This window comes from Nomascus leucogenys, chromosome X, assembly GCF_006542625.1.
Source record: "Nomascus leucogenys isolate Asia chromosome X, Asia_NLE_v1, whole genome shotgun sequence".
In the NCBI taxonomy this organism is placed as follows: Eukaryota; Metazoa; Chordata; class Mammalia; order Primates; family Hylobatidae; genus Nomascus; species Nomascus leucogenys.
In genome coordinates this window covers 118,122,868-118,244,763 of record NC_044406.1, presented here as the reverse complement: position 1 = coordinate 118,244,763, position 121,896 = coordinate 118,122,868, and the positions used below count along the sequence as shown (strand labels likewise).

At 37.4% G+C, this 121,896-nt stretch overlaps 1 protein-coding gene across 5 annotated transcripts; it reads left to right on the top strand.

The window, feature by feature from the left end:
- The first annotated feature begins 818 nt into the window (after positions 1 to 818).
- MBNL3 (muscleblind like splicing regulator 3) lies at positions 819 to 112,625 on the top strand. 5 transcript variants are annotated; one of them, XM_003272623.3, is made up of 9 exons: positions 819 to 972; positions 52,032 to 52,169; positions 85,150 to 85,314; positions 98,426 to 98,617; positions 99,696 to 99,932; positions 103,964 to 104,114; positions 106,075 to 106,110; positions 108,496 to 108,590; positions 111,093 to 112,625. In XM_003272623.3, the coding sequence occupies exons 3-9, from the start codon at positions 85,261 to 85,263 to the stop codon at positions 111,102 to 111,104; spliced, it is 777 nt and encodes a 258-aa protein (XP_003272671.1). In that variant the 5' UTR covers positions 819 to 972; positions 52,032 to 52,169; positions 85,150 to 85,260; the 3' UTR covers positions 111,105 to 112,625. The 5 variants fall into 5 exon arrangements, with proteins under 5 accessions (XP_003272671.1, XP_003272673.1, XP_003272668.1 ...); XM_003272625.2 differs by lacking the exon at positions 819 to 972 and adding an exon at positions 109,336 to 109,409 and having other exon boundaries at positions 51,914 to 52,169; positions 104,069 to 104,114; positions 111,093 to 111,570; XM_003272620.1 differs by lacking the exon at positions 819 to 972 and having other exon boundaries at positions 51,914 to 52,169.
- The last annotated feature ends 9,271 nt before the right edge of the window (positions 112,626 to 121,896 follow it).

The following is a 121,896-nucleotide window of genomic DNA, read 5'->3' as shown; positions in this document are numbered from 1 at the left end:
GTCACTGACGATCCTGCATATGTGTGCGTTATCAACTACAATTGTCTTCGTAAAATTAAATAAAAGCACGCATTTATTATTGTGGGGCTCCAATTAAGGGACAGCTGGTGCTCCTATTACACTTGCATTAAATCGAAACTTGTAATTTCCCTGTGCAGATGCACACTTTTTAATCAAGATATAAAATTGCGTTTGCTTTGTCCATTTTCCGAAGTATCTGGAACCTTACCTCAGGGTTCCTCTTATCCTGCAAACTCCGTGGAAGAAAGGGAACAGATTGCACTGATCAGCATTTCCCTGTCTGAAATTCTTAGAGGGAAATAAAGGATTGAGGCATTTATGAAAGATAAAACCCCCAAGAAGGCAGCTGGTGAGTATGAATGTACTTATTTAGCCTGTAGTGAGTGGACTTATTTATCGACTAAGATCAATTTTGAAAGGACCCATTTCGCCTCACCTGTCTGGGAAGTGTCTATGAGCGTCCCGCTGTGAATCACACTGCCTTTCTCACTGGCACTTCAGTTCCTGAAGCGCCAGAAACTTTGCACCCCCACCCCACCCCCGCCTCTGGGGATGTGTGCCTGCTCCGTTTGTTTTCGCTTTTGTAAAATCTGAGCGTTATGATTTGTCCCCCTTTCCCTTCCTAATGAAATGACAAAGGGTCTGTGCAGCGGGGGCTGGGCCGCTGGGTTTGGGGGCGAGGCGCCACACCCCCTGAGAATAAAGCCCGCGCTGCGCTCTCGGAGAACCAGGCACGAGTGAGCAAACCACACAAAGAATATATTTCGCGACGAAACAGCGCCCTACAGGAAGAAAGTGCCCGCACTCGGAGCGTGAGCCGCAGCGCGACTTTTTGGCGCTCTTTGGGAGCAGCGAGAGAGAGGCGGAGGCCAGAAAGTCCGGCGTGGGCGCGGGAGCTGGGGCGGCCCTTGGCCGCATTCCCGCCCGTCCCGCAGCGGCGTGCGGAGCCAGGTGAGGTTGGCGGCGGCGCCGCGCTACCTGGGCGGGCGGGGCGGGGCCGGGCGGCCGCGTGCGCCGCTTCCGAGTCCGGCGCTCCGGCTGCCCGCGCGCGGCTCCGCTGGCCGGCGGAGTTTCGCGGGAGTTTCCGTTTTGGCGCCTAAAGCCCCTCGCTGGCGCCGTTTCCCTCCGCGTGCCGCGTGTGTCCGGCGCGGGACGCACGGAGGCGCGGCCCCGGCCCGGGCTGCCCGGGGTCGGCGGGGCTGCGCGAGGGGACGTCTGGCGTCCGGCGGAGGGCACTGGCCTGGGAGGAGGGCACGCCTTTGGCAAAGGCCGGGCGGGTTTGGGACCGGGGTTGCTATGGTAGCTGCGAGCCCGGGCGGGAGCCCCACGCCCGGCCTCCGCGAGGGAGCTGGGGCGCTCCGAGGTGTGCTCCGAGTGGACTGAACCAAGAGCCTGGGAAGAGCGGGTAGGGCCGGCCCGTGGCCTTGTCCCCTCCTCCCACAGCCCGCCGGCCGGCCCCGGGAAGGGGCCCCGAGGAGCCCAGAAAAGAAAGTATTCTGGCCCCTGGAACCGAAAGGAGTCTTGCAAAAAGCACGAAGGGGTCAAGGGGGCAGAAGGGAGAGGGGGAACCGTCGCCTCCGTCCGAGAGTCCGCGTGCGCGTGTCTGTAGACTTGACATTTTATACCCCAGAGCGGCCGACTTGGAGCCGGGTTGCAAGTCCCAGCCCTGAAGTTCTGGAGGTGGGGCGGGCTTTAATTTGCTTATATCTAATGATTTCAGGAACCTCGCTTTAAAATGGCGGCATTCAGTATGCACCCCTGCTAAAGGCTCTCCCGGCACCGGGGCCACCTCGCGCAGCGCTGCTTTTGCTTCTGCCGCTAACAGATGGCATGTGCCGCTGTCGCTGCCGCTGCCCCTGCTGCTGCCGCTGAGAGCAGGGCCCCTTAGCCTCTGGGTTTGCGCTAGCAGCGTAAGGTAAGGCTGGAGATGAATTGGGATTTGTAAGAAGGCTGCCTTCCTAGGACGCCGAGGAAATAATGCCTTTTAAACTTCATTTTACAAAATAGCAAATAGAAGGAAAAGTCATCCTGCAACTTTGTTGCAATTTTAGAGCTTTGACCGTTTTCCTCCTCCTTTCCTCCTCCTTTTTCTTCTTTCTCTTCCTCCTCCTCTTCTCTTCCTCCTCCCCTTCCTTCCTTCTTTCTTTTTTTTCTACTTCTATCTTTTTAATTTAAAGGAACTTCTTGCATGGCATATCATCAGCAAATGCTTTTTAACAACTAATTTCCCCATTTTCACGCGATATCGTGAGCAGTGCCACAGTTTCCTTGCAGAACCTTGTCTCTTCCTGCCCTGAGTCAACACATTTGGGCAGCTCGCGTTTACTACTGGGGTTTGAAGGGTATGAGAGTAGATTTTAGGAGACTATTAAAAAGGGAACTTTAGTTTTTAACACTCACACAATAAGCTTTTATGGTAAGAAAACGAAATTAAACCCAGACAAGTAATGAAAGTTGACATTTAAGTGATTCATTGTTGTAGTTTCGTAATTAGGGTAATAGACCTACTGTGTGTTTTTCTGAGCACTCTTAGCTAGCTAGCTAGATGATAGATGATAGATAAAACAGATAAATTAATTGTGGCTCTAATTAAAGTAATATGTTTTAAAGGAGTTATTTTATCCTAGATGTTCTTACGTCGTTTGTAAATTGACCTGGGATCCCCACAGCCTCTCCGTATTAGTGGGTAGACTTCATGGGAAAGAATCAATTAAAACAAAACTTGCAAGATTCAATTTTGAAATGATTGGTATTAATTTTTTTATTAAGCGGACTCCCTGCTTTAGTGAATAAACGTTTGGGTGATTGCTGATATAATGTTTGGAAAACAGATTGTTGGTATGTGGGAATGACTAAACATCCATGCTTGATACAATTTATCTGAATTTTGTTTTGTTTTGTTTCCCCCTCCAGTGAAAGGTAAATAGACAATGAGGCTTATCAGACACCTTGGATTTTTCCTGATTATATTCCCATCTTCTCCTTGGCCCATGAAAATCTAATCCTGAATGTTTAACTACTTTTTAAAGTAATTTTTAACTTGTTTCTAATGTGCGATACTTTTGGGGGATGCTTTCATATTTACCAACACTTCTTCAAATATAGCCTAAAATGGGCTTCTGCCCACAGCTCAGCTGATAATATTCTATCGCTGTTTACTCCTTCTCCCAAAGCAGTAGAAACTACTTGGTTGGCAGAGGCTCTGCTACTAAATTTAGCAAGTGTGTGGAAAGGGAGAAAAATATTGTTTTGCCCTATTAAAGCATGATGCAGTTTTCTGCCCAGGTGCTGTAGTCTACCTAGAAACAAACAATCAAACTGTTTACAATGGAATTACCATACAACAAATTTTCAGCAGTTTTTCATATTATTCTTGAAAGAAGTATGTGGGGCAATTCATTGCTTCATGTCTAAAATGAGAGTTCCTGCAGGTAGAGCAATAAACACTTGCATTTTGGTAAAGGGAGGATGAGAAAAAGCAACTTCTCCCATTTTTAGTGATTATGGACTTAGACCCCAGTTCAGTACTGTTTGCTTCCGGATGTGCTGCCTTGCTGCTAAAAGACTTCGGACCAAATGCATCCTTAAAAAAAGAAAGAAAGGAAGAAAGAAAAGTGAAAATACTAAACCTTGAGGCCAGAATAGACAAGCTAAACTGGTGTCAGAGAAATTAGGGGGAAATTTTGCCAGTTAACCTTCTGCTGCCTCATACAGTGATGAGATTGGAGACCTTATATGAAAACATAAGTGAAGGAGTTTGTAAAAAAAAAAAAATGTTTTGAGAGATAATTGATATAGTGTTGGGCTAGAGGTGGTGACTGCATGTTTTGCTCTACTTCTAAGAGCTACTTCATTTCTCTAATTTCCTTTGCTACTTTAAGCAATCGTAATGACTCCCAGGACTATTATAAAGTACCTTTTTTTTCTCAACTGTCCACTTCAGGCATTTCACAACAGCTGCTTTTTATGATTATGAGCTGGTAGCAAAGTACCTTTGGTATTCTCTTGCACCACCCTCTACCTGGATAATGCTTTGCACAAACTAGGTGCTTAATAAATGTTACATTAAAAAGAAAAACGAATAGCTTATAAACTCACAGCGGAATAGATTTTGGGTGCAGCTTTTAATTTAAACGGAAGGCATTTTTGTGCACTCAGAAGAACCTAAACTTATTCAAAGAAGATTAGAATGTACATTCCCCTAGTTGTCTGCATTGTATTTGCTTCTAAAGGGTTCTCTTGCCTCTCACTGTACTTCCAGGCACTTGTATACTTCATGCTTTTGACCAGTAGGTGTATTATTATCTCTGCAGCTTCACTGTGATGCTTCCCAGTATCACAGCAGTTTGGGAATAAAAAAGGTTTTGTCTTTTGAGTGATTGTATAGTAACACACATGCTGGAACAGTGACAGTCTCTTGACTGTTGTGCAGATGTTGACAGTATAGTTTAGTACAGTTTTGTTCTCCACCCAGCTGCCTTTATGTGTGAGGGAGGAGGGGAGGGAATGGAGTGAGAAGCTCTAAAATGATGAAGATTTCTGTTGATAACATTTTACTTTTATTCTACTTATAGTACAATAAATTCAGGAAGGTGGCAGAATTTTTCTGTTTTCAAATAAATAATGTTGCCTGATAGGCTTACAAACAGGGATTGGGGCATAGCTGACAGTACTTAAGTTATAGTACATTTTTGACAAGTAATTTCATCCTGTAATTAAAGTTAGATAATGGTCACTGCCATGTTAACACTATCAAGTGTCTGTAAGAGCATGAAGGCTACACTCACCTTTACTTCATCAAGGTTCTTCCATGCTGGTGAGTTTTCTTATGACATTGTCTACTAGGCGAAACAGATGGATTTTTCCTCATTCAAATATGTGTGATATCAAGAAAATAGAAATCAGAAGTTGTGTTTGTGGGATTTTTCTGCCTTTCTCTAGGTGTGATTTAGCTCTCACTTCAAATGTAGGAAGAAACGTGAGCCTCAGCTAAAATGAGATGGACACTTTTCCTGAAAGAGAAGAAACTGTGTCTGGGAGCAAGTTGTTTAATTGTCAATTAACCAACCAGCAAACAAACATAAATTATAACTGAAAGAAAGCAATTAGATCTTTAATAATGTGGGCTTTTAGGTCTTAAGGATACCAGATGGTTCCATGACATTCTGTTCTTCCTAAATGGTTATCTATTGCCTCAAGATAGCCAAATGACAGTGTTGGGAAGGCAACTTTGAGAATTAGGATAAATAAGGTATCAGTTGTCTTAATGGATGTTAATAACATCCACATGACCTGAAACGGATAAGAAAATATTTTTTCCAGATCATTGTAGTAAAAATGCATTATTAACTCATCATTTAGATCAGCTTGGTATTAGATTGAGTGACATTGTTTTTAAGAGATTGATGGAGAAAACAATACAATCTGGGAAGTAGGACCTTATCATTTTTATTTGAGAAATAACGGGACTTCCAAATTGCCTGGGCACGCAAACACACACGTATGTGAGTGTGCAAATTAGTGGTCAGTTCAAAACATTGTATACAGATGTGCGTTGCTTTCTCACTGGAAGATTATAGAAAAATATCTATTTTTACAGCATTCCTCCAATTCTAAGAATGAAAGAAAAAAGGTTCACTGTAAACTATAATAAATACTTGATATAGTGATGTCGCTCTGAGGCTCAGGGAAAGAGCCAGGGCTCTGAATGTTCAACTCCAGGCAGTTAACTTTCAGAAAAAAAAAAAAAAAAAAAAAAAAAAGATGGTTTGCTCAGAACTCAAGAGGAAGCAAGAATAAAAGGAGGCTTGATTTAAATGTGTGTGTGTGTGTGTGTGTGTGTGTGTGTATTCTCCCTTTGTATGTGTATGGTGATTTTCAGGAAGCCCAAGCATAGGACTCAATTTGACATGCTTCCTAAAATATTATGTCAACTCTCAAGTTTTACTTGCATCAGCATGAAGTTGGCTCATGAGGAAAAGGAATGATTTGTTTTCTGATTTGAGGCAGGAGTTTGTTTTGTGCCCAGACAGTGAGTGAACTTGAAGGGCTTAGAAATAAAGGGCCTCCCATTGAGAAAAGGCAACCTGGACAGAAATGCAGGGGGTTGGCAGTAGAGACTAGAGGTCATTTGATCTCTTTAAGCCATGAGAGCATCCTGGAGTCTGATAGTTGGCTGGATTTTGTTTTCCATTTAGGATCATTCAAATTAGCTTAAAATTGTCCACATTGGATTCTTGAATCCTGAGCTTCTTGGCATTGCCTTCAACTGGTGTGGAAAATTAAGAAAGGTTTCTTCAGGCTTACTCAGGTTTCCTTGAATGTACCAGTAACTATTCATTAAGCAGAGGTTATTGGGTCTCTTTACCTCATATCCCTAATGTCTGATAAATAGTAGGTTCTCAGTAAAAGTTTGTTAAATAAGTGAAAGACTAGATTAATCTTTCTAACTTGTTTTTGCACATTACGAACATTCTTCCTTGTAGCATTACTTGTTTTTTATTGACAAAATAAAAATCAACACCAATAAGCAGACTGAACACTAGATTGAATGACTGTTCTGCTAGAGGCCACAGTAGCAACTCAAGTCCAGGGAGATGCAAGCAATGCCAGCTTTGGGGCTGAGACCTTGAGGACTGGCCTGAAAGCCAGCTACTACTTTTCTTTCACCTGTAGTTGCATTTAGAATACCTCCCCCACATCCCAGGGATATCAGTCTTCATTACAAAGAAATGTTTACATAGAAACAGTTCTTTAACTGTTTCACCAGATTAAAAATAAAAAAAAAATCAGAAATACTGTGACTCTGATGCCTCCTGTCATGTATAGTTTAGGAAGTGATGAAGTTACAGACAAAATCCAAAAAGGACACTGGGAGCTGTCTCATTTTCAGTCAGATGTTGATTGCCCATTTAGAGGCTGGATTTGCATAGGTTTTTACTTACCAAGATACAGGTGTGAATAGCGCCTCTTTTTATTGTGTCCAGAAAGCAAAGTCCACACAGTAGAAGAGACAAGAGCTGTCATTTCAGATCCACCACAATCATCTTTTGTGCCCAGAGGATAATCAGTCTTTAGGTTCAGCGCTTGCAGTTTCTCCTTATGTGGCAGTACAAAGTAACCAAACGAGGTTATGTTGGAGAGTGGCATGGGAGGGGTGGTCTATTAGCAAAATGAGAGAGTGAAAGAACCAGAGAGCTTACATTTCACCTTTCGTTTTGTAGTACTCAGCTTCTACACAGGAAAGCAAAACAACACAAAACAAAAGCACCCTGTAGAATATTAACTGGACATGTATCTCATGAAATAATTCCTTACTTAATTTACCAATGGGGAAAATGAGATTGTCACAATATGTAATATTAAGGTGGTTGCTTTAAGGTTGGATTCATATACTATACACTGGTTTTCTGAGTTCCATTTAAAATATGTAATGACAAATTCAACAAGACCCATGGCACAGAGGTGGGGATCACATTTAACCTCAGTACCCAAGTGAAGAGTTTGTATTCGTCCTCTGAAAAGTAGGCGCTTGATAATGGCCCGGTTGGGGGTGCTGTTTTGTTAAAGGGTACATTGATATTTTAAAATTTGTTTGCAGTCTGTGATCCATGAGGATCCCGAAGAAAGGATAGGGGCATTTCTTTCAGAAGTGATTTTGAGAAAAAATTAAACTCCCAACTCCTTTATGTCAGCATTTTCCCCCAAGTAATTGGACAACATGAAGAGAAACCTTATTAGCTCACCCAGATATATGAAGTGAAACATAGTACATGTTATAGAGTTACATTTTATATTTAAGGACTTCCAAATAAAATCATTAGGGTGGGACTGGGGTACCATGCCTGTGTAATCTGATATGTTTCATGAATGCCTATAGCAGCGGCCTCAGCTGCAGACAGAGGCTGTGTCAATATGCACTCTGCTCGCTTTCTGAAGCCAGGGTCAAGGCCAGACTCAGATTGACAGGCTCCTCAAGGGAGGGCCTTTTTTGAGAAAGACCTTGGATTTTGGCGGGACTTTTTTGTGGTGTACTTTATATGTTTACATTTATTAAATTAACATTGTAATGCAAATGAAAATATAGGGTCAAAATACATAACCTGGTCTGGAGATAGTGTTAAGCATCTGCATCTGAGGCAATTTGTGAATTTGAGGCCTTAGGTAAATGGTCATCACGACATTTAGACTTGACATCAGAACCAGGGAGGAGACCAGTATGAGCAGTGAAGGGCTCCATGTCTGCCTCTAAACTTAAGTTCAGGGTAGGTCCCACTCGCCATAGAAGATGAGTTGAAAATCAGTGTTACCCATCTAAATGAGGAGGAAGGGCTAAAGCCTGTGGATTGACCAGAGGGAGGGTCTGGGAGTTCTTTTTACAAATTTATATGTATATTTTTAATTGACACTTAATAATTGTAATATTTATGGGGTAGAGTGTGATATTTCAATACATGCATACAATGTGTAATGATCAAATCAGGGTATTTAGCATATCCATCACCTCAAACATTTGTCATTTCTTTGTGTTGGGAACTTTCAAAATCCTCTCTTCTAGCTATTTGAAAACATAAATTGTTATTATCGTCACTCCACAGTGCTGTAAAACACTACAGTTTATTCCTCCTATGTAGCTATAGTTTTGTGTCCATTAACCAGCCTTTGGCTATTCCCCAACCCCCACCCTTCCCAGGCTCTAGTTACCACTGTTTTACTCACTGCTTCTATGAGATCAACTCTTTCAGCTTCCACATATGAGTGAGAACATGCAGTATTTGTATTTCTGTGCCTGGTTTATTTCATGTAACATAATGTTCTCCAGGTTCATCCATGTTTTGGTGGGACATTTGACTGACTCGCAAGTTGCCCCTCTACCCCATATTTAATAACCTGGTTTTGCTGGGGAATTCATATAGATACACTGAGATTCAGTGCAGCAACAATACCAGGGCAGAATGCTTTTGCTTTCTTACTGAAACTTCCCCTCCAAAGCTCTGTTGTGATTGAAAAGTTGATAGGCTAGAAAGATGTGTCCTAAGGCTTGGCATTTCACAGAGCTGAAAAAAAGACGAGACTACCTCCATATTTTATGAAGAGTGTGATCATCATCATCATCACATCATCATAAAAGGATCTAAAATGTGATTTGATTTAGAGAACTCTCATACATGCACATACTTTGAACTTGCACAAGTCATTTTGTGGGATGACGATGATGATGATGAGAGAAACTCTAAGAAGCTAGATTTCTGGGATATTGTAGTCTCCAGCTCTGTCATTTACTAATCAGGCACATGAAAATTGTGGTTCTGAATATTTATCCTAAATTAACAGGAAACAGCTAGGCAACCTAAGATCTGATTTTAAATGCTTTTACAAATGTGGGCTTTTATTCCAATATTCATTAAAATGCAGTGGTTCAAGTGACTGAATCTGTAACCTGTGTTAAGTGAATGTTTTTTGGATAAAAGTTACATTTTTCACTTTCATGCCTAGATCATATAATAGGCCTCCTTGTTGCCTTGTGTCTATCCCCAAAGAAATCTCTGTAATATTTTTAGCCATCTAAGAAAACAGTTCAGACAGAGGCACTCAGAAACGGTGACAAGCAATGACAGGAAATGCTGGTTGCACTGGGCTCCTTCATAACTTAGTGAGGCCGCAGCTGGCTGATTTGCTTTTAACTTCCTGTTTGGGGGCTATTTGAGTCAGAAGTAGCTGTATTTTCCATATAGAGTTTTTTTTTCTTTATTCTGTAAGGCCACAATAAATCTGTCACTGGGCTGCATGTTTTGTATATTTTATGAACTGTATCATGTGGTTTGAGTTTAATTTGGAAGGCAGTGCTTTTACAATCAAGGTCCCTCCCCCCCCACACGTGCAGCTTTGTGGTCTGGGATTGCATGGGCCTTCGAAAGTTTATGGCTTTATTTACACAATAGTGATTGCTGAGGAGGGCATTTCCTGCCAGCTAATGACTGGTTGGAAGGACCAACAGTCCAAATCCACGGAGAGAGGACCATTCATTAAATGCCAGGAAGCGACCAGGCTGCTTTTCTCATGAAGTAGTGGGGAGAAAGTGAAACCACATTCTGCCCTTTGAAGAGCCCAGAGCACCATGGGCAGAGCTGGGTATGGATGTGGTGCCTCTTCATCCATATGGAGAATGGAGCTGCTTTTCCTAACAGGGACAAACTACTTATTTCCCATAGGTTGCCAAATCGGGCCTTTGATGGGAGGGCATTTCCTATAGGTCGATGGCCCAATAGAGACTGGCCAAATAAAGTTGAGGGCCCTGAACTTGCCATTAACGTCTGCCAGATAATTCTTAACTCAGAGGTGTTACAGCTACTTGAAAACCTTTAAGCTCACATGATTGAGTTTCCTAATTGGTTGAATAACTGATCATTAGTAAAGTGCACAAAAACTTGGAAAGGAATGGAAAGAATGGTTTGTTTTCAGGGTCGGTTTAGCAGGTTACAGATATTTTACTTTGATCTCCTAATATAATGAAGGTAAATAATATGCATGAAGAGTGCTTTGCCTTTTGTGGAAGTACCATTGAGAGCTGTAATAGTAATCATTTAACCCATGACATTTCCAGGAAACAGTTTTGTCTTCAGTATAATTCTTGCCTGCTATAAAGCAGCTGAGGTGTGAAGAGTTTGGCATTGATTTAGAGCAAAAACAGAACAAGATCGAGGCTGGGTTCACATCCAGGAATCCCTGACTTCCTGGCCTGCCCTTCACTCCCTTAGCTTCCTAAGCCTTCAATTTGCTAAAAAGTTAAATGTTTATAAAAGACAAACATCTGTTCTGAGTTCTTTGGTAGGTACCTCCATATAAAGGAGGCTATGTGACAGCGCCCCCCACCCCCAACTCCCCTGACTCCATGACTTGGCTTGGTCCTTTATCTTGAAATTTAAATTTCTTTCATATCTTCCAAATTTGGTGGGGGGATGGCAGGGGTGGGCTGAATCTCTGAAATAGAGGCAATCACTGATGGCCAGACACCTGCATTTCTTCATAGGATTGAGTAATCTGTTACATGCAGAACAAACCAAATATTAAGTTTCATTTTTGAGTCTGGCAAATGTCATTACATGCTTTTTAAATATTCAGTAATCCAGGGATTGCTGGTCATTACCAGTTCACAAAAGTGAAAGGGTTTTCTGAAGTTTAAAATGTTCCACAAATAAACCATATACTCATTACTGTTGTTATTATTAGATGATGCCCAGAGCAGATTTATAAACAAAAAAGTGGCTGATGAACGAAAAAATATATATTTCAAAATATGATTTTAATTTTTGAACATTTTTGAGTTTGAATGTTAAGATACACTAGGCCGGGCGCGGTGGCTCACGCTTGTAATCCCAGCACTTTGGGAGGCCGAGGCGGGCGGATCACGAGGTCAGGAGATCGAGACCACGGTGAAACCCTGTCTCTACTAAAAATATAAAAAAATAAGCCGGGCGTGGTGGCGGGCGCCTGTAGTCCCAGCTACTCGGAGAGGCTGAGGCAGGAGAATGGCGTGAACCCGGGAGGCGGAGCTTGCAGTGAGCCGAGATCGCACCACTGCACTCCAGCCTGGGCGGCAGAGCGAGACTCCGCCTCAAAAAAAAAAAAAAAAAAAAAAAAAAAAGATACACTAAAATTTTGAAAGCTCAGATGAAAGACCGTATTCGATTTAGAAACTGGTTTGGACTAAGAACAAACGACGTTTTTTGTAAGTAGATTGGCCTGAATATTTACAAACATTTACAATTAGCAACACAGCTGTATGTAGGTATGTATGGGTTTATTTATTTATTTTTATTTTTGGAGTTGAAGTCTCACTCTTTCGCCCAGGCTAGAGTGCAGTGGTACAATCTCAGCTTACTGCAACCTCTGCCTCCTAGGTTCAAGCGATTCTCCTGCCTCAGCCTCCCAAGTAGCTGGAATTATGGACACCCACCACCATACCATGCTAATTTTTGTATTTTTAGTAGAGATGGGGTTTCACGGCCAGGCTAGTCTTGAACTCCTGCCTCAGGTGATCTGCCTGCCTTGGCCTCCCAAAGTGCTGGGATTACAGGCGTGAGCCACTGTGCCGGGCCTGGACATTATTATTTTGTTTAGCAAAACCTTTCTTTATAGGTAATCTAAAATACATATTTCAAGCTGGTTCAGGTTCAGTTATCACAATCTGAACTAGTGGTGTCAAAATTAATATAGGTTTACTCTACTGTATTTGGAGCCAACAGCATTACCTTGTGGTATTAGAAAAGCCTATTTATTCTGTCATTATAATTTTCAAGTGGTAGGCAACAACTCATTAGTGCATAATGAAACCCATTTAGTAGGTTGTGACTAGCATTTCTATCAAACAGAATTGCATTAAATACACAGTAAGAAAATATCAACATGTGTCATGTAGTAAGATTAGATATTTTGGGTGAGACTGTTATTTCAAATCCATGCACATATTACTGAGTTAGGGTGTAAAGTGTGTTTCTTACTATTTGTTGCTGTCAGAAAGGCTTAAAAGTCAGTGTTTTAGTGGATGTTATTTCTGTGTCAGAAATATTTTTCCTCTCTTTTTTGAAGGGAAGATGGTCAAGGGATGCTGAGGGCTTTCGTGATAGCTGTGCTGTAAGATTTAATGTCCAAGGTATTTTGCAATCCTGAAGGCAGAAACTTTATTATGTATTTACTAAGTGGTATTGCTAGAACATTAGGACATTGAAAATAAAACTATCTGGGACTAAAAGCGAAAAAAGGATGTTTAACAACGACAACAACAACAAAATGACAACTAAAAATCTTGGGACAATTGGGTGTGAGGTGCTTCGAATGGCAAAAGAATTATCCAAAAATTTTAAATGTTGGAAGAAAATCAAGCTCATTTTACTGAGTTAAATATAAGTTAAAGGGCTCAAAAATTGTTTTTGATTTTCATAAATCAACAATGGTCATAGCAAGAGAGAATGTGTTTGCAAGAAGAAAACAAGCTGATTCATAAATAAATATAAATGTTTATGCTGGAAAAAAAACCTGTGGGTGTCTATTTTTTCTGCGGTGAACAAAGGCACACTTAAAAATGAATTTTAAAATTGTAGATGAGGCATAAGCTGAAAGTCTGTTAAATATACCTAAAATATTAATGGGAATGATTACAGAAATAAAGAAGAAAATAGCCACATAGTCTTTCCAATCACTTTTTTTGTACTAATGAGTATTGAGCCTAGTAGTAGGAAAAAATAAGATTTACTCACACGAACAGATAGGAGATTAACTACTGAATGCAACCCATTAGGAGAAGTCTGGCCTTAGAAGTCTGGCCAATTTGTGCATATTCCTTAGAATTAAATAATTGTCAGGGGGAGGAAAATATTGCCTTCTGGGGGTACTATTGCATCTCCAGTAGGATCATGAGGAGTTTGTCTTCACCCTCATCTCTCCTGCAGTTCCCTCCCGTTGTCATTAAATCTCTTTCTGCCTGGGACATATTGAATTCATTCCCAAAGGTCTCTTCCTGTGGACATCCTTCAGAGCCTTAAAGCACTGTTGCTTCCTCAACTTTGTGACTTGACATGCAATTAGGCTTTATAGATATTTAAATGTTAAACTGGAGTTACTGCTCTGAAAATGTAATGTCAGCTTCTTAGGAGTTAGTGACTAAACTCTGTCATTGTGAGTTTGTATCTCCCTCCTCAGATATAGTACATTTAAAGATTAAGAACAGAAAAAGACACATCTACTGATTGGGTAATTAGCAATCAATTTATGAAATGAGATGTAAAACAAATTAAGGACCATAATAAAGGGTTACATCATCACCAACAAAACCCGTTATATACATTATTCTGTTTATGATGATAAAAACTAAAAAATGTTAAAGGGTGAAATTGCATACATGCTCTGATCCTGAGAGTTAAAGGTTTTAATTCTTTCTTATTCTGATGTTAAAGCTTTTTAGAAAGCAGTAATACATATTTTGGGGGGTTATAGGATACCTTTGCCTATAAGCATCTGTTTCACTGTAAACATTTACAGAGTAGTATAGAGTCAGTTGAATAAGGTGTGAGGGGTTTGAGTGTGAGTTATTCAGGATTTTCAGCTGTAACAAGCATGTAGTTGACTGTTTTAGGCAAACAAAATTAGTCATTGTTTTGGGTGTCAGCTACCTTTTTCACGTTAGCCTTCTGGAATTTTTTGTTATGGGATGCTTGACAAATTAATAGTGATAAGCAAAAGCTCTGTGAGAGGGAGTGCTCAAGCCAACTAAACACCAACTTACCATTCATTTCATGCAGCATTCTAACTTTCATCAGGCTGTCTGGGAAATATTATGACGTGTTATGTAATATTACATTTGAAACTTTAAGGTATACATGGAACTCAAGACCTTTAACAGGTGAGTTTGTTTTGTTTATTGTAAGTGGAAATTTCCTTCAGTAGGCAATGAGACTGTCAAGGCAAACTTTCTTGTAAAATGGAGGAGGAGGAAGGAAGGAGAGAAAGAACTGCACGGTTTCCTAACATTTTGTTTGGGGAATTCGTTATACCGCATTCCTCATTTTCATGAAATGCAAAAGAAGGTTGAAATGTTGTATTGCTGTTAGCAGAGTTTTCCCTAAACTAATAAGTGAGGGAAACCCCTTGTTCCCAAGTATTGCAACCATTAGCACTCTCAGGAAGCCTGCAATGATTTGGACATAAGGAAAACAAAATATATACACCTTCTATGTACTCACAACATTTAAAAAAAAATAAAAATAAATACAATCATGTTGAAAAAAAAAACACTTGATCATCTTGGATCCAGGAGAGGAGCTCTGGCTCATATTATTCCTCATGTTGGATAATCATTAAAACAGAAGAAAATAAAACCCTCTTGGAATGGCAGGTTTTTTAAGTGAAAATAAGTAGGGTTTCCTTGGATCCCTATAAGGAGACCCTTGTGAAGCATGCATCCAGACTTCTGAGACTTTATACTTTTTGCTTTCTAGAGCAGGAAAGACTTAAGAAATAGGAAGTCAGAAAATACAGTAAAAATCTATGGGTTCTGTGCTGTTAAGGGTCCCTTTCTGATTGGCTTGGTGTGAATAATGGTATAGAATTTAACCATGTAAGATGTTAGAGGCCTGAGACTTCCCCTGACATTTCCTTACGCTGGCAGGCCCAGGCAGTTTGACTTTGGCTCTTGTAGCACTTGGGTGGCAGGAGAAACAGTGTTTACAACCACCTTCACCTCCAGGAATGTATTATACTTTTAAATCAATCTTAGTATCTGTAGGCAGGAGTTTATATATAGGAATAAAATTTGAACCCCCATTTTCACACCCAATAAAAACGTCCTGTAATAGGTGTTTATTCAGAGTCAACTGACATTTATTGAACAATTACTGTGTGCCAGATGCTCTGCTAGGTACTTTCATTTTGTTATGACAGTTTTTTTAAGTTATGAAATACAGTTGGTTCTAGTCAGGCAAATACTCTCTTTGGCATCTAATAGATATCAGGCTAAAAATTGCATCCTCAAGTCCCTGCTCACTTTTTATATAAAACACATCCCCCAACACACAATCATTTCTTCTCTGTCTTGCTTCATCATTTGGGAACCATCTAATGGCCCATGGCCTGCCTCTTCCATCCATGAAGATATTTATTTCATTATAAATCAAGCCAACACTAATCTGTTACCCATCTTGATGTAACAAAAGGCTGCTTTCACTATTAGATGGATGGTGCTACAGTAGGATAGGAGAAACAGAGGAAGAGGCTTGAGAGGTGGATGAAGAGTGAGGGATCAGGAGTGTGAAAATTATGTGGAGTTAAGTGCTAGTGAAAGCCATGTAGAAAAATCTAGAACAAAATTGGATTAAACTTGTCCAGAATGCAGAGAAAATAACAGGGCAAGATGTTGGAAGTTAATCCCTCACCCCTAGGAGTGGCCAGGACAGCCCAAGTTGAGCAACGCAGGAGGATTTTTTTGTTGTAGAAGCAAAGGGCAAAGAAAGTCTCTAGAAGAAGGGAGCAATCAACAAATATCACAGGAATTATGTAAGTTGAGGCCACTGGTTTTGGCACTGAAAAGGTTGTTGGTGATTTTCGAGAGCCAAGAAGCTGGTTTCCAGTGGGTTGAGGAGTAAGTGAAAAGTTGGAAAGTGAAAGTGGTAATGATTACTTTTTTCAGATATATGATGATGAAGGATGAGATACGTTGGAGCTTAAAAAGGAAATTGCATCAAGGGAAGGAAGGGTTTTCTTATTAGGATAGAGATGACTTAGATGTGCTTACTGGCTGATGAGAAGGAAGCAGAAGAGAATATTGAAAATGTCTGTCAAGCATGGAATGTGTTCTGAGTGGCTACCCTACTTGCCCAACATCTCTGTTAACATGCACAGTATTAATTGTGCAGTCTGATCAAGTAATTCATGCAGAACTCTGGTGAGCCTGAATTTTGGGTCCTCTTTATTCTTTTTGCCTTTAAGGTAGAGGATTACGGTTGTCATAAAAGAACTGGGATAGGACAACCAAAAACAAAAAAGGAGGAGGGGGAAAGATAGTGGAATTCAGCCAAAATAACAGATAGGATTATTTTTAAATGGCTTCAGAGGCAAGACAGTGCTACTGAAATAGTGAAAATGTGACTGACATCTTTTTACAGCACATGCTCAATGAAAATGAAAGAGAGAGTTGGGGAAAGCTATAAAAATGAGAATTCAAATATAACTATAGAGGATATACTTTTACTCTGATTTGCCTTTACACTAGGATTCAGTGTCTTTCATAAATTTGGAAATTTACCATAGACATTGCTTCCCTTATGTTGCATCTGACAACTTCAGTTTTTCATGGATTTTATATTTCAACTTGTAAAAATAATAAAAAATCCCTCAGGTCTGGTTCAATTCCCCTCATTTTAATCACCATCCCCATTCTCCCATCTAGAAGAATATATTTATTTCCTCTTTTCTTAGAAGCTTATGATTATTGGTAGAAAATATCTCTACCTTCTCTACCTTAAGCTTTGAATTTAATGTCTAGGTTGATCCTAGTCAAACAAAAGGTGATGCTGCTCTGAGGTTCTGCAAATTTCTTTTTACTCTGAAGCGGAAAACGATGTAAATTTTCAATGCAAATACATTGAAAAACTTAAATCTTTGAAGTTATATTGTAGAGATACTAATGATCTAAACCAGCATTTTCAAAACTGTGTTTATTTTGCTACATGTTCTAGGATTAAAAAGATATATTAGGTGGAATGCCTGAGAATTGAGGTTGAAACAAATACCACATTCTGAGAATTAAATTGCATTAAGGCTACATTCCTAAAAATGTATATAAACATATGTATACATATGGGTTTTTTTGTGTGCATGTGTTTATTCTTTTAAATTTCAGCTTTTAGCTTTTTATGCTGCATTTCAAGTTACTGTGCAAATATTACTTGTTGATAAGAATTTAAGAATACTCTAGGAATCAAAGTAGATTAACGGCATCTTCATGCCAAGAGAACACATTGCACAAAATCAACAGGACTTTAGATTAAAATATTTCCCCCAATGCTAGAGAAAAATGTTTCTTAAATGCATTTCTAAAATGAATACAGGAATTTTGCTTTTAATTTTTTGTTTATGGTTTCTAGTATAAATTTCTTTATCATTTTATACTGGGGAAAATAGATTTTTATAGTATCCTATATAGAGAAGCAAATCAAATGGCTTTACATTTAGATTATGGAGGATATAGTTTTACTTTGTTGAAGTAAAAATATTCAGCAGGTTTAAATTCTGAAATAATAGCATGAATGAGCTTATTAAGCCTGTGATCAATGATTTGCAACTGTTTGCTTGATAATTGGAAGGATTGCAAAGGAAGGCAAGTTTATATGGTTGGTTTAAATTAAGGCTATTGTTTTGAGGGAATCAGCCAGCCCTGTAATCAAGTTGTGAACTCAGTGCATCTCTGAACTAATTAATTTAGTGTGATATCCCCTCAAAGTCCATGTTCTGTGTTACCAATTAGCTACACCTTGTAGGAATCTTAGTCCCTTTTTCAGGATCTGCTCTCTGGTTTAATATTATGATTATTTACTGGATTCAGTAAAGAAATTCAATTCGCAAACAGATCCTTTTTGGGTTTGGATAGTATCAATAATCAACATTCTTAGAATCCTTTTCCTCTGTAAAATAGTATTTTTAACAAGTTTTACACAATGAAATTAAGAGAATTAAAATGGGAAACCTATAGAAAAGATGTATTTTCCCCAAAAGTCTTTACTACATTATCTTTTGGGGGGTATGTGTCTGTATGATTAATATTACAATAAATACCAAAGAAATGACAACTTGTTTGTTGAACTTAAAGTGGAAAAATTCCAGCAAGGAAGACACAAGTGAGTGATGAGAGAGTATTTCCAAACATATCCCTCTTAAAATGTCTTAAAATGGCTTTTCAGTAAAAAGCTTTTGCCTCCATCTCTGCCCAGCTGCATTTTAGTTGAGAGAGAGAAACATTTACTTTAGGATGCTAAGTACCTTGCCTTATTCAAAGATAGAGAAGCCTAGTTTGAAGGACTTGTGATCTTTGAGAGGTATTCACTTCTTCCAATTCAAATTCCAATCAATTTCTCTTGTGTCTGTACATCATCAGAACTCCCTTTTGTCTGAAAGTGCAAGCTCACGTTTAGCCCTTTAGCCCCAGTTCCTGGTACAGCATCAACGTTCCTAAATATCCACATTGACATCCAAACTGTTGTATCCTCTTTTCTTGGCAGGAATTTGATTCTTCCAATACTCAAATTGAAAATTGTGCCCTTACATGTGTAGAGCAGTTGGCACAAAGGGGAAGGGGGCTAATTTATCTGACTCTAGTCAGTAAGCCTATACAATTTCACATGAAAAAAGCAAATCTACAAAATACATGGAGAAAAGTTCAGTATACCAATTGTGTGTGATGTCTGCAGTTGATCTTCTATAGCATATCAATGCTGGCATCCTCCCAAAGCAATCTTAGCCCAGGAAATCACTATACTTATAATCTTGGAAAATTGCTTCAGCAACAAAATATATTAGATAGCAAGTCTTCTTTTTGTTTGCAAAGTGTATTTACAGACTCCGTATGTATTATGACTTTATAACAGGGCATCCTAAGTGCTAAATATCTTCCCCCTGCAGCATGTACACACACAAATAAACATAGGAGCTGCTTTAACTTATATTTAAACCACAGTTATGTAGTAGCTTGCAGTTACATTGTATTTTTATTTATTTTTATTTTACAAAAAGGGGGTCTCACTCTGTGGCCCAGGCTGCAGTGCCAGTGGCACGATCATAGCTCACTGTAGCCTCAAACTCCTGGGCTCAAGTAATCCTCCCACCTCAGCCTCTTGAGTAGCTAGCTGGCATCAGAGGCATGTGCCACCACGCTTGGCTAGTTAAAAAGAATTTTTTTTATGGTCAGGGTCTTCTGTGTTGCCCAGGCTGGTCTTGAACTCCTGGGCTCAAGCGATCCTTCTGCCTCAGCCTCCCAAAGTGTTGGGATTACAGGCGTGAGCCACTGTACCTGGCCCAGTTATATTATAGATGTGTAGCAGTTGTGAAAGTTTTTCAATTGTGTTTTCCCTTGTAATAACTGACCTAAAATAAATCATTTAATCATATCTTTTTATTTTAATGTAATATTAATTGATAGCCAGTTTTTAGTTTCAGAGTGGGTCTAACTGTAGAACTATCCACTAGGGAGAAAAAAAGGAAAATAAAAGGAATATTGATATCATATTAAAAAGTGGCGGGAAGAGGTGATGTAATTTTGTACTTTTTTCTAATAGTAACAGCTACTTACTCTGTGCTAGTCTCTGTGGTAAGCACTTTGCACATGTTATCTCATCTAATCCTCACAGCAACCCTGTGAATTTAGCGTTCTTATTTATCTCCTTTTTACAGATGGGGAACATGGAGTTCAGAGAGAGGAAGCAGCATGCCAAAAGACATTCTGCTAGTGAACAGTAGCATCAAAACTTGAACTTAATGCTCTAACATTGGTCTATGCCTATAATCCCCATGGTTATATTATGGAAATATAAAAAAAGGTTTGATTGGGAACTTGAGTTTTCTGCCTTTCTCTTCCACATTGTATTAGCCATCTAGGATTGGGCACTGGATAAATATAGTGCTGCTTGAATGAAGTAAACATCTGGAACCACCAGATGCGACAGACATTACAATTCACTTCCAAATTATAGAATTATAAACTGTTAGAAGTGGAGGGGGGAAGCATCATATGATTCATAATACATTTGTACAGAATAAGACTGTTTGGCACAATATTGTCAGTAATAGCAACCCTAAATGTTTCAGACTTTTAAAAGTTGTATTATGGTGGGATTTACTATTATTTAGTAGAGGTAGTTCCTGATATTTTTCTAGGAATGTTTCATTTAGGAGACTTTGATGTAAACCGTTAAATGCCTAGAGGAACTATAGCATTTTTGAAATTACAGCTTGATTTTTCCCTGACATTTGGCTCCCTAGGACTTTCCTATTTCACTCTCCTTTTCATCCCCCTTTCAGTTTTTTTTGTTTTTGTGTTTTTTTTGTTTTTGCATTTGTTATTCATTCAACATACTTTATTGAGCACATACTATGAGTCAGCCATATTTCTAGGTGCTGAGGGTATAACTCTGATCATGTAAGTAATTAATTTTAGTGTTAATGTAAGTGACTTAGACATTTTTCTATAAATTGAGCCTCACAAAGCACCATTACCTTTATTGCCTTAGATGTCCTTCTTTAGCCTAATCATGTTGTTTTAAAATTGTACTGATTTAGTCACAATAGCCAAAAAGTGGAAATAGCCCAAATGTCCGTCAACAAATGAACAGGTAAGCAAAATGTGGCATACCCATACAATGGAATAATATTCAGAAATAGAAAGGAATGGAATACATGCTACAACATGGATGAACCTTAAAAACATTGTATTAAATGAAAAAAGGCAGACACAAAAGGCTACCTACGATATGATTCAATTTATATGAAATGTCCAGAAAAGGCGAATTCAGGGACAAGAAAGCAGATTAGTGTTAGTGGCTGCTTAGGAAAGAAGGGGTGGGAGCACAGCTTAAGAGGAATGGGGTTTCTTTGGTGGGGGAGTAAAAGTGTTCTAAAATTGACTGTAGTGATGGTTGCAGATATTATTAAATAATACTAAAAATCACTGAATTAATACTTTTTTAAAGGGTGAATTTTATGGTATGTGAATTATATTGCAATAAAGCTGTTATTAAGAATTGTACTGACTTAGATATGATATATGTTATATTATTCCCTTTTAGAATTACAAATTTAATCAATAGCTAAATTGAGGGGATTGCTGATCTATTTTTAAACAGAGGCAATGGATTGGAATAGCTTTGGATTCCACTTATTCTTTGATCTTTATGGGAACAGTTGATTTCTTACCTGAAGACCCACATCAACTATCTCTGTTCTTACAGATGCCTTCCTTTTTGGTCCCACTATTTACTGGGCACTTGGCCATGCTGCCTTACATGTGGACCAAATCATTGCCTTCCCAACATCTAGCACAATGTCTTCCATATGACAGATGCTCACGACTTCCATTGGTTTAGCATGTACTTGTTGACAACTTATTTATATGTAGTATTGAGCCAGACACTGGAGATGAAGATGTGTCCTCAAGGAGCTCACAGTCAGCCAGACAGCTAAGCAGGAGTTACACTACCGTGTGACAAATGTTGAGGTGGAGATGGGCAGACATGTTTGGTGGGGATGTTGAAACCCTGAGTGTAGTTCTGTGTCTGGATCTAGTTCATTCACTTATCTGATATGCATACCCCATCCACGGTATTCTTCTCTATATTTGAACACATCCAATAACAAGATGCTCACTTTTTACTAACACAGTGAAATTAAACTGCATTTTTCTAATCTACCAAATGCCCATATATTTTGACATCAAATCTATACAGTACAATTACATAGTTTGTAAATAAAACTTAAATAGAGCTGTTAACATTCCTTGGCACCTCCAGAAATGATACTATATTGTAATAGAACTTTGAGTAATCTTTATTATTTTATAGAAAGTACTTGGATTTTTAATGTGCCAAAATCTCTGGTAACAAACGTATAAATTTTAGATTATGTTTGTATACTTTTGTGCCCATTAGAGGCAGTACAGAGTGGTGATTGACAGTAAGCATTTTGGAACATGTCTGAATTTGATCCTAGCTCTTTCACTCATCTGCTGCGTAATCTTGAACCAAGTTACTTAGCCTCTCTGTGTCTCAGTTTCCTCATCTGTGAAATGGGTACAGTAATGGAACCTGCCTTACAGGATAGTTATGAGCAGTAAATGAATTAATATATACGAGTATGCTAAAAAACAGTGCCTTGCACATGGAAAACACGTGCATCTTTTCCGTTGTTATATTTCAATTCAACTGAAATGCCATGTTTTATTAGTCTGTTCTTCATAAATCATACAGACTCACCGTTAAATGACATTCAAGTCATTAGAAATTGAATGTTCCTTTTACAGGGACCTATAGTTTTTGAGTGTTCTCACACCAAAAGCCAACTAGATTTTCTGGTATCTGTACTTGAAAATAAGAGGTCACGGTTGACATTCCTTTCTGCTCCTTTTGCGTGGTCACAGAGTTTTATAATGTCACATGCCTGTCTCCTATCAGTTAGCTTGATAAAATCTCTATAGCTCACACATTATTTCATGCCAAAGGATCAGTGCTTTTAAAATGTTTGATGCATAGTTACAAATCCACAGGGAATAAAGCATAAACAGGGTTGGATTTACACTTCTTGACTGCATTGATGCCATTCTGTTTGCCAGTCTTGTGATTTACAAGGGCATTTTATTTTAGTCAGCCAGTAGCATCATTGGCCAGTATGCTGTCTAGGGACCACAATTTAGTGGTGACTTGCAGTCTCTCTTGCTGATAAATGTTTTTGGCAGTGTTTGGGAGTTCTGCTTGGTCAAAAATTGACACATATAAAGTAATTTAGAATAATAACAAATTAACATTGAGATTATTGTTTTTGCTTTAGTGCAGATGCAGGTTACTAATAACCTTTCATCTTTCAATATTGCTTCATATTTATTATTTCCAGTACAGTGATGATATATAGTCATTTGCAGGATTAAGCAGAAGTATAAACATTGAAAATGGCATAAAAGAGTGATGGAGCTAGTTTGGCACAGAAAAACAGAAGCCTGTTGGGACAAGATGCTATACTATGTGCGATTTAGTCTAGGGTTTACAGGAGATTCACTTTGCACTTTTAACCTTTTGGGACCAAGTTGTTAACAATGTCTCATTGTACTTAGATCACAATTTTATCTTTGCCATTAAATGTAAATATATTGCTGTTAAATGTAAACATATTACTGTTGTATCCACAAGAAAGATTCCTCAGCACCAATAAGAAAATGAGTTAATGATAGTTCTTATATGTATTATCATTATTAATTTTTAATCAGAACTTCCCTTAAATAAAATGCACAAGCAGTTAAGTTGGGTTTACAAACTTATCAACAAATAGTCTTTATAACCTGCTGTAATTATCTCTAGAAATTTTAATGTGTTCAGTGACTAATTCTCCAGAGCTTTTACTAAGATAAATAAACAGAAACAGCATTAACCAGTTTCCTTGTATTTCCTAATTATTGGCATGCCTTTTAGTCGTATTTTAGACTTAAGGAGGGCTGTGTCTCTCTCTAGGCATGCAAACTATGCTTTCTCCTAGTTGGCTTCCTGGAAGATCTAATCCTCCCTCTTGCTCATTGACTCAAGTCCAACTAAGTTCTTGTATATTGCTTCACTTTGTGCATATAATGTCAAGGGATTTGAATGGGTGGTAGTAGTCTGATAGTATGCATGTGTATGGCCATATAGTATTGAATAGTATTGAATATTTATTGAAATACTTCCTTACTGGTTGATAAATAGATACTGCCTACAGTACCCTTTCCAATGCTCACTCCCTGACAACCCCCCGTGATTCAGCAAGAAATATGGCAACACTTGGCAGAACACCATCAGTCTTGATTTGCCTGTGACCATGCTATAAGAATTGTTTAACATTTTGAGTGTCATTCCTGGCTCATGGTTTACTATGAGGTCAGCCCCCTGCCTCACCGACCAGGCCATTGGTGCTCTGTGACATTCACAGCCTTTTGCTGAACAGTTTTTCCCAGATGGCTTCCTAAACATCAGCTAGACTTCTGAGAGAAGAGCTGTATCCCATAAAGAAATGGCATACTACTTCCAGACCTCAGCTTCTAACAGACACTGTAGATCTCATGAAGGCCAGGCCCTAAAGCATTTAAAACATACTCATAGGCAACCTCCCAAGGCCCTCTCTAAGACCACTCAAGAGCCCATGTCATTTATATTTTAAGACCCAAATCTTAAAGACTCTTGATTCAATACCTTACACAGAGCAATTGTTTGCTATAGTTTATTTGATTGAATGTGACTTTGCAAACCACAGAAATTTAATCAGTGTGTTTGTGGGGGAATTAATAGAGGCAGAGGCATAGTGAAGTCATGGCCAATAAATAGCTGCCAGTGAGGAAGAAGATAGACAAACTGTAAAAAGTGTAAATGAAGACACCAAACACACAGGCATTTGGGGCCATTTAACAAAGTGCCCAATATATCCTTCAAGGCATTACTAAAGTTTCTTTCTAATGATAACCTAGAATTATCAGAAAAAGCATTACTTTTTTCACTGTCTTATGTCTAAGGGGGAACAACGTTTTACAAATCACTTCAGAAATATTTCCAAAGATTGATTAAAAGAGACAAATATTAATTTATAAGGGTTTTGTTTTTTGAAATTTTATCCTTATTGATCTCCTTGCCTGACATTTTTCCAATAAATGAAGTGTTGTAATAAGAATTGTATGTGAACTTAGGGACTTTTTTTTTTTTTTTTTTTTTTTGAGACGGAGTCTCGCTCTGTCGCCCAGGCTGGAGTGCAGTGGCGCAATCTCGGCTCACTGCAAGCTCCGCTTCCCGGGTTCATGCCATTCTCCTGCCTCAGCCTCTCCGAGTAGCTGGGACTACAGGCGCCCGCCACCACGCCCGGCTAATTTTTTTTTTTTTTGTATTTTTAGTAGAGACGGGGTTTCACCGTGGTCTCGATCTCCTGACCTCGTGATCCGCCCACCTCGGCCTCCCAAAGTGCTGGGATTACAAGCGTGAGCCACCGCGCCCGGCGGGACTTTTGTAGTATATGATGGGCTTGCAATATTGATCAAAATTATTTGTCATAGAAATTATCACAGTGAGAAAATTATTTTGGGACCAGAGTCAGCATCATAAATAAGTATCTGCTCTCAGTGAAAATAATTCCAAACTCATAGAGTTTGTTTGTGAGGTAAAAGAACACATAATATTAATCTTCTTAGTCTCTTTTTTCAAAGAAATATGATTGAAGAATTATTAGATATCTCACTGATAACAGTATAAGGGAGACTGTTCAGGAAATGTCTAAAATGAACTGGTGTCACCATTGAATGTTTACATGTACACCTTTTACTTTTTTATAAATATGCATTTGTATTTGGAGGGAAAATTATTTTTCTGTCATCAATATCATATATGCTTCAAAATATTTATGCATTATTTAAAAATAGAAATGTGGACTAAAAGAAGAACAAAGATGAAGAACACTAACTTTTTAAGGTTCGATTTACCAGTGTAACTTTTAAAAAATATCAATAATACTTTGCTTATCATATGAGGATTTTCAAGTGCTGTGTGAATGTGAATGCTCACAATACCCTGTGCTATAATACAGAGAAGATAATATTATACAGATATAAATGTTACTCGTGTGTGCCAATAACCACATGTATTGTTTCCAGAATCATAGCTTTTAAAGTTAAGTTTAGCTTTGTACCATTCATAGTGTAATGAGCAACAAATATTCCAATTTATTTAAAAGTATTACCACTACCATAATAAAATAAATACATAGTAGCTTACAGCTTACAAGATGTGCCCTAGAGTTTTCTATGTTCAAATATGCACACACACTAATTTACCAGAGGTAAGCTTTTTGATAGCCTGTATATTAGAATCCTATATAGGCTAATATATTTTTGAAAACCTACTATGTGCTTAGCACCAAAAAGTCTGTTTTACTTCCCTTTTTTAAAAGTTTTTATTATTTATTTATTTACTTTGAGATGGAGCCCTGCTCTGTCACCCAAGCTGTAGTGCAATGGACCAGTCTCAGCTCACTGCAACCTCTGCCTCCCAGGTTCAAGCGATTCTCCTGCCTCAGCCTCCCAAGTAGCTGGGATAACACATGCTTGCCACCACGCCCAGCTAATTTTTTGTGTGTATTTTTAGTAGGGACGAGGGTTTCACCATGTTGGCCAGGCTGGTCTCAAACTCCTGATCTCAAGTGATCCGTGTGCTTTGGCCTCCCAAAGTGCAGGATTACAGGTGTGAGCCACCACACCCGGCCAGATGGTTTTTAAAACAAGCTCTTCTTACCTCTCCTTAGCATATAAAATGTATTTGGATAGTCAATACAAGACATTTGTGTGGTTACATCTTTAGTTGATACAGCACCATTCCACTTACCACTAATGGTCTTGCTGATTTTTCTATTGGCCCAAATAGCCTCGTAAAGAAATGGCATATGGAATTAATGTTTTTTTGGTGTTTTAAGTTTCACTTCTGAGTTCCCACTTAGATGTGAAAACCAAGAGCCCCTTCATTCTTTACTGTTATTTTATCAACCTTTGCAATTGTGAGGAGAAGATATTCTTGATTTTAACTTAGCATCATATTTATTTACATTGTATGATCATATTATTTCTTTTCACTGAGGGCTACTGATACATTGTCTCAGGTGCATTGAAATATTAATTAAGTAGAACCCAACTGTCTGAAACCCACAGTCGACAGAAGTTTTATTTGTATTTGATTGTTAGGAAAAATTTGAATTTACCAAGGATTCAGTGTTAAGAAAGGTATAACCACGTTCTTTAGTAATGAGAGAAAGTTTTAATTCCATTTACGATATGCTGTTTACCAAGACAAAAACAAGGACTGGTATTTTGAAATGGTTTCTATCAAAAGTGGTTTTTAGTAACGACGATTAAAAAATTAATTCAGTATTTTCATTAAATGAATCTATTTCATATTTCTACTGATTTCTGACAATATTGTGCTTTATCTTTTCATAAAACAGAGGAAGAAAAGCTATTTTTCTCATACATCCTTTTTTTATGTTCATAATCTCATGCCACATTATTCTCCCCTAACCCCTTAAAAATTGCAGACAAATTTTTTAGGGACAGTGATGGCTTAACCTTTGTTAACTTTGGCACATATACAGATCATGTTTGTTTGATAGATTATAAATGAGAAATCTATTTATTTCTAAATCTTACACAGTGATAGGAATTGCTATGCAATTGATTCAGCTCTAATAATCTCTGTGTATCTTAAATACCACAGAATGAGAAAAAGCAGTCATTGAAAAGGCATGGTTTTAGTAATTTCTTAACATTTTATGGGATACATTTTTTTTTAAAATTGTGTGCAAAACTCCTTATTTTTAACTAGCCACTATGCTTGCAATTCTGTTATCTGCCACTAGGTGGTGCGTGGTCGTAAGTTGTAACCATCTGGGATTGCCATGTGTGGATAACAATGAGAATAGGTTTATAGTACACAACAGAATTCGATTTTTTAATGAAAATTAATGATTAAAATGGTCAATGTAGATATTCTTTTTGTTTGTTTGTTTTTTGAGACGGAGTCTCGCTCTGTCACCCAGGCTGGAGTGCAGTGGTGTGATCTCGGCTCACTGCAAGCTCTGCCCTGCCCGGGTTCAAGCGATTCTCCTGCCTCAGCCTCTGGAATAGCTGGGACTACAGGCGTGAGCCACCATGCCCAACTAATTTTTGTATTTTTAGTAGAGACGGGGTTTCACCATGTTGGTCAGGCTGGTCTCGAACTCCTGACCTCTGGTGATCCACCTGCCTCGGCCTCCCAAAGTGCTGAGATTACAGGCCTGAGCCACCGTGCCCCGCCTCAATATAAATATTCAATCAGCTTCCAAGTATAGTCAGATTGGTATGCATTTTTAAATAAAATTTAAATAAATGAGAGTGCATAATTATGAGTACTTTTCTTTCACCAAACTTTAAATGTTTTAAATCACCTCATGTGCTTTCTTTAGTTTTTCTTTAAAGGAGAACTTGATTCTTTATGTTATTCAAAATTTTTTGTTTATTAAAAAGCTCTGGGTCCTATGCATATGGACAACTTCCTGTGGCTCTTTGCTTATAGCTTTCTCTTCTATCGCCCTAGTTAATTGTTTTGCTACTAGTTCTAAGTGCCCTAAATAACTAAAGTCTGGTTTAGTTGGGTTTCAGGTGAAGTGTTAAGCTCTAGCAATTTTATATAGGAAAGAACTGTGTCACATATTGAATACAGTGTGTCAGTAGTTTTAGCTCCTTTTTGACCATTGTACATAAGATTCCACACCCATGTCCAAAAATAACAACATACACACACACACATGCATGTGCACACACACACACACATAGTACAGGTGTACTCACCAATCCACACACACTGGTTTATAACAGTATAGTATACGTATGTAGACATGTGGCTGTGTCTTTCCTTGGTCTCTGAAAAAGTCCTGCAGTGGTCTCTCTTACACCAACTAGCTTCCAGCTTGTCACTCATTCTAACTTGTGCTTTCTTTTGGACTTTGATGCTTGGATTGGTATAAAAACTAATTTGCATCAAATAGTGAAATTACCTGTGAACTTCTCTAGCAGATTCCCAGCAGTTTTACAGTCTGCTTTGCAAAAGGAGGCCAATAGTCTATTTCTACTGAATTTTTGAAAACATTTATTTCAACTTCCCATTCAAATAAATAGAATGGTTTTTAAGTAGAGAAATAGTTGCTTTAGTTCTTTGACCACATGTATTATCATGCCGTGAAAATTGGGAGTTTAACTGTAAAGAGAAACAGGAGAGAGAGGGAGGGAGAGGGAGAGGGAGAGAGAGACTGAGATTGGGAAAGAGATTGAGATTTAAACTTTCTCCAAAATGTAGAACAAAATATTCAACTCCAGTTATCAGAACTGAGCTCTTGTGTTGGCTCTGTCACCCTTTGTGACTGTGTCATTTATCCTCTATAGTCCTATTGTCTTCTCTGAAAAATGAGGGAGTTGGCCTGTAGATCATCACTGCCCACATTGTGAGTCTGTAACTCAGGCTTTCATATGAAAGCAAAAATGTGGGGGAATGCATAGTTTCAGGTCTGCTTGCGTTCATGATTGAACTACTCAACTTCCTATAAAAAGCACAGATTCTTATGTATAATAGAAATATGTAGGTCATTATTTTTATTTTTATTTCTTGCATTTTCTGAATCATCTGCTATCAATGTAGTGCTTTGCACTGGGGATATCTTGTTAGATATACCATATTCCCATTCATGTTAAAGGAAAGTAGGAACCTTGCAATGATTATTTTTTTGTTTACATAGATAGTCATTGTGATCTACAAGAAATACTGCCATTGGATAAGAGAGTGTATTCTAAGAGGGCAAAGCTTGTCATTTTATATTCTTTTTAAATAAGAAGCAAGTGAAATTCAGAACTTAATCATATGCTGCCTCTAATAGTTTTGGGGTGTGAGATTATCTCCCCAACTAGATTATAAGCTAATTGAGAGAAGAAACTATCTTGTATGCATTTTGTGTCACCCAAAAATCAAATGCAGTGCTATGTACCTAGAATACAGGTTAGAAATGCACTTCCTCTCTGATACTATAATAATAAGTTATTGACTCGTGGTATCTTAGGCTTGTGTGGTCATTTGGGGGTTTCTAGCCCAACTTCCCAGCCAGTGTGACAGAAATCCAGTGAAGAGGAGTGTACCACCCAGAAAAGCATTTCAAAACACTTTTGGAGAGCTCAAGCTGTGAGAAGCCTCTTCACTGTGTTGAGCTAAAGTGTATCTCTCTTTACCTTCTACCTGTAGATCTTTCTGGAAAAACAGAAAGCAAGTGAACCATTTGTCTTTATTTTTTTCTTGTTCATCTGTGTTCATCTCCAGAATTTATCATTTTGTAAGTATTTATATAAGGACCTTGATGGCTTCAGAGCAAATACATAACAAATCATTTTTTAAAAATTGAGTCATTGCAGCCATAAAAAGGAATAAAATAATGTCTTTTGAAGCAACTTGGATGGAGCTGGAGGCCATGATTCTAAGTGAAGTAACTCAAGAATGCAAAACCAAATACCGTATGTTCTTACTTGTAAGTGGGAGCTAAGCTATGAGGACGCAAAGACATACAGAGTGATATCATGGATTTGGGGGACTCATGGTGGGAGATTGAGAGGCGAGAGTGAAGGATAAAAGACTACATATTGGGCACATGTTACACTTCTCAGGTAATGGGTGCACCAAAATCTCAGAATTCACCACTATAGAATTCATCCATGTAACCAAAAACCACTTGTACCTCAAAGGTTGTTGAAATAAAAAGTAATAATAATTTTTAAAATTGAGCCACTATAAAGTAATGGAATGAGGTTTGTCAGATTTCTATTTCTACACTGAATGAGATAAGTTCAGGTGATTTATTTCAGAAGCACTTAATTAGTATTTATTCTGTGCCAGACAGTATTATAAGTCCTTTACAAATATTAACTAATTTCAATCTACAAAACAACCCTAGGAGATAGATACTATTACTGCCACCATTTTATAGATGAGGAAACTGAAGTACAGATTATTTAGGTAACTTGCCCAGGGTTTTCAATTAGTCAGTAAGAAGTAGAATAATGATCAAGGCCTTCTGGCTCCAGAATCCTATTCTTAACCACTATGCTATGCCGGGATAACTGTTACGGTTTTCGAAAAAATCTAGGACATTTAATTTTGTTTCTCTTGTTCTCTTAAGAACCTAGTTGTTTAAAGTTTCCAATTTTTCATGAGAACTTTACTTATTTAAAAATTAATCTTAAAAGATCTAGAAAAGATACTGCTTTCATTTGTTCTGTTTGTGCCATCTTGAAGCACTCTACCTTTATTTATTTTGATTATATAAAACTTTTGCCTGTTTAATTAATTGACATTGCTACTATCTGGGTAAGTTTTACTATAGTCTCTAAGGATGCTGTTACATCAGCTCTGTTTTCTATCCCTTGGGCAACTGTTAACTTTTTTCCACCTAGGTCCCTTGCACTCTCCCACACTTTATTTAGAGCTTCACCTTGGCTGAAGTCAAGCCTAAAACACCAAATAAATACTATAATTTGCTCATTTTTAACATTTTCTTTGAATTCCTAACAACCCATTTACCATATCTGTCATTAACTGGGATCTTGGCTTTATTGAGTGCCTACCTCACATCAAGCATTTGCACATCTGTCATATGACTTATTCCTGCTAGGAAACTGAGATACTGAGTTTAAATATCTTGACAGAGGTTCAAATTCAGGTCTTTGTGATTCTAAACCTTACTCTGTAGTGTATACAACAACACGCTTTCTTCACTTCTCTGGGTCTGGTCTTAGTTTCCTCCTGCAAAAGGGAAAAAATATATATATATAAAAAGTAGACTGAGAGCCTATTAAGTGTTAGGCACCAGGCTAGGTTCTGCTCTGAAGGGGTTCACAGAAATAGACAACTTTAATTTAATGCGTTCATGGTGGCGATGTCTGTTTGAACACTGTTTTGAGTACCCATTGATCCCTTTTACTTGGTGTAAATCAAAAGCTGGCTCTCGCGGAATGAGTAGGATTTCTCCCTTTCTAAGGAAGCGCATTCCATAATCCTATAAGATCTTTAAATATATTTTTAAAAATCAAATTTATGTTGTACTCTTCTTTCTATACACAGGTTTATTAAGTATGTGGCATGGAAATTATAGTTTGTTAGACTATTAAAGTTCATGAGAACAGGAACCATGTCCACTGCCTTGTACTAGTACTTAATACATATTTGGAAAACAAATGGAAGAAAAAATAGTTGTAAATATGCAGACTCTTACACAACTGACAATTTGAAGTTTTGTTTAATGAGTAACTACTATATAGTGCACACCACCTTTATTATTTATACAAATTTCAACTCAGCTAGTATTTATTGAGAATCTAGTATGCCAAGTACTGTACTAGGAGAGGTAATATTCAATTCAAATTAATGTTGTACTTGAATGTAGTTATTGAATCTAGGGGAGTTTTAATAGAATGATTGATAGAAGCCATATTGTAGTATATGCTGGAGTGATTAAGGGTAAAGAAGAGGAGGTATCAGGTAGAAGAAGATATTTCAACCATGAAGGCTTTGGAAGCCTTCCTCTAGAGGGAGGCTGAGTTGAAGTTTAGGAAAGTCACATGGATGTTTGTTGGGGAGACAAAATTACAGCTCAAGTGATAGTGGGAAGAGGCCTGAGAAACATGGTCAAGGGATAGATGGGTTCTGCTGTGGTTTGGATGTGGTTTGTCCCTGCCAAGACTCATCTTCAAATTTAATTGCCAATGTAATGGTATTGAGAGGCATTGGGGCCTTTAAGACGTGTTTATGTCATGGGAATTCCACCCTCACAAATAGATTAATGCAGTTCTAGTAAGACTGGGTTTGTTCTCATGAGAGTGTGTTGTTATAAAGTGGGCCAATCACTTTGTCCCCCTTTCTTTCGCATGTGTCTACTTGTTCTTCTACTTCCCACTATGAGTTGAAGCAGCACAAAGCCCACGCTAGAAGGACTGCCTAATCTTGGACTTTCCTACCTTCAGAACCATGAGCCAAAATAAATTTATTTTCTTTATAAATTACCCAGTCTCAGATATTCCTTTATAGCAACAGAAGATGAACCAGTTCCTAGTGATGATATGGTTTGGCCTATTCTTCAGTAACCTTGTGGGCCTACACATAAGTTTTTTTTTTAATGAAGGGTATATAACATCAGGATTCCTAAAATCATATCACTTGTCCACTAAGACATTTTTTGAAATTTGTTTGAAATTTTGAAAATAAAATGTAAACATGAGGGACTGTGATTTATCCATGTTTGTACCTTCAGCATCTAATTATGTGGCCCTGAGTTAGTTCTTACTAAGTGTTTGTTTAGTGAATAAATTTATAAAAGGTTAATTATGGATAACTGCTATTGATATACATTGAATAAATGGATATAAGCCATCTACCCAAAAAAAAGGTTTAGAGGCCTACGTTTACCTGCCTGAAGGTAATGAGCTAGACTTGATCTTTCAGAGTTATTTCCAATTCTAGAATTCTCAAAATTCTTACCCTTTACTGAATGAATCTTATTTGACTTTTGACAAACCTGAAAACATGAGTTGTGTCGTTTCCGTAATTACTAATGTGAAAGCTGCTTTGTTGTTTGAGGCTTGAGTATCTTCAGTGGAACGTTTGTTTAGTAGTACATGTAATAGATAATACCATCCATATTAGACCCTGGGAATTTCAGCCTAGTTTTATGTCAGTGTGAGTTGAAGAAGTTTGTATTTGCGAGAACCTTTATGATCTTTTGTAGGATTATACTGTTATTTTAAATAGAATGAAGGCATTTTGGTTCCCTTTCTGTATATGGAATTATATGGCTGTCAGATTTAATAGTTTAAGCCATTCAGTACTTAGTGACATAGATGATATCCACATCACATGATTCCTACCTATAGTATAGGAATCCATCAGCTTTGATGGACTTTCCCTTCACCTCAGTATAAATGTACATGCCCTCTTTAAATTACTATTTAAGCCACCACTCCTCCTCCTCCGTCTCCTCCTTTTGCACCTCCTTCTTCTTTTTTGCCTAGCCATTTAAGCTGAGTTGATTTTTGAGATGATTCTTAATCTATAGGTACCTTCTTACTTTCCATATATGTTGGTACTTAACAACATATATGTACAGACTTCTTGCTTGTTTGACTTCAGTATTTCCCCTGAGTTTTATTTTCAAATCCCTGTTTTATTTGCAGGCTCTTACTCAGATCTTGTCCTGAAAACCTCTTGCGGTGAAATCTTTTTTTAAAAAAAATTTCCCTTCTTTTTATGACTTGCACACTCCAGATTTTGGTATAGTGAATTTATAAGTTAGCAACAGAGTTGAATTTGTGAAGGTACTGACAATCTTGCTGTAGTATTATAGCTTCCTAGTTTTTTCATAATTTCCAAATCTTGGGTCAGAGATTTCACTTTGATTTGGATAGCCCTCTTTTTGGTAGAAAAATTTTATTTTTAGAGCAAGGATCTACTGTGCCCAAGGGCTTTTATGCTTCCCTTCTGCCAGCTGATTGCCAGATTTCTGGACCACATGTTCTTTTGAATGATGATTTTAAACCCACTATGTCAAGCAGTTTCTAACTTATTTGCCAGATATGTATGAAAACATATACCTTCCAAATTATAAGCAATTCAGGATGCTCTGGCTTCCATGGGTAGGGAGTAGTAAGCTTTCCTATTGTAATTTCAGGAATCCGGGGTGGGGGAAATGAGAACTTGGAGATTTTTCATCATTCTCAGTAAACTATCACAAGGACAAAAAACCAAACACTACATGTTCTCACTCATAGGTGGGAATTGAACAATGAGAACTCATGGACACAGGAAGGGGAACATCACACTCTGGGGACTGTTGTGGGGTGGGGGGAGGGGGAGGGATAGCATTAGGAGATATACCTAATGCTAAATGACGAGTTAATGGGTGCAGCACACCAACATGGCACATGTATACATATGTAACAAACCTGCACATTGTGCACATGTACCGTAAAACTTAAAGTATAATAATAATAATAATAAAGAACTTGGAGATTTTTTATTGGTGTTTATGACTCTTATGATTTCTGAGAAATTTAAATATTGAAAAACTCAATACAATGATTTGGTGACAAGTCTAGAATTAAAATTTGTGAAAGACTGATTTGGTTTTTAAATGAAATTTTAATGTTGCTCTTTAAAAGTATGTACCTCATAGGATATTGTGGATGATTAAATGAGAAGATGAATATAAAATGCCTAGCACAGTGTCTGGCACAGAATAAGAGCTCCATACATGTTAACTATTACCAATATCTATTACTTAATAATCAATAGATTGACCTTGGAAGATAGAAATACCTATTAGTTAATAACAAAGATTGGCTTTAGAATACATCATATGATATGCTCAGCAAAGCAAATTTATCTTCCTCATTGTGTTCTAGTGGTTATTTGTGAATCCTAAACTCACTTTTAGAATTCTTACTTAATACAATTCCCAGTATCCCAGTTGATTAGAAATTAATATAGAAAATATTTTGTGTAGACACAGTTTATCCAGACCAGAGGATAACAGAAGAAATGGGCTCACAGAGGTAGACACAGGAAAAAGAGAGGACAAACCAAATTATTTGTTTGACAGAAGAAATGTGCCAGATCTCACGAGTTTGGGCTTGCAACAGACTGTGGCCAGGAGGGTCAGATGGTTACAAACAGGTAAACTAAATCTGATTCTAACAGGTTTTAGAAGGTAGAGAGGATCAGGCAGAGTATGATAGAAAAGCTGAATCCAAAGTTTGGATAACGTATAGTAGAGAGGCAATTGAAACAAAACCATGTGTGCAAAGAAGATGTTGTTCTCTGAAACTGAACAAGGGTGTCACGGCAGTTGTGTTGAAATTAATGGAAGACACAGGCCCACAGAGGTCAATGAATCTTTATAACCTCAGAAGCAAGAGATTGCCTTTCTCCAGGGATTTAAAGCTACAGAAGATGTCCTTCTGGTTTTCAGTAGTGTGAAAATGCCTCCATAGCCAGGAATTAAGTTCCAACATGAATATGAGCTGTCAATAAAACAAACTAAATGAGCCGGGACAATTGGGTTAAACTTTTGGGACTCTGCCTACCCATTCTGATCACAGATTGCCAAGATATCAGATAAGATGAAATTACAGCGTGAGCTCTTCATGTGTACACTAAAAATTTTAGGAATTTTACCCAAGTAAATGAACCCTTCTGGGCCTCTGTTCAAGGTTGAAGTAATCAGTAGGTTACTTTGTCCCTCACTGGCTTTCATAACTCTATTATGAGCCCATTTTATTTGGAATATTTTCATATTTGATGTATACTTGATTGTCCATATCCCTTTTTTATATCCAAAACATGGATTTAAATCGCATGTCGTGCGAAAGTTGGCACAGAAGTTGTTTCCCCATTTATTGAGGCAAATCAGAGTTGAAACTGATAGATTTTGTAGCATTGTTTTTATTGAAGATGAGTATTAGATTATGGGGGTAAGGTGTTGCTTTCCAACCTCATGGTATAATTAAACCAATCTCCTTTCCAGCTCCCCTCTACTTTGGGGGTTCTATAATCTTTCTTTTGAGATTTGTTGAGATTGACCTTGGAAGATGGAAGAGAACTATTCTATCTGGGCCAGAAAGATGACTTTATAATGACTGTATTATATTTACACAACTTTCTTTAGTGTTAACAGGGACATGGACTACTTGGCCAACATTCAATTAAAAGATGTTTAAAAGCAAGCCTATTTTGCAGTTCCTCTAAATTTTTCCATAAAGAAAGGCCCACAATTTCCAGTGAAGCATAAATCACGTTGGAATATCAAGAGAAAAATGAAAATCTTTATTTTAGAAACTTTCGAAGAAGGATACCCTCAGGCCTGTGTAAAGATTGGGAAATGTAGAACTTAAGATTCTATCCTGTCTGTGCTCCCAGCATTTCACTCATAACTTTTTACTAAAGCAGCCAACTTTCCAATAAACTCTAGGCAATTGGTTTGTAGATATGTATTTCAGTCGTGTGTGATATGAATATGAAAATAATGCTTCTAGAAACAGTAAGTTCAGACACAAAGGGTTAGAGCTCTTGTGTATACTTTCCTAGAAAATTCACTTTCCTAGAAAACTCCCTTCAAGGCTACTGGAGGGTTTGGCATTGGTCTTTGAAATCAGGGTATATTTGGGACTCTCTCAACATTTTCAGCCACAAAGCTTTTTTCTCTTATAAGTGCTCCTGATAAGGAGAGGATACTTAGTATGGAGATTGAGAATCTGAATTTATTGGCTATAATGCCAGTGATGAACTCAGGTAAGGAAGCCCTCACAGGATGCCTATTAGGTATAGTAGTGAATCCCTTTATGACATTATATCACATGGATGCTACCTTAGTTTACCTCTCTACCAAATAATTATCCTTACGTGACCCGCATGTTTGACTAGAGAATTACCTGAGCTGTTTATAAGTATTTAAAGGATGAATAAAATTTAGTGATAGCTTTTGATATGTGTGTGTGTGTATGTGTATGTTTGTGTGTGTGTGTGTGTGTGTTGGTATGGGGAGGTGAACAGTGAATGTTCAACCAAATCTTATCAGTGAATATCTTGGCCACCAAAATTTAATTTGATTCAATTCAATATGTACTTTGGGAGAACCATGAACACTTTCTTTTTTCTTTTTCTTTTTGAGACAGAATTTCCCTCTGTTGCCCAGGCTAGAGTGTAATGGCACGATCTCCGTTCACTGCAACCTCTGCCTCCCAGGCTCAAGTGATTCTCGTGCTTCAGCCTCCTGAGTAGCTGGGATTACAGGCATGTGCCACCATGCCCAGATAATTTTTATACTTTTAGTGAAGACGGGGTTTCACCATGTTGGCCAGGCTGGTCTCGAACTCCTGGCCTCAATTGATCCGCCCACCTCAGTCTCCCAAAGTGCTAGGATGACAGGTATGAGCCACCATGCCCGTCCACATGAACACTTTCAGACCACTGGTTTGCAAGGGGTGCTGGTTAAAGCCCTATAGCAGGAATTTACAGGATGCCATTATACCCAAAAAGTTATTGTTCAAATTTAGTTCCTGGTATGAGCTTATTATTTAGCAAAAGGTAACTGGAAAAAACCATCCTAGTTGAAAGTTCAACTACATTTTTAAAAGGAATTTCTATTATAGAGATAAAGATTGAAAAGTATTTGAGTCAGTTCAGAAAATAGGAATGCTGCTATGTGTCCTTAATGACTGGGGTCATTGATAAATGATGGGTAGGTAGCAAAATGCAAACAAGAAGCTGTAATTTTCTGTTTCCCAACCTTTTTATGTTGGCCGGTCTTGAAATACTCTGTCTTGTCCTCACGGAGCCTGTGAAGTAGAGAAAAACACTCTGACCTTTATCTATTTTCGCTTCACCTTTTGTTCTTCCACAGTACGTTGAATGCATGAACTTTACTCTGACTCTGTGCTGTGGGCTCCTTAAGTAAACCAATTTTCCAGGAGCAGATCATTGTTAACATTCTACATTTATGGCCTGTAAGATTCTGCTCTGCTTCAAGTCTATGAGAGAGGCTCCTTCTTCTATAAAAAATATATACTCCTTGGGTCGCTTTCCAGGTTCTTCAGAAACCACCCACACATTATTTCTCTTCCCCAGTATAAACCTACCATCCTAACCAGCCCGTGTATGCTCACCATCCTACACACGCCGGGTGTCCAGTCTGATCTTCCAGCCCTTATTCATGCTGCTTACCTTTTCAGAAATACTATCTGCCTCTCTTGCCTTCATCTAGATCCTTCTCATTCTTTAAGGCCCAGCTCCCCTTTCTTCTTGAAAACTCCTTTGACTACTCCAGACTTTAGTGATGTTCTGTTCTCTGAACTGTCATCAGATTTGTTGTTAATGTTACCAAATTTTGTTCTTAATTGTCTGCATTGTTTGCAGACATATCATATATGTTGTTCTTACTCCCCAACTAAATTAGGGGCTTCTTGAGTGCAGAGGCAGTGCCTTAAGGTTATTCTAATTCCCAAGAAGCACGTGATACAGGTCTGTGCGGGTAGTTGGTATACAAAACATGTTTGTTGATTGATTGGTATTTTCCTATATTAACATTTTTAAAGGTTTTACTTGCATTGATATTACATATTTATTGATTGGATAAAATGAATGATGGAATATATTTCTTTGTTTATTTTCTGCGCCTCTGGCCAGTCCTCACCTGCTACCACTCACTTGAATGTACAAGTCAAAGGACAGGGCTTTTGTGTTGTTCACCTTTGTTTCCCCAGGACCTAGATCAGGGCCTGGGTCATAGAGGATGCCTGATAAATGTCTGCTGAGTGAATTGTCAGCAAAATCACCCCGCATATATTAAATGGAATCAGTCTTGGAACCCATTTAGTATTTCATTCATCTCAAATGCTTGAGTATTATAGGACTGGAAGTGCCAAATGTGTCAAATTCCTGTTGTCTTCAAGTTGAAATCCAGTTTTTGGTGAAAGAAGACCTTTTAATGGCACTGGGATTTCTGTCACATGCACATAAGCAAGCACTTAATCAGTGTGATTTAATAACAACTATGTTTAGGTCCAGGTTTTCAGTTGTTTTATATTAAATTTGGCTAGTTTAACATATTTAAATGGTGGATTCTGGGTGTGGAGCAAGATGGTAGAATAGGAACAGCTTTGGACTGCAGCTCCCAGCGAGATCAACATAGAAGACAGGTGATTTCTGCATTTCCAACTGAGGTACCCAGCTCATCTCACTGGGACTGGTTAGACAGTGGGTGCAGCCCATGGAGGGCAAGGTGAAGCAGGGTGGGGCGTCTTCTCACTCGGGAAGCACAAGGGGTCAGGGAACTCCCTCCCCTAGCCAAGGGAAGCTGTGAGGGACTGTGCTGTGAGGCACAGTGCATTCAGGTCCAGATACTATGCTTTTTCCACGGTCTTTGCAACCTGCAGACCAGGAGATTCCCTTGGGTGCCTACCCCACCAGGGCCCTGGGTTTCAAGCACAAACATGAGCAGCTGTTTGGGGAGACACCGAGCTAGCTGCAGGAGTTTTTTTCATACCCCAGTGGCACCTGGAACACCAGTGAGACAGAACCGTTCACTTCTCTGGAAAGGGAGCTGAAGCCAGGGAGCCAAGTGGTCTAGCTCAGCGGACCCCACCCCCACAGAGCCCAGCAAGGTAAGATACACTGGCTTGAAATTCTCGCTGCAGGCACAGCAGTCTGAAGTCGACCTGGGATGCTCCAGCTTGGTGGGGGGAGAGGTGTCCACCATTACTGAGGCTTGAGTAGGCAGTTTTTCCCCACAGTGTAAACAAAGCCACCTCGAAGTTCAAACTATGTGGAGCCCACCATGGCTCAGCAAAGCCACTATACCCAGGCTGCCTCTCTAGATTCCTCCTCTCTGGGCAGGGCATCTCTGAAAGAAAGGCAGCAGCCCCACTCAGGGGCTTATAGATAAAACTCCCGTCTCCCTGGGACAGTGCACCTGGCGGAAGGGGAAGCTATGGGCACAGCTTCAGCAGACTTAAACGTTCCTACCTGCTGGCTCTGAAGAGAGCAGCAGATCTCCCAGCACAGTGCTTGAGCTCTGCTAAGGGACAGACTGCCTTCTCAAGTGGGGCCCTGACCCCCATGACTCCTGATGGGGAGACATTGCCTAGCAGGAGTTGACAGATACCTCATACAGGAGAGCTCTGGCTGGCATCTGGTGGGTGTCACTCTGGGACGAAGCTTCCAGAGGAAGGAGCCGGCAGCAATCTTTGGTGTTCTGCAGTCTCTGCTGGTGATACCCAGGCAAACAGGGACTGAACTGGACCTGCAGTAAACTCCAACAGACATGCAGCAGAGAGGCCTGACTGTTAGAAGGAAAACTAACAAACAGAAAAGAATAGCATCAACATCAATAAAAAGGACCTCCACACAGAAACCCCATCCAAAGTTCACCAGCATCAAACACCAAAGGTAGATAAATCCATGAAGATGAAGAAAAAACAGCACAAAAAGGCTGAAAATTCCAAAAACTAGAATGCCTCTTCTCTCCAAAGGATCACAACTCCTCTCCAGCAAGGGAACAAAACTGGACGAAGAATGAGTTTGACGAATTGACAGAAGTAGGCTTCAGAAGGTGGGTAATAACAAACTCCTCCAAGCTAACGGAGCATGTTCTAACCCAATGCAAGGAAGCTAAGAACCTTGAAAAAAGGTTAGAGGTATTGCTAACTACAATAACCAGTTTGGAGAAGAACATAAATGATCTGATGGAGCTGAAAAACACACCACGAGAACTTTGTGAAGCATACAAAAGTATCAATAGCTGAATCAATCAGGCAGAAGAAAGGATATCAGAGATTGAAGATCAACTTAATGAAATAAAGCATGAAGACAAGATTAGAGAAAAAAGAATGAAAAGGAATGAACAAAGACCCCAAAGAAATATGGGACTACGTGAAAAGCCCAAACCTAAGTTTGATTGGTGTAACTGAAAGTGATGGGGAGAATGGAACCAAGCTGGAAAACACTGTTCAGGATATTATCCAGGAGAACTTCCTCAACCTAGCAAGATGGGCCAACCTTCAAATTCAGGAAATACAGAGAACACCACAAAGATACTCCTTCAGAAGACTAACCCCAAGACCCATAACCGTCAGATTCACCAAGGTTGAAAGGAAGGAAAAAATGTTAAGGGCAGCCAAAGAGAAAGGTCGGGTTAACCACGAAGGGAAGCTCATCAGACTAACAGCGGATCTCTCTGCAGAAACCCTACAAGCCAGAAGGTTGGGGGTGGGGGGGCAATATTCAGCATTCTTAAAGAAAAGAATTTACAACCCAGAATTTCATATCCAGCCAAACTAAGCTTCATAAATGAAGGAGAAATAAAATCATTTCCAGACAAGCAAATGCTGAGAGATTTTGTCACCACCTGGCCTGCCTTACAAGAGCTCCTGAAGGAAGCACTAAAATATAGAAAGGAAAAACCGGTACCAGCCACTGGAACAACATACCAAATTGTAAATACCATCGACACTATGAAGAAACTGCATCAACTAACAGGCAAAATAACCAGCTAGCATCATAATGACAGTATAAAATTCATACATAACAATATTAACCTTAAATGTAAATGGGCTAAATGCCCAAAATAAAAGACACAGACTGGCAAATTGGATAAAGAGTCAGGATCCATCAGTGTGCTGTATTCAGGAGACCCATCTCATGTGCAGAGACACACATAGGATCAAAATAAAGGAATGGAGGAATATTTGCCAAGCAAATGGAAAGCAAAAAAAAGGCAGGGGTTGCAATCCTAGTCTCTGATAGAACAGATTTTAAACCAACAAAGATCAAAAGAGACAAAGAAGGGCATTACATAATGGTAAAGGGATCAATGCAACAAGAAGAGCTAACTATCCTAAATATATATACACCCAATACAGGAGCACCCAGATTCACAAAACAGGTTCTTAGAGACCTACAAAGAGACTTAGACTCTGACACAATAATAGTGGGAGACTTTAACACCCCACTGTCAATATTAGACAGATCAATGAGACAGAAAATTAACAAAGATATTCAGGACTTGAACTCAGCTCTGGACCAAATGGACCTAATAAACATCTACAGAACTCTCCACCCCAAATCAACAGAATATACATTCTTCTCAGAAACACGTCACACTTATTCTAAAACTGACCACATAATTGAAAGTAAAACACTCCTCAGCAAATGCAAAAGAAAGGAAATCGTAACAGTCTCTCAGACCACAATGCAATCAAATGAGAACTCAGGATTAAGAAACTCACTCAAAACCACACAACTACATGGAAACTGAGCAACCTCCTCCAGAATGACTACTGGATAAATAATGAAATTAAAGCAGACATAAATAAGTTCTTTGAAACCAATGAGAACAAAGACACAATGTACCAGAATCTCTGGGACACAGCTAAAGCAGTGTTTAGAGGGAAGTTTATAGCACTAAATGCCCACAGGAGAAAGTGGGAAAGATCTAAAATTGACACCCTAACATCACAATTACAAGAACTCGAGATGCAAGAGCAAACAAACTCAAAAGCTAGCAGAAGACAAGTAATAACTAAGATCAAAGCAGAACTAAAGGAGCTAGAGACACGAAAAACCCTTCAAAAAAATCAATGAATCTAGGAGCTGGATTTTGAAAAGATTAACAAAAGAGATAGACCACTAGCCAGACTAATAAAGAAGAAAAGGGAGAAGAATCAAATACACACAATAAAAAATGATAAGGGGGATATCACTACTGATCCCACAGAAATACAAACTATCATCAGAGAGTACTATAAACACCTCTATGCAAATCAACTAGAAAATCTAGAAGAAATGGATAAATTCCTGGACACATGCACCCTCCCAAGACTAAACCAGGAAGAAGTCGAATCCCTGAATAGACAAATAACAAATTCTGAAATTGAGGCAGTAATTAATAGCCTGTCCACCCCAAAAAGCCCAGGACCAGATGGATTCACAGCCATATTCTGCCAGGGGTACAATGGGGAGCTGGTACCATTCCTTCTGAAACTATTCCAAACAATAGAAAAACAGGGACTAATATTCTCAGTAAAATACTGGCAAACCTAATCCAGCAGCACATCAAAAAGCTTATCCACCATGATCAAGTTGGCTTCATCCCTGGGATGCAAGGCTATTTCAACATACACAAATCAATAAACGTAATCCATAACATAAACAGAACCAATGACAAAAACCACATGATTATCTCAATAGATGCAGAAAAGGCTTTTGATAAAATTCAACAGCACTTCATGCTAAAAACTCTCAATAAACTAGGTATTCATGGAACATATCTCAAAATAATAAGAGTTATTTATGACAAACCCACAGCCAATATCATACTGAATGGTCAAAAACTGGAAGCATTCCCTTTGAAAACCAGCACAAGACAAGGATGCCCTCTCTCATCACTCCTATTCAACATAGAATTGGAAGTTCGGGCCAGGGCAATCAGGCAAGAGAAAGAAATAAAGTGTATTCAGATAGGAGGAGAAGAAGTTAAATTGTCTCTGTTTGCAGCTGACATGATTGTATATTTAGAAAATCCCATCGTCTCAGCCCAAAATCTCCTTAAGCTGATAAGCAACTTCAGCAGAGTCTCAGGATACAAAATCAATGTGCAAAAATCACAAGCATTCCTATCCACCAATAACAGACAAACAGAGCCAAATCATGAGTGAACTCCCATTCACAATTGCTACAAAGAGAATAAAATACCTAGGAATTGAACTCACAAGGGATGTGGAGGACCTCTTCAAGGAGAAGTACAAACCACTGCTCAAGGAAATAAGAGAGGGCACAAACAAATGGAAAAACATTCCATGCTCATGGATGGGAAGAATCAATATCGTGAAAATGGCCATACTGCCCAAAGTAATTTATAGATTCAATGCTATCCCCATCAAGCTACCAATGACTTTCTTCACAGAATTGGAAAAAACTACTTTAAATTTCATATGGAACCAAAAAAGAACCCGCATAGCCAAGACAATCCTAAACAAAAAGAACAAGGCTGGAGGCACCATGCTACCTGACTTCAAACTATACTACAAGGTTACAGTAACCAAAACAGCATGGTACTGCTACCAAAACAAATATATAGACCAATGGAACAGAACAGAGGCCTCAGAAATAACACCATACATCTACAAACATCTGATCTTTGACAAACCTGACAAAAACAAGCAATGGAGAAAGGATTCCCTATTTAATAAATGGTATTGAGAAAACTGGCTAGCCATATGCAGAAAACTGAAACTGGACCCCTTCCTTACACCATATACAAAAAAATAACTCAAGATGGATTAAAGACTTAAACATAAGACCTATAAAAACCCTAGAAGAAAACCTAGACAATACAATTCAGGACATAGGCATGGGCAAAAACTTCATGACTAAAACACCAAAAGCAATGGTGACAAAAACCAAAATTGACAAATGGGAGCTAATTAAACTAAAGAGCTTCTGCACAGCAAAAGAAACTCTCATCAGAGTGAATAGGTGACCTACAGAATGGGAGAAAATTTTTGCTATTTATCCATCTGACAAAGGGCTAATATCCAGAATCTACAAGGAACTTAAATTTTTACAAGAAAAAACAAACAACCCCATCAAAAGTGGGTGAAGGATATGAACAGACACTTCTCAAAAGAAGACATTTCTGTGATCAACAAACGTATGAAAAAAAGCTCATCTTCACTGGTCATTAGACAAATGCAAATCGAAACCACAATGAGATACCATCTGGAGACAGACAGTGGAGAGGATGTGGAGAAATAGGAATGCTTTTTCACTATTGGTGGGTGTGTAAATTAGTTCAACCATTGTGGAAGACAGTGTGGCGATTCCTCAAGGATCTAGAACCAGAAATACCATTTGACCCAGCAATCCCATTACTGGGTATATACCCAAAGGATTATAAATCTTTCTGCTATAAAGACACATGCACATGTATGTTTATCGTAGCACGATTCACAATAGCAAAGACTTGGAATCAACCCAAATGCCCATCAATGATAGATTGGATAAAGAAAATGTGGCACATATACACCATAGAATACTATGCAGCCATAAAAAAGGATGAGTTCATGTCCTTTGCAGGGACATGGATGAAGATGGAAACCATCATTCTCAGCAAACTAACACAGGAATAGAAAACTAAACACTGCATATTCTCACTCATAAGTGGGAGTTGAACAATGAGAACATATGGACACAGGGAGGGGAACATTACACACCACGGCCTGTTGGAGGGTGGGGAGCTAAGGGAGGGATAGCATTAGGATGACCGGTTGATGGGTGCAGCAAACCACCATGGCACATGTATACCTATGTAACAAACCTGCACGTTCTGCACATGTATCCCAGAACTTAAAGTACAATTAAAAAATAATAATGATAATAAAACTTTAAATAGCATTTATTAGCAAGTTCTTGTACTATTTAAAAATGGACACATCTTTTTAAAAAAGATGTGCCAGTAACATTATTTTATCCATTGCTAAAGTGATTTTCAAAAGAGACACTGTTGGACCTGTTTTTTCCTTTTATGATTATATGTATGAACTGAGTTGGGGTGTTTAACTGTTTTGTAAAATAGAATAAGTTGACTTACCTGCTTTTTGAAAAAAGACATATGGAATTTACTATCCCAGGAGTATTATGAAAAAATGCAGCAAAGCTTTAAAAAAAAGTTAATGAAAAAGTTCTGTAGGCAAAATATCCTTATTTTTTACGACCATTTTTTTTTTTTTCTGGACAGAAGACTTGGTTTTCCATAGGATGCCTATGAAATCATGGTTTCCATCTGCCGTGCTGGGCACCTCTTATATTCCTTACAGAATGCGTGGTGGTGGACCACTAACGAAAACACGTGAGGGAAATAGAACTTGAAGCAAATTTGAAAACTTGGAGGCTTTTAAATCTTGTCAGCCATCCAATTCAAGCAGTGTATGGCAGGTGTGTCATATATTTGTAGAGCCAAAATAAATGACCACAAGAAATTCAGAAGTAATACAGATGTAAGGAAAGCTTAAAATGGAAAGAAAGAAAACATTGTTTTCATTGTTTATTCAGGGGTTGATAAATGCATTTAAAGGAAGACCTCTTTAGTGATTGGTTTAGGTGCCAAGTATCTTTGTGTTCTTCTGGACCAGGCACTGGCAGTGTTCTTGTCATGTGCTGTTTTGTGGAGGGAAGGCAAAAGAAAGTAGGAGACAAGGAAAGTATAGGAAAACTGGGGCAAAAGTAGCTGATGGCAGTGGCCTTGCAAACAGCTCTAGGACAAGTTACTGTTTCCATTAGATTAGAAGAAAACATGTCTTTCTTCTCTTGTTTTACTTTCAAGATAACTTCTATGAGAAAAAATGTGAATTCTTAAAAATAATAAAATCTGCAGTTCTTTTTTCAAAGGTTGCACTTAATAGAGAATCTGTTATGTATGTAATTTTTTAATATAAGTTTTTACATTTTCCTTATGTTGTGTCTTGTCTGGGACTCTTATAGATGAGCATCAATTCAAAGTCAAAATTAACTATTTTATTTTCATGGAAGAATACTTATGAAAGGTTTCTTCCTGTGGATCAGAGAGAAATCTCCCCCACCCTTACTCCCACCACCAGTTCAGTTTCATCATACCTATTATTGAGCAAAAACATTCCAAAGATGAACATACTATCCAAAGACACAAACAGAAATCATCTGGGAATTTCATATTTTTATAAGATCTTGTTGCTATCAAATGGACAGTAATAGGTCATTCTTTGTGGAGAATGAATGCACTATATATGAAGAATCCTAGATATTGTCATCCCAATTTGAAGGCTAGGATTGTGAGAAAATATTCAACTTCACAGGTCCAATCGATTCAAAACTAACAGAGGCGGCCAAAGCTCAGCTAGCCTAGAGGATGCCCAACTGACAAAACTCTTTTCTAATGTCATACAACAGAAGGGTTAATGTTAAATTACCATTTAATCCTTATAGTTTTCAAAACAAAAAACCTGGGGAATGCTACTCTAACCCCCAGTGACAAAATAGAGGCAGCAATGCTGAGCAAGACATGATCTCTATGCTCAAGGAGTTTAAATCTAATAAGGGAGAAAAGGTTAAGGGGCCCAGTCAGCAAGCACGAGGAAGAATATGATAGATGCCATAAGAGTAACACAGTACTGTGGTATGGTTAAGTGGGCGGGAGGTACTCTGGAGTCAGGCTGCTTGAGTTTGAACCATGGCTTGATCACCTGCTAGCTTCATGAAGTTGTGCAAGTTAAATTACTCAACCTTTCTCCACCCTCATTTCCCCATCTGTAAAATGAGAACAGTAGTCGCCCTCTCCAAGAGAAATCTGGGGAGCAATAAGTCTCAATGTAATTCCAAGGTATTCCTCTTGATGACTTAACTTCTATGCAGTAGTGTTTGAGTGTGCGTTTAAGAGTATTCTTAAATCATAGTGCTTGGTGTATCATTCATGGTGAGTTAGAGGTTTGTGCTGAAGTCAGAATTCCTAGTGTTTACTTCCAGCTCTTCATAAATTCTAATACTCATTTAATTTCCTTGTACATCAAGTTACTTCTCTATTTAAATGAGCATAGCATGTTCCACGAGAGCAAGGACCTTATCAGTCTTGTTCAGTAACTAGAACAATGCCTGGCACATAGTAGATGCTAGATAAATGTTGGTTGAGCACAACTTACGGAGATTATGAAAATGTTGATACATCAGGCATGAATGTAATTCTGAGAACGAACCATAAGTACTCTACAAAAATGACAGGTTTCTGTTGTTTAAGATTCCCAAGAGAGATAAGCAATGCTATCTATGACATTTCTCAGCTAGAATCTGTGCATGAGATTTGGAGTCAGAAGTTCTTGCCTGGAGTCATGGCTCTACCACCAGGCTTTGTAACTTCGAATAAGTAATTTAACAAGCTTCATTTCAGTCATCAGTGTTTTGGGTTATCACTCATGCTTTAGAATATTTTTGAGAGATCAAAACATCAGTGAAATACAAGCACTTGTAAACCTGCAAGTACAATAAAGTACAAGTGCACTAAGAAATGGTAACTTTTCATGTTCTGCTTTAGAGGACTATAAATCTTAAGAAGCAGAACTGTATTCCTATTACTTAAGTCTAAGGAAGTGAAGATAAAGCTATATTATCCCCAAAACAAAATTGATCTTAAGAATACAGAGAAAACTGACACTTCTTCCTGCCTTTTATACATAGACAAACAGAGCTGCATGAGAGAACTTCTCCCCATCTTTGCGCCAGCTCCCTTGAGTGTTGCACTTAGTTTCTTCTGAGTCAGCCCCTAAAATAGTTTCAGTCTGAAGGAAGACGTGGTGGCTAGAACTGCTTTCAAGAACTGGCCAGGGCTTCATCATAGGTTACAGGCCAAAATTTTTAAAAAGAAAAAGAAAAAAGAAAATTCCTTCTTCCCCTATCTCTGAATAAAATGCATGGCCAGAAGCCAATTCTTTTTTGCATTTTTCATTTGTAAAAGTTCAGAATTCACATGTATCATTTATTATGTTTCTATACTTGATGGACCTCTGTAGAAAAAGTCTCCAGACCCTCACTGTTTATGTTTTGAGCAGATCTTACATAGATAGATAGATCTTTTTTGTCATTTTCCTTCCAAATGTGTTCAGGCAGACTATATAATTGGGTTGTGGGATTAGGTTGAAATATCATACTCTTTCAGAGTACTTTTCATAATACATTAAGTCAGTTACAGTGTGGAAATGAACTTACTCTTGAAATTCAACTTAGTAACACTCCTGAGAAAAATCTCTGGCTAAGGAGAAACTCAGAAAGCTTGGGATAGCTAATCCCATCATTAGTCAGGCTGTTTTTTATTGTCTTGTCTCTTTAGACTTTTAAAAATATATGTAACAGCTTTATTGGGATGTAATTCACATACTATCCAATTCATCTATTTAAAGTGTACAATTCAGTGAATGGGTTATGGTATTTCAAAAATCATGCAATCATCACCACTATCTAATTCCAGAACATTTTCATGACCCCGCAAAGGAGACTCTATACCCATTAAGCAGTCATTCACCCTTATCCCCTCTTCCCAACCCCTGGCAACCACTAATCTACCTTCTGTCTCTGTAGATTTGGCTACTCTGAACGTTTCATATAAATGGAATCATACAATATGTGGCCTTTTGTGACAGGGTTCTTTTGCTTAATATAATGTTTTCAAGTTTCAACCTTCTGGTAGCATGCATCAGTCCTTCATTCCTATTTGTGGCCAAATAACATTCCATTGTGTGGATATACCAAATTTTGTTTATCCATTCATCTGGTAATGGACACTTAGGTTATTTCTACTTTTGGCTATTATGAATAGTGTTGCTATGAACATTCATGTACAAGGATTTGTAGGAGGATTTCTTTATCACTTGTTTTCAGATACTTTGGGTATATACTGAGTTGTGGAAGTGAGGAACTGTCAGACAGTTTGCCACAGCAACTGCACTATTTCATATGCCCAGCCACAGTGTATGAGGGTTCAAATTTCTCCAATTCTTCTGTCTTTTAAAATTATAGTTAGATTAATGAGAGTGGTCATCACATTGTGATTTTGTTTTGCATTTCTATCATCAGGTTATTTTTTAAATATTTTTTCCTAGAAGTCATTTGCTTGCAACTCCAACCCTGTAGAACATGGTCCTGCATGTAACTTGATGCAGAAGGGCCCCCATAGAAGTAAGAGCAGTCATAAAACTTCTGCAAGAAAGCTCTGCATCTTGTTCCATAGGCCCTTCACTCAGTGGATAACTAATTGGTATTCAACATTCATGACTGGCTATTAGGTTTTTTGGAAGAGAGCTGGAAAATTCACTGTGGTAGATATTGTGACAGAGAAGTAACAGTGGATATGACAATTAACAGTCTGCCACTTAAAGAGGAGAACTATTATACTTCCTGATACATTAATGGTCCCAAGTCTTTAATTAGAGGCCAAATTATGTTTGATATTTTTTAAGAAGGCAAAGTTACATAGAATACATTTTAGAATGATTTCCATGAAGAATGACTCAGAGAAAAAGATGTTTTGCTCTTGAGTAGATAAGCTTGCCTGAATTTTCTAGGTACTGAATTTCTCAATGATATTTGAAAAGTCAGGTGATATTTAATTTCATCTTGAATATGGAAAAGACAAAGAGAAGATTTAGATTTTGTAAAGTTGTTGAAAATATTGTTGAAAAAAATGAAATATTTTTAAGAACTTTAATCTCACTTTTTGATGAAGTTAACAGTTATTTGATTTTTCTAATACTCAGAGCTCACTTTTGCATTAGTGCTATTTCAGTATGTGTTTATGGCATATGCCAGTAAATTAACCTTTCCTGTATCTTCTCAGCTGTTGCTAGAAATTGTAGCTAGTTCACACTGAGTTAAACTGCATACTTTAAAGCTGCATAATATTTAATCTATTTCATTAAACAGCACATTCTGTCTCACTTGTTTGTATATGCTGAAACCTTCTTCTGAGTTGCTCCAATTTCCCTTCATAGAGACTAAGGAGCCTACACAGAAAAACAAAAAAAATATCTTTTCAAATGACTTTTTTCTTTATCTGAAGCACATTTTACATTTCCATCCTCTACCCCACCTCATGTGAGGTTGTTGCCCAGTCTTGTACTACAACAGTAAATCTAAGCAGTTGCTTGCTTTTACTATACAGTTTTATACTGGGAAATGCCCTTTTTATTGACAATGGCTGACTGTACTATGTCGCACTGTCAGTATCTAGATGCTTCCTGTTTTAAATAGGATATAGTTACTTCTTTTCCAAATCTAGAGTTTGAAACGGAAGCATTGTATTATTTTAGCTAATTTTATTTATTTTTTTCTTGCAGGTTCTGAAAAGTGCCTTTTCTGAAAACTCTGCTGCTTGGATTCTACTCTAGAGCTGTCTCTTTATAAACCCCTCTCCCTACCATACCGTTCCCTGCCCTCTCCACCTCCCCGCCGAACCTGGTGTGCTTGTAGTTTACTGTCAGCAGCTGGTCCATTTCTTTTTTCTGTGATTCTCAATTTTCTTAGTCATTTTCCCTCCACTTGATTTTGCAAGAAAACTTTTTTTGGGTTCTAACATCCTTCCCAATCTTATTATTTAAAGCTAATAAATAGGGAGAAAAACTTTTCTCCCCCTGATCTGAGACCATTCCACAAATCGAAGGGCAGCCAGCAGCATATGTTTTTTGCAAGAATAATTGAAAACATCAACTGCAGAGCACAGAATTCTTTTGAAAGTCTGCCGGTTATTTAACATAAATTCGGCAAAGGAACAAAATAAAGCATTCATTGTCTTAACAGTTGGCTTCTTAGGAGTTGGTCTCTAATTTGATTTTTAGTTATTCTGATAGTTTTTATGATTGGCTTTTTGTTTGACTAGACCAGATTTGACTTTAATGAAAACCTAAGTGTTAACAAATAAACATTTCACCAAAGCAACCTGTTATCTCTTCACACTTAGTTTGAATTCATTTTTAATCCTTTAATAGTCCACAGTAATATTGTCCTAAAGAGGGTACATTGGATTTTAATTTTGCTTTCAATATGACGGCTGTCAATGTTGCCCTGATTCGTGATACCAAGTGGCTGACTTTAGAAGTCTGTAGAGAATTTCAGAGAGGAACTTGCTCTCGAGCTGATGCAGATTGCAAGTTTGCCCATCCACCAAGAGTTTGCCATGTGGAAAATGGTCGTGTGGTGGCCTGTTTTGATTCTCTAAAGGTGAGTCCCATCTGAATGCACATAATTTAAATTTGTTGATTTCTGTGTTTTTTGAAATATGATGTGCTTTGAAATGAGTAAAATTAATAATAGCATGAAAGTGATAAATTTTGTTTTTTTTAACAAAAAAACAGAATGTCAAGATAGAAGGTCTTAAAGTCAGAATGTCTTAACGACAAAATGTCTCAAGTCTTTGTGTTTGTAGAGCTAAGCCAAGTCTAAAGCTCATTCCACCAAAGACCACTTACCACTTATCAAAACAGATATACTTAAAGAATAAAAATTGAAGAATTTTTGTAGGAGTGAGGGATTGTAACCTTGCTATCGTTTACTTTTTTGTATATGATTTAGATGTTACAGTGATCATAATCCTCATGTAACCTAGAGAAGCCCTTCACTGAATTATAGCTTATTATCCATAGTACCAAAATGCACTTAGGAGGGACTAGTCAGCTTTCAGAGGATAAATAAAGTCAGACTGAGGGAGTATAAGGTTTCCAGAAGGAAAATTATGGCATTTTGAAGCGTCTCAAAGTATATTTTGAACCTTTAACTTAAACATATTGCTACAAAACTAGGTTCACTTAATTTTCCTCCTGGATAGGTGATTGACCAATTTCAGATTTGTGAGTATATTTTGTAAGGAAAGTCCTATTACTAAGGTCATTAAGCCTGAGTATTACATACTAGATTATAAACAAAATATGAGGCCAGATGAGGTATTATATAGGACAGGATGTATATGATTGCAGAAAAAGAAAATGCACTGATTTTCATGTTTTATTCATAGTTATCCTTAAATTAAGGATAAAAAGTACAAATTAAAACATAGAAGCAATAAATTGTAATGGATTTCTGGTTTAATTAATAAGATTTGCTACAATGCATTTGAGATTTTTTTCAAAATATGTCAAAATGAACTAAGCGTAACAAGAACCTTTTCAGTTTCTTGATATTGTTTTACCCTCATGGTGACCAATTTTACCTCATTAACATTTTTATTTATGGCTGCATTGGCTAACAGAGATGTATCCCTTCGTGTGATGGTTTCCTCAGGAAACACTTTCTTAAGCAATATACAGGTTAAGTATCTCTTATCTGAAATGCTTGAGACTGAAAGTGTTTTCAATTTTTTGGATTTTAGAATATTTGCATATCCATAAAGAGATATCTTGGGGATGGGACTCCAGTCTAAACATGAAATTCATTTACATTTTATATACACTTTTTACACATAGCCTGAAGGTAATTTTATACAATATTTTAAATAATTTTGTGCGTGAAACAAAGTTGTGTACATTCAGCTATCAGAAAACAAAAGCGTCATTATCTCAGCCACCCATGTGACATCATGTTGGCACTTAAAAAGTTGAGGCTTTTGGAGCATTTTATACTTCAGGTTTTTGGATTAGAGATGCTTAACCTGTACTACTTAAGGAGTTTTACTTATTTTGTGATTATTAGTTTTTTTTTTTTTTTTTTTTTTTTTTTTTTTTTTTTTTGCGGACCATTCCATTTTAAGAATAGAAACTTGTTATTGTAAAGATAAAGGTAATTCCTACCATTGAAAATCTCTGAATTGCTTTTATTTGTGGTAGACATTATGACTAAAGAACTTATTTTGTTTTCTTCATTTTGGTTTCATTTAAGTTTCATCTACAATTATTTTGTGTATTATTTAAATCTGCTGCTACAGGATTGGGCAGTGCCTTGAAGTGGAAAAGCGTACTGAGTTAGTTGGGGGAAAAATGAGGTATCTTTCATCCGGTCCATACAGAGGGTCAGGAACTGCAGTAGGAACTTTGCATGTGTTGTTTCAGGAGATCTGGGGTACGGTCCCAGCCTCACTACTGTATCTGACCTCAGGCAACTTAACCTCACAATCCTTGAGTAACTTCATCTGTAACAGATAGGTAGTATCTTCTGTACCTAACTTCTGTGATTATTGTGGAGATTGCAGTAAGCTAGTACAAATGGAAAACTATATATCACTATAAAAGTGAATTAAATAAAAGGTTTTCTTCCTATCAACTAAATGCTTGTTGTAGGCATTCTTTAATAAAGTTCTGTTTAGTTGGGACTTATTATTTAAAATTATAAACTCATGTTCCAAATGTACGTGACCAAATCGAGTTGCTGTGTGTTATTAGTTGTTCAAGCTAAGTATAACTGTTTTTATGGTTACTCTGATATAGAGTTCCTTGCAGGCTTTGTAAATTCTATCTTTCCAAACATCATAGAATGTGAAAGGAGATATGTGATCTTCCTAATGATTAATAAGCTCAGGTCAGTAATTCCATTTAAAGGCAAAAGAGTGCCATAAACTAAACATTTTGAAGAAAAGTACTAGGGAAGGTGACTGTTTACAAAATGCGTGCTGCACTACAACTTTAGAGCTTGGAAAGTGTTTAATTCAGAGACAAAATAATAGCCAATGAATATTAATAAGCCACTTAATTATTTAAATAAGTTGTCTACTCACTGTATCTAGTGTTTTTAAAGTAATGTTTGCATCATGTTAATATCCTGATGACCAGTCACACAGGGTAAATATGATTTACATAATCCTTACATTCTCATATTTTAGTGAAAACCTTAATATTTCAAATATATAAAGCCTTTCAAACAATTATTTAATTTTCCATTTAGATAGCACATTAATCAAAGTTCCATGTCTGCACAAGAGCTTTGTAGTTCTTATCCATGACATGCATGAAAGTTAAATTAAGTTGAGGGTAATTGACCTATGTGCATTGTGCTAGTATCATATCTATAATATACAAATAACATACTTCAGTGGTTACTGCAGCATTTCCTACTTCTCCTGAGTTTTTATAATTGAAACACTGTTGAACTTCATCTGTGTACTATTTCTTCTCTCATGAGTGATTAAATAACTGAAGCAATCATTTGATGAGTTTTGGGCCGCTGCTTTTGTTTTTGTTTTGTTTTGTTGTTGTTGTTGTGTAAGAATTCTATTAGTACTAGCTACTCTACCAGATGATGGTTATTGCCTTAATAACAGGTACAATGGATACAATGTTCTAACTCACCTCATAATGAGGGAATGTTATGAAAATAAGAAGGGCAAATTGGATGGCTGATTGTGTATTGTGCTGAAGTGCTGTGCCTATCAATCCATGAATGTTGAGTGCTCAGTGATGAAGGCAGCACTATCTTCTAATGGAAGTCTAGTGTAGTCCATGGATTAATTTCCAGCTACATAGAATGGTCTCATATCATGTTGGTATGCAGCTGTTTTTGACTCTGTTGCCTTGTGGACTTGGCATAATCTGTCTCCAAAGTTCTCTTCAAAGTATTGTTTAATCCATTCTATGCCAATTTCTTGATATTACAGTTTGTCATTGATCTAGGTTGGTATTTTTAGTGAATGTCCCTTGGATTTAACAAAGGGTCATCATTTTTAAAACGAAATCAATCTTTGTGACTGTTTTCATAGCCAAGTTATTCTGCTTCAGCAATATCATGATGTCTTGAACCTTTCCCTTTATACTTGAAGCAATATGTTATCAGTCACTTTTTATCCAGGAAGGATATAAATGTTGCCATTATTTCATTATGACAGATCAACACCTATCACATCTGCCCACCCCTCTTACTACTTTGGATAGTTTTGTGCCAAGAATTTCCTGGTAAAGGCCATAGCAGCAGACATAGTTAGAGGATACTCAAGCTAACCTATATATATTCCTTAAAAAATGGGAACGGGGTGAGGAATGCACATAAAACAGTTACATGCCATGTCTTCAAAATCACATATGATCACAAGAAAAATAATATTTTGACAAATGAAACCTGTTGTTTAAGCATATGGATATGAATCTATCCTTGTAGGTCAAACTGGCCCAAGTTACCAGTATATTCTGCAATAGCACCACTAGTCACAGCAGTTTTCATTAGTTTAAAATTTGACTATTTTTGACTGAATACTCACTCATCCCTATTTGCCAAGGGAAAGTTTACCAGAAACTAGACGCCTAGCAACGCAATCCCAAGGGTCACTGGATTATGCAAGACTTAGCAGTATTTATCAGCTCCATCAGAGAGGTCTGTCTACACTATAAAGACACATAAGCAGCAGCTGTCATCCTGAGAGTCAAGGAAAATAACATTTTATTTAAGGATCTCTATTTTCTATTATGCTAACCTTTAAAGGGAAGTATCTTTGACTGGTAAAAGTCAATGCTATTTTGGACATTTCAAAAACCTCTTTTGAAAGGAAAATAGAATTACAATTATAGGTTGGTGCGGAAGTAATTATGTTTTTTGCCATGAAAGCAATGGCAAAAACTGCAATTACTTCTGCACCGGCTTAATGGTACCCAAACAAACACATATTGATAGTTCAGCCTCGCCTTTTAAACGTTATATTTTGAAATATTAATAATTTTAGGCTTACAGAAAAGTTACAAAATTGATACAGGAAACTCCTGTATACTTTTTATCCAGATTCCCCTAATGTCAACAACTTACATGCCATGCATTGCACAGTTATCAAAACCAGGAAATTATCACTGGTACAAGATTCTTAAGTAAACTAGAGACCTTATTTGAATGTCACCAATTTTCTTCGTAATGCTATTTTTCTGTTCCAGGATCCAATCTAGGATCCCACATGGCATTTATTCCTTATATCTCCTTAGTCTGCTCCAACCTGTGACACTTTCCCAGTCTTTCCTTGTCTTTCATGACCATGACACTTAGGATGAATACTGGTCAGTTATTCTGTAAAATACATCTCACCTTGTGCTTGCTGAATGTTTTCTCATGATTAGACTGAGATCATGTGGTTTTGGCAAATAAAGAAGAAACCCACACACAGAAATGATGTGCATGACATCTGAGGGTATGTGATATTGATATATCTTATTCATTATGTTAACTTTAATCAGTTGATTAAGGTGGCATCTACTGGGTTTCTCCACTGTAACATGACCAGTTTTTCTTTTGTAAAAACTGATAACTATGTCCCCCATTTATTCATCATCCCCTACAGTATGCCATTGATCATAATGGGCATCCCAATGTCCTAGATGTTAAAAAGTGAACAAGTGTTCATCTTAGAAGTGATTGGTAATGTACTTCTATAATTATGTTCAATTAAGAAAGAGAGCAAGGGAAAATGGACCAAGAGCATGACAGAGAAAATAGCAGCAACAAGCCACTGGAAAGACAGAACACTGGAGAGTGAGAAGTCCTAGAAGTGGTGTGATATATATGTGCCTATTATATACTACTGCAGAGTGTGACAGCTGTCCCCTTCTGGTTCACGGCCTTGGGACTTAGCTGTGAACCAGAAACAGTCCCTGCCTCCATGGTGCAGACATTCTCATTGGGAGTTGGAGGAGAAGCAGGTAAAAAATAATTAAATATTCAGGATAACAATATATTGTCAGGTGTGAGGAAAGGGTGCAGAGAATGGCAGGGCCTACTGTTTTAGATACAGTGGCCAGGAGGCCTCCAATGAGGTGACCTTTTAGGAGAGGCATGCAAGAGATGAGGGGACAGCAAAGAGGATTTCTAAGAACATTCCAGGCAAAGAGAATGGCAACAGCTAACGCCCTGAAGCTGGCGGCGGCCTGGTGTGTATGAGGAAACTCAAGGTCGCCAGCGTGGCTTGAGCAGAGCCATGAAGGGGGAGGGGAGTGGGAGATGAGGGCAGGGAGGTCCTGGGGGTGGGGAGATCAGGTGGGGCTCTGTGTATCATGCTGAGGACTTTGGATTCTGTTCCAAGAGCTGGAAAGGTTGACATAATCGGGGGAAAGCAAGCCCACACAAAGCAGAGGTGTCTAGTCTTTATATTTTTTAAATAGAAAAGAGAATAATTTCCATGAAGACAAATAACTCCTATTTATAGGTGAAGTAGAAGTCAAATGGTGCCCAATCCCTATTTTTCACTCCCTTATTTCTATGACTTGTACCTCAACTCCAGTTCATACCCCAGTGATGGGGGATTAGCAATAAAGAAATCTCATGTGAGGAAAGAGTTAATATAGCAGGTTTGGTGGCTTACTCTTTGCATGTCTCCAAGGGAAACCTTAACTATCCCCTGGGAATGTGGCCACCATTCATTTTGTCACTGATTGGTTATTGTGTTGTATACACCTGGAACAATGGACCATGCCATAACAGCTTGTCAGGGTTGCTTTGCTCAAGATCAAGATTGATGACTGATTCATTGTTAGGGTCCTGGATTACAGTTGCCATGGCCAGTTGGTAGCAGGCTGTGCATATGTGACCAGGACCCATCTGCACCTCAGACCTTGAAACTAGAACTGGGCTTCCCAGGGTGGAGACATTCCATACATGCCTCTGTAGTTTGCTGCTAGAGAGAGAGAGTCCTTGTGCGTGTGGCTTTGAACTAGGAAGAACATTGGAAGCTTGTGCTGGGCTTCTCTTGACTCTACTGATACGTATATTTTTCCTGTTACTTTTCCTCTGTATTCCATGCTGTAATAAATTTTAGTTGCAAATGTAAGTTGCTATTGAGTCTGTGAGTCCTGGCAAATGTCAAAGAAGCTTTTCTGTACGTTGTTATTTTTCATACATTATTTGCTTGATTTGTTTTTACATTTTTCTGTTTTTTATGAGAAGGGCTTGTTCATTTTGTTTCTATTTTTTAAAGTTTAATTTTTGAATGGATATTTTCATAATTCAAAAATTTAGAAAAACAGTCATCAACTGATGACTACATCAACAAAATATGGTATATACATACAATGTAATATTACTCAGCCACAAAAAGGAACAAAGTACTGATCCATGCTACAACATGGATGAACCTTAAAAACATGATGTTAAGTGAAAGAAGCCAGACATAAAAGGTCAAATATTGTGTGATTCCATTTATATGAAACATCAAGAGTTGGCAAATCCATAGAGACAGAAAGCAGATTAGTGGTTGCCAGGGTCTTGTGAAGGGCAGTAGATGGGTGAGTGAGGGGTGAGGGGTATGGGAATTAACTACTAATGGGTACATGGTTTTTTTTTAAGGGTGATGAAAATGTCCTGGAATTAGTGGTGATAGTTATGCAACTTTGTATATAAATGTGTTAAAAACTGCTGATGTGTAGACTTTAAAAGGGTGAGTTTTATGATTTGTGAATTATACTCAATGAAAAAGTTTAAGAAAATTCAACGATATTAGAGTATGCAGCGAAGTTTTCCCCTCATCTCTTTTCCCCAGTTAATCAGTTGACCTCCAAACTGATATTTTGGTTTTCCCTCTCCCATAGATATTATATGTATACATATGAGCAAATATATCCATACTTATTTTCCATTTTCACACAGATAGTAGCATACTGTTTTCCTCCTTGCTTTTTTTGAGTTTAAAATATTAACAGTAAAAAGATGGGAAAAGCTATGTCATGCTGACACTAATAAAAAGAAGCCTGGAGGTGCTATATTTATAATAAAGATAAAAAGAATTGCACACAAATACAGGATTCTAGTTAGTAAATCTGTTCCTCACAGGCATATGTAAGTATGTGGATACTGAGGTTGAACAAATAAATGTATACAGAGTAGATAATGAGAGCCTATTTTCTCACTGTCAGAGGAAAAAAGTTAAAAATAAAAAGGGAAGGTTAGGATGAATACTGTGGTGTGGATTAGAAAGGATACATGAGTATGTATACAGATAGATACAGGAATAGATATTGATCTGTGTGTATGCATGGGTTATTATGTATGCTTTCATTTCCTAGCTCTGTCTTGGGAGGCGCTAGAAGCAATTAACGCCCCAACAGCAACGAGCATACTTAGTACCCACATCTTTGTGTCTAATATCATTCTCCAATAAAGGAACTAGGGATCTTTGGAATAATGGCTGATTCTGGACAGAAGAAGGGAAAATACAAGATAAGGCTGTAATGTCTTTTGGTGTAAGAATGTAAGAAAGTGCTAGAAAAACGGTGGGGGCATGACAAGACATCATAGTAGCCAGTCTGAAGGAGCTCCCAATGGCTCCCAAGTTGGAATAACTTGAGCAAGAAACTAAATGATGATAGTATTGAATTATAGTCCATAGAATAAAATAGATGCCCATGAGTCCATAGTTTACAAAAAAAATTGAATAAATGGATAAGTTGGGGAGAAGGGACAACTCCTCCTTACAGAAGAATTCCAATTAATAAATGGAGAACAAATGAAGGAAACACAAAATCACTAGTAGGCAAATGCCATGGTAATAATGGTTGCAGGCAAGATCCACTGATATATGCTGAAATCGGTGGGTAAAAGTTGGAGGAGAAACAGGATATTTGCATTGTCCCAAAGTATTTCTCCCAGGATATTTATCAATTAAAAGTGAAAAATAGACCAAGCATGGTGGCTGGCTCATGCCTTTAATCCCAGCACTTTAGGAGGCCGAGGTGGGAGGATGTCTTGAGACCAGGAGTTTGAGACCAGCCTGGGCAATATAGCGAGACCCTGTCTATACAAAACATTTTTAAAAAAAATTAACTGGGCATAATGGTGCATGCCTGTAGTCCCAGCTACTCAGGAGGCAGAGGCGCTTGAGCCTGGGAGATTGAGGCTGCAGTGAGCAGTGATTGTGCCACTGCACTCCGGTTGGGCAGCACAGCAAGACCCTGTTTCTAAAATAAATAAATAAAGGGAAAATAGTCACTTTACAGTGGAGAAACCCAGCAGATGCCACTTTAACCAAGTGTTTAAGGTTAACATAATGAGTGATAAGATATATCAATATCACATACCCTCAGATAGGATACAAACCATTTCTGTGATGTTCCTGCCAAAAAGACATGGTCTCGGTCTAATCATGAGAAAACATTCAACAAACACAAAGTGAGAGGCATTTTACAGAATAAATGACCAGTACTCATCCAAAGTGTCACGGTCATGAAAGACAAGGAAAGACTGAGAAAGTGTCACAGATTGGAGGAGACTAAGGAGAAGTGAGGAATAAATGCCATGTGGGAACCTGGATTGGATCCTAGAACAGAAGAACATTAGGAAGAAAATTGGTGACATTCAAATAAGATCTCTTGTTAAGAGTCTTGTACCAGTGTTAATTTCCTGGTTTTGGTAATTGTGTTATGGTTATGTAAGTTTTTAACAGTAGGGGAATCTGGGTGAAGGGTATACAGGGACTACAGGTATTATTTTTGCGATTTTTTTGTAAGTTCAAAATTATTTCAAAATGAAGTATTTTAAAAGTTAGCTTTTTTAGTCTGTCCTTTGAGGCTCAGAAATATTGTGGGGGTATTGTTTCTTTTCATTTTTATTCTTAAAAAAAAACTTTGAGTATGGGGATGAGAAAACTCTAAAATCTATGTCATGACTGATCATGAGATTGCCCCTGCCAAAAGCTCGATGACTCAGATAACTTAATAGTTAAGAAAGCGCTCATACATATAAAAGCACTTCACAAACCTAGCAAACGAAGAATTTTGGCTGTAGAAGGAAGAACGTTCAGTTCAAAATTGTTGCCATTTACAGTTGGGTAAACTGGCGATCCATTGAGGGAGAGCGACTTGACCTAGTTCACATATGCAGTTATCAAAAGAGCTTGATGACTCCGGCGTTCTTCCAATCATTATTCAGTCTTCTTTCCTATGGAGGAGAAGAAAATGGAGAGAACATCAATTAGGCTATTGCTTTAGTAAACCAAAAGCATCCAGCTCTTATCACAGTCATGCTGCTCCACATGACATTGGGACTGTCTGTGAAGTTTTCTGGTTCTTCTTTACTTTTTGCACTTAAAAGTGAGGCGTGGAGAAGCCAACTTTTCCTTTGCTAATCCCTCCCTCTTTTACTGTTTCTGATTCATGATAATTTAGATTAAGACTTTATTAACCTTCATATTTAGTTCATGGACAATTATTTGGATAACTTGTTTTGAAAATAAGGCAGAAGAGAAGGATTTTTAGACAAAGTTACCTAACTTTGTGATACTAAACTTCGCTTAATTGCTGAGTGTCAGAACACTGAGCTGTCTCTGCTCCCTTGTCCATCCTTCTCCCCAAACACCGCATTGTTGAGTTTGCTGACCAGAACTGGGGATTATAACTGTGGCTGTGTATCACATCTTCACTGCATAAAACTCATTGATGTCTGATTCTGTTATATACTCATTAGTACGATGCCCTGGCCAGCTAGGAAGAAACCTGTCATAGATCAGCTGAAATATTGCAGTAGCAATTCAGCCTTATTATGGGTCAAGTATTTTATACAATAATTTGGAATCTAATCCAACTTATTTAAAGTGTTGTTTTATGGGATCATAGCTAAAAATCATCTCTTCCTGGCCAAGTTGTAATTGGGCATCTGGTGAGAAAAGACTTGGGCTAGGGCCAGGCATGTATTCCCCAACTACTATTTGATGATACCATTAATACTGACCCTTTGCTACAGGAACTCCATTAAGTAGGAGAGATTTGGAAATTTGAAATTTGAAAACTATTATATTTCAACTCTTTTGTCTAGAAGAAACTCTTAGATGTTAGGGTAATATACATCTGATCCTACTTGGTTAGTAAATAATCTCTTCATGTAGCGTAGCTGAAATTAAGTCTTTTTCTCTATATCAGATTTTTTCGAAATGTGGATACAAGGTACTTCTGTGCATCCAGAAATAGCAATTAGTTCTTCTAGGAACATGACATTATTCATAGAACATTGTTTACTTACTGTTCTTTTTGCCCTTGCAGATGACCTTTCTGCATGTACCATCCTTGAGGTGACCCTTGTTTTCCTCTATCTCAGTGTGTCACTTGGTCCCTGACTTATGGGGTTATATATTCCAGAGGAATCTTAGCTGTCTGCTATTTTCTGTAAATACTCTTTTTTTTCTTCAGTGTTTATTCTGCTACATACTCGGTCTTCAGTTTCTTAAATTTATGTGTTTTTAAAAAAATTTTTGATGTCTAATCCAGATTTGCAGTCTTGCTTGGGTTTTCAATGTTTGTATTTCTGTGCCTTCAATTCTCACCCCAGGGTCAAGTTTTACTGCTAGATGTCATTACAAGTTTATCTCACATTTTTTGCCATCTTTCTTGATACTGTTTTCTTTAAAGTCAGTAAACAATTCCATTTGTTTTTCATCCTTTTATTTTCTAAATGATCTCCAGTATTTGGATTGAACCATGTTGTATCTAGAGATAGAGTAAATCATTTTTTGGTATCTTGTTTATGATGAGTTTATGTAAAATTGCTTAATGTCATGTCTAATCTGTTATTTAGTTAAGTAGATATGGCTATAGAATCTATCTGTTAGAAACAGTTTTGTAGCTATAACTTGGTCATGGGCATTTAAATGTATGCCTTAAATTGGATTTTTGTCTATCATAAATAAGCTTTTTTTCTGTTGAAGCTCAAATTTTTTTTAACCCACTGGAAATTGGTAGAAAATAAATTAGGCTTTGCTTCTACCTATATTCTTATGACTAGATAGTGGACAAGAAGGCAGTTTCCACATTGAAAACTGTACAAAAATTTGAAAATGTAAAGTCCACAGTAATATACATGTATTACGTATGACAAATTCCCTTTAATTCCATTAAATATGACAAAAAACAAGACATATCCTATGTATCAGCCATGATTTGTTAGCTAACGGAATGGTAGTAATGTTCTAATTTCTGTCTTAGCATGCAAAAATGCAAACAGAAAACCTTTTTGTGTGACTTTAAACTCTTTAACCATCTTTTATATGCATTTAAATACAGTGACTAGATGACATTGTAGTATCAATAATCTCTTAGCTCCAAATACTTTTTAGAGATCTCATTTTTAAAAACCACATTGTTTTAAGACCACAGTCACATTGTCTTAACATCTTTATTCATCTTCCTATTTGTGAAAGATAGTAAAACCGAAGTAACAATTTGAGGATTTTTAATAGCTCCATGTACTCTGTGTTCTTGTTTTAAATATTTCACAAATACCTATCCTAGGAGTTGTTCCACTTAACAAACAATTTTTTCCAGCTTTTATAAAAATGTAATCTCTAGAGTTTCTGCAATTTCCTGGTTATTTTACTTTTTTTACTAACCAAAAAAAAAGTGTTCTATATAGAAACAAATTCAGTCTTAACTTCAGTATTACTAACAAATTTTCAAACCATAGCCATCTTTAATCTCCCAGTACCCCACTATAGGAAGAATTTGACTTTGGAATATTGTCTCATTTTTCAAAGGAGCCTGAGAAGTAGTTTTGGAAAATGGCTTTTTCTTGGATGAACTCTAGATGTAACCACTGAAAATATCTGAAATGAAACATTCTATCAGCAAGTGGCATAAACATCGAAAATGCTGCCTTGTCACACATAACAGTTCTAACAAGGGCTCCTTATGTCATGGGAATCCTACTACCTCTGTTTCTCTTCATTTGAGAGCAAGCAGCAGCACTGAGTTTGTAAGACTATTTGGTTGTGGTTTCCTAGAAGGATTTGTATAAATGTCAGGGGTTATTTAATGCTGAAAGTCCTGTTAAATCCATTAAGAATTGTATGTACATTCAATTCCCCAAAGAAATGATTCATTCAACAAACATTTATTGCAACCTCTTACTTGTTAGGCACTGGGCTCAGTAATGTGGAGAATACAAAGTTAGGAAAGATGTGGTTCTTGCCTGACCTTTTAGTAAGAGGTTACTTGTGTTATATGCCATAAGCCAGATACAAACTAACAGCTAAAACAGTCCAAGGGCACAGGTAGGGACTGGGATTATATCCAGCAGTGGTGGTTGATGATGCAGTCATAGGAGAGACACTGTTTGAGGTGTTCTTTGAAGAAGGAATAGGAAGGTATTCCAGGCAGAGGGGATAACCTGAGCAAAGACAGAGGAGGAAAACTGTGATAGGTTTGGGGAGTTGAATGTTAAGTCAGAATGGCTGAAGCATGAGAAATGACACCATCAGCTTGTGCAAAAAAAAAAAAAAAAGATAGAAAAAAAGAGACTGGCAAGAGGAAGTACCTCTTAGAAAGTTGTTGAAGTATTGAAGTTATGAAATATTAAGGTTTTGATTTAGGTGGTGGTGGTGGGAAGGGAAAACTAGCGATGGAATTGAGATGCAGATGAAGCCAACATGGTTAAGTAGAAAGCAGTGGATATTTCCCTCCAGCCTGCTGACCTTGTGCTCATCTTAACATCAGATTTCTTTGAAGTTGCAGTGAAAGTCTGCCATACTTTTTGTTTTGTTTTGCATTAGATGCTATCTTGTCCACCATCATATCTTTTGTGCCTAGTACACGTTAGGACTTGGAAAAATATTTGTTGAATGAAACATGAGATTGTTGAAACACTTTGAAAGAGGGAGAATAAATATGGGCTCAACTGAGAGGTACACAGAGATCTCTTCATCTGCAGCTGTACTTTCACTCCCAGTTCAGTTTTTACTCAAATATAGATAAAAATTCTATACACCCATGTGCCAACTTCCCTCACTCAACCACATTTTAACCTAGATTTGATGGCCTGCAAATTGCTGATATTTGCAAATTTAATTCCATCACTTAGCATTATAGAAATGATATTTGGCTAAATGCTGTTGGATACTCTCCAACTGTTACATTTTGAGTGCTTTTACCTTATATACAGATTTTTTTAAAAAAAATTACTTAGTGGCCATTGCTAAGTGTTATTTTCAAAATAATTAGTGTGATTATGTAGTAATAGTCTAGCATTTTTTGTCTTAAAATGTTTGAAGTTGAATTTTACAGCAGATGGGTAGCTTGCAAATCAAGGTATTCTTGGAAGCATAATGAGTGCTAATAAGGTGATTCTGAATCAAGTATGAGCTCATAATCTTCAAAAAGGGATTTTGTGGAAGAAGATGACTGCCTAGTTCTAAAATATATATATTTAAAGTTTAATAAAGAACTCTTGTTCTAAATACACAATGACATTTTGAAAGTCCAAAAAGTTTGAACATAGAAAGACAAAGAAATATTATAATAGAGAGAGCCCATGAATTGACACTTAAAAAAAAACCCACAATAACTGTAATTTAGTCCAAGCAGTATGCTTTTAAAAGAAATAGGAAAAATAATAAGAAAGTAATTTCAATATGGAAGTTTAAGAAAGGATCTGTAGGCTTATGTACTATATCTTGGAGTTTGTACAGTCAGTCCAGTCTCTTAGACTTTTTCCATGTTCATCTCCATTGCTGCATAATGATTGCTGGTTTTCTGAACAGGCGATCCTGAGGTCTTGGTGCAATCCTCAGTAACCAAGATGTGATTCAGGTTTGGACAACTGACTCTGCTTTCAAAAACAGGGAAGGTGTCTGGAACATTTGAGAAAAGTGTTTCAACAACAGCAACAACAAAACCTTAAAATGATTTTTAAATATTTAGCAGCATTCAGCTGGCGTCAACATTTGGCAATGATTTCCATAATTGTGACTAGCATATTTTAATAGGCAAGTGACAGATAAAACAGAACTAAGACTGTCTCCCCCTTTTTCCAAATTCTTGAGGTCTCACTTTAGTGGCATGTGACATTTACTTCATCTTTGAAATGATAAAACATTTAAACATGTTTCACTTATTTCTCCCCAAATTTTCCTATTGTCCCACTAAGGAAATACCTTTAAAAAGTGACATTGCTTCCAAGTCAGAGATTTAAAAAAAAAAAAACGGAAAGAAGGAAGGAGGAAAGGAGGGAGAGAGGGAATGAGTGAAGAAAGAAATTAGGAGACACCCATTGAGAAAGGCTTTTCATTCTGAAATACTTCAGCTCCAATAATAATGTATTTGTAACAAAAACATAAGGAAAGTGTAATGAATAGAGTAACATACTCATGAAAAGAGGGTAATATAATAGAGTGGGATTCCTCCACCCCCAAGAGAGAATTGTTTGTGCCATTTTTGTAGCATATTTTTCATTATAAACTCCTCTGCCTTCAGTGAAGCAAAAATGAATAGCTGTGATTAATTATGGCCCAGAGAAGTCTCATTCTCCCCATGGAACTTGCTCTTCCTCATTTTCAACAGCACCACTAAACATGCACCACTAGTTACCTTTGATCTCCCTACTGTTCACAACCTCCAAGCAGGTGTCAAGTCCTAGGTCCCCCACCAGCACAACTACTCATGCCTCTGTAGTTATGAGAGAGAGATTTGTAAACTCCTTGTGGGCAGTTTCCATGGCATAATCTTCTTCATTTCTTCCACAGTATCTAGCACAGTTTTTACATTTATGCAGGAGAGGTATTAAACAGTATGCCTTCTTTTATCAGGCCACAGGAGCAAATGCAATTCAGTACATTTTCCTATTTAGTGTGGTTGCCAGAAAGCTCACAGCTACGTTTTGGGCCCAGCTGCAGCAATTAACCTTAGTCTAGAATTTTGAAGTTTTTGATACAATTATCTCCATTGTTTCACCTTCCCCATTATATCAGTCTTTACAGTTACTGTAATAATCTTACTTCAAAAATATCTTTCTCGAAGGTCATTTTGAAGCCTTTTGGGAAGAATGTAATTGTCTAAGTAGTAAGAGAGCAAGTCAACAAGAGAAGGGGCTAATTCCATTTCTGTATTTCTTATTTGCAGCTTATAAGGCTATCTGAGTGATTTTCATTTGTACATGTTATTGTATTCCAGGCATTCCAGTATGGTTAACTGGGGGCCTCAGTTTAAAATGGGCTTCCAGTGATACTCAGAAGTAAACCAAATGCAGCTGGGGCTACTCGTAAAACAGAAAGGAATAAATGACAAACACTTGAAACTCCTTAGACATTTACTTTTTTTCATTAGGAAAAAAGGAGAAAGGGTTGTATGAGATGTGTTTTTTCCTTACTTCCTCGCTGCAGGGTGCAATTGATGAACTTGTATTCAGTGCTTGTTTTGAGGTTTAGTAATCTATTGATACTTCAGCTTTTGATCATCTGTGCTGAAATGCTGTGGTCAGCATTAAATTGTTTGCCTAATCGATGTGGAAAGTATTTTCCTCCTTTTAGCTTGTCTTTTTTCTAGGTATCATTTTTTTAGGGGTGAGGAGAAGGGGTAATGTTCTCAAATGATTGGGAATTCTGTAGTGAGTAAAGGTGTGAGTTTATTGGCGAGCTGAGGGGCAGTTTTTAAAGAATCCTTTATTCGTTCAAATTTGGGTACACAGAAAACATTTAGAAAACACTCTGGAAATGTTTATACAGCAAATGTAAGCAACATACAATACAGAGCTCTCATATACATACTTACTGTCATAATTAATAGCCCTACTTTGTAAACAGAAAATGAATGTGTTTCCTAGGAGTAGTAGAATAGATTTTGAGAAGGCCAATCCTTCTTCATGACCTAGACCGGCCTTCTTTTACGTGGCTGCTAACATCATTACTGATGTCAGAGATGTAGAATTAAGGTGTCCAAATTTCTTCAGTATGACCTTTTGGAAACTGAATTATCAGTACCATAATAAAATGCTTAGCAAATAACTAAATCCATTGTCGGATAGGACAATATTCCCTTAGAGCAGGGGTTCTCAAAAGTGTGGCAGACTAGCAACATCAACTTCACCTGGACACATTTAGAAATGTAAATTATCACCTTACCCACACCTACTGAATCAGCAGCTCTGGGGGGAGGCCTGGCACCTTGTGTTTCAAGAAACTCTCCTGGTAATTCTGGCAAACACTAAAGTTTGGGAACCATTAGTTTAGAGAAAACCATAATTGGTTTAGCAGGGTGTCAATTAAGGATGATGTTTCAAAGCTTCATAATTCTCAGGACTCTGTGTTGTTCCTCTAATGCCTCCTCCTTCCTCACCACTTGTTCAAACGGCCCTTTCTTGATATATATTCAGATCTGTTGGAAGAGAAATGATGTCTATTCTGGAAGACTTAATGTTTCTTTGGGAGACCTATTATATTTTCCCTCCAAGGAACATCACAATGCTTTTTAGCTGAGAAAAGGCTCTGAGAGGTATTGCATGAAAGACAGTTTAGTTCTGTTAACTGCGTGTCAGTGCAGTTTAGTTCTGTTTAACCCAAGAATTTCTCTAAATCCTTTGATCACAGAACCCTATCTTTGTGGAGCATAGAGAAACTTATGGAATGTTACATAACAGGTGACTGGGCAAGAATCATGCTGGTGTCTAAATATGTGGAACCCAAAAGAAATGAAGTTATTTTAATTATTTGCCTATTATAACCCTTTGAAAGGATTAGTGACTTTTTTGTACCCCGAAAGGTGTATTGTAGGTGTTGCTAGCTGCCACACGTGGACCTTCAAATTTTCATATGTAGCAACTGTGAGAACAAAAGGGTGTGTATATGTATATACACATACACACACATATATAGTATATTCAGACATTTCACATTTATATGAGTCAATCTTCACTTCCATAAGGTTAGCCTATTAAAATGAAAAATAAGAAAAATGAAAAATTAGCTCAAACATTTATAAACAGTTTTCTAACGAGATTCAATTTTATTATTTTACCAATTTATTTAAATGATATTTAAAATCACTTCGCTACAATTTGTTTTAAATATTTTAAGCACCATTAACATCTTTTATAGTCTCTTATTTGGCTTTGTCTTTCTAACTTACCAGGAAAAAATGACTTGCCTGGTTTCTTGTTATCATTTTAATATATGTTATAAGTAAAATATAACAGTACCCATGGCAAAATTAGAATAAAAATAGTACCAACTAGAGCGTAATGCTCTATGCTTTTTTATATAATACAAATGACTTTGAATGTTTCATTCATTATGATTTTAAAGTGGATGTTCGTTATGCTAAATCTTAAAGAAGCTTGTGATGGTAAAAGAGTGTCTCTTGACTAGATAAACTAGTCTCCTAAGTGGGCACTGGCTTATTACCACTTGAAAAGAAGCAATAATTCTTTTCTCCTTTTAGTTATTTACGAGGATGAGATTAAAGCTTGGATATGGTTCTTTATCCTCTGCCTTTTCGCCTAGAATACTACTAAGTTGTGGGAACAGCGACTGTTTGACAATAATGTCCAGTTCTAATAAGAGAAGTGTCCTCAGTTTCCTAACATTATACGTATATAAATTCCCTCCCTAGGCACATAGTAATTTATATTACTCATATAATTGGTAATTACTCTATGATAATATATTACCTCTTTTAGGGAAGTAGAATGATTTAAAGTAGTTATAATCTGTCAAAGTTATTATACTTAATTCTCGGGAAATATTTTAGTTCTGTTGTAAAGAACTAATAAAGAAAAATATATTTTTTACATTTTGTACTGATTTTACTTCCAAAAAGACTAAATTTTACTTTGTTCCTTTTTTCTTTCAAAGCACCTAGAAAGTATGTAGGGGCAGGAATTATTTCTAGAGAAGTTAACACGATTGGAGAATAATTTACTGATGATCTAAAACTAATTAGAATTAAGGGCACTTGAATCTCAGCTTAGCATTCTTTCTAATAAAATACTGTGTTCCTATTAAAACTTAAATTCATTTCTTTTTGGGAACAAAGACATTAGAGGACAGAGTATGAACAGCCTGTGACCTGCTTCCAAAACAGTTGATTCATATAACAGTGGATTTGTTTGTTGTTGTTATTATTCTCCCTATTATATTTTCTTTAGAAGTATTAGTATACTTTTGGATTCTGCATCCTCCGTTGTCTAGTCACTTTTTTTTTTTTTTCTGAGACGGGGTCTCACTCTGTTGCCCAGGCTGGAGTGCACTGGCAAGATCATGGTGAGAGACAGGACTAGCTGGATTTCCTAGGCCGACTAGTAATCCCTAAGCCTAGCTGGGAAGGTGACCGCATCCACCTTTAAACACGGGGCTTGCAACTTAGCTCACACCCGATCAATCAGGTAGTAAAGAGAGCTCATTAAAATGCTAATTAGGCAAAAACAGGAGGTAAAAAAAATAGCCAATCATCTATCGCCTGAGAGCACAGGGGGAGGGACAATGATGGGGATATAAACCCAGGCATTCCAGCCGGCAACAGCAACCCCTTTTGGGTCCCCTCCCATTTTATGGGAGCTCTGTTTTCACTCTCTTAAGTCTTGCTACTGCACACTTTTCTGGTCCATGGTTGTTACGGCTTGAGCTGAGATTTCACTCGCCGTCCACCACTGCTGTTTGCCACCCTCACAGACCCGCCGCTGACTTCCACCCCTCCAGATCCAGCAGGGTGTCCGCTGAGCTCCTCATCCAGCGAGGCGCCCATTGCCGCTCCCGATCGGGCTAAAGGCTTGCCATTGTTCCTGCATGGCTAAGTGTCCGGGTTCGTCCTAATTGAGCTGAACACTAGTCGCTGGGTTCCACGGTTCTCTTCTGTGACCCATGGCTTCTGTTAGAGCTATAAGACTCACCACATGGCCCAAGATTCCATTCCTTGGAATCCATGAGGCCAAGAACCCCAGGTCAGAGAACAAGAGGCTTGCCACCATCTTGGAAGCGGCCCGCCACCACCTTGGGAGCTCTGAGAACAAGGACCCCCGGCAACAATGGCTCACTGCAGCCTCAGCCTCCTGGGCTCAGGTGATCTTCTCATTTTAAAAAGCTGTGGAGAAACCTAAATGATAAATCACAGAATAGAATTGATGTGTTTATTTTATTGGCATGTTTACATGATGCAGCCACATATTAATTTGTATTTGAAACCCTTTAGTTTTATTTTGTGAATAATGTTTGCTTAACCAAAAATAAATTGACAGTAAAGAAAAGAAAAGAAACATAACTTGTACATTTGAAGCACTGAAAAAGTCAAACCCTAGTGCCTAGGGCCACAGATCATCACCTCCACTTTGCAGTATCTCAAAATATATCTACTTTACGGTCATTTAACTAAAACCTCCTCTGAAACTGAGCTTTCGGTGGGGTAGTCTTTTGTGAAATGGTGTGTGCAGTTCATGTGCGTTCTCATTTGCCTTTGTCCTTAGGGGAATGAAATGCTTCAGAAGAACACTTAGTACCATTTTGTGTTAAGGTTGATCTTTTCTCATCATTTGGAGACTTTCTCTGCTTTGTGATAGTGTCGAACCTACAGCACTCACTTGTCATCTGAGTAAACTTGCTTCTGAATGGCACTATGGTGTTTTTAAAAGATTGTTCTCTTAGGGAGGTGATGATAGTCATGAAGTTAACAGGCCACCTCTTTTGTTGAGTCCTACCTCTATCGGTTCTCAGTCTCCATGGGATATTGCTGGACTGTTACTTTTGTCAAGTCATGGCCGTTTATGCTTAAGCCCTCATGACCCAACTCCTGATAATTGGACAGTGCTTCTCCCAAACCAACTAGCAAAATGCGACTGTGCAAACATTTACTAAAAAGCTGTGTTAACAGATAACATGTTTATGCTAATTGTTCTGCTTCAGGAATTATGGAAGGCTATTTCTAACATTTGGTTACCTAGGGCCAGGTACAGTGGCCCTCACCTATAATCCCTAGCACTTTGGGAGGCTGAGGCAGGTGGATCGCTTGAGCCCAGGAGTTCTAGACCATTCTGTGCAACACGGGGAAACCCCATCGTTACAAAAAATACAAAAATTAGCGGGACATGGTGGTGTGCACCTGTAGTCCCAGCTACTCAGGTCGCTGAGGTGGGAGGATTACCTCAGCCTGGGGAAGTTGAGGTTACAATGAGCTGTGATGGTGCCACTGCACTCCAGCCTGGGCAACAGAGTGAGACTCTATCTTAAAAAACAAAACAAACAAATAAACAAAAACAAACACATTCAATTGCCTTGTCTTATTCATTCTCAAGTCATCCAAGATCCCTGGGTTTTGAACAAAATAAATTTGCCATAAAATTGGGCTAGTAACTAGTGTCTGGACGTACCTAACAGCCAGTTGATATGCAGTCTTTGTTATAATCTTAGAGGGAAAGTGGTGGCCCAGACAGTATAAATATTTGAACCAACTCATTCCTCTATTTAGAACTATCACAGTATTACGAAGCACAGCATCTTGATTGAGTATGAGCTCTGGACACAGAGCACATAGGTTCAAATCCCAGCTCTGCTACTTATTAGTTATGTCAGCTTGGGCATGCTTCTTCACTTCTCAGTGCCCCGGTTTCCTCAATTGTGAAGATTAAATGAGTTAATGCATATAAAGCACTTTGAACAATGCCTGGCAAGTGGTAAATCCACAATAAAGTTAGCCATTAATATTAAGGTGGACATGGTGTGAAAAAATGGAAACCAGTTTACAGTATTCTAAAAATCTCTCAAATTAGTTTTGTTTTTATGACTAGTTTTGTTTTTAAAATTAGTTTATGTTTTATGACTACTTTCATGATATTAATAGAAAATATAATTTTACAGGGGCCTCAACCTGGTGTCTAAATGTGTATCAACAATTATCTCATGCCAAGTAACATGAGCTAAAGCTGTATATACAATATCTGCAGCTTATTCATAAGCGATCTGAATTAGTTAATATCAAAAGCATCATTTGACCTTATATGCAAGAGTCTAGTATAGCAAGTCAATGCAAAACATGAAACAATGTAAAACCAAATTAATAGTCTAGTTATCTTTAGTAGAAAAATGCGTGTAAAAGATTAGCACACTGATGTTTTACACTACCTAGTTTCTTTCGCTCTATCCACTTTGTCAAAATCTTTGAGAATGGAATTTGATTTACCTTATATAACAGACATAAACTGACTTACTTTTTTTTCAGAAAGACATGTTTTCTGAAGTTTTCTAATTTTATCTTGATTTTGAGGGAAAGCACAATGGAGCTAGAGTAGATTTATTTTATTTGTTTTTCTTCACTAAAATAAGGATTCCGCTAATTAAAAGGCACTGACTAGAATATCACCATGGCCTGAATGACCCCAGAAATCTTTTTGTGCTTAATATAAAGGATGCACATTTTTAATGAACACTACATCCTTAGACATGTACTGCTCTTCTAATAAGTCTTGTTCCAGCTGTTTAAATTGACTAAGGGAGTACAGTTCATAGATTTTGAAGCTAACTAATTAACTCTCTGTGCTTTGCTTTATTTTTTTCTTGTTTTGGGTGTGGAGATATGCATCCTTTGGCAGTGGTCATATTTCAACTTCTTCTCTGTAAGGCCATGAGACATTTATGGTTGAGGCATTGATTTATTTTAAAGCAAAAAGCGTCCCTTTATCACTATTTTCTTTAACCCCATTTCTAGTTACATTGTTTGTGGAGGGCCTTGTTTAGTTCTTTAAATACTGGGAACAGTTTCATCATCATTAAATATTAACTGCTCACTGGAAGCAGAAGCTGAGCTTAATTAAGGTTGCAGTATTTACTAAATTAGACTGGGAGAGGAACATTTTAAGACACACACATATATGAAAGAGAGAGAGAGAAAGAAAAAGAAATATTTTAAAGTAATCTCAGCGGTTTCATTAGAGCTTTGTCAATTGTATTCACATATCTGAAACATTTCATCCCAAACGAAAGTTACATTTTGGATGAAACTTAACATACTTGGTAGATATTCAGGCCAGGCAGAATAGATCTTTATTTTTAGAAGAGAAAGCATTTGTATCAATACCTTGTTTTCATGTCTGTAAAACAAAAACAAACAGTAAGTTTGCCTAATTTTCAGATCCTTTTTAAAAGAATCACTTGGCTAAAAATGCCACTTAAATACACTATACATTTAGAGTTTGGAATTTTCCCTGGGCATATGCCTGATACTCTAAATTACATACAATTATATTTTATTTGTAATTAATAATTATTACGGGAACATAATAGTTGTGCATATTTGTGGGATACATGTGATATTTTGATACAGGCAAACAATGTGTAATGATCAAATCAGGGTAATTGGGATATCTATCACCTCAAACCTTTATCATTTCTTTGTGTTAGGAACATTCCAATCCTACTCTTTTAGTTATTTTAAAATATACAATAAATTGTTATTAACTATAGTCACCCTATTGTGCTACTGAATACTAGACCTTATTCCTTCTACTTAACTGTATTTTGTACCCATTAACCATCCCCTCTTTATAAACCCCTTCTTACTATCCTTTGTAGCCTCTGGCAACGATCATTCCACTCTCTATCTCCATGAATTCAGTGGTTTTTTTTTTTTTTCTTAGCTCTCGCATATTAGTGAGAAACGTGCAGTATTGATCTTTCTGTGCCTGGCGTATTTCACTTAACATAATGTTCTCCACTTCCAGTCATGCTGTTGCAAATGACAGGATTTTGTTCTTCTTTATGGTTGAATAATATTCAATTGTGTATATGTACCACATGTTCTTTACCCATTCTTCCATTGATGGAAACTTAAATTGATTCGATATCTGGGCCATTGTGAATAATGCTGTAATAAACACAGGGGTGCATCTCTTTGAAATACTGTTTTCCTTTAGGATAGATACCCAGCAGTGGGATTGCTGGATCATATCATAGTTCTATTTTTAGTTTCTTGGAGAACCTCCATACTGTTTTGGTTTTTTTTTTTTATATATATATAGTGGCTGTGCTAATTTACATTCTCACCAACAGTTGCCTACTTTCCTACAATTTTAATAACAAGTTAGCACAAAGGTTTCAATAGAACTTTTGGTGATGAAATGCATATTTTCCCTAACAAAATATAAATTTAGTCCATGCCTCAAAAGTATTTTAATGGCAGTCCATGTCACCAAGTAAAAACTTTCTGCATGGAAATTCCATTTTTGGTGTTAGGTTGGTAGTAGGGTAGGAGTGTGAGGAAAATGCTTATTCTAAAGTGGAGACATTTGACCTCATTGGGGGATTGAAACATAATTTCACACTGATTAATTCACCCTGTAAACAATCATTTTGGTACCATGTTTTACATTTCTTTATCTGAAAGAAGATTCATGTTTAACAAAAGAGGAACTGATTTTCATCTTTGTATCGCTAATTTCAAAATGCAGAGGTAAATCAATAGCTATATCTACCCTTTATATAAAGTTTGAGTGGTGAGATATGTGGCTGGTTATAAAGACATAATTATTTAATTTATTCTGAGCAGCACACTGAGCCCAGCAAAGATAAATTGTTTAAATCTGAACAATAATCAGTGCCTTTCTCACCTTATACTCTTCATATACATTTGTAAGATATTTTTGCAAATTAAATTCTTCTTTGAAACTTTTCATTTTACTTAGAGACAGGAAATTTAATTTTGCCAAGTGGAAACCCCAAGGTTTAAGGTTAGTGCAAAACTAAAACCATTTGGAATTGAGGAGATTGCCCAATACCTTCTGACTCCCAGGTTTCAGTACAGCGAAAACTCATTTGAGACCCTTAAGTCATGGAAAGCCTAAAATAATTAGCATGGTTTCAAGGGGCAGAAGTCACAATGTAGGAAAGCCAGTTAGGCAGAGAAGGCTTGATGTTCTTATTTCAGAAGTTCCTTGACTAAAGCCTTCAAATGAAAGAAGAAAGCCACGGCAACCATTTGGAAAGATCTGACGAAACTTACAGCTTTGAAAAGGGGTGTTGGGAAGATGATTGTGGGATGTTACTTTGCAATCATAGGAAAATATCCATCTTGTTAGCTTTTGGGAGATCAGGGATGGGCAAAAATGGCATTTCAACAGAAGAGCCATTTTTGGGGAGTTCACTCTATTTTTCTATTTAAGAGAAATCAAAATGAAAATACTAAGGAAAACTAACTTGACCTGTAAAACACCAAACAACTTGGTTTAAGCTTTAGTTTCTTTACCTATAGAATGAGGAAGTTGGATTAGATCAGTATTTTCCTAAGGGTATATACTAAAGAGAGATGTTAACGGGAATATGATGAAAAAAGGGGGGATGGTTTGTGAGTTAAACAATGTTGGGAAACGCTGGGTTAACAAAGGTAACCAGGTTTCTTTACTTTAGGACATGTGAGAGCCTTTATCATACGCTTGTGTATTGTCAGCCTACAAGAGAGGAATATAAAGTGACATTTCTTATACCCGATTGACCAGTGAACCCAGCGTTTGAGGTTCCTCTCTTGGGATTAGTTGTCTGTAGTACACACTCTGGCAAATGCTGGACTAAATGATCTCTAAGAGCCTTTCCAGCTTTACTATTTGATCTTTCTATGATATGCCCATAAACATATAAACTTCCCCAGAGCAGTACAATTTTACTATTTCTGACCTTATTAATTCTTAATCTTTGATCATTCCAATGAAAGAGTCTGCATTCTTAATGAAAAAATAAATTCAGGACTGTGTCTAGCAATTGCTTAAATGTTCACAATTGTAATGTGAGGCTATTATGGATTGCCATTTTTCTTGAATATATTATTTGGTTCATTAGAATTAGCCATACCTCTCTACTTTGTGCTCTCTTTTAATGTGAGTAATCAAGGATTGACTGAAAAAGATGTCTATGCAAATAATAGCTATTTATCTGCATGCTGTGAATCTGTACCTTTACAGTGCTTATACGTGCATATAGAAACATGATGCTAAGTAGTTATTTCCCTGCACTTTAATGATTGACTTTTACTCGAATTTGAGTATTCCAAAGACAGGGCTGAAGGAAAAAAAAAAAAAGATTAACCACCCCTCACCTCTGCACACATAAATAAAAACCTTAAATAACTTAAAAGCCTCATCTTTATGTAACACCTCATATACTCAAAAATCTGTTCTGTAAATTCGGAGTTACGGGTTAGGCAGGTAGGTGTTGGTCACACACCATCCCCCTCTTCATCCTAGCCTAAAGGGGGAGCTCCAGCGGACATCGAGGGTATTTAAATATACTGTTGCGCCACCGGTGGGTGGGAAGGTGGAGTGGCTGCCAGGGTAGCGAGCCGTGTGAAGCTTTTGGTGGGAGGAGCTATGGATCAAAAATTGCTGTCTCCAACAGTCAACTTCCTTAAATTTCCTTGCAGCTGATCAGGTAAGCTGGGGCTGAGAGTGTCTTCTACTTTATTCTGGGAAAATGAAGGCCTGGGAGAGCCTGGGCTGATTCCATGGAGAGGGCTTCTAAGAATCTTAAGGTAAAGAGGTAAAATGGGTTTTCAAGGATTTGCCTTTATTGAGCTCAACTCATCAAGGCAGAAGAAGAGAGCGGGAGAGGGCTGCCAGATAACATATTGTATGGGGCATACTTATACTAAAAATTTTTTTTTCACTGTTTTTGAATTTCACTGAATCTGAAATTCAAAATTACGTGGGAGTCCTGCATATTTATTTGATAAACCTGGCATCTCTAGAGAGGATCCTAAGCAGAAGCCCTAGCTGGGGAATAAAGGGGGCAAGCAGCTGGTACCCTCTTTTTCCTGGCTTCTAAATCGTTGTGGCAAGTGAGTGGATGGGGTGTCCAGAAAAAGGAGGTAAAGAAGCCTAGGAGCAGGAGATTTGACTAATGGGTCAGAGAGAAACACCTCCTTATGCTCTGTCTTAATGAAGTCCATGTAGAAGGAGCTTTTTGAAGTTATATGATTTTCTGTGTGTTTTATTTCTTGAAGTAAAAAATTCAGTACCATTACTTTTTCTCTCCCTTTTTTTCCATTCTTGATGACATTTTATGTTGGCAGCTATCAGCTGCTCTAAAGACAGCGTCTAGGAATACTTTGCATCAGGAATGCCTTCTGACTTTTGATCACTTGGTACCAATGTGCTTCGTTGTGTTTGGGTTTTAATTTTATTCTGGTTGGCTGGTTTGTAAATAGATGATGCATTTTTGAAGAGCTTATTATTGACCAGTCATTCAGTTAATATTTTTCTACAGTGATGGACGGTATTCGATGAGAACCGAGGTAAAAAGTGTGTAAGTGGGGTGGAATAGGGCAGGAAGTAGATTTGGGTTATTAGTGAGGCAGGCTTGCTTTCACTGTGAACAGCTTCTGGGATTTTTAGTGGTATTTGCTGTTTAAAAAATTTCTAAGAAAAAGATCAAGCTCATGATCATTTGAAAATAAATGTTTAACGTAAACAAAGCTAAGCATGGGTCATAAAGGAAAACCGCAAACATTTTTCTTGTAAGAAGCCTTATGCATTAGAGAGCCACAAGAAGGCCCCACCTGCTGTGATTTTCCTAAAGCCACCTTTGTCTTAGTAGCTTCAGGGAATTTGACTTGCGGCTTGTTCAGAGAAATTCAGGATGGGGGGTGGGGCAGTTGGAGAACGCAGTTTTTTTCTAAACTGACCCTGGAAATGCAGGGCCCTCCTGGGCAGGCCCAGGTGCTGATTAGATATGGATCTGCTGCTGGCTCCTTTATTCGTCCGGTGGGGCCCTATATCCTGAGGGCCTTTGTGGCCAGAGACCCCTTGGAATCAGACCAGAGTTTGTGTCTGTGGGTCTCATGGATTCATGTCACTTCTGGTTAAGTTATACTAAATTACCAGGATGTTTCAGCCGTAATGGTCACATATTCCTCAGGGTCTATATTCATAGGAAAAAAAAAAAGTTAGGAACTAGCTATTTTCTGGACCTGAATAGAATAACGGTTTATTTGGAACAGACAACCAGGAGCATCCTCAGTCATGTGTTGACTATTGTTCTCTTCTTGGAGGGAGAAGAAAGAACTTATGAAAGAAAATAGCAAGAGAAGCACTTAGGCTTCTAAGGCAGACTTAGTGTTATGCCCTATAAAATTATTCTCACAAAGTTCAACAAACGTGTATGGCGGGGCGACTATTCATCAGGCACACACACATCCCTGGAGATTGAAAGTGGAGGAAGATGTAGTTCTGCCGTTATACAGGCTCAAAGTCTAATACAGGAGACAAGCATGCAAACAATTTATCGATGTACACAGCGATAAGAGCTACGATAAAACCGAGTACAAGGTGCAGTTGGAAGCACAAAGGAGGGAGAGATAAATGGGGACAGGAATGGGGAGATGGTTCCAGGAAAATCTTTACAGAGGAAAAGTGATTTGAACTGAGAATCCATATTGGGTAGTGAAAGTCTGGAAACTTGGCTTGTGTGCTTACTGAGCTGCTTATGAATTAGGACAAGTCACCTCACCCCTTTGGCCTTCACATTCTCTGTAAGATAAAGGTGCACAAGATGTTCCCTACAATCCGATTCAGCCCTAAACTGTTTCCATCCTGGGAATCAAATTATCTTAGTGGGCCATTTCAGAACAAAAGTGTGATTGTTGAGCCCAGTACTCCCTTTGTCATTGGGAGATCAAAATGTAAAAGTTCTCTGGAGGCAGATAGGCAAGAAAATTCTTCTGCTCTCCCCCCAGCTTCTTGCCTATTCAAACTTGTTATCTGGTTTGCACCAAAGTCATTGCCCTCTGTATGTGTGTATGGGATGTGTCAAGAAAACACAGTTGGGACAGCATGAAGAAGGTGGGTACAGTGCTGGCTGCAATGGTGGTGGGTACTTGGCTGGCCCTCTCCATGGGGGTCAACGTTCAGCCTCATTAATTTTGCCTTCATTATATTTAAGAAATGGTTTATTAAAGACTTTTCCCTCTAAATTTCTTGCCTGCATCTCACATTTAACTTAAAAGTTGTATGCAGAATTTTAAGGCTGCTCTTTGTGCATTTATATCAATATTTATAGATGATACAATATTTGGAGGAGAAAATGATGCAGATTATCCATTTTTGTAAAGACAGAATTCTAAGAGGAAGAAAGTGGGAAATTTGCCAGTAGAATGATGATATCTGGCTAATAACTCGTTGTATGTTGATCTTGACTCAGGTTTTTCCTAGCTTTAATAAATCTGTGATGCTTGCAGGAACTAGCCAAACTGGTACATATGATTTGTAATTCTGAAATCACTGTTACTTCCTCTGAGAAGCCATGTCTATGCATGTAAGTATGTTACAGCGGGGCACTATCATCAGAATTCTTTCATTTAATCCATGATGATTAAAATGGAATAACAACATTTTTCTTCATAGAACAAATCATCTGTTGGGTGCCTTGATTTAACATTTAACTTTTAACTGTTGGCAGTCTAGCAGATCAGTGAGATTATGTATTTGAAAAGTAATCCAGTTATAATTGTATTCGAGAGAAGGTATTTAGGGTTTTTTTTTTTCTCTCTAACTCCATATGTATTTGAAGAAGCAAGTCATTCTGCAAACAGCTGTTTCTCTTAAGATACTGTGGCTGACAAAGGGTAATTTGCAGCCTCCCAGGTTCCTTTTCTTATTCTGATGTATGGTAGGGCTTTTTCTCATGAACAAAAAGTACATTTCACAGGGTTTTTCTACCACCCAGTGCATGGGAAGTCTTGTGACAGACTCTGACTCTCATAACTCCCTAGACATAGGTGGGATTTGAATCTCTACAATGAGACTTTTCTCTCTTAGTCAAAGGCTTTGTATTCATTTGGGAGAAGCCTGAAGGTAGGAAGAAGGCAATAGATTGAATTTGGAAGGCTTTATAAATGTTCTGCAACGTATCCCTTTGTCTGTCATCAACTTCTTGATGCAGATATACTTCAGAAATGTCATCGGCTATTTTCTCCCCCTGCTTGCTGCTTTTTGAGTGCATTTTTCAAAGACAGTCGATGGGAAAGGGGAGCTGGAAGATTCATATGATTCATAGGTGTAGTAGCACTTATTTCAGCAGAGAATCACTTTCCTATTGAATCACTTTGCTATTTTCTTAACTCAGTAACACACTGAAAGACCGGATGAGAATGACATGTTTTTTAAGTCCAAAAGGAAATGGAAAAGGAGAGAAATTGAGGCAAGTATAAATGAGCTTGCACTCTAATCGCTTCAACGTTTCTTTAATTTTGAGTGTATATGGGAGGGGGAGAGAGAGTTTATTTTCATGTCTCGACTCCCCTTAGCTGCTGATTTTAGTATGTAGCTCGCTCTGCCAGAGGGTGGCGACTGTCGTAGGTACATTTACAGAGTTGTTTAAGACATGATCTGATACTTTGCGCTAGTGTGAGCCAACTCTGAACCTGTGGGTCTAGATTGGAAGAAGAAGGGCTTGGGACACCATTGACTTGGCTAGGGAAACATGAAGGGTGATTTTTCAGAGCCAAGATGGCTGCTGGGCTATCACACCAAACTGTTATAGACCCAATGTGATAGGGTACCTTGTGGCCCACTCAGAGTGCTTAGGTGGCCTACAGAAATCATTGGAACCTTCCTAGTACAGAGTCATTTATTTTCCAAAGGACAAAAACAATAGATGATTACCTACTCCACTGGGACAGTCCCTCCCTAATCCCCACTCCATCCCAACCTCACATGCTTTACCAAAGCCTTAATTCTATACAAGGATTAAAAAACAAGTGTTAACAGATGTAAAAAACCAAGTTTGTTCTCTCCCAAACACCAATTAAAGTATTTTGGCCTATAATTACGCTTGGGCCTCTTGAAGAATGAACGCTATGTAGAGGAGATTTATTATCACCAAGTGTTGTGCATATAAATATATTATCCTGAGTTCTAAAGTCGTTTTGAAAAAACAGGGGCATAGTTTTCTTTTGAAATGTTGTATTCCACAGATAATATAGATATTAAATTACTTGGTCTCCTCATCTATTGTTTGGATACAGAATACAGATTTTTATTTTATTTTATAAGCTTTCTGGAACATAAGCAGCAGTCTCTGGTAAGATGGTGTTGCCGTGCATTTGCATTGTTATAGAATTAAATTATGGATTCGGTCATTCAAAATAGAAGCTTTATAAATCAAGTAAAATCTCCTAACTAAGATGAATAAGTTTCTTTAAATCTCATGCTGCCTCATATTCCATACTTTAGTTTTATAGCCCAACTTGATATAATTTTTTAAAGTGTAATTCTTTTTTTCTATTTCTGTGTACTGTTTTTGCTCTGCTAAACTGTCATTATTTCCCAAGAAAAAGCTTAAGATAAGTTACTTTATATAAAGGATAGTGATATAAAAGCACAAAGGCATGTTCACTTCTTTATCTGTATATTGGCAGGAAATGTGCCAAATACAGTGTGTTCTCACCCTCCCTTTCTTCTTCTCTCTCTGATTGCATTCAATGTGGATGATATTAAAACTCAATTGTAACAAATGGTGAAATTCCAATTATTCTTTTTTCTTTCTTTTCTTTAACTTATCTAATGTTTGGAATTCCTAAATATGAAAGACAGTCTTCATTATATAGTTGTTTTGGAGTTACAAATTGTGTTCCATGCTTGTGTATGTTAATTGTCTAAACAAGCTATCTAGGTGGCTCTGCAATCCTTAAGCAATGCTGCTGAGCTGCATAATTTATTTTCCCCACTACTGCTGTCTAACTACCCCAAAGCATAGGAATTAGAGTGGTGGCCCTAACTGGGAGTATGCAGCAAGATGAAAAATAGTCAAATGAGAAGGAAGGTCAGTAATAAGTTATTTAGACCTGGTTAGGTAGCGGGGTCTCCAAATGCAGCTGCAATTGGTTAAAAAAAAAAAAAAAAAGACTGAAATTCAGAAGAGAGGTCAGTGGTAGAGATAGAGATTTAAGATCCCAACAATTGTACAAATTGATGGAACTTTGAAACAACTTAGTCTCTCCAGGGAAAAGAGATTAGAGAGGAGAGCAAGAGGATTTAGAACAGGGCCTTGGGGAAATCTTTCATGTTAGGGTGTGGGAGGAGGAAGAGAAACCCTGAAGTAGATGTATAAACTAGCATGCTTGGCTGTGGAAGTCACCAAGTGCCACTCCCTCCATCAGCTGTTAATTCTGAGCCAGACCACCTCAGTTATGTAGATGGAGAGTGGAGAATCTAGGAACTGAAGATCCTTGTGACTTTCTGCCTTGCTTCACATTGGTGGGTGTAAAAAGAAGCTTATGGTCTCTCTTAGGGGTACATTTATGGGGAAAAGACCCCAATTATTGTGATTTAGCACACACAGGGGTCTGCTTACACTCATTATATATGCTGAAATTGCGTAGCTATTCCTAGGCTACTTTTAAGAATTTAGGAGGATTAGGTTAACGTGATTCTTAACTCATACTACCAATAAATTATTCTTTCTCCAAGATTTGCATAGAAATATAAAAGTACATAAAAGTAAGGTAGTATTTGATTTTGTAAATCACTTTAATTTAATTAAATGTAAATTGAGCAATGGGAAAAACAAAAAGACAAACTCGACAGAAAACAATGATGTGTCTTTTAATTTCTCACACTGACTTTTAAGTTATACTCAGCTTCTTGCCAGAGGAGGTAAAACAATAGAGCCACCTTGCCCTAGTGATCTAATATTTAAAAAGAGCAGTTGCATTGCATCTGGGTTTGCATTATATGTAGCTCTAGAAAAGTTTTGAAGGACACGTCTTGATTCTCAGTGAAATTATAGGAATATTTTAATAACAACATAGCTAAACAATGGAGAAGCCATTGCATAAACTGTGTAGGCATCATAAATAAGGAAAATGCACATAGCATGTGTTGAATGAAAACACTTGGTGAACAAACTCATTTTTCTCTCGGGAATTCAGGTGGCCTAGCAGCTTGCACTCTTTGGTCCAAAAACAAAGTTGCCCTTTTGCTCCCCACCTTCCCCTCCCCCAATAATGTCACGTACTGTAAAGAATCTTAGCATGTGTGGGAAATAGAATTGTTTGCAGTTGTGCTTTCTTAAAAGGTTTATGGTGGACCTAGTAATCCAAATAAGAGAGAATCATTAGCTTCTTTGTATACTGCTCATGAGTTCAACACAGTAATAGGTCACATTGTGACAATGTGATCAACAACTAGTCCAGTGACATCCTTTGCTGCTACATAGTAAACACCATAATCAGCAGCCATGCCAACATTTAGGTGACACCAAAAGCATGTTTGATTCCACGGAACTGACATACTGTCCTGTCTTGAAAGTGCTTAACATCAATAAAAAACATTCAATTAGCTGAGGATCCAAAATACACTTTGGTCTCCATCATGCAAGTGATCTAGGGCCATTGTCTCCGGAACCTAAAGAACAAAATGGCTGCCGGGCATAGGGATTTATTATTTCATTAACAGACTGTCAGTGAATTTCAGGGTGTTTCTCGCCTTATATGGATTCAAGATGAAGAGTTTTGGAGCTTAGATTGTCCCCAGATAATGGAGTCCAAAATTTATCTGTGTATAGTTTTAATTTAATATTTTCCCTATTCTTCATTGTCAGGGTCGGTGTACTCGAGAGAACTGCAAGTACCTTCACCCTCCTCCACACTTAAAAACGCAGCTGGAGATTAATGGGCGGAACAATCTGATTCAACAGAAGACTGCCGCAGCCATGTTCGCCCAGCAGATGCAGCTTATGCTCCAAAATGCTCAAATGTCATCACTTGTAAGTCGCAGCTATATTTTGAAAATTGCCGATAAAGATCAACAGTGGAATAACCTGGCAGGGACTTGGGGAAATTAGTTGCAACAGGATTTAGGACACAAACTAATATGTTCATTGACACTACAGAGCTGTGCACTTGAAGAGAGCAGTCAGGTGTGTTGCATTGAAAACCTGGCTGCAGTTATGCATGAGTTCACTTTATAAAAGAATATGGATAAAGGAGCAGGGGCATTTTAAGATAAGGAGAGTTGATTATTATTACATGGAAACCTTTTAATTCTAGGACATTAATTCAAACAAATTTTCTTGTTCTTTGATGGGGGTTTTGTTGTTGCTTTTTTTTTTTTTTTTTTTTTTTTTTTTTTTTTTTTTTTTGAGGCAGAGTTTCACTCTTGTTGCCCAGGCTGGAGTGCAATGGTGCGATCTAGGCTCATTGCAACCTCTGCCTCCCGGGTTCAAGCAATTCTCCTGCCTCAGCCTCCCAAGTAGCTGGTATTACAGGTGCCTGCCATCAAGCCCAGCTAATTTTTTTTGTGTATTTTTAGTAGACACGGGGTTTCACCATGTCCAGGCTGGTCTCAAACTCCTGACCTCAGGTGATCCACCTGTCTCGGACTCCCAAAGTGCTGGAATTACAGGCGTGAGCCCAGCCTGTTGTTGTTTTAAATAAACTTTTTATTTTGAAATAATTTTAGATTTACAGAAAAGTTACAAAGGTATTAATAGTACAAAGAGTTCCTGTATTACCTTTCACCCAGTTCTCCCCACTGTTAACATCTTATATTACCCTGGTAGATTTGTCAAAAGCAAGAAACTAGAATCACACATCATTACTATTAACTAAACTCCAGACTTTATTCAGATTTCCCCAGGTTTTCTATTAATGTAATCTTTCTATTCCAGTGTCTGATTCAGGGTACCACAGTGCGTTCATCTGAATTTTGCCTCCCCTCTCTTCTCTGCTCTGTGACCATTTCTCAGTTTTTCCCAATTTCCCATGATCTTGATGGTGGCTTTCCCTTAACTTAGCTACAGGGTTTCCCTATGCAGAAATTAGTAAGATTATGTCATTCTAGACAAATATCTACTATTTTGTGGACTTGCAAATTTAAATGGATCCTTTATAAAGTAATTAAGCTATATCTGTTCATATTGTTCTATTGAAAATTCATCTTGTCCCTATGCCTTAAAATATAAACTTTCATTTTGCTTTTACACCTCTTAGGGGGAATTGAAAACTGTCCCTTTTCTGCTATAGTTCTTCAGGCCTCACATTTAGCTCAGTGGTGCCTCATTCTAATTCCAGCTGGCCTACTTCCTTTAAACTATTAACAGGATAAATTTGAAAATCCTGTTACCTTTATTTGTTATCCATTTAATCAGTGATACAATGAACATATTGAAAGTTGAAATATGTATATAGTATTTAGATGCAATGAAAATGGGGGTGGACAATCAGCTGTCAGTAAAACCTATCTCCTTATAAAGTTGTTTCTCAGAATTCAAGGATATCTGTGTTGATATGGAACCCTTTAATGAGTACATCTTTATGGATAAATGCAAAAACTGGTGGGAGAGGCAATGATGAATCACTAAAGGTTTGCACCATACTCTTTTTCCAGAATGTCTAGACAGATTTAAGTAAAATAAATAGATGTCATGTTCTGTACTATTAGTTTATCAAAAAGTTTTGCCTTGGAACTCAGATTAATTATGTTGGTAAATTAGTTCCTAGAAGGTGAACTCCTCAAACCTCCTCTTTGACCCTCAGTAATTCTTTACATCATTGAACTCCTTGCACAAACGCTTTTTCTGGGCTTTCACATACTGACGTATCTCAGTCCCTCCCTACTTCTAAGGGCAGAGGGAAGATAAAGTCTTTTGGATACTGAAAATTATTATGAACAAAATCACAGAGAAGTGAACGTGCTTGGTAAGTCCAGAAAATGTGAGTGGGTGGGGAATAAAGCAAGGCAGCTTTTATTTTTTTTCCCCCAGCTTTATTGAGATATAATTAACAAATAAAATTGTGTATATTTTAAAGTGTACAGTGTGTGATGATTTGTTAGATGTATACATTGTGAAATGAGATGACATGGATGAACCTGGCAGGCATTATGTTAAGTGAAATAAGCCAGACAGAGAAAAAACAAATACTGTATGATCTCACTCATATGTGGAACCTTGAAAAAACTGAATGCATAGAAACATAGTAGAAGGGTAGTTGCCAGGGGATGTGGGTGGGAGGGGATGGGGGAAGATGTTGGTCAAAGGTATAGCAAGGGAGATTTTAAGTCACAATTATTACTCTCAGCTTCTCATGGGATGTCTCAATTTGAAACTGAGCAAAGAATAGGAAGCAGATTTCATTATCAGACACCTGAGCCCAGTGTTTCCTACAGAGCTGGAGCATTTATCTTTTCAAAGGTCAAGGGATAGCTTCAGGGTACTAGTGAAATGCCTTGTTTCAGGGAATCAGAGAGCAAGAAGTAGGGTAAAGTAGGGGTACAGAGGGAAGCTGTTCTATTCAGCCTCTGCTAGAGTCTCTCCATTCCAAGTCGCAACCCTTCAAGTGTTATTGATCATGCTGGCTCACACTGGAGAATAGGGAGTAGCTTTTTTGAGAATCCAATAAGAAATCCATCGTGCTTTCCAGCCTCTTCACTTGTACTTTCAAATTTGATTCTCCATGTTTTCTATGTTAGAATATGTTTCCCTATCTTTTCTTCAATGAGGGTAATTTCAGATTTCAGATGACGGAAGATGACTGCTACGATTCACAGGAGTACAATTTATTTTATAGAATGTTACAAGATACAAGGCATTACTTAGAAGACCCAAGGGAACAATAGGAAATTGCTTCTCTACCTTGTAGATTATTTAATGATAGCTGTTATGATGTGATGAGCTAATAAATGATTAATTCCTGCAGTTATTATGTGTACAAAAATCTAACTCCAAGATGGTTGATATGTTCCTCTTCTATGGTATAAGGAAGCCACTTTGTAGACATGGTGTAATTGAGCTAGTGTGAGCAATTTTAAGTAACATTTACCAGTCTGATTTGGAAAAATTTTTTCTTTATTGTGGATCTTGATATTATTACAGAAGTAATATATGATTTTACTTAATTTCTCTGGTACCTACTCTCCCTCAAACAACTCTCTATCCCTTTTAATCACCCCTACCCAGTAATCTGATTGTTGTCTCTAAGATAGTCATGCTTTTGTTTAAGAAATTTCCAGTCCTGATATTTGTAGGGTTGCATATTAAGACCCATTTGTATCACTGGCTTGAACTTCATGTCTTTCCACAAAGAATACTTTGATCTGTTTCTAGGATACCAGAAGAGCACATCTGCCTTTGCAGAATTGAATATGGTTTGCTTATTATAAGCCCCTAGATAAAGGGAATGTCAACCTAAATGCGATGGTACCTAGAGAACAGATTCTGTTGAGTGTGACTGAACAATGAATAAAAGCCACACCTAGTCAATTTGGGTGGAATGCTTGCTGGAGCAGGCAAGTTTGTTCACTCTATTAAACAGGTCTGAATTGACATTTGCCAGTATAAAAGTCCATCTCTGAAAGCTTTTTCTTTGGCTTTATTAAGGAAGTTCAGCAGGTGAAACAAAAGGTGTGACTCCCTAGTATTTTTCAATGCAGTTTAAGAGAGATTGTTCCTGATGTTCCCAGCAAAAAAGTATAAGTTGAAGTATCCCCTTGCCATAATCATGAGGCAAATACAACCACTGTAGAAGAATATTAGAAAGAGTAGGCACAGTGGATTACCCTGAAGCGAAGCTAATGTTTTAAAATTTTGGTTTTACAATTAGAAATTTTAGTTATGAGGAAAGATTCTCACTACTGGATGTGGTGTATGTATTTATAAAGTGACTATGATATTACAGGCTGTTAAAATGTTTTATTTGGACATTTTGCATATCTATACCTGTCCATATCCAAACTAAAGGAATACCTGGGAAATTCCCCTAGTTTCTCTCTTTGAATATGGTGATTCACATGGAAACAGATCCTGACACACAAGTGAACTTGACTCAGTAGAGTGTATTCATTTGATTATTTATATACAGATTGTTGATTCAGCACATTTGAGGTTGCATTGGGATGTGCCAAGTCCTCAGGTTCTGTTGTACGCTATTCATAGCTGGCATTCCTGTGGCTAAGTTACCGAGTTCCAAACCATGAAGGCCATAAACAAGGCTTCCTCTCTAGGTTTTCCTTTATCTCAAATTGAATCATCTGATAGCTGCCTGGATCCCTCTCCACCTTTTTACATCATTTTCATAATTCTATTTACCAAATATATTTCTCATAAACAGGCTTATATGTTTATCTAACATAAATATGGTAAGGAACGAAGATGATGTAATGCTTCAGAACCAAGAGAAAAAAAATAATAGAAAGTTCAAATAGGTACAAGGAAGGGAGATACACTAATTAATGAATAATATTATTTTTAGACTCATGTTTTTAGTGTTTTTTTTCTTTTTTACTAAAGGGCTACAAGGTATTATATTACTTAGGTTTATATTACTTATAAACTTAGGACTAGAACAATTTTAAGTGACGAGAGATAAAATTGGAAAATATTTATTTACTTTTTAATTTTTTTTTTTGAGGCACAGTGTCACTCCGTGGACCAGGCTAGAGTGCAGTGGCATGATCATAGCTCAATGTAGCTGCAGACTTGTGGGGTCAAGTCATCATCCTGCCCCATCCTCCTGAGTAGCTGGGACTACAGGTGCACATCACCATGCACAGTAATGTTTTTTAAAAAATTTTTGAATAGAAATAGAAATATGATCTCACTATGTTGCCCAGTCTGGTACTGATTTCCCAGCCTCAAGCAATCCTCCTGCCTTGACCTCCCAAAGTGCTGGCATGCCTGGCCTACTTTTTAATTTTTGTAAGTCAGTCATTAAATGATATAGTACTTGAAAACAAGAGGACAAATATTCATATTAGACTTACAGTTTTTTAGTTCACATAAACTTAGTTTATTGACTGAAATATTTATGCTATAAAAAAGAGTAGTTTTATCATGGCTCTTTTATTAACAATTATTATTTTAAAAGGTGGCCCAGACATTGTGTAGGTTTAATAGAAAAGAAAACTATGTCCATATTCTAAATTACCAGTCTCATGGTCAGTACAGAAATTATAACATTTTAATGAAGGTTCTGCAGCAGGTTTTTCAGTTCACCTACTCATGTAATGATGAATGATGGCATTTAGTTCTTTCATCTTGATGTGGCGACATTACATGTTTTGTAAAATGATTTTTGCAAAATTTTCAAGTCAGGAAAGACAGGCATTATGTAATTATAAGGTTAATATGCTCTTAATATAATTACAACAGTCGTGATATGTGAACTTCCGCATTGAGGTTGACCAAATCACATCACAGAAGTGCCTGGAGTGCTACCATGCCACGATCATCTGGATTTTACTACATTTTCTGAAAGATTAGACAAAATTTTACTTTTAGGTGTATCAACTGAAGCCTACCGTAATCTGTTTGTTCAACTAACATTGTTTTTAAGGTGGACTTACCCTGAGACTAACATGAGGGGTTTAGGGATGCTCATTTGCATGGTTTTCTTCCAAAACCCTGAGAGGGGTCCTAGCAACGTGTTTAAAATGTGTTTATAAAATTTGCAAAATATATTTGTGTGTTTCATTCTTAAGGCTCCACTTCCCCACCCAGTGGTCTAAGCTTCAGAACCCACATATCCTAGATTTGCTCCTCATTGCAATTACTGGTCCAAAGTAGAGTAGTTATTCGGGCCTTTTGCTAATAAGACTGTGTATGTCACATAGCTTAAAGCTTCTTTTACGTTAAAACAAAATAAATCCCCCAACAGTCCCTTTGCTGCTTTGCCCCATCTCTGTTAATAGACACTGTGAAATCTGCTTTTTTCAAAAGCTAAATGAAAATGCTACACTTTTGCAGCCAAACAGAGGACACTTGTACATGATATCTTCTATAGTGCCCAGTTTCTTTGATAGTCACAAATCTCAACGTTCTCCCTTTATCATCCTTTATATATTCCCGTGAGATAAATTACATGTAACCTCCTCTATTTTGAGTCCTTCTCCTCTGGGGCTGGTTAGCTCAGTTAGTTGGAGCCTGGTGCTAATGAGACCGTGGTGGCCTGTGAGCTTCACTGTTCGTGGTCACAGTGTAAGCTACAGCCAGCTACCTTGAGATTGCTTGCTGTTGATCACAAATGAGATGAAGGTTGGGAGTTTGGTGGGCTCTGTGATTTTTTTTTTTTTTTTACCTGCAGGTTGGTATGGCTCAGTAATTTGTCAATGAGAGGAGACCTTATGTAAAAACTTGTGGTTGCCCCACCACCTGATAATTAAAGTGGTACCCCCAAGCATTTCTAATTTGCCTTAATATCCTGTAATCATCTGTTAAATATTAATTTACACCCTTCTTTCCATAGTTTTCTCTCTTGAACCACTCTGGGTACCAGTCACATTAGCAATTCATTAATCACCTGGATTATACACATTGTGAATTACTTTACGTATAAAAAAGTGTGAATTACTTTGTGTATTACAAAGTGTATAAAATTACTTTTTATACACTTTGTAATAAAGTAACATATTTTTATCTATAGTATCACTAAATCACTTTTTTTAAGAACTCTTAATTAGGTACCTTCTAGTATGGATTTAGCCACTCCAATTTTAAAAATACATACACATATGGGATTCATGTATGTACGTATGTACATATGTATGTATAAAATACCCTGTGCTTTCCATACCGTTTGATCTAGCAATTCATATCTTTATCAAAAGACAGTTTAGGACTAGCCATCTGCCTAAAGTCTTCATCAGTGGAGAGCAAGACTGAAGGATTTATTCAATTTCTTTGCCACCATTTTTGAAACTACTTTTACTTCTTTTTGCACTCTGATTTTTAAATTGGGTTGATCTATTTAGTAAATCAAAAATTAATTAATGGTTTAGGAATCCTTTTTTATTCAATTCAGTAAGTATTTATCGAGCATATACTCTGTGACAGGTATTTAAATGAGTAAAGGGTGGATAAAAAGATGATCAAGAAACAAACTCTACCCTCTAGGAATTCGTTATGTAACAAAAGTAAGATGTTGGATGAATATTTTCTGGTCCCCTTAATTTCTGATTTGTACTTGATTCTTCATATTTTTATAGCTTTGGGCCTTTCTTTTTTCGACATAGAATTACCTTTCTATTAGCCATGCAAGGTTCTGTTTTGGTTTGTGTTGTTTTGATGGTGGTGGTGGTGGTGGTGGTGGTTGTGGTTGGTCAAACCCCTGATAATTTTAAACTCTTAGCGTACCTATTTATCTGACTTTCACTGACATGTTCATAAATAGTCTCCAGGTTTCCTGTGGGTTCCTTGCTTTGCTCAGTTCTTCCTATTTATTTCCCAAAAACCCACATTTTGTTTATACCCTTTGTTAAAACTAGATAACCACTTAATTCTTTGAACTACTTTAATGAGGTATGATTGACACACAAAAGCTGCACATGTTCAATGTATACAAATTGATGACTTTGGAGACAGATGCTCATGATACCATTACTACAATCCATGCCACAAACTTGACTTTTTAAAAAATAATATTTGTTTCCTACTAGAATACTAAAGTTAATTGAATTGCCATTATTATTACACGGTGGTCACCAACAAATTTTTATGTCAATTCCTGTTCACCTCCTCGGGAACAATGTCAAAGTTACCCTGCTTATGAAGTGTCAATCATTTGCTCTCTTCCTAGGTGATGTGCTGATCTGTGTTTAGGTACTCCTTTATGATTCCTGGCCTGCTGTTGTATTTCTCCTCCCAGCAAATATGGGTAGCTGTGAACCATGACTTGTGTTCTCATTTGTGTTACTCTTTATACCTCTTATACTCACAATCACCTATTGATCTTTCAACTAACCTGCCTGCCTTCAATGGTTCCTCTTACTTGGAGACTTCTCTGATTAATAAGATCAGAAAATCCAGGTCTAGGTGAGGACAATGGTTCACTTTTGACCCTTGAACTTTTTTTTTCTTAGCTCTCTCTAGAGCCACGGTGACTTATTCATTAACAAGTACGATTAGTACTTAAACACCACTATCAGCTTGCATTTGTTTATAAAGTTAACTCTCAATTATTGAGAAACTAATTAACTAGTCTGGAGGTTATGTGGGTCTCCTACAGCCTGCATTTTGGCCACTTCAGTCCCCACGGAACATTACTCAAGGAGTGTGGAAATGACCAAGCAAATACTGTGAAAGAGAGATTATTCAGTTGTACTTTGTGTGAAAGTGAAGTTGGATGGAAACTAAAATTATAGATTTCAGTGCATTTTGGGATTATCTAAAGATAGAAATATGCATGATGACTGTAAAAGGAGCTTCCTTTTATATTATATAAATGCTTGCAAATGAGCAATAAAATGAAGATATTATGATGCTAGTAAAATTTAAGGGTGCTATTTTTCTTGTATTAAAATTGGGTCAACAAATTGTTACCAAATGTTTACCCTTCTGTAAAAGAAAATATCTAGTCATTCAACTCTAGACAGGAACTCAGAGATGGAAGGCCCCGATTATTCTGTTGACCTTAGGCCAGGATTTTGAAATATTTTACATTCATCCAACAATAATTATAACTGATCTTGGATATTTTTGAGGTAACTACAAATAGATCTAGGCTATTGAGGAGACACAAAGATTGATTTGGCATAACATTTAATTTTTACTTGCTTATACTAGCTTGAGAAATAACCTGTTAAGTCACTGTTCCTAAAGTGTGTGTAAACGAGACATTTATTTGAGGCATAGTTTTGCATTGAATTGCATTGCCTCAGAATCCTTTAAGAGCAATCTGTGGTGGCTCTTAAAATTTTTACCTTTACAGGGTTCCAACTACTATTTCCCCATTCTTAGTCACTGAGTAGTGATTGTTCTATAAACAGTTAAAAATCCTAATATTAGTAACTATGTAAAAGAACATTTTAGTGAATACCTTAGTATTGGTTTACAAAGCCAAACATTTTTAATTTGTGGAATCTTGCTACAAATACTAAATTCATATATATATATATTTGGTGCTTTACTCCTGAAAGTGTTGGAGAATTTCATTTTTTGAAATCATTTAGAACCAAGGCCGGTGAACTTTCTTGTGAATGGCTAAATATAAATATTTTAGGCTGTGAGGTTCAAGATGCAAAACTGAGGGTATTATATAGGTACTTATATAACAAGAGAGGAAACAAATATCTACAATTTTTTGTAATACAGGTCTACTAATAAGCACAATTAAATTTGTGGATGGACACTGGAATAAGAGTTTCCTATAATTTTCATGTTTCACTAAATATTATTCTCTTATTTTTTTTCAATCATTTAAAACTGTAAAAAACATTCTTAGATTGCTGGCCATACAAAAACACGGGCAGGCTGAATTTGGCTTATGGGCCCTAGTTTGCAGAGCCTTACTCTAGAACAGAGATTCTTAACCAGCAAGTAGTTCATAACCCCACACCAGGGGTAAGTGTTGTGGGGTCCTTGAACTTGCTGAGATCACAAGCAACATTTTTTGCATACATGAATTTTTCTGTGGACAGAGTCTGCAGCCTTCATCTGACTCTTGGAGAAGTCCTGGACTCAAAAAAGATTAGGAGCCACTGTTCTCTAGATATTTCATTAATTTTTAGGACACATTTCCTGAGTGCCTGATAGTTCCTAAGCACTCTGCAAGTCACTGGGAACTCATGGGAATTTCTACTGTAGGAGCTAATACTGCTAGAGACATGGGGATAAATAATTGTCAGGTGATCTTATTCATAAAGTCTGTTGTCACCACCATTCTTGCTGGTTGACAACACTCAGAAAGATGAAAATTTACACCTGGTTATGGGAGGGACAGCCATCTCTTTTCAAGTATTTAGTAAATAATTTAGGTTGGAATTTAAATATCTGAAACATTTAAGTGTTCAGACCATTTCAGGCTGTAAAGATAAATCAGAGTCAGTATATTTAAAACCTTTTCCTTTACAATAAAAATTAACCCACAGATAGGTTCATGTTAGCTCAACTGACATCAAGGGCTGAGAGATATATAGAGACAGGATTAAAGTTGCTTATTAAAGCTGAGCTTCTGAGCTTGCAGGCTGCTTGACTTAACCCATGGCTGTTAGTCAACGCTAAGCCCTTGAATGTTCAAATTCATGAAATGGAGTAGTTACCCTGGGGCAGAGGTGGTGGTGAGAAAACAGAAATGTCCAACTGAAAATAAATAAGCCACTCAGGAGTTCCTGCCTCTGCCCCAGTATTGAGGATGGGATAGCTTACTTCTCAGTAAACAGTGTTATAGAATGCATTTCATACTCAAGGAGGAAATAGTTATAAGAGCTAGGATACTAATTTTAAGATCTAAAGATAGCATAGTTTGTGGTGAAACCTTAGAAAAATCTAAATACTTTCAGCAAGCCCTTTACATTTTATATGTAGACTAATCGTTAATTTATAGCTTTTTTTTCCATACACTTGGAGCATATAACAAACCTAAGAAAGTTTAAAAGTATTCCAAAGAAAAAGCAGAATTTAGCTAGGAGAATTTCCCTGGTGAGTCACCTCAAAAAAGAAAAGAAAAAATTACAGAAGTAAAAAGCTACCATAAACAGAAAGCATTGCTTTCACATACATTAGGCTTCAATATTGTTGATTGATCAGCATTTATTAGTGATTAATAACTTTTTAATCTAGAAAATTCACCCACCTCCAGGTCTTTCTTTCAGTTCAAAAATTAATAGATGCAATAATTGTCCTGCTCATTTTTGTAAAAGGCAAAAGCAAAAAGTATGCAGGAGAATAGGCTGGTGACTTCAGTGAGAAATTTACCAGGGAAGTCAGAGACAACAAAAAGTCAAGTGAAGAGCACTATCGTGTGCTTCAAAAATGGGGTTTTTCTCATCAGAGATTCTTGGTGATCTTGAGACAACTATGAATCATTACATTGATAAAGTCTGCCTTATTGCAGAAGCATGCCTGGGTGGCTGTTTCCAGAAGATTTCCTTCTCATTATATAAAATAATGTCACATCAGCTAGTTCCTGAGCTTCACATTCTCATTCCATGACAAGTATCCCGTATTCCTGTAGTCTATTACATCATAAGACCTAGTTAGACTGGGTCAGCCCTTGGCTATTTGCCCCCAGACTTTAGAGTCCTTCTCCTGACTACACCATTATCTTTCCTGGCACCTGGCGTTCCCTTTCCGCTTAAGGCCGTTGGCAACCATGTCTTTTCTACTCACCCTCGTGAGTCTTGCCAGTTTTTTGGCGCCAGATTCTTCCTGCCCTTCCTAATGTCCCAATCAGCTAATTTGATAAACTCATCTAAGGTAGAATGCTAATGGGGGAGTGCTTCCTTCTAAGCTGAATATGGTTTATAACAGGGTCTTCTTGGAATGCTGTGCGGGTGACAATTTCAAGTCTGTGTGGGGGTGAGGCAATGAGTATACATTGCCCTTCACTTTATATTCCACAATTTGTATTTAGACTTGTTTCTATTAATGTGACTTAGCAGGTATGGGCACAGTTTGGCAAATGCAACAGATTCGGGGTTTTTTTCAAGTGAGAAAATTTTATAAAGCAAGAAGGAACAATGCAATTAGTAATACACAGTGAGACACCACCAGTTTCACAATAACTAACTTGTAGAGTCATTATTAGAAATATACTACATTTAGTCGTGATTTATTATTCATTCATTAAGCTTTTAAAATGTATCATTGAGTATATCATCTGTCAACCAGTCATTCACTAAGTGTTGAGTACTATAGGGGAGATGAGAACTATCAAAGGAATAAAACCACATTGACAAGAAAAGATACCCACATGTGGAACAAACTGGAAAACAGCAAAGTGATAAATAATATGGCAACAGATAATAAAGGAAATACACATATTAAACTTTTTGAGTCCAGGATCTTTGAAAATAGAAAAAGCAGTAATAGTTTTTTGCATTTCTGAGGCTTTTTTTTTTTTTTTACAAGTTACACTCTAGTTTGTGTACCATATAATCCTGTTATCTTATCTCTTCCTGCCTAACAGGGATTCTTGTAGCATTTCTAGTGCCTTCTTTTGAACTATGAATATCATCTGGCCCCCTGGAAAAAGACAAGGCTAGGCAAGTCAGATTAGCTTGTGAAACAGGACCTCTAGGATGACTACAGTAAACAATAATTTCTTGTACACTTAAAAATAACTAAAAGAGTATAATTAGAGTGTTTGTGACACCAAGGAATGATAAATGCTTGAGGTGATAGATACTCCATTTACCCTGATGTGATTATTACACATAGTATGCCTGTATCAAAATATCTCATGTACCCTATAAATATAGATACCTACTATGTACACATAAAAATTAAAAAAACAGGACCTCTGATTTAAAAAAATAACAAAATATAATGGACCATACTAAACTCATTTTAGGTAGATATTAAAGCACTCACTTTTTCTAATTTTTCACTTTCTTCCTCAACTCCTTGCTGTGTTCCATAATTGTCAGCAGGCCAAGAAGACAGAAGCACAGCCAGTATTTGGTAGTACAGGTGGGGCCTGTGGTAGGACAAGCAGCCTTACAGCCAAGCAGTATTGATGGTGAAGAGGAAGGAGGAAGGAAAGGGACTGAATGCAAAGACCATGCCTGTGTAAGGAAACAAAGAAGATTGTCCATATGTGTAATGTCATTGGTGGCATGGTTTTTAGGGAATAAAGAAAGAGTTGGAGGAAACACATTTGGAACAGACTCTAGCAGTGAGATTTAATTTGGGTAATTCATGACTGTTAAAATCATGTAGCTTATTTTATGAGCTTACCAATAAAGTTATTACTTAAAGAGATTTGTTGGTTTAAAAGCAACTCCTCTAAGGGAATTAGTATGAGGCTAAAACTAAATCAGAAGAAAACAATGGTAAATTTTGATGTGGCGTAAGTAATTTTGACGTTTCTGAAAGAATGCCTCTTTGTGTAATGACAGGAAGAATCTTTACCTCTAACATCTTTTTTTCTCTTTTAAACATACAGGGTTCTTTTCCCATGACTCCATCACTTCCAGCTAATCCTCCCATGGCTTTCAATCCTTACATACCACATCCTGGGATGGGCCTCGTTCCTGCAGAACTTGTACCAAATACACCTGTTCTGATTCCTGGAAACCCACCTCTTGCAATGCCAGGAGCTGTTGGCCCAAAACTGATGCGTTCAGATAAACTGGAGGTATTTGTGAAGATATATATAAATACCTGTAGAGTAGATATTAACCGTCACATAAAGCAGTATTCTGAGAGCCCAATGTGTTGTGTTTTAAATAAGAGAACCCAAGTTTCTTAGCTTATAGGGTTGTTAAACATTTTACTACTGCAGTCATACCTTGTTATAAAGTGCATTGATTCAGCTGTATGGTAGGTCAAACAATATGTTAAGTGTACCCAGCCATAGACTGTGCGATGGCACAGGAAGCCTCTGTGGGAATGTTCCTTTTACCTAGGCTCCAGCTTTCAGAAACAGATTACTGTATTTGTTAATGAGTCTCTACTTGCTAGAATAATCAAAGTGGGAAAAAAGTAGACAATATAACTCTCTATGATTGCAGAATGTAAAGCTATATGAACACAGAAGGTAAATTAGTCTCATAGTGCCTCAACTTTTTTCTCCATTTTGAGAGTGATGTGCTAGGCAATAAATACCCCCAATGCCAAAGAAAAGAAAATCTGAAAGAAATTTCAAACAGCTTTTTGATTTATTGAAGTCCTTCATTCTTCTATTGTTATTCTTTGTACATTGAAATAACTAGTCTTTTCCTTATAAAGTCAGCTCCATTTGCAGCCCCTTAAATGCCTAGTAATGTATTGTAATAGAATCTGATTGTACATATAACTCAGTTATGGTTCACAAGTTGACTTTGGAAAACCAATGCATTATGGTGTGATAAAGACTCATCTTGGACTTAAAAAAACACTAATTATGCTAAATTATGCTTAAAAAACACTAACGCTGTGTATAAACTGGAGAATTAAAACTGGTTTTCAGTAATACTTCTTTTAAACATTTTTATTTCAGTGTAAGGACAACCTCCTTTTGGGGAGAATAGAATTTTTTTCTGGGAATAGAAATTCTGTCTGTTTATATCTCATAGTGAATATGGCTTTACATTATTCTTTATCTTTTTAGATTTGTTCATACATAATATATTCAATGTATATATAATTACTGTTACATTCACTAGCAAAATAAAAGCCAGTCAGCTTCCAGCCATCAGTGTGATGCGTGTGTATGTGCATGTGTGTGTTCTAAGGTTTGCCGAGAATTTCAGCGTGGAAATTGTACCCGTGGGGAGAATGATTGCCGCTATGCTCACCCTACTGATGCTTCCATGATTGAAGCGAGTGATAATACTGTGACAATCTGCATGGATTACATCAAAGGTCGATGCTCGCGGGAGAAATGCAAGTACTTTCATCCTCCTGCACACTTGCAAGCCAAACTCAAGGCAGCTCATCACCAGATGAACCATTCAGCTGCCTCTGCCATGGTAAGAAAAGGCCTGCACTTGTGGCGTGTTTCAGGGTAAATGCTTTGTATATTCCTCAATTTGTCTAATATCCTGTAACCATAATCATGGATGGTCATGAGTGAACCTTAATATGAACAGTCAAGGTTATAAGCTGGAAAAGAAAGAACCTATTTATTCTACTTTATTTACTAAGATTTTCTAAAGATAATTATTTAAAAGCCTTACTAATGCTTTTAACCTACTGTGCTCTTTCTCCCATTTTCAGAGTATGGGTAAATTATATAATTTGAACAGTAAGTTATTTTTTAGTGCTTTTATAGTTTCACTACCCTCAATATCCTAGAGAGGCAGAAAGTTGCCTCTGCTCTGTGAGCCACTTTCATGGGCACTTTGCTACTAACATCCTTAATGCCTTTCAAAAACACAGCACTTAAAAGATAGGATATTAAGTAGGTTGTAATTTCCTAAAGGTTAAGGCCACTTTTCCTCTCTAGAGGCATAGTATCAAGGACAGCAGCCTGCTTAGTCTGGGGGGAAATTTCTACATGGTTGGGAGCAGAGGCCTGACTTTGGGTTTTTTTTTTTGTTGCTGTTGTTATTTTGTTTTGTTTTGTTTTGTTTTCGTTTTATGGGGGTGGTCGTGTGTTTTTTGTTGTTGTTTGTTTTGAGACGGAGTCTCACTCTGTTGCCCAGGCTAGGGTGCAGTGGCGTGATCTCAGCTCACTGTAACCTCCACCTCCCAGGTTCAAGCAATTCTCTAGCCTTAGCCTCCTGAGTAGCTGGGGCTAGAGGCGTGCACCACTGCTTCTGGCTAAGTTTTGTAGTTTTTATAGAGACCGGCTTTCACCATGTTGGCCAGGCTGGTCTTGAACTTCTGATCTCGGGTGATCCTCCTGCCTCAACCTCCCAAAGTGCTGGGATTACAGGCATGAGCCACTGTGCGCAGCCCAGAGTCCTGACTTTTAAGTTGCTGTAGAAAGCCAGTTTTGAGGGAACAGTTAGTGCTGCTTAGTAACGCTGAGAGGTAGGAAGCAGGAAAAATATTTGTGTAACACTGCAGTGTGATCACTGAGAACCAGGAATTCTCATGACTTAAGTTTGCCACAGCTGTCCATTGTTTTGATGTGCTGCTTGCTATGTCTTTCTTTTTCTACCTGGACCTTTCCTTGTGTAATAAGGCATAACAGCCCCAATAAAGGACAAAACCCACAGGAAACCTCATGTTCCCTGGGTGTGGAAAAAGCACTGACATGACCCTGAAGCCCAAGAGATGCACTGTGAGCTAAATCTCCTCACAAACATTCATAGTTTGGACTCCCATGACAGAGACTTTGCCTATTCACAACAGACAGACACTTATTTTCAAACATCTCTATTAAGAAGGTTTTCCTCATACTGAGTTGAAATTTATCTTGCTGCAACTGGAACTTCACAAAAGAAGTCAGTCCCTATTCCAAGTGAGAGTGACTCTCATGTCTCCTGTGTAAGCCAAATACTGCAAATTTCTCCCACTTTTCCTAGTAGTTTATGGTTTCAAGGACACAGTACCATTTTTGGACTGGCTCCACTTTTTGTCAGAACTGAACTCATTATATCATGAAGGATCTGAGCACCAAAGTAGAACAAACTTACTGTCTCCCTTGATCTGAACAACATAATCTGTTAATGAATGCTAAAAAAGACTTTACCAAATTCTTTTTGTCTTAAATGCTTTTGAATGGGATAATTATAAGCTATGAAAATAGCTTCATATGCATCTGTCCATTTCTGATTATTTGAGTGTGTTTGATAGAATGCATAGGTTACAAGTCAGCCTCAAATTTCCATGTAGAGAGCTAAATATTATATCATAGGCTTTCAATTGTTACTTGTGAATATCAATATAAAATTCTCTTTTAAGTAACTGATCACAGCAGGGTCTTAGCAGTGAGATCAAGTTGGCCCATAGGAATTTGATAGAGGTAAGATTAAATAAAGGAGGGCTTCATGAAGAAATTCAAGCTTTTTGTATTTTTAAGGATTCATAGTGGACATGCTTTGTAAAAGAGACATTTTTACCTTGTTCATGTATATAGCTCAGGTTGAGTTCACAGAAAGCAGCTTGTATTTTAAAAAAAATAAGACACAAAGGGTTGATACTTAGTTCATCCACAGTCTCACACCTCTTCAGCAGGTTTATGAGTTTAATAGTACAATCACCACCCAATTGGAACTGGGCACTGACCCATCAGGATACACCCCAGCCATAAACAAGCAGTACTACCTTACCAGCGTCTACCTGTTGAATGTTCATCTAGGTTTCACCCCAATTTGTAGTTTACATCACCCCAATCATAACTGTGGTTCTGATGATCATACCACGCTGCCAACTTTCAAGAGAAGGGGACACTCCCCATTTATACCAAAGGGAAATCTTTTTAACAACCAGATAAGTAGGTCTTCTGTCTTAGTTAAAATGTTCAGCAAAACCATTTTCTCCCAATGGTAATAAAAGGCATTCGAAATGATAGATTTTGTTTTATGGTTTATGATTTTAGTCCTAACCTTTGCCACCTGGTCTGCTGGGATAAATTTGGAAATTTTATATCTCTAAAGCTACTCAGTTTATTTTATCTCACTCTTCTAGCATGCTTTTCTTTATTTAGGTGAAATGAAAAGCAGATCTGTCACAGTGTGTGCACTGACAGTAGAGTTCCCAAAAGAAAATAGAGATACCTTGAGACCTTTGTTATCCACAGGAAGGAGGTCATGGCATTACCCTTTTGGACACATGGTAGGATAGTTACTCAACACAAGCATTCCTGTTTCCTTAAGAATTTGGAGCATACCTAATTGTTGTTGCTGGGACATGTTTTTTAAGTAACGTGCAATTTGCTGAGAAAAAAAAAAATGTAAAGTAGTGTTAAACTTCTCCAAAGAATCTGATCCAGGGGCAAGTTTCACTGAGTATTATAAGCACAGTGGGATTTTGAAAGAACTGTAGACATGAAAGTATGGTTTAAAAATGCTAATAGGTTTTAGAATTAAACCTTACAAGAACTTAACAAAGCAAATGGTGCATACCGAAATGGACAGCAAGCCTCTATAAATAAGAACTGCATATATTTTGCTAACTATCTACATAGTACATGGGTGAGGTAGGTGGTGGGGGAGGAAATATTCATTTGCTTTTTCCTTACATGTTAGTTAGGAGATATATAATTATAGGACTTGAACCTGAAGTCTTTGTATAAATTGGATTTTATTTCATGGGGCGACAGTGTCAGACTCTGATCTACCAACATCTGTTTTATCACCTATATGCCATTTATGTCGTAGATCTGTATCGGAGTTTTAACAGGCAGAAATCTCTTTCCTGCTATATCTGTTGCTTCTGCTAATCTCATTTTTATAGATTCATAGATGAGTATCCCTGAGATATTAATTATAAATGATTGTTTACTGTAGTAGCTTTCTGTCATATCCTGCCCAAATGAGGTCTAAATTAGTGAAGTTGAAAACCTTTTTTTTTTTTTTTTTTTTTTTTGCATTTTTTTTCTGTTTTGCACTACTGCTCATGTAGTGGACTACCTTTTTTTTTTTTTTTCCTGAGACAGGCTCTCACTCTGTCACTCAGGCTGGAGTGCAGTGGTGTGGTCTCAGCTCACTGCAGTCTTGATGTCCTGGGCTCAAGCAGTCCTCCCACCTCAGCCTCCCAAGTAGCTGGGACCACAGGCATGCACCACCATGCCTGTCTACTTTTTCTATTTTTTCAGAGATGGGGTTTTGCCATATTGCCCGGGCTAGTCTCAAACTCCTAAGCTCAAACAATCTGCTGGTCTCAGCCTCTCAAAGTGCTGGGATTACAGGCGTGAGCCACTGTACACGGCTGTGAACCCCCTTATCTCTGCATTTGGTTACCTTGCTGTGGGGCCACTGCTTATCCAGTGTCTTGCCCAATGGATACCCTCACGGAGGATTCCCAGGAAGTACCTTATATGACTGGTGCTTGCTTGGTTTGAGTACATTTGTTACTTTCTCTAGTACTAGTACCATCTCTCCCCCTACAGGCCCTGCAGCCTGGTACACTGCAACTGATACCAAAGAGAGCAGCACTGGAAAAGCCCAATGGTGCCACTCCGGTCTTTAATCCCACTGTTTTCCACTGCCAACAGGCTCTGACTAACCTGCAGCTCCCACAGCCGGCATTTATCCCTGCAGGTGAGAACACAGCTCTAGGCACTGCAGCGAGTTTGGTGATGTTGTGAATGTATACAATGCAAAACAGCTTTCAAAGAGCTTGTATAGGAGGACTGTCGACATATATTTTGATTAAAAATAAAACAAGGAAGTTATGCTTATCTGCTAGTATCTAGAACTACTTGTTTTTCTATAATTCATGAAAATTCATGGTTTGAAATCAAACTAGGAAAAAGTATCAACATTTTTCTTTTTAGCATTTCTTGGTTTTTGCTTATGATTAATTCACTTGGTTCAGTCTCAAACTAATTCCTTGACTCTTAGGTATCACTGTCACAGACAGTAGAATGCTGTCAAAAAAAAGGAAAAAACTCCCAGCTTCGATATTGTGGAAATGCGTTGTCAATATGTCTTTGATATGCCAAAGGTAGTTAAAATAAAACTACCCTAAGTGCATAATATAGTATAATATAGATTAAACAGTTTCAGCCTGTAACTCCTGAATCAGTTAATATAAAATACATAGCAGTTTATATTTTCTGACATTTTGCAGCGTATTTTGCTATCTCCTACATTCAGCTATATTTAATAGCCTGTTTTACACGAAATTGAATGGAAAATGTTAAGCCAGAAATTTGTTCAATTACATATCATATATTGGGGGGAAACTAATTTTCTTCCAGTGGTTTAGTAGTTTAAGAATGAGCATATAGTCTCTTAGGAATAAATTGAAAATTCTAACCATTGAGAGTACAGCAGTTTTTTTTTCCTTTTTTTTTTTTTTTTTGACAGAATGCTAAATGCCCAAGATTGGAAACTATTTTTAAATGAAAATAACATATGTTTTAAAAAATAATTTAGAAATCCTTGTTAATACTCGGACTTGAGAAAACTTATTGGTTAACTAGTAAATTAATCAGTTAATTAATTTCGAAAGGTACCGTAAAACACCAGTCTTTAATTACTAGCCACAGCAGTCCTTCATGCCATCATTTAAATTATACAATTTGTATACATTTATATGATAGTTTCTGAGAGGAAATATGGAATTCTTCAGCACTTTCTTACATCCCTTATAATAAGTAACTACTGATATCTAATAATTTAGATATTTTCTCCCAACCTAAGAAAAAAACACATAATGTCTACAGAGTAAAAGAGAAAACCAGTATGAGTTGACATGACTTTATTCCTAGCATTTTTTTCTTCAAAAATTGTGGTAATTTACCTACACATTAGATCACTCTACCTTGGCTACTTCCAATTTGTATTATAGCTATGGAATGAATTCAGTAGCCCTGGAAGTCTAGTCAAGGTGGTTGAATATAATAAAATGTATGCTGTTCATCATAGTTTTTCTTAATACTACAGTTACTTTGTTTCCAAGTTTGAATTTTTTGCCAGATTTGGCCAACATAAAATCTAGTTTCATAAGCAAAAATGTCAGAAAAATTCCCTTCCCCTTAATTAGTAGCAACATAAAAGCCTGTCCAGCTAAGAGGTCTCTCTTAATGGAACCTCTTTGCCATATATTCATAGTCAAGTCCTATTGACTATGAGACAGTGGAGGAGACAGTGTTAACAGATTAATACTCTAAATAGAAATACGGACACCAGATACGAGATTCTGGAGCATATTTAGAAAATGATATGTGTAATAAATTAAAATTCTCTTATTATAAAAATTATTTAGGATGTATTTGTCCACAATAAATATGTAATTTAAGTGAGTTAATTCTTTTAAAGAAAAATTATAGCTCATTTTGTACCTAAGAATCCAAGAATTATTTTGATTACCTGGGTTTGTGACCTTAAAACTAATCTGTAATTGTAAACATGGGAGATTGTTGGACTTGCATGTGCTGAGTAATTGATATTGCAAAGAAATAATCTTTCTGTTAAAATGTATTTCTATCAGTAAATCCTTAATAATCAAATATCTCTTTTCTTTACTTTCCACGCTTTTCTGCATGGTGTACAGGGCCAATACTGTGCATGGCACCCGCTTCAAATATTGGTAGGTTTTCTACAAAAATTATCAACATTTTCTAATCTGAAAAAATGTGTTTTTCTGTTGTGACTATGAAAGATGAATGACTGAAAGATGTGGCTGGAAATTTTCTGAGTATGTTAAGGTTTAAAATGGTGCTTTCTGTTTTATGTCTTTGTAGCATCAAAATAGTCCTACTTTCTCAAGTCCTACTTGGTTGCCACTGTGGCCTAATACTGGCCCCTTCATTTCTCTGTTTCTACCCTAACAACAGGAACTGAAATATTAAAAAACGTTTCTTTTTCAATATTTGAAACTAGCCACACTGGGCAGTTTTGTTCTTTGCTTAACAGGTATTATTTAAAAATTGTAAAATACTTCAAATGTATAACTTGTAAAGTACAATGAAACAATTCCCACCTGAAAAAGTTATCTATACGACTTAAAGCATTCAATGTTCCCATGTTGTGAGAGGATGAGTTCAGCAAAGCCAGAGGATTCTGCAGTGTTCTGTAATGAATCCTGTAGTGTTCTAGCCTGAAGCACCATTGGCACAGAAGCTAGGCACAACAGAATCATTTCAAAATGACTCTGAGTGTTATGTGATTTTTAACAAGCAGTTGCACACAGATCCTTTTGTTAGCCACTAACACAATATGATAGCCATCTCTAAACCATTTTATACAGCACTAATACTGAAGAGCATGAGAAAGGAATGGGGAGTTCACAGCTCCTACAGTCCTCATGGGCACAAGGAACAGACCAGGAGAAAATAGCTCTGTTCTATGCAAGGAGAAATGATCCCACCCCGTCCCACTCTACTGTCTCACATCAATCCAGGCCATCCCATCCCTTTTGAGAGTTTGCAACAAATTAACCTTTGTCACCTTGGTGGACCAGAGTAGATGCAGAGCCCCAAAAGCACTACTAACAGGCTTCTTGAGAATAAAGTTCAAAATGACAACCACATAGTAGCAGCACTCACTAACATAGCGAGATCTGAACCCTGGGAATGGAGTCAAACCCCTGTTACTGAGGGTTTGACTGTCTTCTGTAGGAATTAATAAACATTTCCATTAATACCAACAGGAGCACAATATGTATACCTTTGAATCATAATGTGTACAATTAGAACAGCCTTCCGCAAGTTTGAGAAATGTGTCTTTGCCTTCATGTTTTGTGACAGTTTTCTTGAAGATGCTCTCTTGTCCTTTCACCTTCAGAGCTTTGCTTAGGAATGCAAACTGCATTCTTAGTGGGTCTGCTTCCTGTACAATTGCTGCACTCCCAAAGGGAAAACAAGAGTGTTTTTAGGATTGGCATATGAGACAACAGAGATGGCTCTGGGTAATGGGTAACTAGAGATAAGTGGAAGGGATAACTATGGAGTTTCTGTTAATCGCCATTTGGGGTACATTTTCAGTTTCTATGGCATTGCACATGTTAATTTTTCTCTGGCCATTCATTTTCTCTGTAGACTTTCAGAAAATCTGAATTTAATTGATGTAGACATGATAAGTTATTACATATACATGCTCTCCATTCACACATTGCCATTCACACATTAATTCCCTGGTTTGCTTTCTGAAATGAGCTAGACATCAGAAAGCACCCAAAACACTTTCTAAATGAGATAGAAACTAGAAAAGGCAAAGATAAAACATCCTGCAAGAGATTTCACAGCTGCTAACCATTGGAGCTATAATAGTTGCTGTGAAGACAAGATTTACTGTGAAGTACTCCATGTATTTGTTTGATAAATGGCCAAAATTTCCCAGGAGTTTGCCAGAGGCGTACTTAAAAACTTGCATGCATAGTTCACTGTATTCTTCATATCTGCCCCGCTACCACATACCAACCAGTCTACCTACCATGTCTTTGCATGCAGATCAGGTAAGTATACATATAACTGTCTATTTGCACCTGCAAATCTAGTGACGGCATTCATGTCCATAAGTCAGTGAACCTAAATTCCAATTTATGATTCCTTAATTCCATTTTGAATGCGCAGTCCCGTTACTTGTCTGCTTAACTAGCTTCAGATAGATAGCCCTTGTAACATTGGATTTTTGTTTTCATATGCATTCATTATAGCCCCTTCTGAAAATTTAGCCTTTTGAGTAAACTACAATGGGATTCTGCTCAAAAACATACTAAATGTTGAGAATGGTTCCATTTTCCATATTGGTAACTATAATTGGCTTTCCCCTTTTCTCTTTTTAATTTTCCCCCCTTCCATGCTGTGTTGCTTTGCACTGACTGTGATTGCATGAATACCCTGATGTATTCGTCGTTATGATGTCACATGGCTTGTTGCTGTGATACCTACCACACCTCATTCCATCGTAAATGTCATGGTTGCATAAATCCTCTACCCTCCCGTGTGTTGCTTCTATGGTTTTCAACTGAAAGTGCCCATGATGCACGGTGCTACACCTACCACTGTGTCTGCAGCAACAACACCTGCCACCAGCGTTCCCTTCGCTGCACCAACTACAGGCAATCAGGTTTGGCCATTTATTTAAGCTGTTCAGATCGAGATAACTACAATGTTTTGGTAATGCACAGTATATGCTTTTTGGATTGGTGAGATTCTTATGTGTTTCTTAAGCCATTGTCACATTTAGAATTTTTATTTTTGTGTATATTCTAGAATGCTATATGTGCTTTGCTATTCATCCCAAGATGAATCAGAGGAGTTTTGCTCATTTTTGATTGGTTACCAGATGTTGCTCTTGATATTCTATATTTAATTACTGGTAACACACCAATCCTCAAATGTATATACTTAATATTACTTAAATGCTTCCTCACTGGTCAAGATAATTTATTTCACTGCCATTTTTGATTATTGTGTTTAAACTTTGCCTTAGTATAGTCATCACCTTTACCTTCAGATCCACTGGAGAGAAAACAAAATATCACATTTCTTTCCAAGACATGGATATCCTTATCATTTCCCAGTGATTACATCAGAAGTTCCTTCTCATATGGACATTAGATGTGCTTGTTGTTTTGATTTTTATTTGCTTTAGGTATTTCTAGGCAGAGTTCACAAGGCAAATTATAATTTTGGGGGGAGTCTTGAAATTATAAGGAGATACATACAATAATTATTGTATAGTATTAGGGCCATTTTGCCTTATTAAAGTGGGAACCATGCTTACAGACTAAAAGTTCCACATATATAACAACATAAACAGAATTCTCTCAAGAAACTATTTTAATCTAAAATCTTTTTTACTACTATAGATACCCCAATTATCAATAGATGAACTGAATAGCAGCATGTTTGTTTCACAGATGTAGAAGTTCCCAGTAGAACAGTAAGTTTCTTTAAGTATTAATATAAATAATATTTATAGGCTACATATTTTATTTACACAATTGCACTTGCTAAAAGGCTTCGGTTAATATTTTCATTCATAGACATTGCTTGTGATGTAGAGCTTGATTTATACATTATAAATTTTCCAAATTGAAATGTGAGCGCAAATATGCAATATTTTTTATATGGCAATGACAGCTGGTACTGTATTTTCTCAATGAGCTAACACATTCTTAAATGTTTTCCTATTATTAAAGGAATATATGATTTGTTAGCCAGAGGCACAGATTACTTTTGAGTTGTAATTCTTTAACCATTTTATAGCTTTACTGTTTTTTTGAAGATCAAGAATTTTCAGGATTTGACTGATATGATTATGTTAAACACAGCACTATGCCTCTCATGTGACATTGTATTGAATTTTGAGTGACATAATTTAGTAACTGAGTCATTATTTTCATTCCAATCATGTCTCTTTTTTAAAATTTTTGTTGTTGTGGGATTTTTTTTTTTCTCCTTCACCCTCAATCTCCTCTTTGCCTGGTGCCCATCATGGCACACACTTTTTTGAGCAATCATTCACTTAAGAACATGTGACTTCTGAAGCCACTTAAGATTCCTAGGTATTTTAATTAATTCTAGGGACTTACTAAAATAGTGTACCAACTCTGAATTGCATACCTTCGTCATCGAAAGTTTGAAGTTCTCACACCTGGAGTGTGTCATTTGGTTGAAGAAGGCAGCAGTTCTGTTCCCTAGTGAACTAGTTCCCCAGACCCCAGCTAGCCCTTCTTTCCTGCTGAGGACACACGGGCTTAGAACACTAAGTGTTCTGGACAGAGCAGATAGCCGACTGGACATTAAATAAATAGGTCTCCTCAATCATAAGGAAGGATTTTAAAAGGCACCTTTGAGCACATGGGATAACTGAGGGAGCTATAAATTGTAATTGTTTCCGGGGGTGTCATTTGGGATAGTGGCAACTTGAGAATAGCACTAAACATGATAATGTAGGTTTTGCCAACACATGCCCAACTTTCATGGGCTGCTTTACATCAAGGTAACCACAAGTTGTCAAATTAACTTTCCAACAGAGCATGTTTGGGAAGAGTGACTCCTTCTTGCTTGATTTTGTTAGAAATGTAGAGATATTTGGCAGAACATAATCACTTCAATATGTAATAGGTGCTAAAAATTTCTCTAAAGTTCAAAAATGTAATTTTGTACAATACAATACCCAGATTTCACAGGTAGGCTATTTCTGCATGGCTCTAAAACATTCAGAGAAAAAGTTGAAAGTGTATTTAATACTTGCATATTTCAAAATGTTCGGTATCAAACATGTTTTCTCAGTACATGCCAGTTGAAAGGTGGACACATGGGTGTATGTTCAACAAAAAGTATTGGCATTGAGTAGATAGATAATGCCTTAAACATTGGAGTGCATCTCTGTTAGGACAGTTCTCCACATCAGTCAAAGGGTATCATAGACTATCATAGATACATGGTTCTTTCATGATCATTCTCAAAAGCCCCATTTCAATCTGAAATTCAGATTGGGGATATTTTGGCAGTGTTAACAGACAGAACTGGAACAAGACCCACCACACTCTCCTGACTCTTCGTTCAATAACCTTTCAATATTTCTCACTCTTTCTTTCTTTCTTTTTTTCCATTTCAGCTGAAATTCTGAACAGCAGAGTTATGGAGTATCAGAATCTTTCCATGGAAACCTCCATATGGCCTTTCTATATATATTCTCGTATGTCTTATTCTACCAACACAACAATAAGCGTGTTGCAGCCAATGTATTAAGCAAAGCAAACCTGCCAGCCAGCAAATTCAAATAAAAAATAAAGCATTAAAAATCAATGGAGATGTTAAAACAACATGAATAGAAAACTAATAACTAACTACCATCCATCCTATTTGAATTATCAAGCAGAACATGACCATAAAATTTGGTAACTTGTTACATTACTCTTTGTGATTTTCTAATAACCATGCTAAGTGTATTTCCACAGTGAGCTTTTGGCTTACTATTTACATTCTTGGTGGATAAATTGTTCATCTGTTTTTGAAGTGTTACCTTACTATTTTGTTTACAAGATAGTCTATTGGGTTGATTCAGGATGTAACAAATATATTCAGTACCATTTCTTGTGTCGTATTGTGTTGTGCTGTGTTAGGTTTTTACATACTGTAGTGTTTTGCTGTATATGTGTGGTGTTTGATTTCAACTAAAGTGTTATTAGTGGGGAACAGAAGTACGTGTGCTTAAAAACATGACAGGTTCATGCAAATATGCTCTCTTTCTTTAGAATATTTCTGTAGGTTTCTTGGGACTGACATTTAAAACGCCTCACTTTTGAATGTGCACAAAACCTGCTCATTAACATGCATGTGTATAATTTGTACCTGCAGATCTGATGTTGCATAATACAATCAAATTGCTAGATTTTTTAAAGAGAGAAATAATTACCTGCACAAAGCAGAGAACTTCATAAAACATTAACCCCTAATTCACTCTTCTTAAATAGCTTGGCAAATAAGACTTTACCTTTAAATGAATTTCTCAGCATTTATACTAAAAATTATGTAAAGTGCCCATTAGATTTTTTTTGTGTGTGGCTTGAGAATCCTGTCTCCTAAGTTGAGTGTCTAAAACTGAGCCATTTGTCATCTTCAGCTGAGAAACTGGTACTTGGGAGCTTAAAAATATGCTAATTACAAGTTATAAATCAAACAGAGAGATGGGGGCATGGAGATAGTTTTTACATACTGGAGGAAAGTGTGTAAAACCATGGCAATGTCACCTTTTACACAAATGCCATTTTCCAAATGCAAATGGCTCATGCTCTTTAGACTAGTCTTTGAATAACAAGTAAGATGCAATCTAGCAAAAGTCAGTCAGGGTGAAAGAGAATTGGTTACAAATGAGGACTTTCCTCCCCAAATGGACAGTCTTCTCTGTTGATCACAGAGGGAGCCTGAGTACAGGCTTGGAGAAATGGCTAGGACAGGGAACAGGGAAGCACTTACAATTATTCCTTGATTTATTCAAAAGAACTGGGAAAGATGGTTGTAGTTGTCTTTAGCTTCGGTTCAACTGAGTTTTGTTTTGTTAAACAGTTCAGTGAAGGAGAAAGCACCTGTGATATATGGCAAGTGTCCCCCTGCCCAAACTTTAACGTCAGACCCTCTCACATCATAACCAAGCCTCCTTTTTGCTTGTTTGGATTCGTTTGCCTTTATATATGTTTGAAAATGACAATAGAGCGGGTTTTAGCACCCTTTGAATGAGACAGAGTAGCTATACTCCACAGAGCTCAGCTGAATTCACATTACTAATACTTATGAAAGAATTTTACAACCAAATAATTCCTGTGGTGTGTGACATATCTCATCCACTCTACTCATTTATTAATGTTATTATACAGTGGTGGAAACATAATGACATTTTACATTAAGTAATAGATTTAATATTTTCTAGTAAATAGATGTTCTTCCACCAGAAAGTATAAAACCATCATATATATATATATATATCTATATAGATACATATAATTGTTTTTCTCCTTCATGAAAATGACAAGTAAAAAGCAAATCTGATTGAGGATACCTTAAGCTGGCTAGAAGTGTTTGAATCACAGAACAATGGAATTAGCAAAATCCTTTTCATAGTTGATGGAACTGAATCCAGGGGCATATGACTTGCCCAAGGCTACCTTAGCCATTGTGGGACCCAGAAATATCTCCTACTTCCCATTGTTCCTGCTTTTCACATTGTTTGTGCTTCAGAACATTTGATGCTCTCTTCCAAAGCAGACCCATTTGGCTCAGAATACGAGAGAGCAAAATTAGCTTTCTGGGACTTGATACTCTGTTGATCTTGATTATCCATCCAAATCCTGATCAACAGTGCTTTCTAAACAGCCTTGCTTGTATTGAGCCATTGTCAGCTGTTGACAATGTTGCGTGGAATTAGAGATCAAGAGTTGTCCTGACCTCTACCTATGGACTCTTTGAACCAGTTAATTTCTGTTTCTGAAATCTTAACATTGCTATAGAAGAAAGTAGTGTATGCCTTTTTGAAATTCATCATGTATGGAACTGAGTTTTGTATGGTCTGTACCGGTGCCTCTCCAGAAGGGCAGATCTGATTACATGAATCCAGGAGGGATGCACCTGAGCTAGTCTGGATACATTCCTTAAAGGAGACAAGAACTTTTTTGTGCAAAATGAACTTTTGTGTAGTTTGACATCTGCATGCAGTGAACTATCTCACTTAACTTTTTCGACTTTGGGCAAAGGTATACATAAACCATAGATAATAGACCTAGAGTACAGCTGTTTTCATGTTGCGTTAAGCACTGGAAGACATTAACAATGACTTACTTTAAAGTAAAAGGTTCAGTGAGGGGTATTTAGGGCCATTGTATTTTTGGTGCCACAATTTTCTACATTGTTGGCATTTTAAAAGTTGTTTTCTAAATGAACTTAAAGAAAGCTCAAAGCCCTAAAGTTTTGATCAAATTCAATAGAGTTTTGGGGAAAAAATACAATTTTAAGATAGCACTCTTTAAACTAGATGTGCAATGACTTATTCAAATTATCTTTATTCAAGAAAAGAAAAGAAGAAAGATAAGTCATTAGACTATAAATTTCCGTTTAAAAAGACAAGTCACAAAACTAATCAGTGACTCTAAACAAAAATTTACTGGATGAATTGTATATATAAAATTCTAATCACTTATGATTCTTAGTTAACATTTTATAAGCTTTGTATTTTAGAGGGGCCTCTTTTTATTTATCCAAATTTATTGTTTTTGTCCATTTTTCTCAGCCTTTTGCAAAAAATATGCGAAAGTGCTGAAACTTGGATAAAACGGGTCATGTATACAGAGAAAATAATCTAAAAGTTATCTTTAAGAGGGTTTTAGTAGTGTCAACTTTTTAAAAAAGTACTATGTGACCATAACATACGTATATTTTAAAGAGGGATTAAGATAAAATAAATGGATTCATAAAATTGCTATTTAAATACAGTATTTACTTTTGTAATTGGAGCATGATTCCACAACCAGCTGTGGCATTTCATTTCACTTTTCTAGATCAGAGGCTTTAATTTGTAGTTAATCATGATGTGGAAAGTCATCTTCTCTCTACTCCATCAATTTTTTTCATCCATTTTTGAACACGCTGAAGCACTTTGATCTTGCCATAAGTGTTGTCCTATACCACTAGGCGGTGTTCACTAATGGGAGGGCCTCAGCTCACCTGCTCTCCAATTTGGGAAAAAGCAAGTACCTCCTCCCTACCATCAGCAGAAACTGAATGAAATTAATCTTTGCAACTTGAATCTGTTTTAAGTAGCATTACCAATAAGCATAGTGATGTCTGAATAAGGAATGACATTTACATTACATTTTATTAAATAAGAGAGAAAGTTAATGTGCTACTTGAAATGTTATTTCGTTCTTTGTCCCCCTCTTTGCAGAGTATAGATAAGGATGCTCTTAGGTAAAATGCAGTCACAAGTTTTCCGAGTTCCTTTAGTCTGTAGGGTAGGCTATGAGGTACAGAATGATTAGAAACTGAAATCCTCATTATTTTTCTCTCAAATACATTTCACATACATTGAAACAGAAATAGGCAAAATTTATGAGGGAAATCTGATTTCCCAATTCTGATTAATAGATATACTAAGACAGTAGCCTTGTTTAACCAGTGCCTGTAGAAGGCACTAGAATACATAGCATGTCCAAGAGTATAACAACTTTTTTTGTAAATTTAGTTGCTAGCCTAATCAAACTGTAAATATAACTCACTAATTGGTACCATATTTTCATTTTTCTTATTGTTCATCTTTAAGGTTTCACTTTATTGCTTTTCTCTAGCTCTAAGTAACTAATCAATTTAATTTCGAAGGAAAGTTAAAGAAAGTTTAAGCTTTTACTGCATGGATTCTGCCCGCCTAGCTAGGTTCTAAACTGACACTGAAGTATGACAAGATACAGATTATAGTCCAAAACTATCCTTTATAGTTCACAATTTAAGAACAAATTTAACTTTATATACAAATAATAATTGTTATCTAATTATATTTAGTTGTTGCTTTGGCAACAAAATTACAACATGGCTACCTTTAGACATTTGTGTATGTGAACATTTTACTTGTAAACTATAAGTGATTTGTGACAGTATGAGCATGTAGAAAATACAGCTCAAAACTATGAAAACAGACATGGTTGAGTTCTTTTTTAATCCCAAAGGCCTATATATAAAAGCTGAATTTGTGTCCTTGTGTGACTTTTTGTGAAAAAGTTTATAACACATGGATTCTAGAATCAGGCTTTATAGTTTATAGAATTTGTTGTGTGGATAGGGTGATTCCACAGTATTTAGACTTCAAAACACAATCATTGCATTTTTAATACATTATCTAACTTTTTTATAACAATTCAAAATTACCCTATTCAAGTGGCATAGCTGTAGCTGCAAAAATTCTGTTTTCTGGAATTACATAAGCAAATATAGCTATATGAGGATTAATGCATGACTAAAGCCTCTTTTGAAATTAATTCATATTTTTAAAACTATACATGAAGATACTGTGGAATGACCCCTTAACAGTGTTTAAGAAACACATGCTGCAGTTAATTGACTGTCTCAGTTAGGGTGCGGATGTGTGAGACACACCTTTTTTGCACTTATGTACATAGTCCATGAAAGCAATCCTTGGAGCTTTTTTTAAATGTAAGAAGTCTGTGATAATAGTGGAAAAGTTAGTAAGAGAGAGTTATTTCTAAGGCTTTGAAAAGGAGGGTGTTTTTGCTCTAAGACTTAACTAAAGCATAATGTTGCTTTGCTGTTATGGAGGCTTTCTAGTTTGCTACAGGTCACCAAAAGAGAAGGCTAGTAACAGGTAGCAGGTCAGCCTCAGCTAACAGCACTGAACGAGAGTAGAATAACTTCATCTTTTAACAAGATCATTAGCAAAGATTGTTTGCTTTTTAAATTAATCCCCACTATAAACACACGCACACGTGCACACACACACACACACACACACACACACACAAAACCAGGCAGTTTCTAGGACAAGTTTTCCTTTTTCAGTGGTTGCAGTGAAATACCTCATGTATTACAAGATAGATATTACCGTTATGATAGAATCAGATTTCATCTTTCACAGAAAGCGATCAGCTGATATATGTGTCAGTTAAAATGTTTTAAGTGACAAATTGTTAATGTTGACCACTGTTCCTCCTTTAAGATCCAGTAACCAAAACCAAATCAGTAACCATTGAAAGATGATACTTAACAGTTAAGGATGGCCAGCATAGGGCAGTTCATTCCCTTCAACAAAGGAAAAAAAAATGCTCCTAGCACAACTTTATAACTGGCTTTATTTACATTATACCTGTTCAGTGGAAGCTGTTTTCTGACCTACCTTTACCAGATTACAAAGTAGTTAACTGTGCCACTTCAGCCTCCTACTGTTTTGTTTTAACTAAACAGAAGAGAACCAGCCAAAATCTTACGTAACACAGGAGCTGGAAGACAATGTTTCAATCTGACCATCTCTGCCAATTTTAGCTCCCAAACCACCTACAGATAGCCAGTTAACTTTCTTTTTGCCCCCAGGAAATGAGGCCTAGAAGAGGTCAAGGTTAGAAAGGTTAAGCATTTGATCACCACAGGTACTTTTAGTACCTAGAAAAGGAGCCCATCCTGGGGTTGGTGGAGTTGGTATTGCTACTCGTTTTGATAGTTCTCATTTACAGAGAAAGAAAAATAAGCCAAAGCCAGAAAGCAATCCAAGCCTTACAGTTGTCCAATACCTCAGGGCCAGTTGGCTAGAATTTTCTTTTCCCTCAGCCCATAATCACTTAGAGTTAGCCATACAACAAACAGCCTGACAATCTGACCAGCATTTCCATTGATATAAAATGTAAGCATTCCTTCATTCTGTAGTTAGGAACTCCAACTTCAGCCTTATCTCCAACATAATTTCCCAATTTAACCTGTGTACTGATATGGACATTTCTTTGTGAATATGCCAGATTCAAGAATGTATTTTTCTAAGGTCAATAGAGATATGACATTTTAAGTCAGGAAAAATCACCTATAAATTAGTAGGAATAATCGTAGAAGCATCACAAAAGATACCCCATGAATAGATGACATGGTGTACATGCTGACAGCCACGGGGTCATACTCTGGAGTTTCAACATAGAGGCTGTGTTTCAATAAGTAAGACAAATTAGGGAATTAAGTATAACAAATGGATGTAAATGAGGCCCCCCCCAAAAAAAGCCCTCTATTACTAACCTCAAGAAAGTATTTAGTTTGACTAATTTGTGCAGTTTCCAGCCCTTCTACTTGTTCTTGCCTGTAAGAGAATCACTAATACTCAAAAGCTGGATTATTGAAGAGAAATTTTATCTTTAAATAGAATCCATCCACAATTATGGTATATGTAAAAAAAATGTATCACTATGAAATAAGTCGCAGCTCTTTGCAGATATTGCAAAATCCTTGCTAGGCATCTACATCATATTAGTTTTTTTAAAAATACCTCTGTAACAAGACCTAAAAGTAACCCAACTATTAAGCAATGCTTTTTTTCTCCGAAAACACACAACCTAAAGATTTATGTCATAAAACTGCATGGTTCCAGAGCTTTATTTCTGTGTAGAGATGCTATTTGTTAGTGATGGAAACAAATTATTTTGTTGCTATGTCTTTTGTGTCTAGCGGTTGAGAGAATGATATGACCATCATATCACTGGATTATGGGAATGAATGCCCTTTTCAAAATGTTTCTTTTTAATATTATTGTTGCTGCTTTAACAGAAAATGAGCCATTTGTCCCCATGCTCCCAAATTACAATGATTTAAATTAAAAAACTTTTGAAGGATTTTCCTAAATATATTCTTTTTTAAAGGGCTAACTTTGTGCATTCATATAACAACAATTTGGAATAATGTGAAAAATGGAGGCACATAATTTGGGTGGAAAATGGTGATTAAAAATATATATAAGAAAATTATTAGCCACGTGTAACATATTTAAATAATGACCAGAATATTTCATGAGTACCAACTCTTCCCATAGTATTTTTCCTCCAAAATGCAATAGCTCATTCCCTCAACTGCAGACGCTTTGATTTTTTTCAAGTTATAGTGCTGTAGTGCTTGTTTATGTTTAAAAGTGCACATTATGCAGCTCATTTTAGTATGCTACTTCTATGTTTATTTTTTGTTCTTCTAATAAAATGCATAAACTTCTTGGTTATGTCTTTTTTTATGAATCCATATTCACACAGGAGTTCACTTGAAGGCTATTCATGCTCTAGTGTATTAATCCTAATATTTAGTAATTCTAAAATGATACTTAAATTTCTGATTTGGCTCAATGTTATATTTCATACATAGAGTAAATTTATTTCCAAATATACCATCAGTATTTTGAATTATGTAGATAATATATCCATTGTGTTACACCTATTACTCCTATAAGATTGAAGTTACTAACACAAGAAAAACACTTCTATTTTAATAAAAGAAAACTTAAAATTTTGAGAGAATGCTTACTAGTTTCTCTTGTGCCTCAGAAATCCTGAGGCATATTCTAAGATACATTATTAGAAGTTTCTCTTTCCCAGTTATTCATGTCTATCCTGCATCCCTAGTGTAACATATGAAACCAGTGTTGTTTATTTCATACTTTCCAGATGGGCATCAATCATTTCATAACAATGAGATGCATGAATTTTTCCATTAAAATGTTTTCTCTCACTTAAAATTGGTTATATTCAACAAATGGCACAGTAATAAAAGGATGATCATTTTTGTTCTTTAAGAAAGTAAATGTAATTTGGTAATACTTTATTCTGCCGTATTTCAAAATGCTTCAAAAATGCGAATCTGGAACTTCTCTGCATTGACCACTGTTCTGGAGTTGGGCCGATAGAAAACTGCAGTGAAGAGAGTTTAGATCAGAGGCTGTGGCAGAGCAAAGTATTACTGATGTGTCTCTTAACAGTGAAGAGGGTCAGGGAGGAGATTGGGTCCTTGTCAAGTGTCAGCTGCCCTATACATAGTTCTCTTGCCCCTTGTGCCCTGTTTTACTATTTCTAAGGTGGTTCCCATGATGGCATTTCTTGATAAGCCCACTTTGAGCCATTTAATGTTTTGTAGGTGTTTCTGTGAGTCTGATAATACCAGCACTAAAAACAGTTCAGTATATAGACATTTACAAGAGGTCTTAGGCCTCTTCAGAACTCAGTTAATGTCTTTCTCTTTGAGGGTGCTGAATGTTAGGTAAGAATTCAGGGCAAGCATTCCTGACCATCATCAAATTGGAGACTTGGAGTTTCTATTGGCCAGAAGAAAGTTGACCCACAGGCAAAACCAGATGTAAACCAAGTTTGTCTTGGGTACTTTTCAAATTCTTTTCACAGCATCCTTTTCTCATCCCTCATGGTGGCCTCTGGCCCTGGAAAATCCTCATGATAGCAACTTGTCAGGCCTGCTTCCTCTGATAGATCTGGACTTTTCCCCTTAAGTGCTTTCCTGTTGGGCTTCTCAGACTATGGAGAACTGCTCATAGATGACATCTAAGAGACAAATTAGCCTATGGTATTCAAGAATGGCCGTATTTAATGTGCTGCCTGTCCTGGAAGTGTTCACATTTAAAAAGGCATAACTTTCCAATGGGCAAATATCAGACACCTACATGCATAGATAAGGGAAATATGTTTTACTTAAGCAAACTTCTAGGCATTGAATCTCAGTGTTTAGGCACAGAGATGGAATTCCTATAAGCAATGCAGTCATTCACCACCTCAGGAAGGCCAAAAAATGAAGACTCTCATAATTTTGTTATTATCAGGAAAGTTCTGATATGATAGTGAACCTAAAATAGTGACTAGATAGTGAACCTTCTAAAATTCCACTGACCAGAATCCAGTCCCATGGTACTCATCTGTAGAGGACATGATACAGTGACAGGCCTGAGGTATGATTATAATTCTGGAGTAATTTAAAGCCTATATTTGTTAAACTTTAACAGATGGACACACATTCTCTGATTTTCTTTTTTTTTTCATTTTGCCATATTTGCTTTAGAATAATTTTAACATTTAAAAATTACATAATGGTTGAAGCCCCTTATATAAGCCCCACCCTGCTCTGGTTCCTCCTCAGCGTCGATCTGATTTTGACGCTAATCACTCCTCTCGGTGCTTTGATACTCATGCTACACATAAGCCTACACCAAGGCCGGCTGCTTTCTTTGCAGGTAACGCATTGGACGGGAACTGCCGTACCTTTTCCCTTCAAGTTGTGCTTTGGGGTTTATCTGTGTGGATACAGGCAGTTCTACTGTTCTTTTTTTTTTTTTAAAGAAAATATACGCTTTTATTTTTCCGTGATTACAAACACAACTGAATATCAAATGCACAAAGTAAGAATTATGTGGGGAAAAAAAATCAGATACGTTCATATATATATCACCTTTTCAAAGCTATTTCCATCCAGAATAACCTTGGTTTGCCAGGGCCAATAGAAAGAAGTCACAAAATCGCCTTTAGTCAAATTTGTGTGTTTGCTTTCTTCTATAATTCCAATACCTCCACCATCAACGACTTGAGATAGCTGCCAAGGTGTTATATAATCAGTGCCAGTGTCTTCATTCATTCTACAACGAAGGCTGTCAGTTCACACTTGGAAGGTTGCACAGCGGCCAGGCAGAGGCGCTCCTCACTTCCCAGACCGGGCGGGGGGCAGAGGTGCTCCTCACTTCCCAGACAGGGTGGCGGCCGGGCAGAGGCGCTCCTCACTTCCCAGACGGGGCGGCCAGGCAGAGACGCTCCTCATTTCCCAGACGGGGTGGCGGGCAGAGGCGCTCCTCACTTCCCAGACGGGGCGGCCGGGCAGAGGCGCTCCTCATTTCCCAGACGGGGGGCGAGGCGCTCCTCACTTCCCAGACGGGGCGGCCGGGCAGAGGCGCTCCTCACATCCCAGAAGGGGCGGCCGGGCAGAGGCGCTCCTCACTTCCCAGACGGAGCCCCTCTGCCCGGCCGCCACCCCGTATAGGAAGTGAGGAGCATCTCTGCCTCTGGGATGTGAGGAGCGCATTCTCTGACTTTCTACTTGGCTGTTTCCTGTACTAGAAATGCGCATTTAACTAAACCTTCCCAGCTTTTCTGTTCAGTGCCTGACTTACACTACTCCCTTAGGCAGGAGGACAGTGGGTGTCTGGGGAATAAAAGCCAAGAGCTCCAAAGAGAGGATTTTGGATACAAAGGGCAGCCACCAGGAAATAGGGTGAGCTTTGTGAGAGGGACAGACTCTCTGATTCCCATCTGTACAAACATGTCCAAAGCAAAAGCACAGCATTCTAAAGTGGATGCAGAAATTAGTATACAATGGCAGTTCTGGTCAGTGCAGCCCAGCATTTTTCTGTTGTGCAT

Bases quoted from the DNA above. Each gene is read 5' to 3' on its own strand.
- MBNL3 (XM_003272620.1), top strand. From the start codon at position 51,993: ATGACGGCTGTCAATGTTGCCCTGATTCGTGATACCAAGTGGCTGACT. The intron at 104,115-106,074 runs GTGAGAACACAG...CATGGTGTACAG, and splicing joins GCCGGCATTTATCCCTGCAG to GGCCAATACTGTGCATGGCA. The intron at 106,111-108,495 runs GTAGGTTTTCTA...TTCAACTGAAAG, and splicing joins GGCACCCGCTTCAAATATTG to TGCCCATGATGCACGGTGCT.